At 38.0% G+C, this 144,179-nt stretch overlaps 5 protein-coding genes and 2 long non-coding RNA genes across 14 annotated transcripts; 6 read left to right on the top strand and 1 right to left on the bottom strand.

Annotated features, from left to right (window-relative positions):
* Positions 1-20,227: 20,227 nt before the first annotated feature.
* si:dkey-121b10.7 (heparan sulfate glucosamine 3-O-sulfotransferase 3B1) lies at positions 20,228-40,217 on the top strand. Of its 3 annotated transcripts, none has more exons than XM_051892818.1 (2): positions 20,228-20,958; positions 37,581-40,217. In XM_051892818.1, the coding sequence occupies exons 1-2, from the start codon at positions 20,471-20,473 to the stop codon at positions 38,197-38,199; spliced, it is 1,107 nt and encodes a 368-aa protein (XP_051748778.1). In that variant the 5' UTR covers positions 20,228-20,470; the 3' UTR covers positions 38,200-40,217. The 3 variants fall into 3 exon arrangements, 2 of the variants coding, with proteins under 2 accessions (XP_051748778.1, XP_051748787.1); XR_007930143.1 differs by lacking the exon at positions 20,228-20,958 and adding an exon at positions 37,005-37,437 and having other exon boundaries at positions 37,581-37,721; XM_051892827.1 differs by lacking the exon at positions 20,228-20,958 and adding an exon at positions 37,005-37,432.
* Positions 40,218-64,849: 24,632 nt separating this feature from the next.
* cnn1a (calponin 1, basic, smooth muscle, a) lies at positions 64,850-69,656 on the top strand. Its single transcript, XM_051892747.1, has 7 exons — positions 64,850-64,909; positions 65,522-65,643; positions 65,955-66,021; positions 66,795-66,932; positions 67,888-68,004; positions 68,975-69,121; positions 69,444-69,656. Exons 1-7 carry the CDS (start codon positions 64,850-64,852, stop codon positions 69,654-69,656), a joined length of 864 nt encoding a protein of 287 aa, XP_051748707.1.
* Positions 69,657-72,257: 2,601 nt separating this feature from the next.
* On the top strand, positions 72,258-78,481 carry pld6 (phospholipase D family, member 6). 2 transcript variants are annotated; one of them, XM_051892843.1, is made up of 4 exons: positions 72,258-72,416; positions 73,189-73,376; positions 73,459-73,682; positions 77,713-78,481. In XM_051892843.1, exons 1-4 carry the CDS (start codon positions 72,348-72,350, stop codon positions 77,964-77,966), a joined length of 735 nt encoding a protein of 244 aa, XP_051748803.1. In that variant the 5' UTR covers positions 72,258-72,347; the 3' UTR covers positions 77,967-78,481. The 2 variants fall into 2 exon arrangements, with proteins under 2 accessions (XP_051748803.1, XP_051748811.1); XM_051892851.1 differs by lacking the exon at positions 72,258-72,416 and adding an exon at positions 72,434-72,538.
* A 5,244-nt stretch (positions 78,482-83,725) lies between these two features.
* On the top strand, positions 83,726-96,760 carry rab3da (RAB3D, member RAS oncogene family, a). Its single transcript, XM_051892879.1, has 5 exons — positions 83,726-83,974; positions 86,157-86,393; positions 93,792-93,910; positions 94,116-94,240; positions 95,919-96,760. Exons 2-5 carry the CDS (start codon positions 86,157-86,159, stop codon positions 96,104-96,106), a joined length of 669 nt encoding a protein of 222 aa, XP_051748839.1. The 5' UTR covers positions 83,726-83,974; the 3' UTR covers positions 96,107-96,760.
* A 7,869-nt stretch (positions 96,761-104,629) lies between these two features.
* Positions 104,630-132,374, top strand: LOC127512195 (uncharacterized). Of its 4 annotated transcripts, none has more exons than XR_007930148.1 (8): positions 104,630-104,660; positions 127,308-127,388; positions 127,498-127,707; positions 128,317-128,391; positions 131,383-131,490; positions 131,571-131,714; positions 131,798-131,881; positions 132,143-132,374. It is a non-coding gene; the product is annotated as an uncharacterized LOC127512195 (long non-coding RNA). The 4 variants fall into 4 exon arrangements; XR_007930149.1 differs by having other exon boundaries at positions 127,227-127,388; XR_007930146.1 differs by lacking the exon at positions 104,630-104,660 and adding an exon at positions 123,069-123,194.
* On the top strand, positions 115,788-116,597 carry LOC127512204 (uncharacterized). Its single transcript, XR_007930150.1, has 3 exons — positions 115,788-115,983; positions 116,066-116,149; positions 116,330-116,597. It is a non-coding gene; the product is annotated as an uncharacterized LOC127512204 (long non-coding RNA).
* Positions 132,375-132,833: 459 nt separating the features above from the next.
* best2 (bestrophin 2) lies at positions 132,834-143,645 on the bottom strand. Of its 2 annotated transcripts, XM_051892795.1 has the most exons (11): positions 143,542-143,645; positions 143,313-143,435; positions 141,942-142,170; positions 139,612-139,706; positions 139,276-139,509; positions 135,558-135,712; positions 135,321-135,398; positions 135,083-135,235; positions 134,805-134,885; positions 134,568-134,722; positions 132,834-133,840 (listed from the first exon to the last, which is right to left on the bottom strand). In XM_051892795.1, exons 4-11 carry the CDS (start codon positions 139,625-139,627, stop codon positions 133,021-133,023), a joined length of 1,692 nt encoding a protein of 563 aa, XP_051748755.1. In that variant the 5' UTR covers positions 139,628-139,706; positions 141,942-142,170; positions 143,313-143,435; positions 143,542-143,645; the 3' UTR covers positions 132,834-133,020. The 2 variants fall into 2 exon arrangements, with proteins under 2 accessions (XP_051748755.1, XP_051748765.1); XM_051892805.1 differs by lacking the exons at positions 141,942-142,170; positions 143,313-143,435; positions 143,542-143,645 and adding an exon at positions 139,777-140,192.
* Between the last annotated feature and the right edge of the window lie 534 nt (positions 143,646-144,179).

Below are 144,179 nucleotides of genomic sequence, written 5' to 3'. Positions count from 1 at the left end.
CGTAGCGTCGATAGTTCCCACGAAAGGGAAACATAGTCACTGTGGACCAGCAAATGTCTGGTTACATTCTTCAAAATAACTTTTATTTTCAACAGAAGAAAGAAACTCATTAGGGTTTAAAACAACTTGACAGAGTAAATTATAGCAGATTTTGGGGGGGGGGGGGTGTAACTATCCCTAATTATCCCTAAAGAGAAAATCACCCACTGCTCTTGACTGAGAACTTTAATACATTAGCTTGATTAAGAATCAATGTATAATTTATACAGTGAAGTCTAGTGTTTTATTTTTATATTTGTTCATTTAATTTTTTACTTGAATGCTACTGTTAAATACGCCTACTGTAGCTGAAAAAAATAAAGCATTTTATTAATTTTATTTGTATAATGTGTAGCCTATGTTTTTCTTCTTTTTTAATAATAAAGATACAATAATGACAAAGATTTTTATCTTTGCCACTTTGGCCTAAATGTCTGCCATTTTTTTTTTTTTTTTTTTTTTATATTTTGTTATTTTGTAAGGCTTTGTTTTTAAAATAGGGAAATTAGTTTGGCTGTAATGCTCAGTCACTTGCAAAATAGTAAAAACATCATGAAGAATCATGATAAAATCGTGAATCGTGATTTTCCTGAAAAAAATCATGATATGATATTTTTGCCATATCGCCCACCCCTAAGCTAACATTTATAATTTATTTACAGCTGAAATGGTGCATATACACCGATCAGGCATAACATTCTGAGCACTGACAGGTGAAGTGAGTAACACTGAGTAACACATCTCTTCATCACAACACCTGTTAGTGGGTGGGATATATTAGGCAGCAAGTGAACACTTTGTCCTCAAAGTTGATGTGTTAGAAGGAAAAATGGGCAAGCGTAAAGATTTGAGCGAGTTTGACAAGGGCCAAATTGTGATGGCTAGACGACTGGATTAGAGCATCTCCAAAACTGCAGCTCTTGTGGGGTGTTCCCGGTCTGCAGTGGTCAGTATCTATCAAAAGTGGTCCAAGGAAGGAACAGTAGTGAACCGGCAACAGGGTCATGGGCGGCCAAGGCTCACTGAAGCACGTGGGGAGCGAAGGTTACTAGCTACTGTAGCTCAAATTGCTCAAGAAGTTATTTCTGGTTCTGATAGAAAGGTGTCAGAATACTCAGTGCATCACAGTTTGTTGCGTATGGAGCTGCATAGCCCCAACCGCCGAAAGTGCCAACAGTGGACACGTGAGCATCAGAACTGGACCACGGAGCAATGGAAGAAGGTGGCCTGGTCTGATGAATCACATTTTCTTTTACATTACGTGGACGGCCGGGTGCGTGTGCGTCACTTACCTGGGGAACACATGGCACCAGGATGCACTGTGGGAAGAAGGCAAGCCGGCGGAGGCAGTGTGATGATTTGGGCAATGTTCTGCTGGGAAATCTTGGGTCCTGCCATCCATGTGGATGTTACTTTGACACGTACCACCTACCTAAGTATTGTTGCAGACCATGTACACCCTTTCATTGAAATGGTATTCCCTGGTGGCTGTGGCCTCTTTCTGCAGGATAATGCTCCTGCCACAAAGCAAAAATGGTTCAGGAATGGTTTGAGGAACACAATAATGAGTTTGAGGTGTTGACTTGGCCTCCAAATTCCCCAGATCTCAATCCATTTGAGCATCTGTGGGATGTGCTGAACGAACAAGTCCGATCCATGGAGGCTCCACCTCGCAACTTACAGGACTTAAAGGATCTGCTGCTAACATCTTGGTGCCAGATACCACAGCACACCTTCAGGGGTCTAGTGGAGCCCATGCCTCGACAGGTCAGGGCTGTTTTGGCAGCAAAAGGGGGAACAACACAATATTAGGAAGGTGGTCATAATGTTATGCCTGATCGGTGTATACGTAACAAGCAAAGTATTTATCATATTGTACTTTAAATAACATTAAAACGTAATGTCAGAAAAATCAGTTCTGCTGTTGATCATAAATTATGTTTTATTAACCCCATAAACAGGCAAGAGTGGAAAATGATCAGCAGAAAATCATTTCTTGTCACATTTTATATCATCTGGACTCTGTAAAACACATCCAAAGGAATTTTTGAATTATTTGATATAGCCGGCATTCGGATATAAACACGGAAGTGCTGAACTGCATTCACTGCGTCAACTGAGTATGAGTCTGACAGGGTAGAGAAGAAATTGTTGAATAAAGTCATTATTTTTGTTTTTGCACACAAAAAGCATTCTCGTCGGGTGAACTAACCCTTTAAATACACAGAAAGTGTAATCAGTTGAACAGAAACTGTTGCATGGAGCTAATTAGTAACCAAGGTAACTAACTAGGAAACACAGGCAGGCAAAACAAAGACAGAACACTGTGAAAAATGAAACCAAAACTTAACATATACATTACACACAGTACATGTACAATTATTTATATTTTTGACTTTAGTAGGCCTCTAGGAAACATCAATTTTAGATTTACAAACATTCCTTTTAAAAATAATATTGTGAGATTTTTATGAAAAAGGAGTCCTACAAACAACAGGTATGGTCCACACAGAGATCTGATCTCACCAAGTCTGTCTGAGATTACATGAAGAGACAGAAGAAAATGAGACAGACTAAATCCATAGAAGAACTGTGGCAGCTTCTTTAAAATGCTTGGAACAACCAACTTGCAAAGGTACAGTTGTAATGATGGGTCGACAGAGTGTGGATCCATTTGCAGCTTAATTAAACACAGCAGTAGTACAAACAAGGGCAGAGCAGTACCGTAAACAGGGACAGGCAAGGATCGAGGCTGGCAGCAGAGAATCAGAGTCAGGTCACAGGCAAGGATCGAGACAGGCGGCAAACAAACACAGTCCAGGGTACAGGCAAGGTTCAGGGCAGGCGGCAGGGGTTCACAAAAGATAAACAGTCCAGGTAACAACAAGATATCAGTCCACAGAATAACGCTCAGAAATGACCACCGTAGCAAATCAAGACTTCGCGAAGATGTGGTGTGTATGCATGTCTTAAATAGTGTGTGCGTGATGCAGTGCAGGTGTGAGTGCAATCAGTCCCAGGAATGAGGGCCTATGGGAAATGGAGTCCGAATGGTAGAGAATCAATATTCCGGTGACGGCTCCCTCCGGCGGTCCGTAGGATGAACCATGGGAGCCATATTCATGACAGAGCCCCCACCCTGCGAGCGGCTCCTGACACGAGGAGGCGGACGCCGTGGTCTACCACGTGGTCGAGGGGCCGGTCTCTCCGGGTGCGTCCGATGGAATTCCTCCATGAGTGCAGGGTCCAGGATATCATCCACATCGACCCAGGATCGCTCCTCCGGTCCGTACCCCTCCCAGTCGACCAGATATTGTAGTCTCCGACCCTGACGCCTGGAATCGAGCAGCTCTCGGACTTGATAGGCCTCCTCGCCCTCAATCGTCAGTGGTGGGGGATGACGGCCCTCGGCTCCCTCCGGTTCCCCCCTCGGACCCCCGGAGGGTTTCAGCAACGAAACATGGAATGTGGGAGAAACACGATAGTTAGCTGGCAAATTTAAACGAAATGAGACAGGAGTAATTTGTTTGACAATTTGAAAAGGCCCTACAAACCTGGGACTGAGTTTCTTGCAAGGAAGTCTTAGATGAAGATCCCTGGTAGAGAGCCAGACCCACTGTCCAACGGTGTACTGGGGATTGGGTCGGCGGTGTCTGTTGGCCTCTTGTCTTCTGATAGCATGTTGTAGATGGTGATGGGCCATATCCCAAGTCTCCTCGCTCCTGCGCATCCATTCATTGACTGAAGGTAGCTCGGAAGGTTCACCTGACCACGGGAACAGTGGAGGTTGATAGCCTAGGACGCATTGGAAGGGTGTGATTCCTGTGGCCGGTTTTCTCAGGGAATTCTGGGCGTATTCAGCCCACATCAAATAACGACTCCATTCCGACTGATCTTTCTGACAGTAGGTGCGGAGAAAGCGTGTGAGTTCCTGGTTCATCCGTTCTGTCTGTCCTTTGGATTCTGGATGGTAGCCAGATGTGAGGCTGATGTTAATGTTTAAGTTCTTGAAGAACGCAGACCAGACCCGTGAGGTAAACTGTGGTCCTCTATCTGACACAATGTCCTCAGGTAACCCATAAAATCTGAAGGCAAAGTTACAGAGCAGTTCAGCGGTCTCGAATGCAGTGGGAAGTTTGGGCAAAGGAATGAGACGGCAAGCCTTAGAGAAACGGTCGATAACAGTGAGAATTGTGGTATTGCCATGTGATACGGGTAGGTCGGTTACAAAGTCGATGGCTATGTGTGACCAGGGGCGTTGTGGGATGGGTAACGGTTGGAGCAGACCAGCAGGAGATTGATGAGGAGTTTTAGATGTTTGACAGGCTGCGCAGTTGTGGATAAATTGAGTCACATCATGAAGCATGGAATCCCACCAGAACCGGTTTTGCAGGAGGTGATGAGTGGCGGTGATACCTGGGTGGCCTGAGCTGGGAAGGTCGTGGACGTAGTGTAAGAGTTTATCACTCAGGGGAACTGGTACAAAAGTACGGTCAGGCGGGCATGCAGCTGGTGGAGCGGACTGTTCGTTGGCCTGAGAAATTTCTGACATCACGTCCCACTGGACTGGTGCTAAGAGGAGTGTGTCAGGGATAATGTGCTCTTCTGTCTCGGATCGTTCTACCCGTTCCGTCTGTCGAGATAATGCATCAGCCTTGGTATTCTTGGAACCCGGTCAGTAAGTTACCTTGAATTGAAAGCGGGTAAAGAACATAGCCCATCGAGCCTGACGAGGGTTTAGTCGTTTGGCGGAGCGGAGGTATTCTAGGTTCTTATGATCTGTGAGTACGGTGAATGGGTGTTGCTCTCCCTCCAACCAATGGCGCCATTCCTCCAGCGCCGCTTTCATTGCCAGTAATTCTCGATCTCCCACGTCGTAATTTCTTTCTGCCGCCGATAGCTTTCTGGAATAGAAGGCCCAATAAAACATTTTCTCAGGAGTGCCCTGGCGCTGAGATAGGATGGCTCCAATGCCTGTGCTAGAGACGTCTACCTCCACAATGAAAGGCCGTTCAGGATCAGGGTGACGGAGAATGGGTGCTGTAGTGAATCGTTCTTTTAACCCCTTGAATGCCTCTTCAGCCTCGGGGGACCAGTGTAGGTGAGACGTCTGACGTTTGGTCATGGAGGTTAGAGGTGCTGCAATGCTGCTGAAATTGCGAATGAACCGCCTGTAAAAGTTAGCAAAGCCCAGGAACCTCTGTAATTCTTTGAGCGTGCGTGGTTTAGGCCAATTGAGTACGGCTTTCACCTTGCTGTCATCCATGGCGACCCCTTCTCTACTGATAACATACCCCAGGAAGGATGTGGAGGTTCGATGAAACTCGCACTTTTCTGCTTTCGCGTATAAAACTGGTGCTGAATGAGTCTCTGTAGGACAGCTCGAACATGCTGGACGTGCTCCTCCAAGGACCTGGAGTATATAAGAATGTCATCGATGTATACAATGACCCAGCGGTTCAGCATGTCCCTGAACACATCGTTGAAATACTGGGAGCCATATTCATGACAACAGTACTGTGAAACGTATCAGGCAGCTGTCAAAAATGCCATAAAGAAGGATGTTTTCAAAAATAATTTGAACAATAGTTTGTGTGTGTGTGTGTGTGTGTGTGTGTGTGTGTGTGTGTGTGTGTGTGTGACCACCCTTTGACATTTTGAACCATTTTTAAGGTAGGCTAGCTTAGAGGCTGTTCCAGTCATCAACAGAAGAATTTCTAATTTTTTGTTCCAATTAGTTTGGGATATATATTTTAGGTTACCTAACAAAACAGTACACACACAGTATAATTGAGTGGGTGTGACACATAGCTTGTCATAACATTAATAGAAAAAGCCAACTAATTGTTCAAGCATTACAATAAACTTCTCTAAAAGATAAACTTGATGAGCTACACTTATTATTAAATTCATCACACAGCTAGATTGCTAGAGTTAAATAAGAAATTCCACAGTATTTATTTTTTTTTATTTTTTTTCCTCCATATACAGTAGGTGGACTGGATTAAAGATATAAAGGCTGTTTCAAAACCTATGGTGCTCCCTACACTAGCATCTGCATAAGTCCAGGTTTCCCCTCCAAAAACCAGTACAGAATGTTCCATTCAACCCTGTGTTTACCAGCCTTAACCACTACACCCACTCCGCCCTATTTAACCTACCACAGAAGAGAAAGACAAGATGTTTATCAATGGGTATAGAGATGATGACTAAATTCTAAATTTAGTGCTATAATGTATTATAACCAAGTGGTTCTCAAATGGTGGGTCATGACAAAAATGGTAGCAAACTATTACATTTCACAGGCACAAATCTATGGTTGGTTGCACTAATATTTACATTTAGCATAGTTTTCATAACAAAATAAACAGGCTTATCAGCTTTAAAAGGGAGGAGAAAATGCTTTGTTTCCATAACATTTTTGGTTTATGACGTCAAAAGCTGTGCATCTGATCAAATGTGGTAGTTTCACACACTTATAAAATAGTATGGACAATACTAACACAATATCTGGTCCAGTGTTTGTTTGATAAATTAATTGCATTGGTTGAAGTATGAGTGCTAATAAATAAATAATAAATAAAATCATTTATCAAGATTAAATGCGTTACATACTGTATGTACATCATACACATGTCAAAACCCATTAAATAGGCTGCTGTAACAAAAACAGAGATTCTGCACTGAATAGTTCATGACTGCAAGCAAATTCTGATGCTGAAACGGCGTGAACAGATAACAGAAAAGTTCACTCACTGTTAACAAGGAAGATATGGCTGTCATCATGGCAGACATGCTGAGTATTGATTTTAAATTAAGATTTGATGTCAGGTTTAAAGGGATTCTTTTTTGGGAAAAAAAAAAGACCACGAGAATAAGAACCACACTTGAGAACCAGAAATAACTGATCGCTGAGCTTGACGTACATGGCCATCCTTATTATTTTGTTATTATTATTTTAAAATAAACCTTTTAATGTAAAATAGTTTTGTTTGAGTGTGCTAGTTTGGAACCCCTAAGGGGACATGGTGACAGAAAAATGTTATGAGAAAAAAAATATTTCAAAGTTTTTGCATTCACTCGCAAATGTCTTACACTGACAAATGTGGGGGAAGAGAAGGGGTGCATTCTAAAGCCCAGGGGTGTCCAATCTCGGTCATGGAGGGCCACTGTCCTGCAGAGTTTAGCTCCAACTTGCCTCAACCAAAGTCCCTTTAAGACAAGTCATTTCAGTCGACGGCCATCTTTGAAACGCCTATTGGGCATGCAAGTGCAGCTCCTATCTCTTTGAATGGGGAAACATCAAATTCTCCAAAGCTGTTTGCCAAGCTTTTTCAACAACAACAACTGTCTCATAATTTTGTTTCTAAACGCTCGAATCATGAGAAAAAATTTTCAGGCTGGATCAAGCTAATGCGCATGCACAGTCCTAAGTGCGCATCTCTATAGGAAGCGCGCGTCTGACTGTTTCTATAGAAACCGGAGCTTTGAATGGCCACTTCAGTGATGCGATGACTTTACCAATCGGCAATTGCCTCTTATTTAGAAGGCGGGACTTATTCCGCCATATTGCGTGTTGCAATTTCTGCAATTCATAATATTAAGAGTGCAAAAAAAGTCTTTGCCTCGACACACCTGCCTGGAAGTTTCTAGTATGCCTAGTAAGACCTTGATTAGCTGGTTCAGGTGTGTTTAATTGGGGTTGGAGCTAAACTTTGCAGGACAGTGGCCCTCCAGGAGCAGGACTGGACACCCTATAGCCAATGCAGGCCAACCAAGTGACAAGTCTGTTAATCCCCAATTAACCCCCAACCCAATCCATAAATTGTAGAGAAATGAGAGGAAAATGATAGGATGATGAATTGTTAAAGCTTCAGCTCCAACCCCAGCCCTTTTCCCTATTCCTCCCTAGATAAAATGTATGTATTTTATGATTTTTCAAAATTTTGGTAATTTTGTGTGGTAAAATTACATTGTAATGCTATTTTATTGATGTATTATCCTAACCAACCACAAAACATATGATTTTTAAGCAAGCAAAGCAAACATGATGGTCCACCCCTAAACCTAACCATCAGTGAGGCGTAAGCAGATTGTACACAAATATATGAATGAGATTGTACAAATTCATTCAAATTAGCAACCAATTCGCCAAAACCTTAAATAGTTACGAACAGTGTTGGGGGGTAATGCATGACAAGTAACTTGAGTTATGTAATCAGATTACTTTTTCAAGTAAAGTAATGCATTTACAACAAAATATCTAAGTTACTTTTTCACATTTATTGATTGACAGCTCTCCTGTCCCCATGTGAGAGAAATAAAGTGCAGTGCACTGTGTAAACATGATGGTTAAATATGCTTTTCCTTCAGCCTGAGGCTTATTCATTTCACTTTTGGTCCTTAACATCTCACCTTAACATTTGCCAAAAATATAACTTTTTTTGTTGTTAATAAAAAACAAGCAAGCAAGCCCAGCCCAGGTGAGAAAAAGTAACGCGAAAGTATCACTTTTCATAAAAAGTAACCAAGTAACGCAATTTTTTTTTAGGGAGTAACACGATATTGTAATGCATTACTTTTAAAAGTAAATTTCCGCAACACTGATTACAAATTGCCATGAGAGTGTGTTGCCTATTACTAAATTCTAACAAAAAAATAGATGTGGATTCAGAATCACATTGTACTTGGTAAAATCAATGGGGCTGTACAGCATTTTGATGTTGTTGTTTGTTTTGTTTTTTTTTGTTTTTTTGTTACCTTGTTTCTGGTTTGTATGTGTTCATATCACCCACTTGGCCTTTTTTCAAATGAGCTTGAGGATACTTCTGTGTAATATACTAATACTGGTTGGAGATTAATGCAAACCTAAACCTGGCTTTTTACATGAGAATGACAGCTCTTTACTTGTCTGAGCATAGTTTTATTGACATGAATACCTGTATTAATCTCAATACGGAACAAATCAACACAAAGAAACTTACATTTAAGTATCACTCATAAAGGAATGTGTCACATGCCACTGAACCAGATCTCAGAGTTATTGGCTGTGAAGGTGATTCTATTTGTTGTGCAATGTTATTCAACAACGAAGAATGTAACACAGGCACCTTGCGGCATTCCTTTCATCGTGACATTTGACTATGTAGGTGTTTTACTTAATACAAATTGTTACTTCTGAATCCTCGTGCATCAGGTTTATATAAAGAGCTCTGTCAGCACCGTGTGATCAGTATGCTGCCTCTGTGCATTCAGAAATCTTAAAAAAAAAATGCCTTTCATGATGTACAGTAGGGTGAATTCCAGTTTATTGGGACACTTTTTCCAGGTCATCTCAATGGCAAAAAGGCAAGGCAAGGCAATTTTATTTGTATAGCACATTTCATACGCAATGGTTATTCAAAGTGCTTTACATAAAGAAGAACCAAATACATAAGAATAAAAATGGAATGCATAAGAAATAAAAATAACAGTGAAAACCACTATCTGGATGGAAGAGTTAGAAAGTTTCAGGGAGTTTTTTGTTGTCCATTGGAGTGGATCTAAACGGATCTATCCATCAGAGCGTATCGAAATGGATCTTCCTCACGCAGAGGAATAACTGTAAAAATATTTATATTTGTCAGGTAGCTGTGCGTTTAAACAGTACCCTTACAGACAAATCTTCCTGGACTAACTCTGTCAGAGCTCCATCCAGGGATAACTCTACTATAAATAAAGTGTCCCAATCACCCTGAATTAACCATATTCCCTGCAGAGTCCAAAATAAACTCTTACTAAGTGCCAAAAGTGTTTCAAATTTGGCTTTGATGAATAAGTATCTATCACTTACATTAGGCCACCAAACATGTATGTAAAGAAATGTTTTTCCTATTAGTGACATGATGCTGACACAATGACCTGGGATGTCATAAAGAAAAAAAACAACTAAATAATCCTATTTTAATTATTTAATTTAATTTCATAATCTCATTTCAATAGGTACAAAATGGATTTTTAATAAAACTGGTGCAAAATATAGATCATTTATTGGTGTTAAATTTTGTCGAGATTCCGTGTATTGGCAGATAATGATTAGAGACACTTTAGCCATATAGGTGAAGTGTTACATTTTACTATGTCTTGTGTTGGTAGAGCATGGATTCCATGCTCTACCAAAACAAGACATAGAAAAACACTTTTTTCTTTTTTTTTCTTTTTGTGATGTTGCACTTCAAAGCAGGAACGTTTTGAAGAAGAGTACTATCTGTCTGAGTACCTGCCACAGATGTGAATCTCTGATAAGCAAAAACAACAAAAACATGAATACAACAAATGCTCTTTGAGAGTGTTAACAGGGAAGGTGCCAGCACGGAAATAGATTTTGTCAGTCTGTAAAGATGCCAGAAAGCCTTGTTGGATAAAATCAGTGTTAAAAAATTCTGGTCTCATTAAACTCTGAAAGTGCTGAGAGTTTAATATTAAATATATATTAATCGTCAAAGTTTGAAGTGTATAATTATTTCTTTATATTTAACAGGGGCTCAGTGGAAAGCACTGTTGCCTCACAGCAAGAAGGTTTGAGTCCTGGCTGAGCCATGAGGCCTTTCTGTGTGGAGTTTGTATGTTCTTCCAGTGTCTCCCTGTGTCTGTGTGGGTTTCCTCCAGGTGCCCCGGTTTCCCCCACATCCAAAAACATCCGTTGAGAAAGCTATTCTACATATAATGGAATAAATATGCATAATTACACTGTAAAAAAAAATCCCCATAAAATTTACGGTAAAAAAACAGCAGCTGTGGTTGCCATAACTTTACCATAAAAAATACGGTAGCAACGTTTTAGGTTTTAAGGGACAGCACTTAGTTTACTGTCTATTTACCAGTTCAAACCATATAATTTAAAGGTTTATATTGTAATAATTACAGTTCATAACTGTTTATTTTACACACTGTAAAAAAAATCTGTTAAATTTATGGTAAAAAACTGTATTTCATTAACTAATATAATGTTAATTTACCAACCTAATGAAGTACTAATATCTGTTTTGTACCTTTGTAATACACTGACAACCACCAATCACAGTGGTGAATCAAAGCTCATCACAAGCAGCTTTTCCAGAAGCTGAGAAGAAAAATACTAATATATGAAAGGTGCACAGAGTGTCATTCACTAAACACCATCATGGTAACACATTTAAAAACGCAATAAACATGAATTTAACAACATTAGATGTAACATAAAACCCTAATGTACATAACTGATTAGACAAAACTAATGAAGTTCCTGTTATGTGACTGGGTTGAATTCAAATTCCAAATTAGCATCCTGTGGCTTGTGAACTTCCTGTTTGTTATTGTTGTTGTTGTTGTTTTACAACAAGGAACATGATTCTTTTTTCCTTTCTTTTATACACATCTAAAACGGCATATGTTGGTCTTTAAACTCTGAATGTATTTTTATTTTTATTTATTTTTTTATTTATTTTTTTTAAATAAGCTTTTTTTTAATTGTGGAAATATTGATATGGCAGCACAAAAAAGAATCCTTTGATGACTATTAAAGCTGTTAAAACAACTGACATTTATTGGATAATAAAAAAGCACTTCACTACAGTTAACTGCAATAAAAACAATTTACTGGAGTCAGAGATTTATGGATCTTGCACTGTACATGTTGCTTGTTTGCTGTCTCGTTCATCATCTTCATTCTAATATGTTTTCTGCACCTTAGAATCACCATGTATTCAAAATTCACTTTTATTAATGCATGTTCTGAGTCTTATTGTGAACAATTCATCAGTGCAGATCATTCCAAAGAAAATAATCATTTATCTTTTTATTCTTCAATCACGTAATAACTTCCTTTGCCTCAGAAGTCATTTTGTTTCAGGTGACTTTTTAAATCCCTTTTATTTTTTAAACACCTCTGCCCAATTCTGGTAAGGGCAACCTTTTCCAGTCATTTTCAGATGGATACAATGAAGTTCGAATGGTTTTTTTTTTTAATTTTTTATTTTTTAATATCCCATTTCACTTGCAAATACAGCAGTAAAATGAACAGCGTTTCACATTAAAGTGTGTAATTTCTGCGCTACTAGCGCCGCCAAACTCAAAACTTGTTCAAAAACAGTGATTACTTTTGGAATTCTGTTTCCGCCACAGAAATTACACACTTTACCTTTAAGGTTCCAAGGTGCTTTGCAAGATGTCCTGCCCTGACATGCCAATTGAAATCCCTTTGAGTCTGTCTCTTTCTACTTTTCTCTCCTGCCTCTTTTTCTTGACTGCTACACCCATCCACTGTAATGTAATTCATGTCTTCCCTATACTTAAGGCTAACCACAGGCCTTCCATACCATGCACTGTAGAGAGACTGGCTTTGCCACCATAGACTTCAGCTTTCATGTGCAAACACTGTGCTGAGGTCCAAGAAAGGCACGCTCAAAGGCGCAGTGTTTTTCAGGCAATCGCAGCAGTGTATTTTCAGTTGTATGAATGCTAAAGACGCTTTTTTTTCTTTCAGAAAACTTCAAAGTGTTAAACTAACATCTAGCTGTTGTGGGTGATCCTCAGCTGGCATCTCTAAGATGCCACAATATCCAGGTGTTGTGCAGAAAAGGTACTTATCTCCTCTGCATTGAGGCAGGTGACTTTGGAAAGTTCTGCACATGTGCTGTTGTTTTTTAACCATTAGCGTGATGCGATCTACCCTCATTCACCCTTTACCGATTGTGCACGCAGATTAAATTGTGTTTGAGTGTCAGTATAATGTGCATGTTTGTTTGTGTGTATGTGCAGGTAGGCAATATTGAAGAAACTCCTCCCCAGCTGTGAAAACAAATGCCACATCTGGCTGAAGGTGATTAAGGACATTGGCAAAAAACATGGTAACGCTTTACAATAAGGTTCACTTTGTTAACATTAGTTAATGCAATAGAATAAATAAAAATAAAAATGAACAATAGATTATTTAAGTTATATATTTAATGCATGAACCTGTCCCTGTAGGAAATATAAATAGGCCAATAACAGGTTTTTGTTTTTGCCTTTTGTGTTTCTACACTCTAAAAAATGGCCTTTAAAAATAACCCCAGTTCGAGTTAGTCCTGTGCAAACTGACAAGCCATTAAACAATCAGCCGTGAGCGACACCCTGTGAGCTCGTTGTTGTTTGTTGTTGTTATACAAGTCTGAGGTGATTTAAAGGGATAGTTCACCCAAAAATGAAAATTATCTCATTATTTGCTCACCCTCAAGCCATCCTAGGAGTATATGACTATCTTCTTTCAGACGACCACAATCGGAGTTATATTTAAAATTTTCTTTAGTCCTCCAAGGTTTATAATGGTAGTGAATGGGGGGCCTGATTGTGAAAAATGTGCATCCATCCATCACAAAAATACTCCACACAGCTGGGGTTAATAAAGGTTAATAAAGCCTTCTGAAGCGAAGCGATGTGTTTTTGTAAAAAAAAAAAATGTTTTTTAAAAAATATATATTTAAAATATTATTAACTATAATAACTAGCTTAAGGCAGACGGCCGGTCGCCTCGATTTGCGGCGGAAGAGTGACCTCTGACCCGACACGTAACAAAATGACGAAAGCAGAAGCACAGAGGATAGAGCAAAACAAAACACCAGTCGTGAATTAGAAGTCTAAAATGACACATTTTAAAGTGAAATGTCACAGGATTTCGATATAAGAGAAGAGGAGCTTAAATTTGTTGCCCAGTCCTATTTGTTTAAACCGCGAGAGCTCACAAGCTTACGACTAAGCTTATGTCTAAGCTTACAATACTCCTACATCCTGTGTCATACATCACATCAGGGGTTACTCATTTGGCGCAAGTCGACTTGTGCAATATGCATACGGTCGTCTGGTGTAAGCTAGTTTTTTTACTTTATAAAGTTTTAAATATGGATATTTTTCTTACAAAAACCCATCGCTTCACTTCAGAAGGCTTTTATTAACCCCCTGGATGCACTTTTTTTTACTTTAAAATCAGGCCCCCATTCACTACCATTATAAAGCTTGGAAGAGCCAGGATATTTTTAAATATATATTTCCGATTGTGTTCATCTGAAAAAAGACAGTCATATACACCTAGGATGGCTTGAGGGTGAATAAATCATGGGATAATTTTCATTTTTGGGTGAGCTAACCCTTTAAAGTGTGTGTACTGTTTTTATGTAATATGCACTTGTTTTCTGCAGAACTGATTTCTAGATTAAATGAACTAATTTAATAAATGATGATCTTTACAACAGAACTGAATCAGCACTGAACTGATTTCAGGTGAATGACACTGTTTTCTTTTAGAGCTGCTGTACACCTGAAATGAACTGTTTGCGCCATTGAATCATTTTCCTGTTATCACTGTAAAGCTGCTTTGAAACAATCTGTATTGTATAAAGCAATATATAAATAAAGGTGACTTGACTTGATGACTTTTACCCAAAGGAAAGCACAACCTCAGGTTATTTCAGTGGACACTGTTCCTGCAATTAGTGTACGGTACAGAAGGTTGCTGTGATTGACAAGCATTTACTAAATGGCATGTACAGGTAACCGGTCCAGCATTCTAAATCTCAAATAAACGCTCACAAAAACTGCTAATTTGAGGAAAAATACCATGTCTTCAATAAATTTGACAAACCAAAAGATGTTATTTTTAATCTAGTGTAACCAGTCTGACCTGCAGTGCTACATAGCTTTGAGCATGCAAATTATACTGAGACGCTCCGCGAGGTCACCTTAGTTCAGTGTTAAAAAACTGGTTTGGTAGCTGTTGTTCAAATTTTGACACACATAATGATATCAACTGCAACTGATTACTCTCAGATTAGTATTGCTTATTTGAGATATATCAAATATACTGTGTCTAGCTTGACGCTACATATATTTTTGTATAATAAAATTTTAAATAATTATATGATTTGTTTTTCAATTGTTGTCTTTCTAGTGACAGCTCTGGTATGTTTTCTGTCAGCAGGATTAAGCTTGAGTTCATTTTGTGTGACATGTTGCACCACAAGATAATGATATAATTTTGGCTTGAACTATAGATGCTGAGTGGAAAGGTTGTCAGGTCATCAGTCATGCGTATAATACATGTTTGTGGGTGGCAGCTCCCTGGTGGTCTTCCTCAAATATGTAGCCAGAAACACTACTTGATTCTTCTTGAGGAGTCTTATTTTTTTCTATTGCAGACAACGATTATCTCATACAGGTTTAGGGCACATGATGAACAATATCTTGGGATTTTCATTTGGCATTACTGCTTACAATAACCCAAACTGACAAAACTTTATTGTAATCTGGGTGGATGCTATGGACAGCTTCAAAAGAGCCTTTCCAATATCTCTGAAATTATGGTCCCTATAGAAATATCATGTGTCTCCTTTAAATGTAAATATATTGTATGGGAATATTTGATGATTTTTATTATGTCTTGATGCTTAGAAAGGTAGGTCACCGTGATTTTGCCAAGTAAGACATGTTCCTGGATCCAGTGCCGTTTCTAGGCATAGGCAAACTAGACGGGCGCCTAGGGCGCAAACAGCTGGGGGGCGCCAGTGAGAGCCCACGCCCCACCAAAAGATTTTTTTATTTATATTTTATTATTATTATTATTATTATTACTATTATTATTATTATTTCGTACTTTTGCTATTTCGAGGCATTATGATTAGGCCTACTTGCGATTATCTGAGTGACAAGTTTCCCTGGTGATAGTGGACGCTGCTGTTAGGAAGAGAATAGAGAAATGAGGTGTAGAAGGCGGCAGGGAACGTCGTCATCCGTGCTTACCTGGATTAAGCGTTTTAGTTTCATCATCATGAAAAGGTCAAAGCCATCAGGGGCTCAGTATCGTAAAAAGAAAAAAGAGGATGAGAAAAAGAAAGCGAAATATACAGGTATGTTACTAATTGGTTAATTGCTCTGTTCTACTACAAGCTAGTCGCTCCATCAACACGAGCAAAACATGACACTGCATATTAGCACGGGATGGATTTACCACACGTCACTCTCAGCAGCGGAATATTATAGCGTAATAAAGTTGCCAAAAGGGCTAGAAACGGCCCTGCCTGGATCAACATATTTTGTTGATCCTGGAACAACATTCCTGTCTGAAAATTTAGTCTTAACCCTATTCCTACCCCTAAACTTAATCCTACCCATAACTTATCCCTAAAATCAGAGGGGAAAGATATGTGAATAACATGAATAAGATGTAGAAGCACCTAACCCTGGTTGCAAGCCTAAACTTGACATAAATGGTAAACTTGTCCCTCAAATCTGATTGGTTGATTGGAATGTTGTTCCAGGAGCAACAAAGATGTTGATCCAGGAACATGTCGTACTTGGTGAAATCACATTCACCTAGAAGGTCAATAGAACTAAAACCCTCATTTAATGTTTCCTTTTCTACACTTTAAAAAAAAAAGGGGGGGGAGAAACATTTTTTAAAAAAAATTTTCAGTAACCATTTTTAAAAGTCTAAAGAACCTTTTGTGCAATGGACAGGTTCCTCATGGAACCATAGATGGCAATAAAGAACCTTTAATTTTAAGAATGTAGGTCTAGAAAATTTGTTGTAGACCCGTGTGATAGCATTTCCAAAATGATGCCGAGTCAAAAAGCCATGAAGCAAGAGTAACTAGTAACTGTGTACATTATTGCAAACCTGGGACAATTAGCCCCATCTTGTTGATTTCATGGTTTTTGTAGAATCAACATGCTATTGCCGGGTCTAAGAGCAAACTTTATAGAGCTTGAAGAGGATTTTGGAACATTTGAAGAGTATCTAGAACTGTTTAATATTGCTGTAAAGTCTTAATGATCCCACTTTATGACATAATCCTGTGTTTGACACGGGAGTCCTGTTTGGCCACAGTCAGGCAGTGTTGTTTTTAGCCTTGCTGCAGGCTCCGTAGAGTCTGGACCATTATGACACCTGTCCTCTAGCGTTAACAAGAGGAAAGATTGTCAACCAAAGTAAGACTGTGTTGCCAAAATCATCTTTTTCTGACAATTTCTACATTGACAGAAAAGTATCCGTAATTGTGAGGGCAATTGTGCATCTTTTGCACCAAAACCCATATTTAAGCAGCACAAGTCAGCAAAAGTTCCAAACTACAATTAAAGGGATAGTTCACCCAAAAAAGAAAATTTTGTCATCATTTACTCACCCTCAAGTTGTTCCAAACCTGTATGAATTTCTTTCTTTTCCATACTATGGAAGTCAGTGGGGCCCTTCAACTGTTTGTTATACCTACATTCTTCAATATATCTTCTGTGTTCAACAGAAGAAAGAAATTCATTCAGGTTTGGAACAATTAGAGGGTGAGTAAATGATGACAGAATCTTTTGGGTGAATTATTCCTTTAAGAGTTATGTGTACAACAGAGTGAGAATATTTTTGATCTTCAAGTCTGGTTGACTATTAAGGACACTGACTATTTTCAAATTCGTAAGGGGTCCATAGAATATTGGAGAGAAAAGGTTTTGCAAATCGATTTTAGAAGTTTAAAGGAAAAATCCAGACTAGATTTGTGGAGGGAAAAATATATTTTTAAAGCTACAATTTGTAGATTTTTCGCCACTAGAGGTCGCCTATTCAAAACGTAGCTTGATGACGCAGAGTCAGTGAAAAAGAATCGGAACGGGACTCGGGCAGAAATCATGTTCATGGATGAGATTATTAATGTTACTGTAGTACAAGTGCTGTTAGAGCCGAATGAGGGCGCTGGAGCGATTGCTAATGAGAGACCAACACGACACACAGCAGTGGAACTTTTATTATGCTGCAGTCGCCGCTTTCGCTTCTTCCGGTCAAGCGTATGTGGAGTATAACGTTATAACGTTACTCTGTGCGTTCACTCGGCGGCTGCTGTGAGACACTTGTTGCACACTGCAGTAAGCTAGATCAATTTTAGAATATCATAATAATAAATGCTGGCTTGTGTTGATAAATGGCATGCAATTAATTTTAAAACGTATTGTATGATGGAGAAAATGCTGTATTAGCTACTTGACAAAATAGCGTTTTTCTCGGAGGCATGGTAAAAGCATGGTACTCTCGGAAAATCAAGATAACTACTTAATATGACTAAACATGTTGAACTATATAACAATAATTTGTTTTCTGTCTATAAATTGAACCAAACAATTGTTGGCTTGTCTAATAAAACATGTAATATATTAAAGTATCTTTGGTGTTTCCATGGTTTCTACAAAATAAAACCAGAAACCGAGGGTAACGCGGGTATGACGTCATTGACAGGCGACTCCCGGACACGTCCCGTATCCTTGGTTAAAATCACGATTTTCTCACGATTTACAAATAGTTAGAAACATTTGGGATATTGTAAGTACTCAGCTGAACTGAAATATATAACACTGGCCTAGTGGTTTTTGGATATTTTACTGTAAAAATCTTACATATTGTGCCTTTAAGAGCTCATTTCTTCAATTCACATACTGTATGTTCAAAGAAGTTTGGCAGCATCTCTCTGTAAACCTGATTTGGATTTCTAATTGAAGTGAAATATTTTTCTTATATTCTACAGTAATACTGGGTAAAAAGATATAAGTACACTGTAAAAAAAAATATTTTCATGATTTGTTATCAGAACCTTTTTTTCTTTTGTCAAATCAACTTAGATAATTAATGTGGTTCAGATAACATAATATTTTGAGTTTCTGTTGATTAAACCAATCGCCTTCATTGGATTAACTCAAAATTTTAATTTCAATGAACTCAAAATTTTAAGGCAACCAGGTAACTTACTATTTTAAGTTAAACCAACAATTCTTTTTTACAGTGCAATATTGTCCAGACAGTATTTTAATAATTTGCTTTTGCTTTACTACAATGATAAATAAAAGTCAATTATTTAATTTTGTGAACAACATGTTGTGTTTATAATACCACACTTGCTTTCTCTATGTTCTCAGTATAAATTAATGTATTAAAAAATATAGCCTTTTTTTTTTATTTTTGAAAGGGGACCAGTGCAAAGGTATAACCATATTTGTGACCCTGGATCACAAAACCAGTCATAAGGGTCAATTTTTTAAAATTAAGATTTATACATTATCTGAAAGCTGAATAAATAAGCTTCTCATTGATGTATGGTTTGTTAGGATAGGACAATATGTGGCCAAGACACAACTGCTGTGAGACACTTGTTTGAGACACACTGCAGTAAACTAGATCGATTTTAGAATATCATATTAAATGCTGGATGGCTTGTTGATAAATGGCATGCAATTCATTTTAAAACGTATTGTATGATGGAGAAAATGCTGTATTACTGTTGCTAAAAATAAAGCTGCATCTGATTATGCTATGTTAGCTACTTTCTCTGAGGCATGGTAAAGTATGGTACTCGCAAAAAATCAAGAAAATTAGATTTAAACAATAAGACTAAACGTGTTGAGCTATATAACAATAATTAGTTTTCTGTCTATAAATATATCAAAACAGTTGTTCCCTTGCATATTAAAAAATGTAAATATGAAAGCGTCTTTGGTGTTTCCATGGTTTCTACAAAATAAAACCAGAAACCGAGGGTAACACGGGTATGACACAATTGACAGGCGACTCCTCACGGTCCCGGAGCCTTGGTTAAAATTGCAATTTTCTGATTATTTACAAATAGCTGGAAACATTTGGGATATTGTAAGTACTCAAGTGAACAAAATATATAACACTGGCCTAGTGGTTTTTGGATATTTTACTGCAAAAATCTTACATATTAAAATGAATATTGCAGTGTGAGTGTTTGCATGAACTGAGGTGATTGTGATTTTTAAGTCTACAGAGACGAGATCAAGGAACAGACTGTCTCCGCTGAGTGTGTGGCCTCCAGGACAGGTGTTGCTCACTCACTGACCTCTTCATCTGTACTGCCTCACACTGCAGCCTATGAAAAAAAAAGTACATGCCATAAAAATACCTGAGATAACATTTCACTATTATGCTGTAAGGGATGTGAACTTTGACCTGTTCTTTTCTTATCCGCAAAAAAATAAGCTCTCTAGCTCTCATCGATTGTATAGTACTTAATGGATTTGTAACTGCTTAGGAAAGTCATAAAAGTAATTTGAGCAAAAGGGGTGGGACTCAAAAGGCAGGGCGTGGATTCACACCAAAAACGGGTGGGAGATGAATGGGTAACCCTGGTCACCCGAAGCTGCACGACTGCGAGAGACTAAGCCACTAAGTCATATCAGTCCAACAAAAAGAACATGACAAGTTATGTTACTTCTCTATATAAGACATGATCGTGCAAATATGGCGTGCAGTTGATTTAGTGATTTTGAGGCGCAAAAAACAGTAAATCTCACTAAATGTTTAGTCTTGCAACCAAAAGTTATTCTTTTACATTTAATACGGCATGATTCCTCCGTTTAACGTGTTATTTCTTGCGAAGCAAAGACACTCATGGGATGTTGGACAACGAGTTTCGACTTCGGACACCTGAAAGCGCATTCCAAGGTGTCCATGTTCTTTACCATGCTCCTTATATTCACCTATTTATTCTACTGTCTCACTGGATACTGCGATTCCATGCCGAGTCCACTGTACGTCCATCAAAGTTTCAGAAGCAAACTTTTCCCAAAGGAATGGAAGAAACTCCAGCCGGACGCGCACTGGAACGGCTCCATCGTACGCGAACTCCCCGATCAGGATGCGACAGACGTGGAAGATGAGAAGAGGCAGCGAGGCTTAGACTATGACACTTACAACAATCTTTCTGTGTCAAACAATTTTGGCACCAAAGAGTTTCCTCAGGCGATTATTATCGGCGTGAAAAAGGGGGGAACGCGCGCGCTTCTGGAGTTCCTGCGCGTCCATCCCGACGTAAGAGCCGTAGGCGCAGAGCCGCACTTCTTTGACAGGTTCTATGAGAAGGGTCTTCAGTGGTACAGGTAGGTCGTCTGCTTATAGTTGTGAATAATAGTATCGCTTTTACTATATAGGGCAAGGAATTATCAAAACTCCTAAACGTGTTCAAATTCAGTATGCAACTTCATTATACAGACATAAAAGATTCTTTCATGGACACTTAAGGCACACGTGTAAATTTATGAATGCCTTTGCAATTCCAGAATAATGGCATTTTTCTTAAAGAAATATATTTGAAGATACTCTATAGGTTTTGATATGCTGTATCTAATACAGTGATCTTTTTTTTTTTTTTTTTCTTAAGCGTTTAAATACTTTTTTGAACCACTTTACATTTAAGCATCAATGCCTCTCACAGTAACTGAGAAATATGGTTTGTCATTTATTTAGAATTAGGCAATCAGGTAGCGAATTCAACGAGGGAGGTAATAATTTGGCAAGGGGTCGAAATTCGCTACAACACCTGTACTGCGTTACAAACCAATCATAAAAAAGCTAGTCTCATCTGTCTATGTAATCTCTCCCTATGATTTTGATTCTTGGAGACTGCAATTTTTTGTATCCAAGTTACCCACTTAAAATCTTAAAAATGGTAATCAAGTGAGGCACCATATGTTTTATCTCACAGTAGCCCAATTTTATAACAGACATTGTAATTTATCTAGACCAAAATGCATATGCAGGGCTCGTCGTAAAGTCTTTCAGCAGAGATCATTGGTTTAATTAACTCCTCAAAAGAGTTTACACACTGAGACTTTTTTCAAAACTACATGTTTAGACTGTCCGTCAAGCAGTTATATGTCTGCGTGATCAGCAATTGATTCGTCCTCTCTATTTTAATGCCACTTGGTTCTTTAATATCACCTGTCAATAACCTAGCCAGTTTAGAGCCATGTCTCATCGGCAGGACATTCAGCCCTCTGCCAATATAATGTTTGTGGATTGACTGTGTCTCTCTCTCTCCCTCATCTGTCGCTCATCTCCATGTCATCCAAAATCAGACAAATGGGAAATATACAATCTTAAACGTGTCTTTCAAGAAATACTTAGGCCCAAAATGAAAATTCTGTCATTATTTACTGACTTTCCAAACTCATATTCTGTTATTTTTTCAAAGAACATCTATGGGTTTGGAATGACATGAGGATGAGATGATACTCCCTTAATAATCATGGATATGGGCCGTTTATGATGCATTTCCTCTCCGCTGAAGACAGCTATAGCTTGCGAAGCGACTTTGAGGCTTAGTTTGATGATTTCTCTCTCTTTCTCACTTTTACACACACATTTGTTCCAGCATGTGGTGACAGCCTTATGTACACAAACTACCCATGTACAGGGTTTTTGTAACGTATAATTCAATATCAGCCTTGTCAACACCACGGGTATCCTGTGTGTGTGCAGATGTGTAATGACAGCTGAGCCATTGTGCATGCCAGCTGGAAGCCCTACATGGACGAGCTTTGTCACATGGCCACTATGTGTTTGTGAGAGAGAGAGAGAAAGCACTCAAGCTTTGTAAGTGACCAGGTGCTCATATACTTTACTCATTAAAAGGTCATGACTGTTGCCCATGTGAAATATTGTACAAATGATTGCTACATTATAGCCTACAAATATTGTATACATTATATACAGGTGCTGGTCATATAATTAGAATATCATCAAAAAGTAGATTTATTTCATTAATTCCATTCAAAAAGTGAAACTCGTATATTATATTCATTCATTACACACAGACTGATATATTTCAAATGTTTATTTCTTTTAATTTTGATTATTATAACTGACAACTAAGGAAAATCCCAAATTCAGTATCTCAGAAAATGAGAATATTACTTAAGACCAATACAAAGAAAGGATTTTTAGAAATCTTGGCCAACTGAAAAGTATGAACATGAAAAGTATGAGCATGTACAGCACTCAATACTTAGTTGGGGCTCCTTTTGCCTGAATTACTGCAGCAATGCGGCGTGGCATGGAGTCGATCAGTCTGTGGCACTGCTCAGGTGTTATAAGAGCCCAGGTTGCTCTGATAGTGGCCTTCAGCTCTTCTGCATTGTTGGGTCTGGCATATCGCATCTTCCTCTTCACAATACCCCATAGATTTTCTATGGGGTTAAGGTCAGGCGAGTTTGCTGGCCAGTTAAGAACAGGGATACCATGGCCCTTAAACCAGGTACTGGTAGCTTTGGCACTGTGTGTAGGTGCCAAGTCCTGTTGGAAAATGAAATCTGCATCTCCATAAAGTTGGTCAACAGCAGGAAGCATGAAGTGCTCTAAAACTTCCTGGTATACGGCTGCGTTGACCTTGGACCTCAGAAAACATAGTGGACCAACACCAGCAGATGACATGGCACCCCAAATCATCACTGACTGTGGAAACTTTACACTGGACCTCAAGCATTGTGGATTGTGTGCCTCTCCTCTCTTCCTCCAGACTCTGGGACCCTGATTTCCAAAGGAAATGCAAAATTTACTTTCATCAGAGAACATAACTTTGGACCACTCAGCAGCAGTCCAGTCCTCTTTGTCTTTAGCCCAGGCGAGACGCTTCTGACGCTGTCTGTTGTTCAAGAGTGGCTTGACACAAGGAATGCGACAGCTGAAACCCATGTCTTGCATACATCTGTGCGTAGTGGTTCTTGAAGCACTGACTCCAGCTGCAGTCCACTCTTTGTGAATCTCCCCCACATTTTTGAATGGGTTTTGTTTCACAATCCTCTCCAGGATGCGGTTATCCCTATTGCTTGTACACTTTTTTCTACCACATCTTTTCCTTCCCTTCGCCTCTCTATTGATGTGCTTGGACACAGAGCTCTGTGAACAGCCAGCCTCTTTTGCAATGACCTTTTGTGTCTTGTCCTCCTTGTGCAAGGTGTCAATGGTCGTCTTTTGGACAACTGTCAAGTCAGCAGTCTTCCCCATGATTGTGTAGCCTACAGAACTAGACTGAGAGACCATTTAAAGGCCTTTGCAGGTGTTTTGAGTTAATTAGCTGATTAGAGTGTGGCACCAGGTGTCTTCAATATTGAACCTTTTCACAATAATCTAACTTTCTGAGATACTGAATTTGGGATTTTCCTTAGTTGTCAGTTATAATCATCAAAATTAAAAGAAATAAACATTTGAAATATAATATACAAGTTTCACTTTTTGAATGGAATTAGTTAAATAAATCATCTTTTTGATGATATTCTAATTATATGACCAGCACCTGTACAGGTGTTTGGTCAAAGATTTTATTTTAATTATTATTTTAATTTACATTTTTGATTTTTGCATAATTTAATAAAGAATTGTAATCTAGTTCTATAAACTGAAGATCATAAAAATCTTCTGAAAGCTATTTTTGCTCTTTTTGAACTATTTTTTTCTTTGCTAATATGTTCTGATTAACATGTCCATGCATTACACGTTCTTTAATTCTATTCATTAATCCATAATAATTCTTCCTCCTCCCCCACCTGACTCTGGTAGCACCTTTTCATGACTCCATAAATCACCATGTGGAATAAAAGTCGCCTCCCAATCAATGATGTGTGAAGACGTGCTGCTTATCGATTCTTCCTTAACCAACTTTATTGCACTTAGGCATAGAGACAGTTAATTAACCTGTGCATATTCAATCTTGCTGACAAACTGCTGCTGCCTTTTCAGCTCTTGAGATTCTTTATGATGCTCCAAGGTGCTTGGCTATAAAGGTTTATGTTTTAAGACCTGTGTTAAGAGAATACTCCCTTTTTGTGTTAGATAGGTTTATCTCCTTGTTGTCTTGTGAGTGCTGTGTAACAGAAGGCCCTTAGAAATGAGGAGGAGAGATATTTAAATGACTGAAATTGATCCCTAAAGCAGACAAAAGTAAGTTTTCAGAGAAAGTGTTGACATCATACTATTTTATATGTATGTATGTATGTATGTATGTATATATATATATATATATATATAAAATAGTGTTCATAAATATATAATTAGTATATTTAATTATTTAATAATTTAGATAGAAAGATTTGTTTGCTTGTTTATTTATTTTTATGCAAAGTTGTCAAAAACAACTAGAATTCTAACAAATTGTCTTAGAAAAAGCATTAGCACTCAATCCATTCCACACAAGAGCGAATTTTTCTTCAGTTAACCTGTCTCTCATGTTAATGAATACATTTACATTTCGCATTACACATTCAATTTGGATTTTAAAACCATACATTTCATGATGTCAGAGAGCCGATTTGACAGGCTTGATTTCCCACATGACCCGGGTCTCTAACATTAAACTAGCCATTGATTGATCAGGGTTGAGGGCAGTGGTGTGGAAGAAACCATCACAGCACACATCACTGGCGCAGTACAGAGATAGATGCGTTATCTATATCCTCAGCCTCGTAATGAAGAATAAGAGCCAGGTCATTTTTGGAGGAAGCAACTGATGAAAATGATCATGTACTAAAAGAATTTGTTGCACCAAATGCAGGATCTCTACATAATACTTACAGAAGATCTGCTTATATGTGGCACTAAACAATCTTAATAGATCTCAGATATCTCAGATAGATATAAAAAGAAATTGCATTGGAAGGGAGGCCTAGACTTTAAAAAATAAAGGTTCTTTATTGGCATCAATGGTTTGTGAAGAATTCATGGAATCCTTCCATTCCACAAAAGAGTCTTTATAGTGGAAAAAGGTTCTTCAGATTATTAAAATGTTCTTTTAAGAACTGATCATTGAAAGGTTCTTTGGGGAACCAATAATGGTTCCTCTATGACATTTCTGGGCAACCCCCCTTTTGGAACCTTTATTATTAAGAGTGTTTCATTAACTTACTAATTTGATAATCACAGGAAAAGGTTCTTCATAAGCTTCCGCTATTTTGCTCATTTTATCGGCACACCCTCTCTTCAAACCCTGCCCTCCAAACATATTTAAGCCAATCCTGTCAGCAAATTTCAGGTCTCCCTGGAAGAAGAGATTATGATATCTCAATGGGATTTTCCTGGATAAATAAAGGATAAATAAAAAATCTGAATATGCAAAATCATGACTTGGCAGAGTGGGTTTCTGATTGGCTAGCTTAATCAACTAGTTAGTTGACTATAGCGCTTGTTTTTGAGTTTCTGTGTCTTTCATGGACACACCTGACTGTGAGAAACGTGTTTAGATTTGCTTGTGATTTACATTTTATTTTTTTATGATGTGGTTAGCTGGATAATCATTTCCTAAGAAACAACTTGGAGGTATTCAGTGGGTAAGTTACAGTCTAGGCCAAGAGAAAGAAAGGTTTGGCTTGTCCCAAGCTGTTCACCAACCCACAACGGCATAGATAGTTGTTTCTGACGCATGGCTTCTCAGCAGAAATGCCTAGTCTTTTACTGCTGAAATACAGACATGCTATAGAGAAAAGCCCAGTCTATTCCTTCTGAATACTTCCAACAAGAAAAGTATGATTAATCAGGCAAAAAAAAAAAAAATGTGTTTGAAGACACTAATCATACTAGAACCTCCCAATCCTGCAGCTGCAGTCGTTCTTCTGCGAGTCGACTGTTAAAGCTGCACATACGGTGGGCTGTTAACCAAGCCAGGGATGTGGTTTCCTCTAGGCTGGTCTTAAAGGTTCATTATGCTGCTACACACTCCATATTGAGTCACTTAAAATTCTGTGTGGTGCATATTTCAACAGATTTCCATTGTATGATCTGTTTTTACTTTTATATTCCTTCATGTGTGCATTGTAACTTCTAGCTAGAGACGCTATCTGGTCACATATAAATTTACATCAGTTTTATAAATGTAATTCTGCTCTTTGGCTTCAGTTCAGTCAGCAATTACACATTTGTCACAGAAACAGTATTCACTGCACACACCACCATAACATATAGTTCATTGAATATTGTGCCAGGTCTTTTTTCCCAGGGTCCTCCTGCCAAATTTATACCGTAAATTTATGTCAGGCGTTTGTGGGCATTTAGCAATGTCCTGATACTGGACTGTTTCCAGAAACTGTGACACATCCTGAATCTCAGATACTTTAAAGGTACAGTACTTTAATTGTTGTATACATTTTAGTGCAAAACTTGATGCAACCAAGTTTTATAGCTTTATTTCAAGTTTAACCTTAATATGTTATTAAATATGTTATTAAGGTATAAATACCTTAATATGTTATTTGTTTACCAGCAATATTGTATGTACTATCTGCAGTCAGATTTCCAAAATCTATGGCCAGTTTTGCTGCCCACCAGTAACATTATATCATCCAGCATTAGGAACGGCCATTACCAAAACATCCACTCTGACCACTGGTGATCTCCAGCCTCCTTGTTGTTTCCTGTGACTGATCCTTAACATCAAACACTTAATATCTAAAATTTTCAGCCAGTCTGATTAGATAATTAGTGCTTCAGAAGCAGATTAAAAAGCAGGAAGAAAAGGAAGCACATCCTGCCAGGGCTTCAGAGACTATCTTGGAGGATGTAGGTGGATTTGCAGTGCGTTCAGTGTTTTGATGTTTTAGAAATATAAAATTTGTGTTCTTTTGTGCAAGAATTAAGAATGATGATGTGTAAATAAATGGTAAAAATTATTATTTCCAATAAAAATCTTAATATATATAATTAAAATAATTTTAAGTGTTTAATTATGTAATTTTATTATAAATAAATAAATACAAATATCTAATAAAAAAATATATAATTGATATTATTATTATTATTATTATTAAGATAACTATTTTAAATATCATGTCATGTACTGCTTTTATTTCAATTGGCAGCATGTTCCAGAGTTGGGAGCCCTTTAGAAAAAAAAAAAAAGAAGCTCTTTATATTATACATTTTATCAAATGAAATGATTCATTACTAAAAGTCACAATATGTAACTTTTCACCACTAGAGGTCGCCTATTCAAAACAAAGGCATAGCTTGATAACGCCAAGATTGAGCACAGAATCATCACCGCATCACGTGATCAACTGCCAAATTCAAATATGAATTTGAAGTGGATGAATTCACGTGTTGTAAATCCAACAGAGCCGATTCTCTGTACTGCGGTGCAAACTAACATGGCGGCGCCCATCGTTATAAAGGTGTTATAAACAAAACACATCCACTTACACATATTTGACAATCAGAAAATCTGATATTTCATGCTATAGTTAACAAATTTGTGAATATTTTTAATAAAAAAGGAAAAATTAAATAAAAGCAGATCATCAGTCATACAGCACTATTGTGTCTGTGGTGTGTCACGTGACAAGCAATGACGTGTCACCGTGGAAACAATAAAGCAATACGTTGTAAATAACGGTCGCCTTGAAAAGCTGAATGAGGCCGCTGAAGCAATTGCAAATGAGAGACGAGCGCAACACATGGCTCGAGAGCAGCAGAACTTTTATTATGCCACAGTCGCTGCTTCCGCTTCTTCTGGTCAAATGTATGACGCAGCACTGTTTTATCATATTAGATACACTATATTGCCAAAAGTATTGGGACATCCTTCCAAATCATTGAATTCAGGTGTTTCAATCACTTCCATGGCCACAGGTGTATAAAATCAAGCACCTAGGCATTCAGACTGCTTCTTCAAACATTTGTGAAAGAATGGGTCGCTCTCAGGAGCTCAGTGAATTCAAGTGTAGTACCGTGATAGGTTGCCACCTGTGCAATAAGTCCATTTGTGAAATTTCCTCACTACTAAATATTCCACGGTCACCTGTTAGTGGTATCACAACAAAGTGGAAGCAATTGGGAACAACAGCAACTCAGCCACGAAGTGGTAGGCCACGTCACAGAGCGGGGTCAGCGCATGCTGAGGCGCACAATGCGCAGAAATCGCCAACTTTCTGCAGAGTCAATAGCTACAGACCTCCAAACTTCGTGTGGCCTTCAGATTAGCTCAAGAACAGTGCGTAGAGAGCTTCATGGAATGGGTTTCCATGGCTGAGCAGCTGCATCCAAGCCTTACATCACCAAGTGCAACACAAAGCGTCAGATGCAGTGGTGTAAAGCACGCCGCCACTGGAATCTAGAGCAGTGGAGACGTGTTCTCTGGAGTGACGAATCACGCTTCTCAGTCTGGCAATCCGATGGACGAGTCTGGGTTTGGTGGTTACCAGGAGAACGGTACTTGCCTGACTGCATTGTGCCAAGTGTAAAGTTTGGTGGAGGGGGGATTATGGTGTGGGGTTGTTTTTCAGGGGTTGGGCTTGGCCTTAGTTCCAGTGAAAGGAACTCTTAATGCTTCAGCATACCAAGACATTTTGGACAATTTCATGCTCCCAACTTTGTGGGAACAGTTTGGGGATGGCCCCTTCCTGTTCCAACATGACTGCGCATCAGTGCACAAAGCAAGATCCATAAAGAAATGGATGAGCGAGTTTGGTGTGGAGGAACTTGACTGGCCTGCACAGAGTCCTGACCTCACCCCGATAGAACACCTTTGGGATGAATTAGAGCGGAGACTGTGAGCCAGGCCTTCTCATCCAACATCACTGCCTGACCTCACCAATGCGCTTCTAGAAGAATGGTCAAAAATTCCCATAAACACACTCCTAAACCTTGTGGAAAGCCTTCCCAGGAGAGTTGAGGCTATTATAGCTGCAAAGGGTGGGCCAACTCCATATTAAACCCTACGGATTAAGAATGGGATGTCATTAAAGTTCATGTGCACGTAAAGGCAGGTGTCCCAAAACTTTTGGCAAAATAGTGTATATTTGTGCGTTGAAAGTTGTTATAATGCTACTCGGTGTGCTCACTCGGCGGCTGCTATGAGATGCTTATTGCACATTGCAGTAAGCTAGATCGATATAAGAATATCATATTAATATAATCAAGAAAAATGAGTCTATAGATAGACTATACTATATAGACTATATGTGTTAAGATATATAACAATGATTAGTTTTCTGTCTATAAATGTAACCAAACAGTTGTTCCCTTGTCTAATAAAACATATAATATATTAAAGCGTTTTTGATGTTTCCATGGTTTTTACAAAATAAAAACACAGGTATGGTGTCACTGAAAGGCAACGCACAGACACGCTCAGTGTCCTGGTTAAAATTGCTTATTTCTCTGGATTTAAACATTCTTGGAAAAATCTGGGATAAGTACACAAGTCAACAAAATATATAACACTGATCTAGTGGTTTTTCCGATATATTAATCAAAAAATCTTACATATTGTGCCTTTAATGTACAGTAGTAGAGGGTTTTTGATTTGGGGTTTGGCTGCTCTCTACAGATGCAACTAGCTGATAAGGTAGAATCGATAGCTATTTCAGATGGAATTTAAATACAACTGTAGTTGTCTTTTTCTGCTATTGTGTCTTCATCTTTGGGTGTGGTCATCCTGCTGCTGCTTCACAGATAAACCCACGCAAACACACTCACAGCAGCACTGCTGATTTTCCCACATGATAGGAAGGGCAATTAGTTTCTGTCTCTCTCACAAGCACACACACACACACACACACACACACACATTCTGATTTGCTGCTAGTCTGTTTCCTGTTAATGCGGGACCTCCCTCTCTTTCGAGGATGTCAGCATTTAAATCCTGGTTTCTCCTTTGACCTGTGGCTTTCCTGCTATGCCACACATGCAGAGTTTCAGAGTCTGCTAAATGTTTCTAAAATTAAAAGATTTTATTGCTCCGATGTTTCTCTTTCAGAGCTTAATAAAGAGCTCAAGTACCAACTTTTGTTTCAGATGTTTCCTCTAGCATGCTCAGATCATTTGGTCTTGAGTTCATATTAAAATCATTGTCAGTTGTGACTGAAAGTCTAGAGGAGACGTGAGATCACTAGGATCTGTTCTCAGGAGATAAAACTGAGAAGAAGTCTTTATTTAATCTAATTGATGTCTAAAAGAAACAATTGAAACGTTCAAGAGGATTTTTCTTCTCTAAGGGTGTGTTTTGCCTCTTGTTTTCTGTCCGTTTGCATGTTTTAGCAGTTTTATGGTGCTTTACTTGTTATTTCCAGCTGACATTTAATTGCTTCCCACAGTTTCTAGAAGCTCCCATTTGCTCTCTAATGACAAGCCTGTGTCCTCAATGTGTTCTCAATAAGAAGGTCATGCCGTCCTCGCTATGGTGTGCACTTAACTGAGTGCTGTGTCTATATACAGTACAACCTGTTTTTAAGATTTTTCGGTGCATTCAAACAGAGTCTTAAGAGTGTGGGACCACAGAATATTTTATGTCACGTGTAGTGGTTTCTGGATATATTATGGGTTTTTAGTTTTTAAAACAATAGTCACACTGCAGTATAATTCATTGTAAACATTTCTTTCTAGTTTTCAGATTGATTCATATTTTTAGTGGCTAGATATTTGTTAGTTTCTTCAATTTAAATTCAGTTCTAAGAAAGTAATTTTTGATTACCCCACTGACAGATTGTTTTTACCACTCAAATACCACTGAAAATGATTAAAATATAAAATTATTTTAATCTAAATGATTATTTTAATTCTTAATTTAAATAAAAAAATAAATTATCTAAATGTTTTCTGAATTTTGCCCCTCAATTAAAATCTTATTTCAGGATGAACACCAAATCAACGATACTAATTAAAAATAGGGTGTTTTTATTGTTGTTTTTTAGTTTTTTTCTATAAAATGTAAAAATGTGATCTTTCAGCATGTCAATCAATCAGTCATTCAATTAGTCAATTTATAGAGCACAAATAAACTCAACAGCATGCTAAGAGCCTCAAAAACACCCAAGAATATTATTAAAGTTTGATGCCTTGCCATGGCAACAGTATTTAAGATATCAATAATCTTTTTGCAGGTCTACATCTGCCGTGTTTTGACATTATACTGATGAAGTTTGAAGTGAATCGGATAAAAATAAGAGGGCAATTTCAAAGCATTTTGAAAGTGACACATTTCCTGCTTAATTGACCACTTTTTTTATTTTTGAGTTTTACTTGCTTCAGTTGAGATAACTTTAATTTTGTCAATTCAGATATTGGACAAATATTGGACAAATCAACATTTCAGAGACTGGTTTCAGGCCCATGGTGAGCCCTTAATGGGAAGCAACTTCCTCTCTGAGACTCATTGCTGCCAGATGTGGCAGAGATCATGCAGGAACATCCCGGGTCACTGCTGCCAGACACAGGGGGTGTTCTGTCTGGATGTTTTCCTCTGATAATGGGAGAAAGGTTATATCTGGTGGTTAATTTAAATAAGGGAGAGAAGATCCCGCTCTGTTATGAGGTGTGTTATGCAAACAGCTAAGAGGAAGAGGTAAAATAGGAAGAGCTTGCCGTGTAATCAGGCATGACTTACCGCACTTTGTTTATTGTCTCTTTTTTTATAGTTCAGCATGTCTTTGGTTCAAAAATGTATTTGAATATTTTGAAAAGTAACCCACAGAAACCTAAACCAAACAGTGGTGGTCAGTCAGTATATTTGTGTGGTGTCCAGTATGAAACCATGTTCTTTTGTTAATAATTTTTCAGGAATATTTTCACAGTCTTTACAACAAAACAGATTTTTATTTTGTACTGTAAGTGATGCAGATTTCTCATGGGAGTAAAAATAAATAAAATTGAAAATAAATAAAATTAAAGATAAAAAAAATCTATCTATCTGTCTGTCTGTCTGTCTGTCTGTCTGTCTGTCTGTCTGTCTGTCTATCTATCTATCTATCTATCTATCTATCTATCTATCTATCTATCTATCTATCTATCTATCTATCTATCTATCTGTCTGTCTGTCTGTCTGTCTGTCTGTTTGGCTATCTATCTATCTATCTATCTATCTATCTGTCTGTCTATCTGTCTGTCTGTCTGTCTGTCTGTCTGTCTGTCTATCTATCTATCTATCTATCTATCTGTCTGTCTGTCTGTCTGTTTGGCTATCTATCTATCTATCTATCTATCTATCTATCTATCTATCTATCTATCTATCTATCTGTCTGTCTGTCTATCTGTCTGTCTGTCTGTCTGTCTGTCTATCTATCTATCTATCTATCTGTCTGTCTGTCTGTCTGTCTGTCTATCTATAATCTAGAAATAGCTGATTATGAAGTTGATCATGTGATTATAATTTCTACCAGTGACAAAATGCATGCAGTTTTGTTGATCAGGTGAATTTATTTTGTTGTATGGATGTTCAGATATGTTAGGACAACAATGTTACAATGTATTTTTCTTAACATTTTAAGGCTTATTTTATAACCAAACACATTGAGTTTGTTGATATTTTTAGAGGCCATTTTTGCACCAGGCCACCCGCAGCCGTGCCTTCTGTACTAGTAAACAGAAATAAATTGTTGCCAGGTTCTGAGCTGATAAGCTCACATGTACTCCCACATTCCCGGCCCAGATGCTAACTACTAACGCTGCGCTAGGTGTGATCAAAACAAACAGCATGGATGCTAGCCACTTCATCACCCTGACAACTGCACAGGTTACAGCAGCTGCTTCAAAGCCTCCCGATAAAGAACAAAACGCACAAGCACACAACTGGCGAGAGATCAAAGGTTGTCAGAGGTCGCTAGTCAGCTGCGTTTGCAAACCTGGTCAAAATGAGGGCTTTATCTTGCTATGCTTCTTTGGATTTGGAGATCAAATGGATGGACCAGAGTGTGTGGGCCATTGGCGTGAATTGAGAAAAGCCCAAACTATTCACTGATTACCAGCTTGCTCTCCCCAGCGTAAACATGATGTCAGCAGACACGGCCAGTGTCATTATGGCTTCCATTAGCTTGATTACTCTGAATTAAACATGCACTTAGCTGTGTGTACATAGCCAAACAGTGCTTGCACTTTAGATGCAGGGTGAGAATGACAACATTGACATTAACCATGACATTGTGAATCCAATTTAAAAGGTTTGCATGTAATGCTTCAAGATCACATCTCTAAAAGCAGGCACTGGGAACATGCATCATGTAAAGATACTCAAAACACTTTTAAAGAAATGCTGCATGATTGGAATAGTTACATTTCAGTTATTGTATGGCTTCAGAAGTTGCATGGGCTATTTTTTTTGCCCTTTCCAGCTAACAGAATTTTGTTATAAGAACGTTCTCTAAATATTCAGTGTTGGTTCTGGGAACGTAAAAAACACCCAGTGTTCTTGATGTTAGAGAAACTTCTTTATAAGGTACAATGTTCCTCAAACGTTCTTTCAACTTAATTTTGATCTAAAATTCAACATTCTAGGAACGTTGATTTGTAACATTCCAAGAACATAAAAATGTCCAGTTTTCTTAATGTTAGTAGAATGTTATTTAAAGGTTAGTATGATGTTCCTGAAACATTCTTTCAATCATTCAAACACCTGCTGTGAACAAGCACTGAAAGAAAGAGAAATAAGAACACAAACTACAACTTTCTTCAGCCTCAGTCTTAGATGAAAAACATGAAATCTCTGAAGATCTGATTAAACAACTCCACAAACAGCATTACCATCTTCACTTATTACTAACCTGACTGACTTTATTTCTGTCACACATCTACAGAAGTTCTTATTGAGAATTAACAGAGGTTTAGATGTTGATGTCTTATTGAAAATGTTTCGTTTGAGGTCACCATCATGGAGATCAGTATTTGCTTTAGTTGAGCTCTTGACCCTTGACTTTTGTTAAGTTGCTTCTTTATCAGCAATTGCAGGTGTTTTCAGAAAACATTTCTGCACTGATAAAGCAAATCAACATGTCTGTTTTAATAACAGACAAATTACAGCATTAAAGTGGTTTAAATAACTGCTTTTTTGTAGTTTTGCTTAAACTCAAGAATTGTCCATTTTGATTTCTTGTTGACTTTAACAAACTAAAAATTATCATTATTTGAACATGCGTGCATGAAGAGTCCTCAGAAATTCTCCTTAAATAATTAAATGCCCTTTCGAATAATACCAGAGTGGATAAATAGTGACAAAATGTTGTGATTTTTGGTGAACTGTTCCTTTAAGAGCATTGCGGGTCAAATGGCAAATCCAATTTCAATGTTATCCTTCAGTCTATTTCACTGTCAACAGGCCATTGGCACTAAACAACCAGTCGGCCTGATTCCTCTGATTCTTGTCTCTGTGGTAAAGCTTTCGTAGAGGAATATGATTCTTATTAGAGTTCAGTATTAGCCTCATGGCAATGAGATGATGGCCAGCCTCCGAGAAAGAGACAGAGAGAGAGAGCGACCACTTTCCAAACACCATCCCAGACCAATGAAGAGTTAATCTACTACATATGTTCACTATGGAAATAATGAGAGTTAGTGTAGAGACTTTTCCATTTAATGCTGAGCTATTGGACATTCATTGAGGAGATTAAATGAACCTTATAACCAACAAGAACCATAATTTATCTATACTTGCTTATATGTATTTATTTATAAAATGTATTTATAAATGCAAATGCTGTTCAGAAAGGCAGAGTAATTATGATTTTTTAAACAAATTTCACTCACATTTAATTACAAAGAAATGGCAAGTAACACTGAATTAAACGTGAAATTTTTACAGTGACATTACAACTGCATTCATTCCACTTTGTGGTAAAGACAAACCTCATGTTTTAAATGAGAATCTCACAAAATCAGCACGAAACGTGCTTTGGAGAGATCAAGACACATCTGACAGACGTTCTGGGGACAAAACCCATCAGGAAATGACTGCTAAGAGCTGTTATGGTTTCGTGTTTTTCTTTCTTTTATAGCGACTCACCGACTCCCTTCTCATTCATTTCACAAGGCTGGTTTTTAATAACGTCAACTTTTATGTTTATTTAACAACACTTTGCATTACTCAGGATAGAGTGAGTAATTCAACAGTGACCTCATCAGAGAAGTGCTTGTTTTATATTTGATAATAAAAAGAACATCTTTCATCATAATGAGCTGAAATGCAGAACACTTGTGACAGCTTCATCCCCTGGCAAGAGCTGAAATGGTGGCAATTATCATGTCTCCAGAGTCACTTTTAATAAAGTTTTTCATTTTGCATTATTGCTCAAAATTGCAGTCCAATATTTTGTTTGGACGACATAGGTGCAGCTACACATAGTTTCTGTCCCAAAACCTAATGAGCTGCCTACTTAGACGACATTTATGTGCAGTCCAAATGCAAATGCTGTTCTGAAAGGCAGCATAATTAAATTTTGGCCTGATTCTAATGCAGCATTGTATCCCTAAAGGCACAGTTCTTCAAAAATTAAAATTCTGTCATCATTTTTTCATCCTCATGCCACTTCCAAGCATATATGACTATTTATGACTTCTGTTACACAGAAATAAAGTAAGTCATACAGGCGTGAAACAACATGAGGGTGAGTAAATCATGACAGAATCTTCATATCTGGGTGAAAAGAAAAGACAATCCCATAATGCAAACATATTTTATTAGAGTATTGTGCCTTATTAGACTCTATAGAGTGCCAAAAGTACTAGCCTGACTTTTTAGCGGCCTTGGTTCTGGAAGCATTTTTCATATACCATTGATTAACAACCTTGTAGCTCAGAGTATGTCTGGCTTTGATGATTTATAAGTTATGGTTTAAAATCAGTTCCCCTAATGTTGCACTCCATTGGAATCAACTGTGAGTCAAGTCTCTCGTGCTCATTTCACAAACACATTTGCACATTTCACATATGCCTAATGCCCGCCTGGGAACTTTGGCCCATTCTCCAAAAACATTTGGATAAGTTGGGTATATGCAAAAAACATTGTATGGACTTTCAATATCAACGCCATAGTTACCATAATACAGTTTACAGCTGCTCATGAAGCCTCGGGAGCTGAAGCTCGATTATGGTAAAGGGGTGTTACATTTCAAGTGGTTGGCCAATCAATCACAACAGACTGGGCAGCTGACCAATCAAAGCAGACTAGGCTTTTCAGAGAGGTGGGCTTTAAAGAGACAGTAACTAAGGCCACATCCACACAAAGCTAAAGCTTTTTTTATCCTCGTTCTAAAAAAAATTCCGTAAACACAGCGTCGTCTCAAGAAATATCTGCATACACACGAAAATAGTGAAACTGACTCAAAACTATGTAGTATACATGCCAGACCAGTATGTGGCGCTGTAATTCTGCTTCAGAGATGCACTAAAAATGGAGAAGAAGACTTGGAGCATGCTCATAAACGCGCTGTATACAAACTTTAGTAAAGCTTAGTAATAAAGCTTTACTTTAGTAAAGCTAATACAAATAAAGCTAACACGAACACAAGCATGTAGTTCGCTATTGTTGTTGTTGTTGCTGTTACATGACGTAGTGGTGTCTGATTAGGGTCGAGACGTGGGGTGATGACATACGGATTGGCTGTACACATGAAAACGCAAGGGTGTCATTTTCAGATTTATCCTCTCTGGGACCCGGTTTCAAAAAATAGCGGTTTCAGGCTCCTAAAACTCCAGATCCGTCTGGACGAAACGCTGATACAATACAAAATTTTTAAGTATACAGCTATAATATAATTTTGCGTCTCCATGTGACGGGCTCTAAAATAGATCGTTCAGACAGAGGGTGAAAAGAGATGCTGCAGCAATGTACAGTATGAGAAAAATAAATGTATTCTATCACACATATAACCTTGTAAATGAGCATAATACGAGCACTTTAAAACTCTTTTAAAAAATCAGATTTCTAATAGAAGTGACCTCCATTATGACTGATTTTCACTTTCTTTTTTTGTAGGAATCTAATGCCTCGTTCTTTAGACGGCCAGATCACCATGGAGAAGACACCCAGCTACTTCATCACACGTGAAGCCCCTTCCCGAGTTTTCTCCATGAGCCGCAGCACTAAACTCATCGTGGTGGTCCGTGACCCCGTGACCCGGGCCGTGTCGGACTACACTCAGACTCTGACCAAAAACCCCGGCTTGCCGTCTTTCCAGAATCTGGTCTTTAAAAACTCCACCACGGGTCTGATCGACACATCCTGGAGCGCCGTGAGGATCGGCATCTACGCCAAACACCTGGAGAACTGGCTCAGGTATTTCCCACTCGCACAGCTTCTCTTCGTGAGCGGCGAAAAGCTGGTGACGGACCCCGCGGGAGAAATGGGCAGGGTGCAGGACTTTCTGGGACTCAAACGGGTGGTGACCAATAAGCACTTCTACTTTAACCAGACTAAAGGCTTTCCCTGCCTCAAAAAGCCGGAAGGAAGCAGCAGACCACGATGTCTGGGGAAGACGAAAGGGCGACCGCATCCGCACATACCGGCGGAGGTGCTGCACAGACTCAGGGATTTCTACAGGCCTTTCAACATGAAGTTCTACCAGATGACTGGGCAGGACTTTGGCTGGGACTAAAGAGTTGCACCCTTTTTGATAATGCAGAAAGCTATGAAACGGTCTTATTGATTTTCACTGTAAGCACAGTCAAAGCTCACAGTGCATATAATGTGTACTGGCCCAGAAAGACAATGAGAAACAAAATTAATTTTGAATTTCGCAGATTAAGTCAAGTCACTTTTATTTATATAGCCCCTAAAGGGACATGGGGATGGAAAAAAATATATGTAAATGCTTTTATGTTCTCTTGAAAAATGTTTGTGTTGTTTGAGAAACTCGCAAAGTTTTTTGTGGGAACGCAAAACTTTTTGCGAGAAAACGCAAAAGCATTGAAGTATATTTTTTCCTCCCATTTTATATTTTTTCATCACCATGTCACTTTAGGGGCTCTGTATGGAAGCTTGTTTCTGCCACTAAATAAAAAATAAAAAAAGGTAATTGCGGCTTTTTATCTCAAAATTCTGACTTCTTTTCTCAAAATTGCAAGTTATAATGTCAGAATTGCAAGATATAAACTCACAATTACAAAAAATAAAGTCAGAATTGCTTTTTTTCTCACAATTGCGAGATATAAACTTGCAATGATGAGTTATAAAGTCCAATTCTGAGGAAAAAAAGACTGAATTTTTTTCTCAGAATTGGACTATAACTTGCCATTGTGAGTTTATATCTCACAATTCTGACTTTATAACACAATTGCGAGTTTATATCATGCAATTCTGAGAAAAAAGTCAGAGTTGCGAGATGTAAACTCACAATTGCAAGAAAAAAGTCACAATTACCTTTTTTATTTTTTTATTCAGTGGCGGAAACAAGCTTCCATAGCTCTGTAATATAGCGCTTTATATAATAGAGCTTGTTTTAAAGCAGCTTCACAGTAATAAAGAGAATAACAGAATCAGTGATGCAAACTTCATCAAATATGCAACAAATTCTGCTGTAAAGCACCTCTACAAAGACAACAGTGTCGTTATTCAGCTCAATTCAGTTCAGTATTTTAGTTCAGTCAAGCCTAATTCAGTTCAGTGTTGATTCAGTTTAGTCCAGCTTAATTCATTTCAGTGTTGATTCAGTTCAGTTGTGTGTAAAGTTTACTGTGTAAAGTTACTCATTATGAAATGAGTTCAGTTCATCTATAAGCGGCTCTACAGATGGCAGTCAATAGTGTCATTATTCAGCTCAAGTTCAAGTTTTGTTCTCATCTGATCAGTGAAGTCAAATTGAATATTAAGTGTTTTTTAAACCCCAAATTATTGCATTGAAACATTTTTACTTCATCAAAATACATCAAATACATTTAAAACAGGCATTTTCCAGTATATATTTGCATTTTAAAATGCATTTTACCATCTATTTTTTTGTTTGCGTCTGAATCAGCTGAGAACGATCTCAAACTGAACAGAATAACGGCTCTGATGTCTGCTGCCTAAACGGTCCCGTATTTCAGATGCCCATAATGATACAGCTCAAAACACATTTGTTCTTTGTGATTTATTGCTGCCAAAAAGAGCAAAACTTGGATGTTGTCATTCAACCACTGTTACGTAACAGACATGAGACTGAGGAAAGAAAAGAGAGACAGGGAGGAAAGCAATAGAAATGTGCTATATTTATTTATTTTGTGTATTTTTGCTCATTAAAAAAGGCATTTTACAGTAAAAACAATGACTTTAGCTATTTAATGTGTACTCTTTGGTTTAGATTTTGAACCACGTATTGTTTTTGCCACATATTTGTTTTTGTGTTTTTTTATGACATTTGATTATTCATGTAATTCTCTTAGGATGTGTTTTCATAGTGATTTAGCTATTTAACCCTGTCTTAGTTTAAATAGTTTATTTCTCAATAATTATTCAAGATGTTATACAGGGATGAATACTGGACTATGCATTATTCTTAAGACAATATCTGCTGACTGAAAGATTTGCTTCTGCTGTAAATTGCTATTATTTATATTTATGAATGTAAAGATTTTTTGATCTGTCAGTGTCCAAATATATATTGAAATCAATGAGCAGCTTTTTTTCTACAAGCATTATAATAAATAAACATGATAGAAACAATGTATAAACACATTATATTCATTTTACTGTTTTCTGTGATCAAATATTGCTGAGATTTGTAATGGCTAATTAATTTAACAGTGTATAGAGTACACATAATGAGTAGGAAACACATTTATATTCCCTGTTTTTATAACTTCAGTATACCAGTGGAGTAAATGGAAAGAAGAAGATGTAAAGGAGTGTAGCTGTCAGTTCCAGCCAGGCTAAATGTGAAGTTAACATTCTGAGCTGAATCTTTCTGATGTGTAAGCAATCAATTTGCAAGGGTCATAGAGACCTTTAGGATGGTAATCTTTGACCCTTGACCCCTGGATGACCTCCCACGCCATGCCATATTAAAGCACTGACCACCAAAGCTGGCCAGACAGACCCTTTTCTCCCGCTGCATTAATGTTACCAATCTAGAGACAGCCTCTTCATTCCTAAAAAAATATCAAAATCAATAATTGTCTGTTTAAGTTTATAGTTCCACTGCGGTGTGCCATCATCCATTTAGTGCCCCGTCACCATGATTTAATCCAGATCGAGTGCTGCTCGCTTCCAAACATCCATAAAATGCTATTTAATGGAGGATTTACAGCATTTTCCAAATCCTGATAGATTAATGTGGCCTGTGTGGGTTTATATGAAGACGTGGATAGCTTAAACCATGATTTTAATCTACTAAAAAGACATATGGTCCCCTCTTTAGTATTTCTTAAATATTATCTGTTTATCCACCTGTAACCAAGCAAAAAATGTTTTGGGGATTTTTGGGAATGTTTGGGGTCAGTAAGATATTTTTGAAGAAGAAGAAGAAAGTAATTTTGTTCAACTTTTATTCAGCAAGTATGCATTAAATTAATCAAAAGTGACAGTAGAAACATTTATAATGTTACAAAAGATTTCAATTTCAAATAAATGCTGTTTGAACTTTCTGTTCATCAAAGAATCCTGAAAAAAATTATCATGATTTCCACAAAATATGAAGCAGCACAACTGTTTGCAACATTAATAATAATCAGAAATGTTTCTTGAGCACCAATTCATCATATTAGAATGATTTGTGAAGGATCATGTGACACTGAAGACTGGAGTAATGATGCTGAAAATTCAGCTTTGATCACAGGAATAAATTACATTTCACAACACATTCAAACAGAAAAACAGTCATTTTAAATTGTAACAATATTTCACAATATTTCTGTTTTACTCTTGGTGAAAACACACGCAGATGTCTTTCTTGCTTTGAACAATTAGTTTGAAGTTACCTGAGGTGACTATTTATAAGAAGCAGTTTGAAAATAAATACAAACGATCATCAACTCATTTCATAAAATTGCCTAAATTATCAAAAGTTGAGGATGATGGCTGTCGATCTGTGGTCTCAGAGAATGTGACCAAATGGATAAAACAGTCCTGGGATCTGAAGTGACGTTCTGATGTTCTTGAGAAAGGTGGAAGGTTGTTCTTTGTAAAGCTGGACATGCAAATACATTCAATTAAAGAGCACTTGGTTGGCTAGAGGAGAATAAAAAGAGCATCATTCAAATCAGTGGCACAGGAATCAACACCCAAGAAAAATACAACAGCTATTTCTGTCTTGAAACATAAGCCCAGTCTTCTGTCTTTCTACCGAAATGGACTTGAGGAATGTCTTTGAGTGCTTCCCTCTTGTAAAGTCTTCTTTGTATCCCTGTGGCCAGCACCAAATCAGCGAAAGCTGAGATGTTATCCTGTTCTGCAGCTGACTGCCTGCATTCAAATGCAAACAGGCTTCGCTTGGGATTCTTCATCTCATCAGACTCGTGTGTGTGTGTGTGTGTGTGTGTTCAGCTCCCTCTTTGTGTTTCATGGCTGACGTTTAGACCTTTCTTGCTGTCAGAGCTCTGGACTCTAGCGAGATTAGACTAGTGCTAAAATCTCCCTCAGATTAAAACTTTCCACCTCTTTGCTAAAAAAAAAGAACAACCGGTGACCCTGAAACTAAAGGTTAAGGATCAGCATTCAAGTGTTGGAGAGTCTCTTAAGTACCTAACACACTGATATTCATGATATTCCCGCTGACAACCACACAAAAGTTATCCATCATACTTGAGGATAATCTGTTTTTTGTTTTTTTGTTTTCTTTCAACTGTCAGTATGAAGAAAAGGAAGCTGCAGATAGTTTGTTTAGTTTATTTTGCACAATACATATATACAACAAAAAGCAAGAAAATACATTCCATATGCAGGGAGAGGCAGAAAACCCATTAGGGCTTATTTAAAGCCTTCACCTAAAAAAAAAAAAAAAAAAGGAAGAAAGAAAGAAAGAAAAAAAAGAAGCATTTGCTTTTTCTATAAAAGTAGAATTTAAAAACAAAATGTAAAAATGAGTAAAAAAGATTTGCGCAATAAATACAAGTCTATATTTCTTATATATATATATATATATTACTACAAGTCTATATATACATTATACACACACACACACACACACACACACATTATATATATATATATATATATATATATATATATTAGGTATATATGTATGTATATATAAATACCTAATTATTCTGTCCTCATTTTTACATTTTGTTTTTAAATTTTATATAAAATAGATATATATACTTTGAGCTTGGAATCTAAATAAACATGTAAGATCATTGCAAAATGTGCATTCTTCAAAACTTCTTTTGTGTCCCAAGGAAGAAATACCAGCATGCGGGTTTGGAGCGACATGAGGGAGGGTAAATAATGGCAGAACTATTCCTTTAAGGATATGCCATGCAAAGTAATGTACATCAGAGCTAAAACATCACCCACAGAGCCACGTGATCCTCCCTCCTTCACGGGGGCCGAGAGTGTCATGGCGACCTTTGAGGTCAAAGGGGAAAGTGCATTCCAAACCTCCACTCATGTCCTGCTTACATACTATTCTCAGAGTGACGTTCAGCTGCTCGGCTTGTGTTGGTTTACTACATATGATGGATTAGAGACAGCAGGTTTGAGATGATGATGAGACATTTAAAATCCCTCATATCGATGATTTAGATACAATCACCTGTTCTAGACAGCGTCAGGAGCCACAACATTCATACGATCTTAAAAATAAATACAATTTTAAAAATACAAAATTACATCTATAACTAAACTTGAGTTGTTTGTCTGTGCAAAATTTGTTGACATGATTCTAGAGTGTTCGGATCTTCAGAGATCTTCGATTTCTGTTGTAATGATATATAGGATCGAGTTTGGCCAGTTGAAGCGGGCCATAGATCAGCACAAGGGCCTGTTTCTCTGAGAAAGGACCTACTGCTGACCTCTGACCCCTCTCGTTAGCCGTGTCAGTGTTGATGAGAACTGGTCATCAGCTGAGATTCATCTTCTCTAACAGATATGTTCACATTATAATCTCTCTCGCTGACATGACCATGATAACTCAACTTCAAGACGACTTCATTGCTTTACTTACTTTAAGTTGAGATAACTTTTTTCTTTTTTCCCCCCTCAATTTAAATACATTGGACAAATCAATTGGATAAACACAGTAAGTTAAGTTTAGTTTACTAAAATCAAAAAAAGATGGCATTTTACAATAAGGTTCATTAGATAACATTAACTAATAATGAACTGCACCTTTACAGCATTTATTAATCTTTGTTAATGTTAATTCAACATTTACTAATACATTATTAAAATCTTGTTAACATTAGGTAATGCCCTGTGAACTAACATGAACAAACAATGAACAACTGTATTTTCATTAACTAACGTTAACGAAGATTAGTAAATACAGAAACAAATGTATTGCTCATGATTAGTTCATGTTAGTTAATACATTAACTAATGTTTAACTAATGAAACTTATTGGAAAGTGTTACCAAAAAGATTTTACAGTGTAGTTTTTATTAATTTTATTAGTGCTGTCAAATCGATTAATCGTGATTAATCACAATTAATCGCATCTAACAATTGTTTTAAAATATATGTGTGCGTTTATGTGTGTGGGTGTGTGTATATATACACATACACACATATATTTACAAACTTTTGGGATTAATCGCAATTTGACGATTCAATTTGATCAATTTGGTTGAGTTTTATTTATTAGTTTTATTTTATTTAGTTTTAGTTATTTTAGTATTTCAAATTAAACTAATACAAAATGTTGTCTCTGCAACTAAGAAATAAAAGAAATAAAATAAGTTTTAGATTTTAGTTAATTTAATCTTTATTTTGTTTCGAGTATCATTTTTTTTTAATGGTTTTAGTTTTAGTTTAGCAATAACCCTGGTAATAATAGGTGATTGACTCGAATGTGTTATGATTTACCCTTAAAGTCAATATAATCTGAAGTATTTAAATGTGAAGTACAAAAAAAGTAGAGTGAGACTAGAGTGATTTTAGAGTAGAGTGATTTTATTCATCAGAAATTGAGTGAAATGTGAACTATTGATAAATAGACTGAAAAGACTTTGATAAAATATTCTAAACAAGTGTTTTAGGTTTGGAATAATGTGGCCAGATGAACACACAACAAGACCAGAAACATTTAATATTGACTTGAAGTCATTTCAAAGGAATAAAACACTACCATCTGCAATGTTTTTCCAAATACCTCTCATAACCAACTGACCCATTGCTTTAGCTGTTTGGTGGATCTGGCACCATAACAGATCTGAAGTAGCTGTTTCTGACAAAAGCACAAATTGTTTCCAAGATCTCTAAGTGGGAGGGTTGGTCTTTCCTTTCCAACACCCAATAAACCTTCCAGCTACATTATGATCAAATCAGCAGAACTCCCTATATAGTGTGGACCACAACTGCTGTCTGGAATAGAATTTGGAACTTTTGATGATCCAGAACGGTTCCATTTCATGTTGTCTCTTCATATATGGGCATGTGTTGGATTCCATATTCAAACAAACTACAAACAAATACACTCACTGTACATTTTATAAGGTTTCCATCCAAAAATGAGTAGTCACTATAAACAAAACAAAACAAAACAAAACAAAACAAAAAAGCACTGGTGGGTTAGAAAATGCATTCCTTTGATGGGTGCAGTTGCACTCATACCTCTGTAATTATAAAAACCTGATCACAAGAACAACCCAACATCCATTTCTGTTATAGAAAAGGGCACCATTTTGCCCTATATATGCATTATATTTTATCATTAGACTTATTTTTTGTTTGTATTCTGCTTTAAGAGATGCATCTGCTTATGAATGTTTCGTAGGTTTGGTAATGTGCACTAGTGAAACACATTGGGTGGTGCTTATTTGGCTCCTTGATGCCTGTTGCCTGTGTGGGGGTGTGACATGAGATCCCACATGACTAACATGATATACAATACTGTTCAAAGTTTGGGCTCAGTAAGACTTTGTAATGTTTTTAAAGGAAGTCTTTTATGCTTACCAAAGATGTATTTATTTAAAGGTACACTATATAAGTTTTTTTCAAAATTAACAAAATGAGCCAATACTTCATTAATCCTTCTTCCAAAACATGACTTTGTCTTATTATAAGTGTTATATTTTGGGATAGTTTTCGTGGAAATTGCACACATGCATCACTTACCTGTGTGTGTCTCGTCATATCTGTAAATAGAGAAAAGTTGCTCCAGCTACTTTGAATGGTGTGGGAGTGGCATTGGTTATTGTCCAAACAAGTGAGAAAGGTTGACATGGAGCAGCAAAATCTCGAACATTCATCTTAACTGGTTATTATCTCTTAAGTTTAGTAGTGAATGTTTTATGAGCAGTAGGATAATCATATTCATCCACACAGTCACGCAGAGCCGAAGCACAACCAAAACCATGTTCTTCCGCAAAATGCAGGCAGTTTTGTTTTTTAACTACTAGAGGGTCAAAAGTTGTATTCCTTTAATCAAAAATACAGTAAAAAAACAGTAATATTGTGAATGTTATAATTTAAAATAAACTGTTTTCTATTTAATATATTTTAAATGCAATTTATTCTTGTGATGGCAAAGCTGAATGGTGCTCAAGAAACATTGCTTTTGTGCTGCTTTGTTGAAACCGTGATGATTTTTTTTTTTTTTTTCAGGATTTTTTGAAGTATAGAAAATTCAAAAGAACAGCATTTATTTTAAATCGAAACATTTTGTAATATGAAAAATGTCTTTACTTTCAATATTGATCAATTTAATGCAGCCTTGATGAATAAAAGTATTAATTTATTTAAAAAAAAAAAAAAATCTTACTGACCCCAAAGTTTTGGACGGTAGTGTATGATGTCCAATGCTTTGCTTTGCTTTTTCTCATGCATGTGTCATAGTGTGCATTTTACATATTCTGGCTAGAATATGCCACAAGGTGGACGAGACTTTATACAGATAGTTAAAAGTGACAACTATACACTGCAAATGACTTTCCACTACCAAGTGAACTATGACGGAAAAGAGATTAAACTGAACCCATACAAGTGGACGCCAATAGAGACTCCAACCAGACACGCTGTTCAGTGATTCTGTTGCAAATGCACTGTTGATGTGAAGTGACCCAAAACCAGGGGTGGAGAAGCTTCTAGATGCTTTCCATGACCTCTGACCTTATATCAAAAGCCCTTTTTGGCCTAAAAGCCATGGCATGGCTGATAACAGGAGACAGGCAGGCAGACTACTCGGATTCATTAAAAAGCGAGCAGGCAGGGACAATGTGTGCGTCAGAGGTTTCTGTGGTCATGAGTGAGTAGTTCAGGTCCCTAAAGACGCTCATTTCCCTGTTCTGTGGTCACTCTGTGTGTGTTTTCCTGAATTAAACAGCGGTACCTCTCGCTAGCCAGCTGTATCTTATCTGTCTGCACGTTAACCCCTCTTACCCCACATCCTGCGCTCTACACCCCTCACCTTACACAAACTACACCCGCTACAGAAAACCTACACCTGCCCCTGATACATCTAACACAATGCAGTGGTTAAAATGTTCAGTTCATGTGTTGATATATACACAGATCAGGCATAACATTATGACCACCTTCCTAATATTGTGTCGGTCCCCCTTTTGCTGCCAAAACAGCCCTGACCCGTCGAGGCATGGACTCCACTAGACCCCTGAAGGTGTGCTGTGGTATCTGGCACCAAGATGTTAGCAGCAGATCCTTTAAGTCCTGTAAGTTGTGAGGTGGAGCCTCCATGGATCAGACTTGTTTGTTTAGCTCATCCCACAGATGCTCGATTGGATTGAGATCTGGGGAATTTGGAGGCCAAATTAACACCTCAAAATCATTGTTGTGCTCCTCAAACCATTCCTGGACCATTTTTGCTTTGTGGCAGGACGCATTATCCTGCTGAAAGAGGCCACAGCCACCAGGGAATACCGTTTCCATGAAAGGGTGCACATGGTCTGCAACAATACATAGGTAGGTGGTACGTGTCAAAGTAACATCCACATGGATAGCAGGACCCAAGGTTTCCCAGCAGATCATTGCCCAAAGAATCACACTGCCTCCACTGGCTTGCCTTCTTCCCATAGTGCATCCTGGTGCCATGTGTTCCCCAGGTAAGTGACACACATTAGCCATCCACGTGATGTAAAAGAAAACATGATTCATCAGACCAGGCCACCTTCTTCCATTGCTCCGTGGTCCAGTTCTGATTCTCACGTGCCCACTGTTGGTGCTTTCGGCGGTGGACTGGGGTCAGCATGGGCACCCTGACTGGTCTGCGGCTATGTAGCCCCATACCCAACAAACTGTGATGCACTGTGTATTCTGACACCTTTCTATCAGAACCAGCAATAACTTCTTGAGCAATTTGAGCTACAGTAGCTCGTCTGTTGGATCGGACCACACGGGCCAGCCTTCGCTTTCAACGTGCATCAATGAGCCTTGGCCGCCCATGATCCTGTCGCCGGTTCACCACTGTTCCTTCCTTAGACCACTTTTGATAGATACTGACCACTGCAGACCAGGAACACCCCACAAGAGCTGCAGTTTTGGAGATGCTCTGACCCAGTCGTCTAGCCATCACAATTTGGCCCTTGTCAACTAATGAACCTTATTGTAAAGTGTTACCGTATTTTTGATATAAATACAGACTTGGTGAGCAAAAGAGACTTTTGTTAAAAATTCACCAGCCCTAAACTAAAATAAATAAATAAAACCCTGAATTTAAAATGAGATTTTTAGAAATGCATCTCAAATGGTCTAACTGGATTTCAAGCAGATCTGTCATTTTGCGGTATAAAAGCAAAATCACAGTTACAGCTCCGTTTCAACATCGTTTGGTGTCCAGATTCACATATTTTCACTCACTTAACTATGTGGGATTTGCTCTGTGAATAAGTGAGTGTTTCAGACAGCTTGTGCATGAATGTATAAAATACAGTAATGCAATGTCTCATGCATGACATGATGGACATGAGCAGAGCCAAAGTTAGAGTTTTCCATCCTCTCTTTCCATTCCGATGCCTGTTTTCAGATGTTGAAGCTGTTTGCCATCATACTCACAGTCATTACTATATTAGTCTCAGACAGCACACAAACGCACTGCCCCAAGTCTGATAACTGAACGTCTGATGTAAATTGCACACAAAATCGTAAATCACAAAATCAGATAATCGGACAACAACACAACTTCTTGTAGTTACACTCTTAAAAAAAAAAGGTTCTAAAAACAGGTTTTTTTCATTTTGGTTCCCCAAAGAACATTATAGTGAAGAACATTTTAAGCATCTAAATAACCTTTTTTTTCCACTATAAATAACCTTTTATAGGATGAAAAGATTCCATGGATGTTAATGGTACTTTATGGAACCACTGATGCAATAAAGAAGCTTTATTTTGAAGAGTGCAGGGTGCATGTTTACATCAGAATGCCAAGAATCAAAATGTTGGCAAAAAGTTTACCAGATTACTAGTTTAGTCTTTGAAAGAGATTCATAGTTTTGTTTGAGGCTGGCAGCAAGCAAACTAGGAAAGATGGGTTTTGAGAAAAAACAACATTTTCGTGAAGTGGAAATAAATACGAGGTTCACCGTGAGTCAAAAGACATGCTGAATTTTAGTGACGTGTTTTCGGTGCTCACAAACATCACAGAGCAGATAATGACTATGTAGAAGAAACATAAGTAATAGATTGCAGAGTGTTTTAGCTTGAAGCACAATGGAGTGTTACTTTAAATGCTCACTGGCTCAGAAATATGACCGCTTCAAACAAAACCTGATTAGCATTTGACTTCCCTCCTCTGCAGTAAATAGATGGCTGCTGTGAATTGTTAACTCACCCCAGCCAGGTGTTGTATGGTAGGAAGGCCTCATGAATGTGTGTTTCTGTGTGTCCTGCTCCAGTCTCAAATTTAAACCCACCTGCTTTATTCCGATCAAGAAAAGGTAACAGGATAGTCACATTCGGACTTCCTCCCTTGGGCGTGTAAAAAGACTCACATTCAAAATGAATCTTTCCTTCAGTCAGTGTATTGTTATGTTGTTTTAATGGAGCATTTTACAACTTCAGACACAGACATGCGCAACAAGAACCCAAATATGAAAAGATTTACAGTTTTTTTAATTCAGCATACACTTTTATCAAAAGTGAATTACAAATGAGGAACATTACAAGTGCTTTTATTATAAGAGCCAACAGTACACAAGGTTTTAAGTGTAAGCTAGATTAGAACACCTGCTAATGGAACTGAAATGCAAAAAAAAAAGAAAAGAAAAAATAAGATCTAAAATTAAAATGAAAACTGAAATAAATGAAAGCTAATTCAAAATATTAATACATAATAGTAGATAAATAATGGTAAAATAACACAGCATGTCAGTGGTGATTTTAGAAAAGAAATTAAAGACTAGGGGCTATATGTAGAATTCAGAAACCCTTGTTATTAGCGACACCGGTGGCCGCTAAGTGAACTGCAGCAAGCAACTTATTGCTCGTGCTCGTATTAGTGCACACGTGACGCAAAAGAGACTGAATGTCTCTATGTCCTTATGAACACGGTGAAGTTCTGTTTCGTTCTTGCTTAAAAATAAAAAGAAGTTGAATATACCTTTGCAGCAGTATACTGCTAGTGAACATCCAGACACATTAAATGAATATGAATATCCTCACGATAACAAAATAAACACAACAAAAATGACAGCGCCGAGAAAGCAGCAGTTAAGCATCTGATCATAGCGATGTGTGTGTTTGCACGAGCTCTGCAATTCACCAGCATCATGTCGACAGTTGAGGTAATTTAAATCACTGTTATGAAAGTTTGATTATAAAGTAGATCTGGCTATACAGTTTTAATTAATCCATTTTCTTTGCATGACATATTGACATTACAGTACAGAACAGCACTTTCTTCGTTATCCTGAAAATTTGTATAAGCATTCCTTTCATGTGTCATAGAACGGAACAGAGGGTCTCGGGAGCGCGTTAGTAACCGTCACAACCTTTTGATTTTCCCGGCAAAAACGTCCCGAGTCCTTCAAATCAGTCTACAGGCTTTCATAGACAACCTAGGAAGCTCGGGAAGGTCTCATTTTTTAAGTTTCGTTACAAGTTGTTTACACACATTTTCAATTAAAAAAAAAAAAAAAAAAAAGTGATTAATACATGAACATGCTTACATTTGACCCCTAGGTGTAGGTGACGCCATAATCACATTTCCGCGGTATACTGTCCGAATTATGGTTCAGACAGCTTCATGTCAGTATCAGTATGCGCTCACTTCTTGCTTGGAGGGTTGATTTTATCAAGTAAGCCATTTTTAGTGTAGGAAAAAAAAAAAAACTTTTGTCAACATCCAAGTAGCCTATAATACATTTAATCTTAAGATACTGTCTGACTGCTTGTATGGCCTACTCCTCATCATATTTTCTTGTGTGTTTCACTACGAATGTTTTGGTATATAACAGATTTCCACCTGTAGTCAGAAGACGATCTGACTCAAATTAGGGGTCAACATCCAAGTAGCCTATAATACATTTAATCTTAAGATACTGTCTGACTGCTTGTATGGCCTACTCCTCATCATATTTTCTTGTGTGTTTCACTACGAATGTTTTGGTATATAACAGATTTCCACCTGTAGTCAGAAGACGATCTGACTCAAATTAGGGGTCAATATGAAATAAGTTTTAGGACGAGTTTGAAGAAGAATGTGTGATAAAATTAAAAATGTTATAATTGACTCCACTGGGTGGAGCATAAAGCCAATAAATTAGAAAAAGATAAGAAGACAAACAATACATGGCCCTTAATAAATCCATGCTATAAATAATCATATAAGATCATATCTCATTTTTCAGAATCAGGTTTTTAGCCCATCTATCCATCACACACACGTCTTGTTATCATACCAACAAGACAAATGCAATCTTCATCAATCAGATCTGTCGCATTAAATCTGAATCCAAGTACCTCAATACATATACATGAAGATAAACTGTTATGATGCGATATATTCTGCAGCACACGTTTATAGTCGGCCGTCTAACGGCCACTTAATATCCAGAGCACTTGCAAACAATCATGCAGCAGTGCAGAGCGTCTCAGTACAGAAATCAATGAAACTGTACTGTCAGGGTTTTAGTGTCGTTTTCACCACGGCTGGCCAGAATAGATGCATAACTCTGGCAATAAATGAGAAGAGATGGAGGTGTGGGATCAATACGGAGCTGACGGAACAGGTAATAATATATTGACAGGTTTTATGTGAGGTCTGGAGGGATGGGGGCAGTGTGTGTAAATGAAGAAGGAACTGCAGGATAAGACTCAAAGTGTCTGTAATAGCAACATAAAGTATACAAACTTATTTCAAACTCAAATATTCAGATCTTTATACTTTGAAAGCATTTGAAAGCATTTGGGAGGTTTTATATAGCATGAGGGAGATCTTATATGACACTGATTTATTTATCAGTAATAAGCACATCTGACCGTTCATGGTCTTTCATTTCTGTCTATGAGAGCAGGCCAGTTGGTATGAATTCAGCTTTTGGCTGAACATATTCAGATGAATACAGTGCCCTATTGATACTATGTAGTCTTTATGAAACTGGTACAAGATTTTTTTACATATATTATTTCATGAAATGCCTCCATAAGACAGAATAATTGAAAACATGCTGAAAGGAAAGACATTTATTGAATTGTGTGGACAATAGAGTATTGAACAGGGTCACGTGTCCCATATTACAACACAGCTCACTGTACTCTGAATGTAATGATTGCCAAATGCAAACTGTAATTCATTCTGAATGAGGTTCCCTGAAGGAGTATATGTAAAGACGATGACAACACACATAGAGTAGGGTCCAAAAGGTCCAAAACTGAGTTTTAGCATTTCAAAGAAATGTAAAACAAAGAAAAAAAATCACACAATGAAGAAGAATTTTTTTTAACTAGTGACACTTACCATGTGATTTTTTTTTTTTTTTTTTTTGTACAGATCATCAGATGTTCTTGCTTCCACTGAAGCTCAAGACCAAATAATTTAAAAAATCATGAAAATATTTATTATACTTCTCACTTCTCAAACTGTTATACTGATTATTGATGCATTAAAGGATTAGTTCACTTCAGAATTAAAATTTCCTGATAATTTACTCACCCCCATGTCATCCAAGATGTTTGTCTTTCTTTCTTCAGTCGAAAAGAAATAGTTTTTTGAGGAAAACATTCCAGGATTTTTCTCCATATAGTGCACTTCAATGGCTACCAACGGATTGAAGGTCCAAATGTCAGTTTCAGTGCAGCTTCAAAGGGCTCTACACGATCCCAGACGAGGAATAAGGGTCTTATCTAGTGGAACGATCGGTCATTTTCTTAATAAAAATAAAAATGTATATACTTTTTAACCACAAATGCTCGTCTTGCACTAGTTCTGCGATGCGCCGTGCATTACGTATTCATGTTGGAAAGGTCATGTGTGACGTAGGCGGAAGTACCACGGTAGGGCGAAAAACTCCATCTCATCTTCTCTTCAAAGTTCAAAATCGTCCAACGTCGTTGTTTTTTACCTTTTGTGTGTGTGTGTGTGTGTGTGAAGGCCGTTTGACTTAATCTTTGCACATTCGCTTTGTAAACATTTGCTCGGTACTTCCGCCTACGTCACATGTGACATTTCCAACATGATTACATAATGCGTGGCACATCAAAGAGCAGTGCAAGACAAGAATTTGTGATTAAAAAGCGAGACTGATCGTTTCGCTAGACAAGTCCTTTATTCCTCGTCTGGGATCGTGTAGAGCCCTTTTAAGCTGCAATTAAACTGCATTGGTAACTGTTGAAGTCCACTATATGGAGAAAAATCCTGGAATGTTTTCCTCAAAAACCTTCATTTCTTTTTGACTGAAGAAAGATAAACATCTTGGATGATATGGGCTTGAGTAAATTATCAGAAAATTTTAATTCTGAAGTGAACTAATCCTTTAATATTAATTTGTAAGGGAAGAAACGTTTTTTCTTTAAATTAAAAAAATTGCAAAATAGAAGCAAAATTTTCACTATTTTTTTCACTAATGTTTTTCAACCGTTATAATACTATTTATAAAATATTATATAGGGCCTACACTACGCTTTAAAACATTGGGTATTTTTTTTAAAGAAATCAGTCATTTAATTCTGCAAGGATGCAATAAATTGATCAAAAGTGACAGTAAAGACTTTTATAATGTTACAAAATATTTCTTTTTTAAATAAATGCTGTTCTTTTGAACTTTCTATTCATCAAAGAATCCTGAATGGATCCTGAATGTGGAAACCATGAATCCCTCATGGTTTCCACAAAAATATGAAGCAGCACAACTGTTTTCAACACTGATAATAATAAGAAATGTTTCTTTGAGCAGCAAATCACTTGACTTGATGTGATTAGGATCTTGTGACACTGAAGGCTGGAGTAATGATGCTGAAAATTCAGCTCTGATCACAGGAATAAATTACATATACTATATTACAATAGAAAATATTTCACAATATTACTGTTTTTACTGTATTTTTATCAAATAAATGCAGTCTTGGTGAACATTAGAGACTTCTTTCAAAAATGTTTTTTTAAATCTTACCGACCCAAACTTTTGAATGGTACTATAATATTTTTCACAACTAAACTGAACCAGAAGATGCTGAGGGCCAGACACTGTGTGAATCCCAGTTGGCTTCTCTGTCACTCAGTTCATGAAGTGTAAAAACACCCTGTATTTTAATCATGAGTAACCTTTGGCCTCTGCAGAGAAGAATAATGGCAGAGGAACATTAATCTGGGCTGGAAACTATGCCTCTTTTCCCACATGGCAGTCAAGGTTATGTAGTCCAAATTGTGCAGAATTTCTGGATCTCTATACAGATGACTTTAGATTCCTGATGCCTCGTGCCATTAGCTTTGTCTATTGTTAAAAATTGTTTTTGGACTAGTAAATTAAATTTTCAGAGAATTAACCGAACAGTTTTTCTTGTCTGAAAGACAAGTACCTGGTAAAGCTTAGTGTCAAGTCTGGATTCTTGGAGCTGCTGGGCAACATTCTGTCATTGTTCCAAACCTGCTTTAAAGCCACAGCAGGATTACGTAATATTTGACCATTATTCATCCCTGTCTTATGCTGATTATAACCATATGTTACGGGGTGGTATAGGTAAGAAACCCTGAAGTGATTTAAACAGTTACTGTTTAGTTGACAAAGTGTATGTTTTAAACTCCTTCACACACAGTTTAAGTGTCCTCACGTGAACTCCAGCGCTGCGAAACTGTTCAACTCATCCAGCATAAATCGTTTATCGCTTACTTGGCAGATACTTTACAGGCTTGCTAAATAAATGTGATGTATGTATTAATGATTACTCTGAAGTATATAATCTATACTGCCTACCATTCATTAAAGTCCATGTAAAGCAATATTAAAATGTGTGTTGAGTTTGTCACACCACAGAAAAATGTGCTATTAACCACCCAGCCAAATTTGAGTGATTAAAAAAAACTGCCAAGTAAATGAAATAAGTTATCAAAATCTTGAAAAAATAAGCAGTATTCTCTGCTCTCAAACGCCGGGGGTGTGTCCGCTGTCGGCGCTGAAACCGCGCCCACTCGTGAGAAAGATGTCTCTCTCAACCTACTTGTCTAAAGAGTCAAACATACTGATGCATATAAACAAAAGAATCACCTTAGAGGGTTACAAAATTTAGTAGAGTTACTGTGGACTACCTACTAATTATAACACAAGGAAACTTACACTTATTGGTGGGCATGTACTGCCAACTGTGGCACCAAATGTGTTCGCCCTACCGCGGTTTTAAAAATATATACAACCCCATTTCCAGAAAAGTTGGGACATTTTGTAAAATGCACTAAAATCTAGAATCTGTGGTTTGTTAATTCTCTTGAACCTTTACTTAGCTGTCAAAAATACAAAGAAAATGTTTATAATGTTTTCACTGACCAACTTAAGTGTATAAACAAATTTTGATGGATGCAACACACTCCAAAAATGTTAGGACAGAGTTTACCACTTCTTCACATCACCTTTCGTTTTAATTATACTTTTAATTGTTTGGGAACTGAGGATACTAATTGTTGAAGTTTTACAAGTGAATTTTTTGCCCAATTTTGCCTGTTACAAGTCAGCTGCTCAACAGTTCGTTGTCATCCTTGTCTGATTCTCCTTATCATGAGGGGCCGTACATTTTCAATAGGAGACAGATCTGGACTGCAGGCAGGACAGTCAAGCACATCCCTTCTACAGTGTAGAGTGTCTAGAAACCACTCTGATGTAGCACGTGCAGAATGAGGCCTGGCATTGTCTTGCTTCCCAGGAAAGATGTCATCTTGATGGCAGTATGTGTCTCTGTACAATCCCAATATACGTCTTCACATCAATGGTACCTTCACATATATGCAAGTCACCCATGCCGTTTGCACTGATGTACCCCATACCATGACAGATGTTTGCTTTTGCACCTGTCGCTGATGAAAATATGGACAACACTCTCTTTTAGACCACCTGAGATAAGCTCAGGCTAAAAGAACTCACCGGCATCCTTGTATAGAAGTGATATATAGATTTCTCCTTGTATAACAGAGATTCTTGATGTAGCGGCAGACTGTGTTAAGTGAAAGCGGTTTTCCAAGTACTCCAGAGCGCATGTGGCCATATTTAACAGAGCAGCATGACGGTTTCTCATGCAGTGCCATCTGAGGGGTCAAAGGTCATGCACATTCAACAGAAGTTTCCTGCCTGGCCCTATGAGATTTCTCTGGATTCCCTGAATCTTTTTTACAATATTTTGTATTGTAGATGGTGAAAGACCTAAATACTTTGCAATCTTGCATTAAGAAATGTGATTTTTGATTTGTCTGACAATTCTCTCATGACATTTGGCACAAAGTGGTGAGCCATGACCCATCTTTTCTTGTGAAGACTGAGATACTCCTTTTATACCCAATCACGACCCTCACCTATTACCAATTCACCTGCTTATTGTGGACTGTTTAAAAACAGTTGAACGTGGATACTCTATAACCTTTTCACTATTATTTTGCCTCTGTCCCAGCTTTTTTTTTTAGAGTGTGTTGTAGCCATCAAAATCAAAATTTGTTTATATTTACCAAATACAATTAATTTGATCAGTAAAAACAATGTAAATCTTTTCTTTGTACTTTCGTCAGTTAAATAAAGGTTCAAGAAACTCGACAAATCACAGATTCTTGAGTTTATTGCATTTTACAAAATGTCCCAACTTTTCTGGAAATGGGGTTGTATATATATAACTATGTCAGCTTGTGACAGTCTGATCAAATGATGAGTTTTGAAGATGTATGTAATGCACACGACAGAAATATTAAGAATAGTATGCTATGCAATTCCTAACAGCCTGTGCTTCTGTTTAAAATTATGCCGTGGTATGTGGCCCAGCGAGTAACATCTGCCTGCAATACCGGAGGCATTTTCAGGACTGCATTTCTAGGACCACAGTTCTAGGACACTAGCAATGATTTAGTTGTTTGAGTTTAATTTATATATTGGCCTAACCAACCCCTAGCCCTAAACCTACCCATTGGCAATGCTATTGATTCAATTTAATTGATATATTGTCCTAACCCACCCCAATCCCTAAACCTACCCATTGGTAACCCTGTTTAAATATTTATGGCACTGTCACAAAAACTAGGGTCTTAGAAACGCGGTCCTGAAACTGCTGCGGTCCTAAAAGCACAGCCTTCGGTATTGCAGGCAAATAATATTGGGCCCAGCTGCAGCTTGGGTTTCGCAGGACAGCTGAAAGATGGTTGTGATAGCACCTCCTGTTGATGAACTAGCACAATTGCAGTTTTAATATGATATAATGGCATAGAGCAGTGGTTCTCAAACCTGTTCTGGAGCACCTCCAGCCCTGCATGTTTTGTATGTCTCCCTCATCTATCACACCTGGTTCAACTCATGACCTCATTAGTAGATACTGCAGGTGTTGTGTAATATTCAGTTCCTGTGGAAAAACTGGCCCAGTGGGTGGACAGTATTTCCCCTGTTGTAGCCGTGGCCTTGAGATTTGTGAGGTTTTCAATTTAATTTGAATATTTTGTTTAGCCTGTATACCTTGTTGCCATTCAGTGACTACAGCAGTGTTGACAACAATCCCTGAAATAAACTTCTATGTATCTGTGCCCTAATAAATTGTAGCCTATATAAGCTAGCTTGGTGTGAGTATTTGTGTAATTCTTAATTTATTTTATAGTCAGTGTTTTCCAGCCTCCACAGCCACGTCAGTAAGGCTCACATTTCCTTTGTCAACACCAAACTACACATTTTTCCTGTTTTCTCATATTATACTGGATTTTATGTAAAATTGTAATTAAAGTAACACAATTGCACACTTACTTGGATCTGTCACTTTTTTTTTTTTTTTTTACTTTAACAAAGCAACCTATTTGGAAATCACTAGTCTCCAAGTATTAATCAATTATAATAGATTAAAGGTATAGTCCATCCAAAAATGAAAATTCTGTCATCATTTACTCACCCGTCTTCTTTTCTTCTGTGAAGAAGATATTCTGAAGAACATTGGGAACCAGTGGAACCAATATTGGTGCCCACTGACTTCCATTGTATGAAAAATACCCGGACACATTTTTCGAAATATGTCCCACAAAATAATTAGTCATAAAACTTTGAAATCAGAATCAGAATTTTTATTTTTAATGAAATATTCCTTTATAATGGACCCTCAAAAGAGTACATCCTGTTTTTGACAACAACTTCACAGTTCTCTGATGTTGGTTAATGTGACATGCATGTAAACAAATTAGATATGTCATCTTTTTTAGTGTTTCATTTGGATTGTTTTTATTTTTACAGTTGTATGCTTTCCACCAGATGGCTATTTCCGCCATCTGGTGGAAAATTATGGTTGTTACGGGGACAATTGGTAATATTTTTCATTCGCTTTTTATAAATCGATTTCACTTGCACATTTGTATCTATTATATAACCAAATTATGTCCATTTGAACTAAAGGGAACTCTCCCTTATCCTGACAAGCGTAGAAGCTTAGAACTTTACTTTGCACTCCACTTTTATAGAATTCACATATGTACTCTAATTCTTTTGAAATACAATTGAATTTTGGTCCAGAGAGATCAGTAGGAGGTCAGTTGCAATCATTTGAGACAAAATTAACTGAAAAGAGTTTTCTATCTTATCGATCTATCCATCTATCTATCTGTCTGTCTGTCTCTCTATCCATCTGTCTGTCTGTCTGTCTGTCTATCTATCTATCTATCTATCTATCTATCTATCTGTCTGTCAGTCTATCTATCTATCTATCTATCTATCTATCTGTCTGTCTGTCTGTCTGTCTGTCAGTCTCTCTATCCGTCTGTCTGTCTGTCTCTCTATCCATCTGTCTGTCTGTCTCTCTATCCATCTGTCTGTCTGTCTCTCTCCATCTGTCTGTCTGTCTCTCTATCCATCTGGTGAGTAAATGTCATCATTTACTCACCCGTCTTCTTTTCTTCTGTGAAGAAGATATTCTGAAGAACACTGGGAACCAGTGGAACCAATATTGGTGCCCACTGACTTCCATTGTATGAAAAATACCAGGACACATTTTTCGAAATATGTCCCACAAAATAATTAGTCATACAACTTTGAAATAAGAATCAGAATTTTTATTTTTAATGAAATATTCCTTTATAATGGACCCTCAAAAGAGTACATCCTGTTTTTGACAACAACTTCACAGTTCTCTGATGTTGGTTAATGTGACATGCATGTAAACAAATTAGATATGTCATCTTTTTTAGTGTTTCATTTGGATTGTTTTTATTTTTACAGTTGTATGCTTTCCACCAGATGGCTATTTCCGCCATCTGGTGGAAAATTATGGTTGTTACGGGGACAATTGGTAATATTTTTCATTCGCTTTTTATAAATCGATTTCACTTGCACATTTGTATCTATTATATAACCAAATTATGTCCATTTGAACTAAAGGGAACTCTCCCTTATCCTGACAAGCGTAGAAGCTTAGAACTTTCCTTTGCACTCCACTTTTATAGAATTCACATATGTACTCTAATTCTTTTGAAATACAATTGAATTTTGGTCCAGAGAGATCAGTAGGAGGTCAGTTGCAATCATTTGAGACAGAATTAACTGAAAAGAGTTTTCTATCTTATCGATCTATCCATCTATCTATCTGTCTGTCTGTCTCTCTATCCATCTGTCTGTCTGTCTGTCTGTCTATCTATCTATCTATCTATCTGTCTGTCAGTCTATCTATCTATCTATCTATCTATCTATCTGTCTGTCTGTCTGTCTGTCTGTCAGTCTCTCTATCCGTCTGTCTGTCTGTCTCTCTATCCATCTGTCTGTCTGTCTCTCTCCATCTGTCTGTTTGTCTCTCTCCATCTGTCTGTCTGTCTCTCTATCCATCTGTCTGTCTGTCTCTCTCCATCTGTCTGTCTGTCTCTCTATCCATCTGGTGAGTAAATGTCATCATTTACTCACCCGTCTTCTTTTCTTCTGTGAAGAAGATATTCTGAAGAACACTGGGAACCAGTGGAACCAATATTGGTGCCCACTGACTTCCATTGTATGAAAAATACCAGGACACATTTTTCGAAATATGTCCCACAAAATAATTAGTCATACAACTTTGAAATAAGAATCAGAATTTTTATTTTTAATGAAATATTCCTTTATAATGGACCCTCAAAAGAGTACATCCTGTTTTTGACAACAAAAACAGGTTGTATTTATTTAACAGTAAAATACAGTTTCAAGAAATAAATAAATATTATATTAATAAATATTTCTCTCTCTCACACACACGCACACACACATTTATATATATTTATATAAAGCATACATCATGTCTGTTCTTTGACCATTCTTTGCACTGAAAAACAACCTACTTTCATATCATGTGTTTTATAATGGTAGCCTATGTGGAATCATCCAAAATTTAATGATCCATAATGTTGTGTTAATTGTGTTTAAGATTTGAAAATATTATTCATTTTACAAGTATACATACAATGATACCATTTCTGATCTTTAACATTATAGGGCAGGGATTCCCAAACGTTTTTGTCAGCCAAACTATGTTGACCTAAAGAGTCCTCCTGAGATTAATAAAGTTAAGATTTCAATAATTTAACAACACACTTTCAAGTTCACAGTTCTCTGATGTTGGTTAATGTGACATGCATGTAAACAAATTAAATATGTCATCTTTTTTAGTGTTTCATTTGGATTGTTTTTATTTTTACAGTTGTATGCTTTTCATCAACGCTAACAAAGCAAAATTAAGTGAATTTCTGCTGTCTGAGATTATTAAAACAGGGCCTTGGCACTCAATGAGAACAGCCTTCATGTATGTCCAGATCACACACTGCCAGAGCTAAGTGACTTCAGCACTCACATCCAGTCTGAAACAGACAGTAACTTTACATGATGATGATATGCAACACAAAAGCAAAATGAAGCTTTTGAAAAATAATAAATTAATATTCTTGAAGAAACTGCTGGCCTATATAAGAAAGACTGGGCCATCAGAACAATGTTTATGCACTGTATTATATAATAAAGTACAAATTGCAATGTTTATGATGACTAAAAGATTAATAAAACATTTTCCTCAGGTATGTAGCTAGTTAACAGAAACACTGGTTATATATGAAATGAACCAGAAATTAAGGATGACTCACAACAGCTTATAAACATTTTAATAGGGTACAAGTAATAAAACTGTACTAGACGAACATGGGTTATTCGCTCATTGTTTGCTCTGCTGTGTCCTTACATATATCTGAATGTCTGTAATCAATCAGGCAAAACAGCACAGATGATTTATCATATTACACAATGTATTCATTGTTTTGAAAATGTCAACTGTTTCAGTTAATGCTTAACATTGAATCTATATTACCGTTTCGAAATAATCCATTAAACGAGTTTGATTTGAGCACTAATATTTTCAGTTTCATTCGTCTGCGTGTTGTCTCAGGGCCACGCCCACAACAGGGGAAATATCATGAATATTCACATATACTCCACCCACTCGAACAGTTTTTCACAGGAACCGAATATTACACAACACAAGACCTGAAATGGGTGTGTCAGATTAGATATAGGGAGACATACAAAATGTGCTGGGCTGGTGGTACTCCATGACAGGTTTGAGAACCACTGGCACAGAGTGAAGAGCTAATGGCGGGGTAGCCAAGGTGTTTATAGTTTTTACTAATAGGACAACAAGTCTAGGTGCATAATCTCCTAAAATTCCCTCTGAAAAGCATGTATGGCCCATGTTGTCAACATCCTTGAGTTTAGTGTCATAGGTTTACGGTCACGCTGCCATCTGGTGGAAAATTATGGTTGTTACGGGGACAATTGGTAACATTTTTCATTCGCTTTTTATAAATCGATTTCACTTGCACATTTGTATCAATTATATAACCAAATTATGTCCATTTGAACTAAAGGGAACTCTCCCTTATCCTGACAAGCGTAGAAGCTTAGAACTTTCCTTTGCACTCCACTTTTATAGAATTCACATATGTACTCTAATTCTTTTGAAATACAATTGAATTTTGGTCCAGAGAGATCAGTAGGAGGTCAGTTGCAATCATTTGAGACAGAATTAACTGAAAAGAGTTTTCTATCTTATCAATCTATCCATCTATCCATCTATCTGTCTGTCTATCTGTCTGTCAGTCTCTCTATCAGTCTGTCTGTCAGTCTCTCTATCCGTCTGTCTATCTATCTCTCTGTCAGTCTCTCTATCCATCTGTCTGTCTGTCTGTCTGTCTCTCTATCCATCTGTCTGTCTGTCTCTCTATCCATCTGTCTGTCTGTCTATCTATCTGTCTCTCTATCCATCTGTCTGTCTGTCTGTCTGTCTCTCTATCCGTCTGTCGGTCTCTCTATCCGTCTATCTCTGTCTGTCTTTCTGTCTGTCTCTCTATTCATCTGTCTGTCTATCTATCTGTCTCTCTATCCGTCTGTCTGTCTGTCTCTCTATCCGTCTGTCTGTCTGTCTGTCTGTCTCTCTATCTATCTGTCTGTCTCTCTATCCGTCTGTCTGTCTATCTACTTATCTTTCTGTCTGTCTGTCTCTATCCATCTGTCTGTCTATCTACTTATCTGTCTGTCTGTCTATCTGTCTGTCTGTCTATCTGTCTATCTATCTAGCAGCTGCTTAGGAACCACACCAAACAGCTTAACCACCTCTTAAAAAAATGTTTTAAAAATTTTTGTTTGTTTGTTTATCGTCCATGTTCCATATACAGACACAGAAAGTCACTAATGTGATGGTCTCAATTCAGCTCAGATTCACTGTGGATTCTTTCTGTTATAAATGTCTACAAACACATGACAGCTGTAGGACCATCATGACCAAATAAAGTGCTCAAATTCCATCTCTCTCTCTCTCTCTCTCTCTCCCTACCCTCCATCATCTTCCTGCCCTCCTTGCTTAATTTGTTAATACTTAAGAAAAATGTTTCGTCTTAAAATAGTGAAATTAGGGCAGAAAATACAAACATATTTAACATGCTCTTTTGAATTACACCAAATGGAGCGAACAACACATCAAAAACCTGTATGCTCATTTGGAATGACATAACAGAGAGACAATAATTTATATTTTTTATTATTATACTACTCCTTTAGAACTCATATGACCCCTGCAGTAGTACATTCATGTTCATGATTGGTCAGATGGTCAAGAGGACTCAGCCAATGAGCAGCAGACTTGTACAGTATGACACATGAACAGAGGGGCATTTAAAAGATGGAGGGGGCCAAAACCAAACTCCTGCATTACAGGAGCATCTACAGGACTCAACTCTACAGCAGAGACCATGAGCACCCAGTTCAGCAAAGGACCCACATTTGGACTCTCTGCTGATGTCAGAAATAAGGTATGTGCATTTTATAATACAAATGCAATAAACTTGAAAGCCAGCGTATGATGTTCTTCCTGATCTCTGATGATCTTGATGATATGGTGTTCTCCATATTCAAAAAAAAAAAACACACATTTATATATATTTATATAAAGCATACATCATGTCTGTTCTTTGACCATTCGTTGCACTGAAAAACAACCTACTTTCATATCATGTGTTTTATAATGGTAGCCTATGTGGAATCATCCAAAATTTAATGATCCATAATGTTGTGTTAATTGTGTTTAAGATTTGAAAATATTATTCATTATCCGTCTGTCTGTCTCTCTATCCGTCTATCTCTGTCTGTCTTTCTGTCTGTCTCTCTATTCATCTGTCTGTCTATCTATCTGTCTCTCTATCCGTCTGTCTGTCTGTCTCTCTATCCGTCTGTCTGTCTGTCTGTCTGTCTCTCTATCTATCTGTCTGTCTCTCTATCCGTCTGTCTGTCTATCTACTTATCTGTCTGTCTGTCTGTCTGTCTGTCTCTATCCATCTGTCTGTCTATCTACTTATCTGTCTGTCTGTCTATCTGTCTGTCTGTCTATCTGTCTATCTATCTAGCAGCTGCTTAGGAACCACACCAAACAGCTTAACCACCTCTTAAAAAAATGTTTTAAAATTTTTTGTTTGTTTGTTTATCGTCCATGTTCCATATACAGACACAGAAAGTCACTAATGTGATGGTCTCAATTCAGCTCAGATTCACTGTGGATTCTTTCTGTTATAAATGTCTACAAACACATGACAGCTGTAGGACCATCATGACCAAATAAAGTGCTCAAATTCCATCTCTCTCTCTCTCTCCCTACCCTCCATCATCTTCCTGCCCTCCTTGCTTAATTTGTTATTACTTAAGAAAAGTGTATGTTTCGTCTTAAAATAGTGAAATTAGGGCAGAAAATACAAACATATTTAACATGCTTTTTTGAATTACACCAAATGGAGCGAACAACACATCAAAAACCTGTATGCTCATTTGGAATGACATAACAGAGAGACAATAATTTATATTTTTTATTATTATACTACTCCTTTAGAACTCATATGACCCCTGCAGTAGTACATTCATGTTCATGATTGGTCAGATGGTCAAGAGGACTCAGCCAATGAGCAGCAGACTTGTACAGTATGACACATGAACAGAGGGGCATTTAAAAGATGGAGGGGGCCAAAACCAAACTCCTGCATTACAGGAGCATCTACAGGACTCAACTCTACAGCAGAGACCATGAGCACCCAGTTCAGCAAAGGACCCACATTTGGACTCTCTGCTGATGTCAGAAATAAGGTATGTGCATTTTATAATACAAATGCAATAAACTTGAAAGCCAGCGTATGATGTTCTTCCTGATCTCTGATGATCTTGATGATATGGTGTTCGCCATATTCAAAAAAAAAAAAAATCTACAACATATTGCATATTTAGAATAAATAAGCTGATGCTAATAATATGCTGTTTTTACCCCACAAGACATTTGTTTTTCTCCCCACCTCACAGAAAACATATACTGAAGTGCATTCTATAAATTTCATCTACATATGGATGTTTTGTCTGTATTAAAGTAGACATTGTTGTTCATCAACTTATTTTTGTTATTGAAGCTCTTTAATGTCAGAAAATCTAATGGGAAAAATTTGTCATTACAAGATGATTCATAGATGGTTATTAAAGCTTCAGTGACAATATCTATTTACTGATATCAAAGACAATAATATCTACATTGTTGTTGTTGTTGCTGCAAAATTCTGAATGGCAAAACTGTTACCTTAGCCTAATAATGCATAAAGGAGTTTTTATCTCAAATAGCTTGCATACATAATGTTAGAAAAGCATTGGGTTAGTAACAAGTTAAATTGTTACAAAGCACTAATTTTACCTTTTCATCACTTGACATGGCAGCTGGCACAGAAGTATGACCCTCAGACAGAGGAGGCCCTGAGGATTTGGATCCATGAGGTCACAGGTCGAACGGTTCCTGACGACTTCATGCAGGGACTCAAAGACGGTGTGATCCTGTGCGAGTAAGTTTCAGCAGTGAAAGATAGTTAGTAAGCTTTATTTAACCAGTTAAAAGGACTCATTGAGAAAAATCTCTTCACCAGGAAAGCAGAAAAGAAAAACATGTCACAAAAGGAGGATATTTAGGGACAATTATCACAAAAAACACATAATTATAAATAATAATTGAGATAGATTAAACAGAAATTAATAAAAGCAAAACTAAAGTGGAGATATTAAGTCAAAAGTAAAAATTCAAGGGTCACACAAAGACCTGTTCTCACAACATTTTTGAGCTTGGCATAACTGCTCTTATATGGTGTTCGTCCGCTAGGCTGATCAACAAACTACAACCTGGATCCGTTCCGAAGGTCAATCATTCAACCCTGAACTGGCACAAGGTAGTGTGTATATCTGCAATGTTTGAATTTTGAGGCATCGCTCGCATTGCTCCTTGACAAATTTGTGTGCATACTATATTTAAGGGCGACTTCTTGGGTTTCATATTATGAAATGGAAACCATTAGTCACATTTTTGCCGTTTCAAGAACTTGGAGAAATGCAGAGAATGTAGACACTGGAAGAGTGTACAGAAGTGAGAGTTAGGATGAAGGCACTGTCAAAGTGGTTACTGATTTACAGTGCAAACAGTTACAGAAGATAAAAGAAACATGCAATTAAGAGTAGTCTACATTAACATGGAATGCAACACAAGAGTCAAACTCATCTAATGAATGGACTATTTTACCTCATTAACTCCAGTCTGTTTAAAGTACTTCAACTGTGGAACTGGCCTACAAATACTATATTTCCGGACATGGCATAGTAGTATCTATGAGACAAGCGCCTGGTTTCACAGACAGGGCTTAGATTAAGCCAGGATTAGGCCTTCAATTAGGACATTTAAGTAGCTTTTATAAACATGCCTTAGAAAGAAAAAAATACTGGTGTGCATCTTGAGACAAAACTCTGGGCACTGGAATATTTTAAGATATGTCAGTACAAGTTGCTTTCAGTTAAAACAGCTCAAACATACATTTTAGTCTGGGACTAGCTTAAGCCTTGTCTTTGAAACTGAGGAAAGAAGATCTGGGAGAGATTTGGACTTCACCCAGAGATGCATCCATCCCTATTTATTTCAGTCATTTTTATCTATCCCCTTAATCTCTTTTAGTTGGAGAATATCACTCACTTTGTGCGAGCCATTGGTGAATACGGTCTGAAACCATATGACATCTTTGAGGCCAACGACCTTTTTGAGGACATGAACCACACCCAGGTCCAGTGTACCCTTGTCACTTTGGCTGGAGTGGTGAGAAAAACTAATAAAACTCTTTAATATACAGTAGGCTTGCTGCGGTAGTCAGTGTTTTACACGGCCATACACAATCACATTACTTGCCACCACGGCACAGTCCCCCACTGTTGTTTTGCTTTTTTATAGAAATAAAAACCATTTAGTTCATTTGGACAACAGACACTACAATTATAAACTGAAAGCATCTGTTCTGCTCCATACACTCCAAGAAATGCTGGGTTAAAAACAACACAAGTTGGGTTAAAAATGGACAAACCCAGCAATTAGGTTGTTTTAAATGTTTGCCCAACCTGCTGGGTAGTTTTATTCAACTCAACTATTGTTTAAAAATTATGATTTAAAAATGCAGAGTCGCAGCACAGTGCAGCAGGAGTCAAGTTGCGTTCACACCATGTCGTAATTTCCGTAATGACGAGATTTCAGCTTGTAAAGAGTATTTACATCATTGTAGAGCTTGTAATTACAACTTGAAAGCTGGGAATGAGAGCTGAGAGCTCCTACTTGTACCACGTGACCGCCGTGTGCCATAGAAAGGCATATTTCCCGGCTTGAGGACATGAACAGCTCCGAGTAGAACGTCACGTGTTGTTATCTCGAAGATTTCACTTATTACATGACGAGAGTAAGGAGAGATAACTGACAGGAGGTGCGCAACAGATCCTGAGCGTCATTGACTAATATCTTATCTTGTAAAATGTGTGGTCAGTACTGCTACTTCCTATACACAAAGTTTGTGTGATCGCGAATTCCAAATCGAGCGTGCATTCAAAAGCGATAACACCCCCTGTGGTATTAGTAATACCTTTGTTGTCACAAGTTTATAGGCCTACTGGTGTGAAAATTTCCTCACTGTGACATCCTTAATAAACAGCTTGATTGAACTGTAAATACAACCAAAAATATTTTACGCTGTTTCTGCTGTCTTTTTCCATGTTCTCTCTTCACCCAGGCCAAGACTAAAGGCTTCTACACAAAAAGTGACATTGGTGTGAAGTATGCAGAAAAAAAGCAAAGGAAATTCAATCCTGACAAGATGAAAGAAGGGAACAACATTATCAGCCAACAGGTCACATGACAAATACTTGGAAATAGATGCCAATGCAGCAAGAAAACAGAAAACACTTTGAATACTGGAAAAAAACAGCATGCAATTGCACAGAAATGGAAATTAGCCTAAACTAGACAAAGATCAAACGTATGTAAATTAACTATTTGAATTACAGTTGCATTTGATATGAATGTAACAGTCTCTGCTTCTGTAGCACCTGCAGCTAAGACACAATAAACACTTTATTTCAGTAGTCCACTTTAGACATTATACTAACTAAAAGTAGTACCTTTGCATCTAACTCTCATTAGAGTATTAGTAAATGCCTGCTTAATATCTGCTAACACTTTATTCTGACGGTCCCCAACAGACATTCTACTGACTTTAAGAAACTTTGCAACTACATGTCAAATTATTCTGTTAAACTAGCCCGAACCCAAACACCTAACCCTAACTTGACAGTCTACTAGAGTTAGTCGACATGTAGTTGCATATTAATGAGAGTTAGTCAACATGTAGTTGCAAAGTTATTTGTAGTAGTTAGTACTGTAGTAGAATGTCTGAAGTGGTACCATTTTTTATGTTTTCGAAAGAAGTAAATAAATTTAAATGCCAGAAATTTTAAATAGCTGTTTTCTATTTAAATTTATATATATATAAATCATTTAAATATGCTGATCAAGAAACATTTCTTATTATTATCAATTATTATCTTATGTTTATTGTCACAAAACAGTTGTGCTGCTTCATATTTTTGTGTAAACAATACTTTTTTTAGGAATATTTGATAAATCAAAAGTTCAAAAAACAGCATTTATTTGAAACAGAAATCTTTTATAATTTTATAAATGTATTTTCTGCCTCTTTTGACCAATTTAATGGATGCTTGCTGAATAAAAGTATTAATTTCTTTTTTTTTTTCAAAAATCTCACCAACCCCAAACTTTAGAATAGTAGTAAATATTACTATTTCTCATCTGATTTACAGATGGGCTCCAATAAATTTGCCAGCCAAAAGGGCATGACCTCATATGGAACCAGACGCCATCTCTATGATCCCAATATAGGCATGGAGAAACCAGCGGATCGATCCACTATAAACCTCCAGATGGGCACAAACAAATGTGCCAGTATGGTGAGAGCACATGCTGCATTAACGCCAAAATCACTGTAATTATGAGTTGACCACTCCATTCATGCCCTCTTTGGATATTATGTGCCAACACTCATAATAGCAAAACTGATACATGTGTGGCTTTATTGCTGATGACAGTAAAATACTTTAATCACACTATTAATTCACCTCTATGCTCTTGAAAAATGCTTAAGAATTCAGAAAGCAGCAATGGTTGTAATAAAATTATATGTCTTGAAAGTTCAAGAATGCCCTAAAAAATTCCTGAATTGTTGCAATTACAATAAATTTATATATTAACTATGTCTTTGTCCTGTTGTAGGCTGGAATGTTTGCTCTTGGCACGGCTAGACAAGTTACTGAGAAGAACGTGAATCTAGACCCGGTGGACAGGACAACAGTATCTCTGCAGATGGGAACCAACAAAGTTGCGTCTCAGAGCGGCCTCACTCCGATGGGAGGCTCACGTCTAGTGTTCGACCGCAAATACTGCGCCAAGCCTAATGAACAAGACGCCATTGATTTCGTTAATTAATACACTTTGGTATTCAGCATTGGTTGGCAATGTCCCTTTCTCCTGATTGATCTAAGACCAGCTTAACTAAATTAAATGATCATTTTTATGTGGATGATGTAGGGATACATTTTCTCTCCTTAATTAGAAAAACAATGAAGCTGCTCTCTGATCAGTTTAAAGGGTATCACCTACCAAACAAAATCTTCTAAATTCCAAATCATCTGGTTTAGGTGCTTCATTATGGATCATATTCCTTAAAATTGTATGTAATTGGTCTTTAGTTTCACAATATACTGGATCAGAAAAAGTTACTGATTGAACATAAACAAAAGATCATCGATTAATGCCTATAGGTGGGAAAATTATTAAGTCTTAAACAACAATGAACATGTCGATACAAAGGTAATGAAAGCATAAAAGGTAATGGTTATGTTATTGTTCTGAAGTAGGGTCAGGACAAGACCCTGTCCCCTACATTTGGTCCCTTGTCATCAGTTATTAATTTATGTTCTTTAGGGTCATTAAAGGTACACTATGTAATTTTTGGCCCTCTAGCATTTAAATAAAACTGCATGAATTATGTAGAAGAACATTGTGTTGGTTGTATGCAACTCCCTGTGAAAACCATCCCAACAAGTCTAAAATGTAAACACTTAATAGGCTTTCCAGGGTAAGACAAAAACACGTTTTGGAAGAAGGATTGATGATGTATTTGTTTTTTTTTTGTTTTTTTGTTTTTTAAGTTGCATAGTGTGCCTTTAGAGAAAAGGAAGGTGAAGTGTGCATTCACACTGATGCACATTGATGTTTTCAGATTATACACCACTTGTGTAAGTATTAAGGAAGTGGTGCAATGTTCAGAGGAAAGCATGAAAGCATTTGAGCATTTCACACACTTTTGATCTTTTCAGCCTGTGCTTGCTATGTCTGCAATGGAGAATTGTGACATCTTCTTTCCATCTTCTGTCTGTACCGTTTAAAATGTCTCAGCAGAAAGAAACCGACATTTCTTGGCAATTGCATATACAGTATAATGTGTATAATTACTTTGTCACAAAAAACAAACAAGAAAATTCTCACAAGACAGAATAGCATTAAAGAGAAATGTTACTCTCTGAGTAGTAACTAATATTTCTTTGGTTGTCCTATACTGTTTGGGCATCCTTAACAAATCTACTGACACATGGTACAGTGATAGAACTGACTTTATATGTACTGTAATACTGAATGATTATATTGGACCATGGCATCATGTTACTCCAAGGTTCATCAGAGAGCACAATGGAATTGCATTAGCAAGTAAGCTATATGGTACACCATGTCCAAAAAGAAAAAAAGACCTGCACAAAAAGTAATTCTATGGTACTTTTTTGGCACCTTTCTTTAGAATTATCTTGAATTTACTCCATGCATTCTGAATATAAAGCATTATCTTTTATAATAGATAATAAACAATGACCAAACTTACATGTCCACTCGTTTTTACTCGAATTTGTTGTATCAAATCTTCACTAGTAGGGGGAGCCACTGACCCACGTGTTCTGCAGTGAGGGGCTACTGACACTACATCAGATTGTGATGAGAGGGTCTGTATCCCTTACCAGTCACTGTGATTTTGCCAAGTAAGACATATTTTGTTGATCCTGGAACAACATTCCAGTCTGAATTTAGTCTTAACCCCATTCCTACCCCTAAACCTAATCTTACCCATAACTTATCCCTAAAATCAGAGGGGAAAGACAGGTGAATAACATTGATGTAGAAGCACCTAACCCTGGTTGCAAGCCAAAAGACATGAACAGTAAACTTGTCCCTCAAATCTGATTGGTTGATTAGAATGTTGTTCCAGGATCAACAAAGATGTTGATCCAGGAACATGTCTTACTTGGCAAAATCACGGTAATCATCTCTTACCATTGGAGAAAGCATAAGCGGCACCTCTCAGCCTATCGTGTAATGGCCTCTGGTCTCCTTCCCTGCGTACCGCCACAGCCGGAGTGTTAGCATTAGCCGTTACACTTTTTTGGCTAAAGGTTGCAGGCTTGCCTTCCAGTGGCTTTGACTACATTCAAAAGGGAACAAACTTGCCTATTTCGTGATGGGAGGTCCGACTCATTCAGAGAACCACATAAAAAACAGATTCAGTGAATATTTTACGCCGTGACACAATATATTTGTTCGAGATGCATCGGCTCTGCGCAGACCGATCAGTGTACGGCATCAAAGTACCGCGAGAGCGTTTTGAAGAGCATATGGCTCCTTATGCTTTTGAATCGCTCTCGCAGTAATTTGATGTCATACTCCGATCGGTCTACGCAGCTCGAACAAGCATATCAACACCCCCACATGATCATTATTTTCCTAAGTTTATAATAGAAAATAGAACTCAAATACAGTTAATTTGGTATTTTACACACAAACAATAGGCTACTAAAACTTATTTTAATTTTTTTGGGTGAAAAGTTCTTGCTCGTTGCAGTAAAATTCTGAATTTATTAAAACCAACGCGTTGAAAAAAAAAAAGCCAAGTCGTAAAACGCCGGTAAATGCCTTATTTTAATCCAATGTGACGCACTAGCTCGCTCTTTGAAAGCATGTTAGAAAGAGGTGTGTCTTAAGTTGTTTTATTCGAGAACCTCTCGAGCCGATTCGAAATGAATCCTGTTTTGTGAACGTGTTCAACCGATTCATTGAAAAGATCCAACTCACATGAACGATTCGTTCACGAACCGAACGTGCCTTTGCTGTCATTTGAGTTCGGCAGACATGTTCCAACAGGTATTATACCAAAACATTCTTACATTTTGTACCTGGATAAATGATAAATACGCTATCAATTACAAGTTTAGTTTCTCATATTGGTCGCTTTTCTGAAACGCGACCACGAGCGTCAAAGAAATGTAAGAGATTTGTGTTTGCCGTTAGCTTCAGTGTTCAGTTAAACATAAAACATTAAAGCACGTTGTTGTACATTCATTGGTCATTTATGTCACTTATATGAAAACAGCAATTGTTGATTTTATTGTTACATTTCGGAGATTAGCATAAACCTGCAAGAATGATCATTTAATTATATTAACGCTCCAAATGTTTACTTGCTTCTAATCGGTCACATCTGTGGTTTTTTGTATAATGTATTTTTGTATAATGAACTATTATTGTCACTGGCAACCTATTTCTCATTTAACTGTCTATTAAAATAAATAAATGGACATGAAAAATTTCACATAAATATTGTTTTGAATTTAATTAGTTGAGAAGACACTTGCTACCAATCACAAACGTGTATTCCAGTGTAATTGTAATAATTCATTATGCATGGGTCAAAATTTGTGGGCTCTGTCCATGCAGGATCTGTCCCCTCTGACAACGGCCCTGATTTTCGATAATGACTGTCTGGTTGTTTATGATCCCAACTGTGTGTGACTATGAAATGGAATAGCAAAAATTTTAGGAATGTACAATCTCTATTACTTTTTTATTCCTAAAGTGTAATACAATGCTGCTTTCCTTTTTTTAATCCATTCTCACTCTGTGTGTGTATTCTCAGGTGTCATTTAAAGAGCTGATGAAAGTGTTAGGGCTGGGAGCCGTAGCTTTCGTTCTGGGGGTGGAGTGGTTAGACTGGCTGACGCGGCGTCTGAGAGTCTCTCGTGGGCCTCTGAAAGAAGTTCTGTTCTTTCCTTCACCCCATGTCTGTGTCGAGCACCTGTTCACACGCCATGGACGTTTCCCCTGGTAGTTTGGTCAACTTTTTCCTAATCTAAATGTGTAATAGTGTGTAAATCAACTCATTTCTCTGCTTTCTCTCGGCCCTCAGTGCATGTCCCCTCCCCCATGGAGTTGAGACATCCTTCTCCAGGCTCCTTGAGCATCTCCTGTCTGCACGTACATCAATGGACCTGTGTGTGTTCTCCTTTTCTCACATGGAGCTGAGCAGGGCGATTCTCCTCCTGCACAAACAGGGAGTCGTTGTACGAGTCGTTACGGACAGAGACTACATGACCATCACCGGATCTCAGATCGGCACCCTCCGTAAAGCAGGTGTGCGTATGTATATACTGTATATTTCAGTCAAAATAGTTTTAGCATGTTAATGAATATGGCAATGGTAATGTATTTGGTCTTAGCCAACTTAGACCAAATACATTAACATTATGAACTTAGCCCCTTATGAACACTATCACTTTGGAATAAGGTCTCTAGTGTTCCACTAACCTACTGCTCAGCAGTAACCAGACAGACTTCAGACACTACCTTTGAATATGCTTTAAAGGGTCATGAAACCCTAAACCAAATTTTTTGAGATTTTAACAGTTATGTGTGTTGAACAGCATAGAAGTCGATGCTACCATCTGTTAGTTTTGAATGTAGGAGAAAACTAATTTTAAACCTTTTTGCGCTATTTTCAACTTCCTGGTTTAAATTCGACTTTGTGTCAACATTTTCTCATACTATAGTGCGATGATGACTCATCGGTGTCTCGTAATTACTCATGAGACTGCATGTCCTTATCCTATGAGAAGACGTGTTGCTTAATTCATGACAGCACGCGCTTAATTATTCATGACATTGATTTCCTCTGACAGACGCTTCAAACAGTGAGATTGCATACAATAAGCAAGAGATGCATTAATGGGTCAAAAACGAGTGTTTGTTTTTGCTTTGTAAGAGTTCCTGTGTCACACAAGTTCTCTTCAATATCTGTGTCATTGACACAAATGCGATTCATCCACACTGTGAGTGTAACCGGTCTTTAACCGATTAAACGGCTCATAAAAACGCTGTAAAATAAGTCTCAAAAGTTATCAAAGATGCAACAGTGTGTTCATATATGCATTTCGATGCAGAGAACAAAATGCGAATGGCTGTGCATTTATTTGTGCAATAAATTTTAGCAAAAACCATGTGTATATTGTGTTGCATGTAATGGTAATTTGAAGTATGCATTTGTGGGAGGCTTTGATGCTTTTAATGAGAGTGAAATAAAACTGTCAGAAGCCGTTGCTGTGTTGTCAGTCTCCCCTCATCCCCCTCTACTCCGCAGCGTAACCACGCCCAATTCTGTAAAATTTTTCAAAACTGTGGTGAGAAACAGGGGGTTTCATGACCCTTTAATCACGGCCGGGAGGATCTCAGACAAGTTTCAGAGAAAATCCCCCCAACCAAAAGAGGTTTTGTTTCCTCTTTTGTTAAAGTCAGACACACTAACTTTGGCCTAAGTGTTGGGGACATTTAGTTTTCAAAAGCAAGAAAAAGCAATGTTAGTTATGATTAATTTGAAAAAATCCTTCACTTAGACATACATGAATCGAGAGGCAGATCTAGGCAGGTGGAGCTGGGGTGGTGAAGGATCTCAGAGGAACTGCAGGACCAGTTTATGACGAACACTGAGCCAGACTATTTAAATGTTGAGCAAGCCATCTCAATGGCTTCAAGATCAGCAGAGGCCAATCAGTTTGTGCTGTGTAGTAAAGATGTGATTGTTTGCAGATTGTAGGACCCATCAGCCTGTGCCATCTACAGTTTCATAACTGAACTAGATATATACACTGATGAGTCACAAGTGAAGTGAATATTGTTGATCATCGCCTAACAAGACCGCATATTAAAGTCTGGGTAGATTAGATGGAAAGCAAACAATCAGGCATGTGTTGGATGCAGGAGAAATGGGCAGGAATAAAGATCTGAGTGACTTTGACAAGGGCCAGATTGTTATGGCAAGACGGCTGGATCAGAGTATTTCTGAAACGACAAGGCTTGTGTGTTGCTCCTGGTCAGCAGTGGTAAGAATTTACCAACAGTGGTCCGAGGAGGGACAAACCACAACCCGGCAACAGGGTGTTGGGTGCGCAAGGCTCATTGACCCACAAGGACAAAGAAGGCTGTCCCTTTTGGTCCTAGCCAACAGAAGGTCTACTTTGACACAAGTCACACAAAATTTTAATTATGTTATGGGAGGAATGTTTCACAACACACAGTACATTGCACTCTGCTGCGTATGGGGCTGCATAGCCACAGACAAATGAGAGTGCCTATGATGACCCCTCACCACCGTCAAAAGCACCAATGGGCACATGAACTGGACCTTGGAGCAGTGGAAGAAGGTTGCCTGGTCCGATGAATCCTGTTTTCTACAATTTGCAAGTAATCACATGGATGGTGTGTACGTGTGAGCTGTTTACCTGGGGAAGTGATGGCACCAGGATGCACCGTGGGAGTATGATGCTCTGGGCAATGTTCTGCTGGGAAACCCTGGGTCCAGCCTAGTCTTCCGTAGCCAGACCTTCAGACAGACGGCAGAAGGTCTGAGCTCTATCGCAGCTTTCATTGGCCAAGGACCAAGAGGACGTTTGACTGGCATGTAACGCAACCAATCACAGTTCGTTTTGTTTTGTGTCATGTTTAGGGGCATGAAAATGTAAAGTCAATGTCCCTACAATAACAGACCGGCATGCATCTAATAAATTATTAATTAAAAAACGTTGTGCAAGTTGACTGCAACAATGGAGCCGCGTTACATACTTTTGAAAATCCAGTGTTTAGTTAATCCTTTAAAGCGCTCATTCTCACAGTCGTAAACACGACGATGTTCTTCTTCCATGAGGGGTTTGGCGTCACGGCATTTGTTTCCAGGCAGACCATTAAAGAACGCGACACAAACGTCTCCCGGACATCCTGTAGAATTCAACCAACCAGATGACAAGTTTTTCTAGATAAGTGTGCCATATGCATCAGACGTTCATCCAACGGTCCATGGGCCTGACATCTGAGGTTGAGACTAGGTCCAGCCATTCATGTGCACATCCCACCAACCTAAACATTGAGTCAGACTAGGTACACCCCTACATGACACATGTTCCCTGGTGGAAGTGGCCTCTTTCAGCAGGATAATGCAGCCTGCCACACTCACCGCACACATTGCTCAGGATTGGTTTGAGGAACATAATGAAGAGTTCAAGGTGTTGTCCTGGCCTCCAAATTCCCCAGATCTCAGTCCAACTGAGCATCTGTGGGATGTGCTGGACCAACAAGTTTGCTCCATGGTGGCTCCACCTCTACAGGTCTTGAAGAATCTGCTGCTAAAATCTTGGTGCTAAAGACCACAGGACACCTTCAGGGGTCTTGTAAAAGTGAATGTGACATGACATGTGGCCAAGTATGGTGTCCCATACTCAGAATTTGTGCTCTGCATTTCAGCCATCCAAGTGCACCATGAACACACCCGAAGCAGTGGGCAGCCATTCTTGCTGTGGCGCCCAGGGAGTGATTGGGGGTTAGGTGTCTTGCTCAAGGGCATCTCAGTTGTAGGTAATAAGAGTGGAAGAGAGTGCTGTTCATTCATTTCAACTGCCATTTGTAACAATTGTAGAGTCATGCATTGGCGGGTCGGCGCTATTTTGGCAGCACTCAGAGGACCAACAACATATTAGGCAGGTGTTCATAGTGTTTTGGCTCGTCGGTATATACTGTATGTATATGTATGTGTGTGTCAAGCCAATGAGTTATTTTAGTCCTGAACATAACTAAAAAGTTTAAATAACCACAGAAATGTCTCTGACTTTTTAAGAATTTATTAATTTTCATTACTCTCCCAGGCCTGATTTACCGGCCTGAAAGTAACATTTCTAAAATCCTAAGAATTTATGTATGTTGAAAAAATTCCAGAAATTTTAAAATTCCCTCATATTTCCTTTTTTTTTTTTTTACGACTATGTGAATCTCATTATTGTATTTAGCACGGGCTTGTCCTCACAGCTGTGGTATGCAGTATGAAATGATTTATAGTCACAACTTGCAGACTGTTGCAAGTGGTAAATGTGTCATTCATACCTAGATTACAAGAGCAGCGCAGCTCACACATGTTCTGTCTGGCTCAACCTTTGTTATGTCAGTACACACTGCTGTAACTTCTGCAAGCTCTCACACCTGGCTACTGCAGCATTAGTGCAAAATTAAAGGATCTAGATGATTCACACATTGGCAGATGTTGCTAAATCACATCTGTTGTTAATTTGCAAGTGGATTTGGAGCTAATTAATAGTTTCCGATCTGTTTTTCACCTCTGTTACAGGCATCTGTGTGAGGCATGAGATGAGCTCAGCTGTTCATATGCACCATAAGTTTGCATTAGTGGATGGCAAGAAATTGATCACTGGCTCCCTCAACTGGACCCTAACCGCAGTCCAGAGCAACAAAGAAAACGTCATGGTTACAGAGGAGCCGGAGCTGGTACAGCCCTATCAGCAGGAGTTTCAGAAGCTGTGGGAGGCCAATGATCCAGCCAATCACAAACCTCAGACCACAAACGGGGGGCTAAATAGATAGACATGTAAGGTTGAGTGGATAGATAGGGCTTTAGCTTTCTTTTTTCCTTAAGGTTTACATGACATAGTTCTACATGGAGGCGTTTATTTTATTTGTTGGATTACTTTTAGAAGTTGAAAGCTAGTTTTGTTATTTCTGACGGTTTGTCTTCATGGCAATCTCAACACCTTTAGGTGTTTTACATTAGAATTTTTATGAACATTTTTTTAATAACTATTTTCATATTTAGTTCAATATAATTATAATTATTAAGATGTGCCCTAAGCAAAAACTAGTTCAAATAAAATCTGCTAAAATATTCCATAGCTCTGCTTATAAACACCTATTGTGTAAAGCAAGCTGAAACCTGTGAGTGTGTTTCATAGGCATGCCTTTGATTGCTCAATTCCTGATGGCGCTCGCCTTTTGTGTTCCTCTTTTGTGACTAGGAGATTTTAGATAAGCTTGTTTCTGTATCTATGTACCTGAATATTATATCAAAAAATAAATATCTTTAAATAAAAGATGTAAATAGACTTAATGTACTGAAGGATTTATTAAGATTATATATATATAAAATAAATACCTTTAAATAAAAGATGTAAATAGACTTAATGTACTGAAGGATTTATTAATATATATATATATATATATATACTCTCTAAAAAAATGCTGGGTTGTTTCAACCCAAATTTGGGTCAAAAAATGGACAAACCCAACAGTTGGGTTAAATTTTTAAAGTCCCCCGTGGTGAAAATCAAGTTTTTAATATTGTTTATATGTCTATGTGGTGTTTTTAATATGCTTTAAGACAAACTGTGTGCAAATTCATAAGTCAACACCATTGTTAAGTATTTCCTATTTAAAAAACTGCAGTGAAAAAAAAAAGTCTCAAACATGCGGTTTGAAATCGCTGGTGTTTCTGACATCACAAACTACCTTGTAACCAATCATGTCAACGTGCTGTCGGGCTTTAGCATATCATTATAACCATGACCGCTCTGAAGCAGGAGTGTCTTTAGAGAATACTGTATATCCCGGTATATTTTTCTGTTGATATAAAAAATTGGGTAAATTTGGCAATATAGCAGGTGTATGATGTATATAACGAAGTGTATACCTTTCTCCACTGATGTTAAGTTGTTCAAATCGTTTCTAAGGATACTGATTGTTAGAAGATAGCTGCTGTCTGACTAGCGAATGGAACATGGTTTGTGTAACATTAGCAACACATTATTAGCTTTTTGATAATGTAGTCAAGCAAAAGGCTAATCATATTGATGCAAAAACTTCAGATAAATGAGATCCAGGCAGTCCAGAAATGATTATGTCAGAGATCAAATTTAAATAAGGAATAACAAATTTATTAATTAAAAATTATAGAGACAAACAAATGAATTAAGTAATTAGATTTTATTATTAACTATTAGAGTATTGTATCTGATAGATGAAGATGAAGATCAGAATATAGAGAAAGAAGGAACAAAATTAAGACATTTGCAGAATGAAATGAGAGGTAGAAGAGAAGAAGCAGAAGAGATGCGAGAAGCAAAAAGAGCAAAGAAAAGCTAAACTATCAAAGACCCAGTCCGTTTTATACCATAAGCACAGGAAAACTTACATCCCACTCAAACTCATGTTTTGGTCTAATAAGAAAATGTCAAACAGACTTATCCATTATGTCATAGTTGGTGTAACAGCTAGGTCAGTTTGACTGGTCAAATGTCAAAGATAGATGAAAATAGATACAAAAGGTGTTGTTTTGACACCCTTTTGCAGATCCTTATCACATGTCTGCAGAAACAGAAATGGACATATTTTGATACAAAGGTACATCAAGTTCAAATGAGCAACTAATTCCGAAAACATCGCTTCTGCAGTACTTGGCAGGCATCCAATATCTAACCACAAACGTGTTGTTCTTTGAAGAACAATTGAATATAGCACACATACGTATTCTTAAAGATAAAAAAAAGAATAACCATAAAGGAGTACATTAAGGAGTAATACTTGAAAATATGATGAGGATTAATATATGGAGTAGGAGTACATGAATATATGAAATCAAAAGTAATATTGATAAATCATAAGCCATAAATGATTAACATGAAATACGAAATAAAATGCATGAATATGAATATTGACCACTTTGGATCCACCAATATTAAATACCGTTATGTGTCTGGAGTTGTTTGTGCAGCATTTACCTCAGTAAGAGGTTCCCTTTCGAAAGGGAACTCAACACTGCGTTTGAATACGCTATGGGGAACGTCATCACGTGAACCGGTGTCTGAAAGCAATATCAAATCTCACCAATCCTATTGGCCTGGCGACAGCCTATGACGTCATCATAGACCTGACCCGGAAGTATAAAAGAGCGACTAGAGAAGCAGTCAGTATCTTTTCGTCTTCAGGGACTGTTCTGTTTGATCGCGATTCTTCGAATCTGGTAAGAATATTTAAACCATGTCTAACATGCTTCAGGAAGTGTGTGGATCCGTGTCCCAGGTTTCTGACACCTGATGACACACACAATCTGTGCGTTATCTGTCTGGGAGAGGAGCATGCATGGACAGTGCTTGAGGGCGCTGTCTGTGTAAATTGTGAGCGTCTCTATGAAGACGCTCCGCTCGCATCTGGCCATCTTCTCGAGGGAAGAAGGGCCGGCATCTGTGCCTGGTGGTTCTGGTCCCACTCGTGCTGAGGCAGAGCGGCGACTGAAATCATGGGGCTCTCAGGTGGAGCTTGCTGAGGAGTTTGAGAGAGGTGTAAATCTCTCTCAACTCGCAGTGGCTGACGAGGGTGAGCTGCTAAATGATGATGATGTTCTCTCGTTGACATGATCAGAACCAGCAGCGAGTGCTCTTCTGGCATTAAGCCCAAGAGAGCAGGAGATGGTGGTTGATGAGGAAGTGGGCGAGCATGCTGAATCTTCTAAGCCTCCCTGCCCTGCGTATGCGGAGCTGCTCGAGGTTATGGAGCGCGCTTCTGGCAGGCTTCAGCTGCCTTGGGAGCGTGTTAAGAGAGAGGTTGCACGCGGACGGCTCGACGAGCGGTTCCTTTCCGGCCATAACCCGACAGCCCCCTCGAGCCTTCCATTACTTCCTGATCTACATGTTGAGACCCCTATTGACAAGACGTTTGCGAACTATCTCATCACAGGGTGGGCCCCGACACTAAAAGCTCCGGTCCTGCCTTCCAAGCCCCTTAAGATGACTTCTCGTTTGAATGGCAGGGCCTACGCAGCAGCGGGTCAGGCTGGTGCTGCTTTACACACTATGGCAGTGTTACAAGCTTACCAGGCTGACCTGCTGAAGGATCTGGATCAGGGGCAAGGTCTGTCCCCTGAGGTGGTAGAAGAGCTGCACTGCACCACAGATCTAGCTCTCCGGGCCACTAAACAGACTGCTGCCTCGGTTGGAAGATCGTTGGCAGCAATGGTGGCCACGGAGAGACATCTGTGGCTGAACATGGCTGACATCGGGGAGAAAGAAAAGGGCTTTCTCCTCGATGCACCAGTTTCGCCCTCTGAACTTTTTGGTACCTCCATCGAGGCGGTGGTGGGAAAGTTCAGAGAGGTGAAGGCGCTCTCGGCAGTGTTTAAAACCTGCATACCGCTCAGATCTGATCCTGGGCCCAGACAGACAGGAGGTCCTGGTCCGTCCCGATTCGAGGATGGGAGACAGGCCCAGAAGTCCAGTGTGGCCTCTCGGGCACCTCCTCCTCCTCGGAGCAGGTCCCAGAGAAGGCGGGACTCCAGGAAGAAGAAGCAGGATCTGGACACCAGCAGCGTCAGTTTGTTGGTAGATGTTTAATTAGAGTTTTGCTCACTTAAAACTAGCACTACCACAGGTTTATGCCCGTGATCTTTTAAGTAGTAGGCCGGTGCTGGCCTCCTTCAGAGCATGGCAGCGTTTTTATTTGTACTCCCCTTACTGTAAGGGTAAAACGTGTTTCTTACTAAGTACATTGCCTGTTGGAATGTGTAGATTTTAGCTCAGATTGAGTTAGGTACCACACTTGATTGTTTGGTTCTCAGATTACGCTCCCTTGTAGCTTAGACACTGCCACTGGCTGACGCCTGTGTTTTCTGGAGTAGTAGGCCATGCTTGGGCCTCCTTCAGAGCACATTGACGTAATTTGTACTCCTCTTGTTTTAAGAGTTAAGTGGTTTTCTGAGTACATTGCCTGTTGGAATGTGTGGGACAGATTTAAGCTCAGGTTGAGTTAAATAGTTAACCTCACTGGATAGTCTGGTTCTCATTTTGACTTTCTGAAGTCACAGGCCTTGTTTGGGCCTCCTTCAAGAACATGATGGCGTAGGTCTGTACTCCTCTTGCTTTAAAGAGTAAAAAGTGTTTTTACTGAGTACATTGCCTGGCAGAAATTAGCTCAGATCGAGTTAACCTCACTGGATAGTTTGGTTCTCAGATTTGGAAATTTAGGAACACTGCCACCGGCTGACGCCTGTGTCTTTCTGCTATAGTAGGCCCTGTTCAGGCCTCTTTCAAAGCAGAGTGGCATAGTTTGTACTCCTCTTGCGTAGAGTGTAAAAGGTGTTTTACTGAGTACATTGCCTGTTGGAATGTCTTGAATTTGGATTTAGCTCAGGTTGAGTAGTTAACCTCACTGGAGTGTTTGGTTATCATATTTGGCTCCCTTAGAGCTTAGACACTGCCACGAGCTGATGCCACGTGTCATAGGCCCTCTTTTGGGCCTCCTTCAGAACATGATGCCGTAAGTTTGTACTCCTCTTGCTTAAAGAGTAAAAGGTGTTTTACTGAGTACACTGCTTGTCGGATTGTGTTGAGTTAGACTGTTATGTGGGCACTCTACAGTCTTTTAACTCGTTTCAATCTGAACAAGTTCCCATGTTTATGGGTGCTTGCTTTACCAGCAATTAAGCTACCTTAGGTGTGTGGCCTTCACAGGCCACCCTGTAAGCTATTGACTACTACTACTGCTACTGACTGCTTCTCTAGGCGCTCCTTTATACTTCCGGGTCGCGTCTATGATGACGTCATAGGCTGTCGCCGGCCAATAGGATTGGTGAGATTTGATATTGCTTTCAGACACCGGTTCACGTGATGACGTTCCCCATAGCATATTCAAACGCAGTGTCTCGTTCCTTGTTCTCAGGGAACCATGGTTACATACATAACCTGAGACGATCTCTTGAGCTCATGTGAGTGAGTGGAGGTGGGGCTAATTAGCATATTCATATATCCATGTATAATAAATGAGGCAAGGGTGTAGAGTTACATTTTAAGACATGAAGAAATTTTTTTCACAGGAAAAAAAATGTTTAAATGTTTAAAAAGGGATACAATTATTGACTACAGGGGGACTTTAAATTAAATTTTTAACCCAACGTTTGGTGTTGATGTTTAACCACAGGTTAAAGTCTATTTTTTTCAATCATTATGTGTTTTATGTTTGTCAGTTACCGTTATTTGAATAAATAATAATTATAAAGTGGACATGGACATAGAAATATCAGCGTTAAATTCTCTTTCTAATGAATAGACATCGTGTAGATTCATGACATTTGACACAATGCTTGTATAAATAAACTGTAAAACTGTCAATCCTGTTACTTTTTTCCACCTTTTGAAAATGCTAAGGGCACCCGTTTCACAATGACCCGTATGTAAATGGAAGACGATAATGCTGCGTGGCTGACAGGGGACCTGTTGATTGGTTGCTCCGTAAGTGCAGGCTGGACGCTCGCCAGGGCCGCTGGCTGATCTGGAAACAGCCGTCGCCGTTTCGATGAGCCGTCAGCACAAATAATAACTGGTCGACAGCCAGGTCGCTGCAGGCATCAAGCTTCTTGTTTTGCAACGCCCCTCTGAAGGGAAGGGAATGGTCGGTTTTTAAACAGATAAGGCGAGTGGACCATTTCCAGTGTGTTTTGCGGGAAAAGTGAAACTGGATCTCCGAAGACTGGATGTCCGAAACCAGCTGAGAAAAAGCGCAACATCAACTTTATAGAATAAAATAACCACCTCTAAGAAGAGCCTGATAAGGTTAGTCACACTATTATGTTTGTGCCCGAAGGATACGCATTTTTCGTTTACAGTAGAGAGATATATGAGGAAGATGTCCATATGGAAGCATGACTGGAGGCGTTTCAAATACCCCCATTTATTCCCTTTCCAGCCCAGAATTCAGTTATTGATGACATGATCGCATGAACATTTTCTGAGTGTGTAAGATCGCTGATACTGTGTTTGACACATATGTAGATTTCATAGTTTAGGGTGTGTGCTGCTGTTTGTGTCGACAAGCATCAGATCAAATGTAACTTGTCATTTAATCCTAATCTTCGCCTGTGCAAAAGGGCTTTCATGTCATTTTATTTCAAATTTGCAGTGGCACAACAGCATTGTGTTCATTCATATGTGTAAGGTGTGTCATATCCTGGTAACTCCCAGGTAATTTTACAGGTGTTGATGTGATCTCCTCCTCATATGCTTGAGCAGGATGTTAATACTTATTCAGGAAGGTTTCTTTCGTTTTTCTTATGAGGAAATGGGAGTTTATGGAAATAATTTATGTCATTATTTACTCATCCTCATAAAACTGTATGGTGTTGTTTTGTCTGTGGAAATCAAATGAAGACTTTTCGAAGAGTCTTAACGTTGCTCTTTTCCTTTAAACCTTAGCTAAGTGTCTACAGTATATCTGTCAAGCTCAAAAAGGGCATAAAAAGACTATAAAATACTATAATATTGAGTTGTATTTCAAGTCTTCTGAAGTCATACGGCAGTTTTCTGTGACAAAGATGCTGAATTTTAAGTCGTTATTCACAGAAAATCTTCAGTCATACCAGTTTGTTAACTTAATGATCAGTAAAAAAAAAAAAAAAAAAAACTATATTAAAAATCCTTTTTGTTCATTGAAATGAAGCTGAAATAAAATATAAAATTAAGTTAAAAAAAAAACTTAAGAAACAGACTTAAAAAAAAAATACTATACTAAGTACTAAAATTACTAAAACTGAAATAAATCTAAATTAAAGCTAAATAGAAATATTTACCAAAAAAAAATAATAATAATAATGAAAAAAGCACATAAAATAACAGTCATACAGTATCAACGTTCTGAATCAATGATAGAATCTGTATTTTCGGGTGAACTCCTTAATATTCCTATTATGTGCTTTCCCACTTTAAGTACAGTTTTTATGGCCAGAATGAATTGTGCTGAGCTGGTCTCTGCTGTAATGGCTCTGATTCAAGGAAAGATCCTCACTCAGCATGTCTGAAGCACAAAGAAAGAGAGATAGATAGATGACAGTGCTGGAAGAGTACTTTAAAGTCATCATGAAATCAGTGATCCTATTTACTTTGTTAGCGCACATTACTAGTCTTGTGGTGAATAATTAATCCAAGCAATTTAATATACAGAAAAAAAGTTTGTCATGGTAATATATATATATATATATAATATATATATTATAATAATAATAATAATAATATTATTATTATTATTTTTTTATTTTTTTTATTTTTTATTTTTTTAAGTTATATTTATGGGCTTTTTGTGCCTTTAATTGGAGAGGACAGTAGAGAGCAGACAGGAAAGCATTGGGCGGAGAGAGGGGGGCAGGATAGGCAAAGGACCTCAACACGGGAATTGAACTCGGGTCTCTGATGACGTCAGTTTGACGGCTTGGATTGAATATCCTTAACCATTCCCCTCCAGCCATCAGTCTGCTATGAGCAAGGGATGGGGAGGAGGTGCGCTAAAATAAAATAAAACCCTGCCCTATCTTTAATATTCAGTTTAGCCAACAGTTTTGTGGACATCACAGACAAATGCCCAAAATCAGAGGCAAATCGGTGCTTGTTCACACAAGTGACAACTGCATAGTGTGTATTATTAAAGATGTGATATGACAGAAGCGCCAATGCGTCGCCGATGCCCATGAGATATTTAGCATGCTAAATATTGAAATGTAATGTGCAAGCAGCTAAATGGTACCCCAGACAGTCATGTAGTATGAGAAGGACAGCGATCCGACGTCTTTGAAAATCATGCAGTGTGTACCAGGCATAAATGAGCAAAAAGGTCACGGCATTCTCAGGGCCCAACATGTGGTTTTCTTCTGTTTAGATTTGTCGGAGTATTAAACAACCTTCATAATTAACCTTCATTGTATATAGCTTATCTGTCTTATATTTTCACTTTCCCTCCGCACCCTAGATGGCGTCGGCCAACGATACCCGTCATCAGACGCAGGTGCAGAAGGATGTGGCTGATCAGAATTTTGACTACATGTTCAAGCTCCTCATCATTGGCAACAGCAGCGTTGGAAAAACTAGTTTTCTGTTCCGTTACGCTGACGACTCCTTCACCTCTGCATTTGTCAGCACAGTCGGCATCGACTTCAAAGTCAAAACTGTTTATCGCAATGAGAAACGAGTCAAACTGCAGATCTGGGTGAGTGTGGAAGATGAGGCATTGGAGTCGTTTATGTAGCTTACATGAGGATGGTGGGTAGTACCTAATGGAAGTGAAAATTGTGTGCCATATGTTGAATTTGTTTTATCTTCAGTGGTATATTATTGTGGTATCAACTATTTTAGAATTACCTGCCCCTTAAATGGCACATAAAAACAAAACCAACTGTGGCTGGATGCTTTAGACATCAATCCGATATTTTTTCCCTTTCCCTTTATTTTTTCCCTTTAATTTGGCAGTTTTTGTCTCAGAATAAGCTATAAAGTAGACCAGACTTTAGTAGAGTGCATTAATATCACCCACTTTTTTAGTGGCCTTAGTTTCGGAAGTCTTTTTCCCATAGGGGTTTTAAAAAAGTCTTTGTTGAGCCATGAACCAAACTAAGCAGCTACGAGGTGAATCACAACAGTACAAACTTTAATATGAAGCAAAAATGTATTTAAAAATGAGACGGGGTATGTTTTTAATTTGAGTTTTTCGCGCACAGATGACAGCATTGTCAAAAAAACAATCCCTATTCGCACAGATTCACGAAAACGATTAAAAATGCTGTATTATTCATGCCAGGCCAGTGGTTGGCAATGTCACTGTGTAAAGAAACACTACAGACCTATAGTCACCGTTTTCACAAATTCGAGTTTTTAAATAAATTCGAGATGATAATGGTATCATTTTCAAAAACTTGCAGTTTGAATCCTGTTTTCAAAAGTTGGCGCCCAAAGCGCATTAAAAAGTCTCCAGTTTTTAGTTGAAATTGTGTTGTGTAAACGGCCCCTAAAAAACAATGATATTAAAGGCTATAATGAGGGTACAAACTCATGAAGCACTGCAAATGACATCATTGAATTAAAATGACAGATAAATATAATTTAATTTAGAGATGTTATATATAGAAACAACATGTTTTATGTTTATTTCAAAATATGCGTTTATATAGATACACAAATTTGAGAGTGTAGGGAGACTGAGGCTGCATCTGAAATCGCATACGAAAAACAGTATGTGACAAAAGAAGTATGTCCGAATTCACAGTACTACAAAAAGTACCCGGATGACCTACTACTTCCGTAGAGATTCTGAAGTGTGCATACAAAGGATGCTTTACTATCCCGAGGCCACGGGAGAGGATGGCAGTGAAGTAAAGCTACTGATGCTGGTAGATCACATGATAATGACAACATGGCGAATTGAATGATTACATTCATACTACACATATTCATACTATGTAAAACATACTTTTTTAGCGGTTGCGAAGTAATTACTTATTTAAAATAAGAGAGTGTGCGATTTCCGACGCAGCCTGACTCCATCACATCATTCACAGTGATTCGTGGGAGTAAGCTGGCACTAAAGAGTTATTTTGGTGTGATTTTCTTGTTAGATTTTCTGATTGGTGGAGATTTCTCTGCAGAATTATGGGTAATGTAGTTTTTCTACAAATTATTTAAAAAATAAGTTGAAATAATGTGGACTGATAACTTAAAAAAAAAAATATATATATATATATATACCATTAATTAACAACCTTGTAGCTCACAGTAGGGCTGTCTTTAAAGGTTTATAAGTTTAAATGATTTAAAAATAAATTCCCCCATGTAGAAAATGAATGGGATTTTTACTTCCAGAACCCGACTGCACTCTATAGTCTGGCTATGTGAGTCTTTGGTGCAATGCTTTTAGCTGCCAGAATTTAAATACATTCAGTTTTAATGCAGGTATATTGGAAGAATAAATTCAGTGCTTTAAAATCTGTTATTATTCATATTTTACAGTTTAAGCCAGAAAAGAAAAACTTATTGTGAAAAACTTATTTTCACAACTAATGTTGTGAAAAGAGGATCCACTAACCATTTGTCAGTATGACTTAGTGATACTCTGATCAAGATAATCTAGGTGGAGTATGTGTGCGCGCGCGTGTGTGTGTGTGTGTATCAGCAATGATGGTTAATATTACAAAACATCCAAAAAGACCCAAACCAGATGGCCCCATCATGCATTATTTGTGGAGCGTGCACAGACACACACACACACACAGGGCCCAATCCATTTTGAGGGAACCTTTAGAAAATAAAAGCCATAAAATCAAATTGGCTGTGCTTTTTGACCGTCCAGACCAGCATCCATCTGCCTTCTGCACTGAATCACTAATTTAATCAGTACCGAGAGGAAGTTGGCCCAATGCTGCCAAAGAATTATTTATGATCTGTTGTGTGTTTTTGTGGCTGCATTAGTGTTTCTCTAAGGCAGTTTATGTTAAATATAGTAAATTCCTTTGTTTTGAGACTGTAATTTTAGTTGTTATTGTTGTGCGCCAGTTAACAGCCGCAGCCTTCCTCGATAGAGGAAGTGACTGCACTTTCTGCTGATGAAAGGAAGTGGGTGAGAAGGTCTCAGAGGTGTTGAGTAGTTTTCACAGAATGCACTTGTGTGCTGATAACCCACCATAGAACAACTCATCTCTGCCTCCAGTAATCTGAGATTGACTATAATAGAACTAGAATATAATCTATTCACTAGATTTTTACATTGCATGTGTAAATCTTGTGGACCCAATGTGAAAATACGCCCAATGGAAACACGTCAATTTCACAAAAATTCCCATATATCGCAAAAAAGTTTTTACGTTCCCATGAGGTGGTTTTTCAGGCAATTCGAAAACTGGAATGGAAAGGGTTTTTTCGCATTTACATGTCACCTGGCGTATGTAAAAGTCGATCATTCTTTAAAGAGGACGCGGTATGTTTGGACAGAAGACGAGATCTCTTCATTAAACTCATAAAAGACAAAAGTATTACAGGACTACTGGATTCTAAACAACAAAAAAATGCCACAATTTGAATTTATCAAGACCTCAAAGCAGATAGGAGGGAGAAACACCCATAAACACCTCATACGTGGCAGCTCACAAGTATAAGGGGCTTTCCTTGCCATAAATGCTTGGATAAGATGCCTACGTCTCCTTTGATTGAAAATAATGGCTAGCGCAGTGGCTGGGATATACGTAAACCTACATCCGTTGCCATGATTTTTGGAATGACTTGTCGCGAGAGGAAAAAAAGACGTTTAACGCATAACATCAGTTAATGGAAACGCCGTCATTTCGCAATAGTTTTTTAATCGATATTTAGAAAATATCGCAAAATTTTGCGCAAATTACCCACCAAGTGAAAACTGTAAGAATGATTGAATAGAAAAGCTGCAGGAAATGTCAAGGCTGATGCACAGCTGATGGCACAGTCCAATTGTTGTATCATATTTTGCTGATCCTTTATCATACATTAGATAAGAGGTTCTCAACTGGTTTTTCTTTAGTGCGCAGTGCATATTTTACATTGATATCAAGTGTGGCGACCCAATGTTATACCAAAAGTGTTTACCATATAAAAGTTTGTTGGCTGTCTTGTAGGGCTGGGAGAATACATCTATTCTCGATTCGCGATACAAAGAATATGGAGCGATTCTGATATTTTCCGAATGTATCGCGATTCTCTCTCAAAGCAATTCTGAGCATAGTTTTTAACAGCAGATGGCACTACATGCTTTAGAAACCTTTTTTTTTAGAACCAGTATCCTTACACACACCACTTAAATAATCATTCATAAAGTTCCAAAAGGTTGAAGCGAATTACAAGGGTGTTCACAGTGGGCTGTGTTTACATTAATTTCGTATCATAAGAGCATTCTGAGCCGAGGTGCAAGTATATTTAAACACTTACATGACTCAGCCAAACGCCCGAGTGCTCTCCAGCACTCTTCTTCGTGAGCATTTGAGTGTGCAGTTAAAAACTAGCCTAGAGCGCCATCTGCTGTTAAAACTAAGCTCAGAATCGATTCAAGAGAGTAAATATCATGTTCGATCCAGATTCATTGTATCGCAAATCAAGAATCAATGTGTTTTCCTAGCCTCCTCCTCCCCAGCACCACCTGTCTAAATCTGCTACAGGGTCTCTTTAGTCCTGCAGCAGCACGTTTTACTATCATATAATCTTGGGGTTTAGCAAAGCAATTTTCATAGTAGCAGCTTCAGCAGATGTTCTTCTCTGTATTTCTTTTGGTTTATCAGAGCGTGTCTGCGTACTCTCTCTGCAGTCACAGCAGCGCCGTAGCAGATCTAGTCTGCCAAACCAAACCCAATTACATTTATATTTCTCATTAATAAAATGTGTTACAAACTACTCAGAGTGGGGTCATGACTCAAATGTAGTTTTCTCTTCCCTTTTAAAACATTGATACGCCCATTTATTTTATCTTAATTATTAAATATATTGATTATATAGTTAGTTGTGTTTTATTATTTGCATTTAGCATTGCACTTTTTAAATCCTCACTGATGTTGGTTTCCTTCTTCTGTTGTCAAGATCCCAGAGCGCAGGCCAAACCTTGTGATGTGTACGTGTGTGGTGTATTTAGTGGGTGGGGAGGAGCCACATTGCTCTTTACTAAGTGTTGGAGATGTTTAGTTAATCATGTTTTATTGACTATATTTCTATAGCACTAAGTATGACGTAAACTAACCAAATGGTGCTTGTGTTGCTACCTCCATATACACAAGTTTATTATTAGACTTTCGATCACACTTTTTTTTTCTTTAGACATTGTAATAACTATAAGTAACTTTACAACTACATGTCAAGTAGCTCTCATTAGAGTATTGTAGACTGTTAGGTGTTAGGGATAGGGTTAGAATAAGTTGACATGTACTTGCAAAGTTACTTATAGTCAGTAGAATGTCTGTTGGGAGCATCAAAATAAAGTTTTAGCAGATATTAAGCAGACAGTCTACTAATAATCTAATGACTGCTAGTTGACATGTGCTTGCAAAGGTCTAAAGTGGATTAACAAAATAAATTATCCATTTAACAGATCATGCCAAAATAATGGCATTCTTGTATGAATAGAACTGTTAGATTAAGTTAAAAGTTCAGGTCAAGACCTCTGAGATGGAACAGGCCCAAATCCTTATTTTAAGTGCTCAAGGGTGTTTAAAACTAGCAGCTTTTCACGCAGTGTTAATTTTATGCTATATAACAGTTATATATTAACTATTATATAGCAAAAAAACTTGGGGAATCAGTGCTCTTTATAAACTCTTGGGACACTAAAGTGTACCGTATATTTGTTGAAAGTACCATATACGTACAGTATGTGCGTGTTCACATTTGCATCTACTCTGTTTACTTAAAGGAGGAGTTCATCATTTAAAGGCAAGGGCGAATGTAATTTGTGGCATTTCTCTATGAAGGAAGAGCAAATATTACATATTACATTGGATTAGTCATCACAGTGCTCTGTAGATTTAACTGCTGTATTGACACAGTCATGGACCTTGAAGAATCATTTCATTGACATTTCCTGGCTGCTTTCGGATCAGAATGAAGTGTGTGTGTGTGTGTGTGTGTGTGTGTGTGTGTGTGTGTGTGTGTGTGTGTGTGTGTGTGTGTGTGTGTGTGTGTGTGCGTGCGTGCGTGTATGTGTATTGCAGCTAGCACATCTTATCTCTGTTGAAAGAAGGGGCTGAGGCTTTTGTTAAGCTCCCATTAGTTTGAATTCAGTTCTTCCCCTAAAATACAATACATGCATATATACAACCCTCTAACAGCTGCCCAAACCAAGAGTTCCCATGGGAACCTCCATAGGTGAGGTCACAGCATTCTAAATCAAGTCAAGGCTTTTCAGTATCATGGAAACTAAACAAACGTTGCCTAGTTACCAGATTAACATGGCTGTTAACCTCTAAACCCCTGACTCTCTTTCGTTTGCATTGCATTTACTTAAAATAATTAGTTTTACACTTTAACTGAAATTATCAAATAGTCAAGATACATTTGCATTGACTTTGCTGGCAATATAAAATTATCTAACATTGTCAATATTTCTGTGATTTTTAATGCACTTTTTATTTGCCCATTAAGTTTCCTAAAGACGTAATTGACCCTTCGCCGGGAGTTTGATTGACAAGCGATCTAACCAATCATAACGCCGAATCCGCCATTTTGTCCAGTAGCCCCTCACTGCAGAACACTCAAGATCCAGGGGGTGGAGTCGGGTAGGTTAAGGGATATGTAAAGTGGGAGGAGTTGGATCTAGATCCAGGGGGTGGAGATGGGTAGGTTTAGATCCAGGGGGCGGAGACGGGTATAGGTTTAGGGATATGTAAAGTGTGAGGAGTTGGATCTAGATCCAGGGGGTGGAGATGGGTAGGTTTAGATCCAGGGGTTTAGGGATATGTAAAGTGGGAGGAGTTGGATCTAGATCCAATCCCGCCCCCTGGATCTGCAGTGAGGACCATCTCATTTTGTCCAACAAAGCAGTCAGGAGTTAGAAGATTAACCTCGGTGGACTTGAACTTGAAAAATGGTGTGTACTGACGTCTTTCTGCGTTTGAAACAACATTCCTTCTCATGTTCGTTCATGTTTATTTGATGCTATAAATTAACTAGTAGGAAGAGATGATCGGTTCACGAACCGCTTGAGCTGAGGCGCTACAGCAATCAGTCACGACACATTAACAAGCCACAAAACGGTTTTTATTGTCCGAATTTCTTAAAAAAATTACAGTTTGAAAGCTGGGACTTTGTTTCATATCATAAGTATCCTGCTCTGTCTTGTCTGTCAACGTGTTGTCAGTGTCCTCTATGCTCTGCGATGTATTTTTCACTCTGTGTGGCGTGACAGCGCCATGGCTTGTCGGACAAAGCAACAGTAACTAAGGGGGGCGGGTCTTTGCGAAGGGTCAATTAGACAAGTTGTGTGATCCCTCCTTTGTGAGTAAGCATTAAATCTATTATTAAACACATAATTTGCTTCATCACTGAAAATTGTTTACACAAGTACACTTCACTAACTCTAGGCCTAAGTTATTTTAGTTGGTGAATATATATATATATATATATATATATATATATATATAATATTTCACACACACAATATATATGTCTGTGTGTGACTGTGTGTGTGAAAAAAAAAAAAAAATATATATATATATATATATATATATATATATATATATATATATATTTCACACACACACACAATAAATATGTCTCTGTGTGTATAAAATATATAATCTTATATATATATATATATATATATATATATATATATAATTTCTCTATATGGCTTATCCCTCAAAATTTTGCACATAATTAATAGTCAAATATCCTATTTATTCACAGTCTTTCAGCACTCACTGAAATATTACATTCTTCTAGCAAGAAATGACAACAACCAACCATTGAGAAAAACAGCTCATGAGGTTGACAGGCTCAAAGCATATAAAGCAATGAATTCTTTCTGCAATCCATATTGTTTCTGCTATACAGTGTTTTAGAAAGTAATGCTTAGATGTATTCAGGATGTTTGTATGTTGTTTGTCAGGACACAGCAGGGCAGGAGAGGTACCGAACCATAACCACAGCGTACTACAGAGGGGCCATGGGCTTTCTGCTAATGTATGACATCACTAACCAAGAATCCTTCTACGCCGTGCAGGACTGGTGAGTTAGTCCTATAGGGATGCTAAAGTCCCAGAGTCAGACTTCTTTTATTTAATACCAATCTGCAATGACCCTTAGGTAGTAACTCAAAGTGAGAGTGATTGAAATGTTGAATGTTCCTTGTTGAAGTGCCACACTTTTTATAACGGCCACAAAGAGCACGTCAGTTCGAAATTGACTGAATTTGTGTATGTATGTTTTCCAGGGCAACTCAGATTAAAACGTACTCATGGGACAACGCTCAGGTGATTCTGGTGGGGAACAAATGTGATCTGGAGGACGACAGAATGGTGGCCAGAGAGGACGGGCAAAGACTGGCTAATGAGCTAGGTATGTTACAGGACAAAAGAGAACATCAGCTACATATATATGAGCCTGTAAATAGACTTAAGCATGCAAGGATCCAGAATTAACTTTTGTTTGCAATCCCTCCCAATGATGGGTGAATTTTACTGGCTAAAAAATAAAAAATATTTCTAACTGGCTATGCCATTATGCATTATTTTTTTATGTAGTTGTATGTGCTACTTTTATAATACTTTTACCTTTCTTGTCGATTTTGTAGTTTTACAGACCCAGTCCCCATGCATTTCCATTATATGATATTGAGTTGCATGGATATTCTTCAAAAATACATTCTTCTTTGTTCCACATAAAAATAAAAATAAAATAAAAAAAAAACATACATGTGTGAGATGACATGTTAAGTTGAATAATGACAGAATTTTAATTTTTTGAGGTGAACTATTTTTTAAGCCAATTTCTGCTTCCGTTTGGCTGATTTTGGACCCAGTGCATGGCACGACACCCTCTGAATTTCCTTTGGGCTGCAGAGCCTTATTTGGACAAAAGAAAAGACAGAAATAAATGCTATGAATGATACAGGCCTTTCAAAGTGCAGAAAACAAATGTGTCGCTCAAAGGATATACAGTGGTGGTCAGAATTATTGGCACCGTTGGTAAATATGATCAAAGATGACTATAAAAATAAATCTGCATTGTCATAAAATTAAATTAATTCATGGCCAACATGTTTTGGAGAAAAACATTTATTTCATAATATTATTTTCCCCCCACTTTCAATTCTTTTCCTTCAATGAAAGGTTAGATTTTTCCTAATTTTATGAATTAAAGATCAAAAGGATAAACAATGCAGATTTATTTTTACAGTCATGCCAATAAATCTGACCACCACTGAACATTTACTTTTATTGCTCAATAGATGTTATATATATATATATATAATCTCTATTTCTTAGAGACAAGCTGCATAAACTAGCTACATTTCAGGCATTTATGTAACACATCTAATTTGTGCATTAATGGCTGTTATGTTAAATAAAGTTTACTAATTACAGCAAAGCAGGTAAGTATACTTTACCTGTGCACGCCGTTGTCTCGTCTCCCCTCAGATGCGCTGTAATGGCAATCCTGTGCGCAATTCTCAAAACACCCACAATATCGGTAAATCTGATATTACAAAACCTTTATCCGATTATGGTAAAATGCTTAAATATCGGGGAAAATATCGGTAAATCGATATATCCGTCGATCTCTAATTGTAACACTATAAGATCTAACAGCTGGATTTGCAGATGTTTGTGAGGTTTGTTGGCATTTAATGTTTATTAGATATTTTAAAAAATTGTTTAAATTATATAAAAGCTTTTTTCCGACAGTACATGGGAAAAAGGAATTATAGCATTTGCATTTCATTTATTAGTTTAAACAAAGGCAGTAAATGAATGAAGATGGAGAATGGGAAGCTCCTGTGAGTCTGTCAGAATAAAAGTCCCGCTTCTGACTCTTATCGGCCAAACAGAAAACTTAATGGCAAATATAGGCCAGCCACTAATTATATGTGAAGAATGTTTTTATTTTGCTTGTAAAAATGATATTTTTGGGTTAATAAACCATACAGATTTATTAAAATATTTTATTTTATATGTATAAATATAACTCAAGATACCTCTTTGTTTCTCTCCTTCTTTGCCATCTTTTTATGCAGGCTTCCAGTTTTTTGAGGCAAGTGCAAAGGATAACATTAACGTCAAGCAGGTGTTTGAGCGGCTGGTCGACATCATCTGTGACAAAATGAACGAGAGCTTGGACGGAGACCCCAACATGTTAACCAATCACAAAGGCCCGAGTCTGCAAGACACGCCCCCTGATGGACAGAGCAGCTGCGGATGTTAATCATCCTCTCTCAACAAACACTCATACTTGAAGGCAAACATTCACACACATGCACTCCCTCTCTCTCTCTCTCTTTCTCTCTCTTACACACACATACACCGGAAGAGAGACTCTTACACAAGTGTACAGCCAGTATATACTATGAAATGCCAACCAAACAGTAAGAATCCGGCATAAGCCCCTTAAAATGAATAACCAACATTTCAGCTACATAAACATGCCCCTCAGGGATTGAATGAAATGGGACAGGTTTCCTTTTGTGTGAAGTGTGGCTGCTAATACATTGAACTGTGATATCATGATGAGAACAGCTGGGAAAATGCTGCATGAAACTGCAGAGCAGGAATCAGAAATTCACATGCCAAAGTCTTAACTGTTTCAAACTACTCCAGTGTCTGTTTACATCATGCATTTGGTCATCAGTGTGAAGTAGCTTTGAAATGTATATGGATTATTTTAATGGATGCAAGATTATGTTTTACTTTAATATAGGTGATAAAACATTTTAGGACTGCTCTGGAAATATCCACTCAATATGATTGTCAATCTTCATAGTTTTTGTTACTTGTTTCAAAGTATGTCGTCAAGTCAGATCATATTTGTCTTTGCCATTTGCTTTGAATGCAATAAATTTGCTTCCCTGTGGACACTAAAGGAGACTCTGAAATTACTAATCACTTGTTCCTGTGACTAATGACCTAGATTATAGTCAGTAAAGGATCATGCTTAGGTCAGGGAAGTTAACTCAGTCACACAAATGGTTTAAAACAGGTTACGAAAGGTTAAGAGTGGCTGAAAAAGTTGAGATTTGAGGGAAGAGCATTGTGTTTTTCATGTAGGCTCTCTTTTTTATGTAGGTATTATATCTGTGTGTATGTATATATATATAATATCTATATATATATCTCAGTGGCATGCAGTGGTGTTCAGAAAAGAGGAAGTAAAGTCCTCACTTGTTTTTTTATAGATCAAATGTAAATTCATGTCCCAGTTACACGGTGCAGGTTTTGCATCCTCTCACGTGACTTTCCTCCATTCATTCTCAATTACACTCCTCTAAACCCACCCCACGCTTTAAGGCCGGAACACACCAAGCCGACGGTCGGCCATTGGGCAGTTTTTGTTCGTCGGCCGACTAAGTTTTCTCAGTGTGTTCTGCACCGTCGGCTGAAGTTGGTCCTCGTCTGCTTTTTTTCGGCCGATTCGAAATGTTGATTCGGCGTCGGAGCTCGTCGGTCCGTCAGGCCATCTGATCATTCTGATTGGCTGTTCAGCTACTGCCACCTGCTGGTACGGAAATGCATTTCATCTTGCGCAGGCGCAGAATGACATGCTACTTGGCCGTCGGGTGTCGAGCGTCGGTTTGGTGTGTCAGGGAAACTTTGGACACAGACATTGCCGACATGAGCCAACCCCGCAGTCTGCTTTCGTCGCCACTAGTTCGTCGGCGTCGGCTTGGTGTGTTCCGGCCTTTAGGGGTCTGTTAAAACTCAATGGGCTCAGGGGAGAAATGTAACATTTTAAACAATATCTCAATGAACACAAAAACAATTTCCTAAATGTTGACAAGACTAAGTTTAATATAACATCTGTTTAACTTATAACATGAAAGTATGGTTAATAATATAACTTAGATTACACATTTTTCAGTTTTTCTCAAATTAGGGTGATGCAAAAATGAGTACACCTCACTGAAAGTCTCTGGAGCAAAGCTAAATTTAACAAGATTTCAACCACAGATGAGTCTAATTATTCATTACACATGTGTCCAGCAGACAGTTGACTATAAAAAGGTGTTAAAACCCCAACCCCTTTTGAGGAAAAGTCATTGCTGTGAATGCAGGCCTCACTGAGCCATCGGATTTAATCAAAAATATCTTAATTTGTGTTCCGAAAATGAATGAAGGTCTTACGGGTATAGAACGACATGAGGGTGAGTAATAAATGACATTATTTTCATTTTTGGGTGAACTAACCCTTTAATGTCCGTTAAAGCAAGACTATGTAAACAAAAAACCACAGCCACTGTGTCCAAAAATGGCAATTATGGGATAACAGACACAGCAATCCATCATGTTCTGTAAGATCATTATGTTTGTAGCGTGATCCAGTGGATTAAAACGTATTTCAGACCTAGCGGAGTAATTTACTATTACTATATTACTCCACTAGGTCTGCCTATATACGTTTTAATCAGAGATGTAAAGTCCAGGGGTCAGAAAGTAAAAGTCCTGCCATATTTTTTATTCCACCCACTGAAACGGTGTTAAAGTTAATGAGATAATTAAGTGATAAATTGAGTGATGATTGACCATTATTGAAGACACCTACTTATTATATCCTACTTATATTTATTATCATTAATTATTTTTTTTATTTTTTATTTTTTTTTATAATAGGTTGCTAATACTTATGTTATAGCCTACTTATTTTTAATTATTAGTTTAAAAAATACTTCTGGCATACAATCCAACCGTCTCCATTGACTTTTGTATTGCGTGAGGCTGGCTCCTTGTCATTTCTGACTTATTAAAAAAAAAAAAACAGAACAATGTCTAAAAGCTGCTATGTGACATGGTGTACAGCAAACAAGCCAAAAACCCAGAGCTAAGTTTTTATAAGCTGTCGACCTCAAAAAACGAATGTTTAAGGACACAAAAGTGGATACAGGCAGTGAGACAGAGCGCAACGGGTCATATTACTCAGAGCTGTTGTGGCTCTGATATTACTATAAGAAATAAATTGGAGGGGAACGTAATCGGCGACAGGTTATGCTAAACAAACAAAGAAAAAAAAACATTATTTTTAACCATGTCAAAGAATTATTTCACCTGTCGACGAATACGTTCCCCTCCAATACATTTCTTATAGTAATATGACCCGTTGTGCTCTGTCTCACTGCCTGTATCCACTTTTGTGTCCTAAACATTCGTTTTTTGGGGGTCGACAGCTTATAAAAACTTAGTTCTGGGTTTTTTGGCTTGTTTGCTGTACACCTTGTCACATAGCAGCTTTTAGACATTGTTCTATTTTTTGTTTTAAGCCAGAAATGACAAAGAGGAAGCCTCGCGCTATATAAAGACTGTTGGATTGTTTCCCCCGCCCCCCCGGTGGGCGTGGTTTTCAGATTGACGCGTGTCGTTCTGTCTCTTACCGCCACTGATATATATATTTATATATATATATATATATATATATCAGTGGCGGTGACTTTTTTTTAACCTTGTTAAATGAACATTACTTTACATCAAAAAAGAAACCAAAGACAATTCTATTTTGTAATTTTACATTAACAATGTAATGTTCTATTTATCAAAACCAAGTCAATATCATCAAGTTAGTGTTTTAAGCATTTCTACATTAATTCCAAAATAATAACTAAAGGCAATAATAATTTAAACAACATATTTTATTTGTGTATTGGTGTTTTTCTTTTTAATAGTCAACTTAGGCTATCTTGGATCATCAGTCATGCTCCGTAAACACCGTCTGTCACAGACACGAAGATGTATTTGCACCAAGCTGATTGCACACAAAAAAAAACGCAGTCATCATGCTTTCAGTCCATTTCAAGTTTGATTTTGATGTGACATAAAGCAGTGATATCTAACTAGGTGATCTGTTTACTTACTTTTCAATTAGTCTTCCCATTTGTTCAGTCAAACTAACGCGCACGTCAACAAGAGGCGGGATTTATCGCACAAACCAATCGTATCCAATCATAACCAATTACATCCAATCATAGCGCGATGGAGACATTGCCTCCTCTCACGTGACTTTCCCCCATTCATTCTCAGTTACCCCCCCACAAAACCCACTGCACGCCGGGGGTCTGATGATTTTCTATTGTTTCCTATGAAAGCAAAGGGAGGCATGTCTCCTGTGCATAGGCGTAATTTGCAGGTGGGGCGGGTGGGACGTGTCCCCACCACTTTGTGCCAGGGTCGATATTGTCCCCACCACTTTTTGAAACATCTCGCGGCACGGATGTATACTCATACAAAAGAAACATATCTAGTTTATTAACAATTCGTTCGTTTGTGTTAAATAATAGGCGATCTGGCGCTGGGATCACGGGCATCCAGTATGGTTTTCCGGCCTTGACCCTTACGCACAGAGATTGTTCCAGATTCTCTGAATCTTTGGATGATATTATGCACTGTAGATGATGATAACTTCAAACTCTTTGCAATTTTTCTCTGAGAAACTCCTTTCTGATATTGCTCCACTATTTTTCGCCGCAGCATTGGGGGAATTGGTGATCCTCTGCCCATCTTGACTTCTGAGAGACACTGCCACTCTGAGAGGCTCTTTTTATACCCAATCATGTTGCCAATTGACCTAATAAGTTGCAAATTGGTCCTCCAGCTGTTCCTTATATGTACATTTAACTTTTCCGGCCTCTTATTGCTACCTGTCCCAACTTTTTTGGAATGTGTAGCTCTCATAAAATCCAAAATGAGCCAATATTTGGCATGACATTTCAAAATGTCTCACTTTCAACATTTGATATGTTATCTATATTCTATTGTGAATAAAATATAAGTTTATTAGATTTGTAAATTATTGCATTCCTTTTTTATTCACAATTTGTACAGTGTCCCAACTTTTTTGGAATCGGGTTTGTGTATACAGGTGCTGGTCATATAATTAGAATATCATCAAAAAGTTTATTTATTTCACTAATTCCATTCAAAAAGTGAAACGTATATTATATTCATTCATTACACACAGACTGATATATTTCAAATGTTTATTTCTTTTAATTTTGATGATTATAACTGACAACTAAGGAAAATCCCAAATTCAGTATCTCAGAAAATTAGAATATTGTGAAAAGGTTCAATATTGAAGACACCTGGTGCCACACTCTAATCAGCTAATTAACTCAAAACACCTGCAAAGGCCTTTAAATGGTCTCTCAGTCTAGTTCTGTAGGCTACACAATCATGGGGAAGATTGCTGACTTGACAGTTGTCCAAAAGACGACCATTGACACCTTGCACAAGGAGGGCAAGACACAAAAGGTCATTGCAAAAGAGGCTGGCTGTTCACAGAGCCCTGTGTCCAAGCACATTAATAGAGAGGCGAAGGGAAGGAAAAGATGTGGTAGAAAAAAGTGTACAAGCAATAGGGATAACCGCACCCTGGAGAGGATTGTGAAACAAAACCCATTCAAAAATGTGGGGGAGATTCACAAAGAGTGGACTGCAGCTGGAGTCAGTGCTTCAAGAACCACTACGCACAGACGTATGCAAGACATGGGTTTCAGCTGTCACATTCCTTGTGTCAAGCCACTCTTGAACAACAGACAGCGTCAGAAGCGTCTCGCCTGGGCTAAAGACAAAAAGGACTGGACTGCTGCTGAGTAGTCCAAAGTTATGTTCTCTGATGAAAGTAAATTTTGCATTTCCTTTGGAAATCAAGGTCCCAGAGTCTGGAGGAAGAGAGGAGAGGCACACAATCCACGTTGCTTGAGGTCCAGTGTAAAGTTTCCACAGTCAGTGATGGTTTGGGGTGCCATGTCATCTGCTGGTGTTGGTCCACTGTGTTTTCTGAGGTCCAAGGTCAATGCAGCCGTATACCAGGAAGTTTTAGAGCACTTCATGCTTCCTGCTGCTGACCAACTTTATGGAGATGCAGATTTCATTTTCCAACAGAACTTGGCACCTGCACACAGTGCCAAAGCTACCAGTACCTGGTTTAAGGACCATGGTATCCCTGTTCTTAATTGGCCAGCAAACTCGCCTGACCTTAACCCCATAGGAAATCTATGGGGTATTGTGAAGAGGAAGATGCGATATGCCAGACCCAACAATGCAGAAGAGCTGAAGGCCACTATCAGAGCAACCTGGGCTCTTATAACACCTGAGCAGTGCCACAGACTGATCGACTCCATGCCACGCCACATTGCTGCAGTAATTCAGGCAAAAGGAGCCCCAACTAAGTATTGAGTGCTGTACATGCTCATACTTTTCATGTTCATGCTTTTCAGTTGGCCAAGATTTCTAAAAATCCTTTCTTTGTATTGGTCTTAAGAAATAAACATTTGAAATATATCAATCTGTGTGTAATGAATGAATATAATATACAAGTTTCACTTTTTGAATGGAATTAGTGAAATAAATCAACTTTTTGATGATATTCTAATTATATGACCAGCACCTGTGTGTATATATATATATATATATATATATATATATATATATATATATATATATATATATATATAATATTAAATTTTTGATATTTGATTTTAGTTTGCATAATGTAGGTATTATTAAAGACTAGTCTTTAAATAAAATAAACTGCCAACTGTATTTTCAAAAACATAGTAATATTTGTGTGTCTATATATATATATATATATATATATATATATATATATATATATATATATATAATATGCAACCTTTAAAACAACTTTTCTCAAACGAACCACAACTCAAACTTTGAGTGTGAAAGTCTGCTTGGATTGATATTTTAAGATATAATGCAAGACGTGTGTATTTTTAATTGTGCCTTAAGTGTGCAAATACTTTATGGGGACCCTGTACACAGAGATGGGCAGTATTTTAATTAAATGTATTTAAAATACGTATTTAATTACTTTTGAGTATTTTGTAATTTGTATTTTCCTTAACAAATAAAAAATCAAATATAATTTGTAATTAAATACTTTGAGAGAAAGTATTTTGTATTTAAAATACTAAAAATACATTCAAATATGTTATTTTATTCTTGCATACAATAACTTTCATCACCAGGCTTAAAGGTAGGGTATTTTCGAAGAGGCTAGCAATAGCGAGCTATCTTTGAAAGCGTAAGATCCCACCCTCCCTTCAGAGCTTCTCCAAAGCCACGCCTCCTTCAAAACACATGAACGCGCACAGAGGGAGCAAAAGCATCACGAGAGACGGTGCTAAACTACCTCATGTCTCAAAGCACATAACATTACAATAATAATGAACAAACAACTTAAAGAGCTCTGACCTGTACCACCTGACTGCTGCTGATTCATTTCGGTGTTGGTAGTGTTGCCATTGAAACGCATAAATTCGAGTCACGAACCGCTCCTAGTATAACATCTCTTAATTACGATAGTTATGGCACGAGCACAGCATAAGCTCATTGTTTTGGTTCAGGAGGAACTGTAACGGTGCATTCACATGGGGAGTTGGCGTCAACGCTTGATGTCTGAAGCTTGGTGCTGACCTGACCGTCATAGTGACAACAGCCAATCACATTACTTTCCGGTGTTGCATGAATGCAATTGGCTAGCATCTGCGCTAGGGTACTTGCATAAGGCGATCTGATTGGCTGACGCTTGCGTTGACGCTTGAAAAGTTGAGAAATTTTTAACTTCTGCCACGAGCAACGCGAGTGAAGCGACCCACAATTCAGTTCGGTAACGCATGACGTCACCCATTCAAAGTAAATGAGAAGTGTTAACGTCGACGCCCCGTGTGAATGCACCTTAAAAGGCGGCTGCTGTTTCAGTTGCGGAGCTCGTGACCAATGTCTGTCTTACTAAGCATAGCAAGGTCAGAAGCAGGTAAGTAAGCTGCTTTTGTGCTCAAACAAATTGTTTTAAGGTAAAGTATCTAGTAAAATATACTATCAGATATTATTCACTGAATGACTTTATAGGACAGAAGATTATGGCAAATGGCTAGAACTTGTGAATTGACTTGCTAGCTAAAGCATGACGTGCGCTGTCTAGTGATGCGTGGATCGCATCCGCGGACGCTGCAGATAATCCGCGGACGGGTAGGTCAAATAATAAAAAAATAACATTGATTAATTGTGGGTGAAAACACAGTCGGTCATGTCTTAAATTAATGTAACCATTAGTATATTCCGTATGTGTGTTCGTTCTTAAAGTGACAGCAGCCTAATAAACCTGCTGCTGTTTGTCATTAGTGTTAATTAAGCAACAAAAGAAAAAGACAAGATCACTCTCTGCTCCTGACTGAATACCTTTAGTATCATTATAAGAATCATCAATCTATATTTAATTGTTACGATGAAGACTGTGCGTTGAAATTTCTTACTTAAATGCCGTAACTCCGCTATTACTCTCGCACTTCAAATGATTGAGTGTAAATTTTGCTTGTATTTTTGTATTTTCAAACTACAAATTACTTTACAGCAGTATTTTGTATTTTATTTAAATACATTTGATGAGTAAGTATTTGTAATTTGTAACTAAATACTTTTTGATGTATTTGTGCCCATCTCTGCCTGTACATAACTGAATGCGTTCAGTTTATCTACATCTGTTGTTGACTCTTACTCTTACTGTAGGACCTATGTTTGTGGTTATTGTGATTGGTACAACATTTCCTTTGCATGTAGCCTACCTTGTTCGTTTGTGGTGGTGTGAGCACTTAACACTTTTAGAAGAATCTTCTGTTGGTGTGAAGTGCAAAACATGAGTATAAATAAGGTGGATGTGGTGAGAATGCTTAAGAGCCAGTAGGTCAAAGACATCTATGTTAGTATCATCAGGAACTGTTCGATACTGCAGATCTGTCAAGCTGTATTCCCCTGATGTGAGTATGATATTGTTTCACTTGACAGAAAAGGAATTTCTTTGAATGTGAATATGTTTTAGCCAGGGTTAATGTAATGAGTAAATTCCAGGATAAAGACTTAAAAATACTAGACCTTAAGAGGCATTCTACATCTAAAAGACTTGTTTTTCAACATCAACTTAAAATAATTGTTTTCTCAATCAGACACATTAACCACCACCAAAACTCTGTGTACCTACAGATTCATTTGCACGTTTACATACTACTCTGTTAAACTTAAGTTCAAAACCTAACATACAAAACTGAATATGACTGCAATTTTTACAGTACTACCATATTGAAATAGCCTATATTCTAAATCTGAAGAATGAATTTCATTAACATCTAAGGGAATCTTTATTTACTAACCATTGTATTGGGTCATCTCTCACCTTTTAGCAGTTCGCCTACATGTTCCTGTGGTGCAACAACTGAATTTTTAGATGCACTAAATGTCCATGTAGTCCCAATTAATTTGTTGAGCCCATAAAATAAAATTGTGTTAGTATTAGTTTTCGATTAGTAGAATCACACTGAAGGAAACTGATCGACTTCTCATGTCAGTTACCATAATGATGACAGGAAATCCACCTTTAAGAAAATACAAACAGGGGAATAGCTTGAAATCTGTCTTTACATGTGAGAGGAAGTTCTAATTTGAGTAAAGAAGAGCTGAATTTAATATGGCATATTTTTGGGCAAAAAAAATAAAAATGAACAAATTTAATATACTGAACTAAACAAACGTAGTACTTGAGTAAAAGTACAGAAAATATTACTCCAGTAAAAGTGAGTTGTTGACTCGAGAACAGATGTAGTGAAGTAAAAGAGATTTTTCGTTCTACAAACCCGATTCCAAAAAAGTTGGGACACTGTACAAATTGTGAATAAAAAAGGAATGAAATAATTTACAAATCTTATAAACTTATATTTTATTCACAATAGAATATAGATAACATATCAAATGTTGAAAGTGAGACATTTTGAAATGTCATGCCAAATATTGGCTCATTTTGGATTTTATGAGAGCTACACATTCCAAAAAAGTTGGGACAGGTAGCAATAAGAGGCCGGAAAAGTTAAATGTACATATAAGGAACAGCTGGAGGACCAATTTGCAACTTATTAGGTCAATTGGCAACATGATTGGGTATAAAAAGAGCCTCTCAGAGTGGCAGTGTCTCTCAGAAGTCAAGATGGGCAGAGGATCACCAATTCCCCCAATGCTGCGGCGAAAAATAGTGGAGCAATATCAGAAAGGAGTTTCTCAGAGAAAAACTGCAAAGAGTTTGAAGTTATCATCATCTACAGTGCATAATATCATCCAAAGATTCAGAGAATCTGGAACAATCTCTGTGCGTAAGGGTCAAGGCCGGAAAACCATACTGGATGCCTGTGATCTTCGGGCCCTTAGACAGCACTGCATCACATACAGGAATGCTACTGTAATGGAAATCACAACATGGGCTCAGGAATACTTCCAGAAAACATTGTCAGTGAACACAATCCACCGTGCCATTCGCCATTGCTGGCTAAAACTCTATAGGTCAAAAAAGAAGCCATATCTAAATATGATCCAGAAGCGCAGACATTTTCTCTGGGCCAAGGCTCACTTAAAATGGACTGTGGCAAAGTGGAAAACTGTTCTGTGGTCAGACGAATCAAAATTTGAAGTTCTTTTTGGAAAACTGGGACGCCATGTCATCCGGACTAAAGAGGACAAGGACAACCCAAGTTGTTATCAGCGCTCAGTTCAGAAGCCTGCATCTCTCATGGTATGGGGTTGCATGAGTGCGTGTGGCATGGGCAGCTTACACATCTGGAAAGGCACCATCAATGCTGAAAGGTATATCCAAGTTCTAGAACAACATATGCTCCCATCCAGACGTCGTCTTTTTCAGGACCTTGCATTTTCCAACATGACAATGCCAGACCACATACTGCATCAATTACAACATCATGGCTGCATAGAAGAAGGATCCGGGTACTGAAATGGCCAGCCTGCAGTCCAGATCTTTCACCCATAGAAAACATTTGGCGCATCATAAAGAGGAAGATGCAACAAAGAAGACCTAAGACAGTTGAGCAACTAGAAGCCTGTATTAGACAAGAATGGGACAACATTCCTATTCCTAAACTTGAGCAACTTGTCTCCTCAGTCCCCAGACGTTTGCAGACTGTTATAAAAAGAAGAGGGGATGCCCCACAGTGGTAAACATGGCCTTGTCCCAACTTTTTTGAGATGTGTTGATGCCATGAAATTTAAAATCAACTTATTTTTCCCTTAAAATGATACATTTTCTCAGTTTAAACATTTGATATGTCATCTATGTTGTATTCTGAATAAAATATTGAAATTTGAAACTTCCACATCATTGCATTCTTTTTTTTATTCACAATTTGTACAGTGTCCCAACTTTTTTGGAATCGGGTTTGTACTTTCAAACCTGAAAAGAGTGGCCGAAGGAGCCAAGGAGGAGGAAGTAGGGGAGACCATGGGCAAATGTAACAGGGGGCAATTGTAACATCTCAAATTACACCAATCAGAAACGAGACAGAACCATGAAACTCATTGTGCATGTGCCATCCCTCTCTGGATGCCAAAAGACAAGCTTCTAAATCATACTTGTTAAAGTTTATCTACAAAAAATCATTTTTGAGGTATAAAAGTAATTTTTTTTCATCTACAGTATTTCCCTCATACTGTCTTAACCATTAATGTCTATGAAATTAAATTTGTCTTGTTTTGATGACCATTCTGTTGTATAATATTTTATATCTTTGTCAAACAATTAGCTTTGTTGTTTCTAGCTAGCAGGGTAACTTGTCACGTGATGGTACAGTCGGGGGCATTTGTAACACTGCATTACAATTGCCACAGACACCATCAAAATATTGTCCAGCTTGGTAAGGACATCAAAATAGATTGATAGATTCCAATAATTTAAGTCTGGGGATCTGGGGATCCATTTTACTGAGTAGGCCCTGTACACTCTCTGTTCACAGCATGACTAGGTTCAGACCAAGGAAAACAGCAATGGGATTTAATTAATTGTTCTGGATAATATGGATGTAATGGATATTGAATAGTTTTAACTATATCTATATTCTTTGGAGTTTATTGTGGTCATTGGTATTTATATGAAGGTATTACATGTGTTGTTACAACATTTGCCTTCCAGTGTTTCAATCAATACTGTGACTCTAACATTGTTTGTAAAAACATTTGGTGACTGTTAACAAGTAGAACACAGATACAAGTTACTGACATAAAAATTGTATCCAAATATTTCAAAAGTTTTTTGAGTAATGACCAAACATTGTTACAATCGCCCCCGGTCTCCCCTACTCTAGTAAAGCATAATCACTGACTGATAACTCACTAGGGAGACAATAGTTAGTCAAAAGGCATGTGACGACTACTGCTGCTCAGTCCACTTGGGTTGATTTGTCTATGGCACAAGAGGGTCCTCTAGTGGCACAAAAAAGTTATTACACGGATACAGAAAGGTACCGCTAGTAGAACAGACATCGTGCGAAAACATCTAATAATTATGTTTCATTAGCGGATAAATGTCGATAAATGGTTATCTGCAACTTAATTTAGTTGGTCAAGAACTTAGACAGGAACAGGCTTACATCTTAGCAGACGATGTTAGCAGATTTGCTAACATCTTAGCAAAAGGTTTTCTGGTATGTGTGAGTTTTTGGAGTTATCATTGTGCTGAAGAGTAGAGCCTGTGGTTAGGTTGATGACTGGCCTATAATTAGGCCTGCTATATTTATTAAAAAAAAATAATAATAAATTAATAAATTTAAAAAAAATGGCTGTTCACTTTCATCACAGTGATCTTTGCTAAATACATTAAGTATTTTTCCATATACTGTATGTTATATTAATGAATATAAAGTTACATACATGATATGTTAGTAAATATATGAAAAAAGGCAATTCCTTATGTATTATCCAATATATTGTAATATATTATTTCATATGTATTTTCAGTATATTTACACCATATAATATATTGATCATAAATATATGGAAATATATTTTCCGTTTCATAAGGGTATCATGTTTATAATCTGAAAACAACAGTCTAGTTTGTTTTGTCACATCTCTTCACCACAGATCAAAACGAAACAAAACAAAACATGACAACATGTTTAAAGCTTGTTTCCACCTTCTGCAGCTTCCTCACTGTGAGTAAATGACATTTATTGAGTGATGATTTACCGATTGATGATGAATGAGCACCAAATAAACTTTTTTCTCTCTCTTTCACACACTGTATAGTTGAGTGGGGGCGCGACTGTAGGATATGGTATATGGTCACAATTGAATCCCAAGACATCTGACTTGTTAAAAACAGTTGATGATGCAACATTAACCACGCTCCTGTCCATGGGGTCCCCGATGCTGATCACTCTGGGCTGCATCCTCATTGTGATGGGCGTGATTGGCTGTTTGGGCACTTTGAAGAAAAAAAGCTGGATGCTCTTGGTTGTAAGTGGGTTTTTTTTTTACAATCACTAGAACCAATTTCTCAATACTTGGGTCACTTTTTCACAACTCTTCCCACAGTGAGCACAACAGCAGTCTATATATGTGAGCTAATCTTAGGATCCTTTTCCATTGCTTTGGCACAAAATACATTCAATGACTACATCTGTCAAATAACATGAATTGTTCTCTCACTCAGACACATTAACCACCACCAAAACTCGATGTACCTACAGGTTGATTTGCACGTTTACATACTACTCTTTTATAAAACTGTTAAACTTAAGTTCAGAACCTAACATACAAAAACTGAATATGACTGCAATTTGCCACATTTTTACAGTAATATCCATATTGAAATAGCCTATATTCTAAATCTGAAAAATTAAATACTATCAAAACAATTAGATGTCGCCAAACACATATACAAGTGTTTGTCTTTCAATTTCAGTACCATCTCTGTACAAAAGGGGACATCTTAAGAATAATTGTGTACTGTATACATGGATAATGTAACATGTTCTAAACAGTAGAGAGTGTCATTCTTGTTTTGTAAAGAAAATTTACAATAGAAAACATTGTCATTTTTTTATGAGTGACAAAGTGCATTTTAGGTGTTAGGTGACTTGTTTTGACACGTTTTAATGCATTTTGGATGTGAAATTTACTGCTGTGCTAAACTGAACGTTGGTAAAGAGAACTGTGAATATTGAGAAATGTGTCATAGCCATTGTAAAAAAATTGTAAAGTATTAGGCAATTTTTCTGACTTACAGTGATCAAATATATATATAAAAAAAGTTAAATATTGTAGAAATGTTTTAAAATTTATTGACATTAACCAATGTAAAGCCACCACCCTGTTTTAATTTCTTAATTTCTTTCTTTCTTTCTTTTAATTTTATTTCAGTTTTTTGTCGTTGTGCTCATCATCTTCATCCTCCAGGTCATCGTGGCAGTGTTTATGGTCCTCCCCAATTCTGTGGTGAGAGCAAATATGAGACCCAATATTCAAAGATTGCTTGCAAAAAATGTTCATTGTGGAAAATCTTTGATGAAACAAACAAAATAATGAAACAAAATTAATTGATGAAACAAAATTAAGATAAACCAAACGAAAGCTTGAATTACCGGTTACGAAAATAACACAATGTCACAAAAATCTTTCTTTTGTTAATTCACGGTTTAACTTATGTTGCAAAACAGGAATCGTTGGCACACACAGGTTGTGGGGACAAAAGATAATACTCACACATTTGTGATTTGATAATCATCATTTTTTTTGTAATATATATGATTTGCTTAAATTTTTTATATATAATTCAGTTAAATATAACTGGTTTCCGTCTTCATTAATTAAAAATCATTATATTCAAATGTCTCTCTAGGTTAGTTCTAATATTATTTTTAGTTATTTTGGTAATTTTTTTAAAACCTTTGCTGCACCACAATTCGTCTACTGTGACCTATTTTATAAAGAAAAAATACATACTTTTGAGTGTGTAGCAGAATAGTAGGCAAGCTTTGGGACATACTACTTCGTCATAATTGTCATTGTCGTATGTTTTAATGCTATTAAATAGAAAATGTTATTAAATATTAAGAAAACACAAGAACTGAATTCCAGCCACAGCCTTAGATAAAATCAACTGAAAAGACCAGACTGATTTTATTTCTGTCGATCGTCTACAGGTCTTTTTGAAAATTAACAGAGGCTTATGTGTTGGTGTTATTGAAAATATTTGGTCACTGTTATGGTGTTTTCTTTAGTTGGGCAGTTTGTCTCTTGGTTTTTATTTTAAGTTTGTGGTCTTTGTAACAGTGTTTACTGAAACATGTAATTTGTTAGAAAGGAGACCATAAACTAGAACAAACAGGTAATATGGTTTATACCATCAAGAAGAAAACTGATTGTCTAGTCCCATCACTGGCTGAAAGTGGTTGTTCATTATTAAGTTATTTTCATCAACAGTACCTTCATACCACAGTTCAGACATTTTGAATTTTAACTTTTAGACACATTGTAGGGGAAATAAACACACAGACATCAAGAATCAGCATATGTTTCTCATCAATGGTGACATGCTTCACTCTGCAATGCATGCTGGGAGTCATGAGTTTTTTTTTACTATGGTGGCTCCAACATGCATTGTGGCATGAAACATGTCACCATCATTGAGATTCTATGCTGATTCTTGATGTCTGAGTTTTCTTAAAAGAAAAAGAAAAAAAAGAAAATACAATTTGAAAACAAAAAGTGAATAAATAGTGGTGCAACATTCAGACACACAGACATCAAGAATCAGCATATGTTTCTCATCAGTGGTGACATGCTTTCATGTATCTTTGGAATACTCATTTCAACATATTATGATTTGAGACACACTAATTTTAAATACTATTTAGATAGTGCAAACTGGGTTGCAGCACTTGTCTAGTTTTGATATTTTGTCTTGAGCGTATCAGTCAGTTTCAAAAAGGACAAAATGTCACATTTTTGTAACTGAATTCAGTTATGAAGCGGAAATTAACCCTGTGATGTTCCCATGATGTTCCATACTAGTTAAATACAGGAATCGAGCTTTATTCAAATGTTTCCTTTTATGGTTAACAGAAAGAAAAACCCTTCAGGAGCTTAGAGAGCAAATTGTTACAAACCATTGAGAAGAACTATAAAGTTAACTCTTCAATCACTGACATGTGGGATGAAACCATGAACAAGGTAAGACTATCATGCATAAGCCTTCATGTACACAGCAAAATCCCCAGAGTTAAATCAACTCTAAATAGTGTTAAAATAACACTGAAGCCGAGTTAAAGTTAATGAGATAATTAAGTAATTAATTAAGTGATGATTGGACATTAATGATGAACACCTACTGTTAACAAGCAGAATCACTGAAGGAAAGAGAAACAAGAACTACAACTGACTTCAGTTACAGCCTTAGATGAAATCAACTGAAGATAAAAATCGTTAAATATCTGAAGATCTGATTAAACAGCTTCACATATTACTAACCAGATTGACTTATTTTCACAGATCTACAGAAGTACTTATTGAGAATTAACAGAGGTGTAGATGTTGTTTTATTGGTAAAGAAAAGAAAAGGACGCCACCATCATGGAGATGAGCGTTTGCTTAAGTTGGGCTCTTGACCCTATGTTAGATTTTATGTGACTTTCTATGTTAGATTTTTCTCTGCAACAATGCATATGTTGCTGTAAAGCAGTGAGGTCAGTGTCTTACAGTGAGCAGATATTAACTGCTTGATATAGTTATAGTAGGTATAGTATAGATATAGTATATGATGATATAGTCATTGTGAGATTGCCTGATTGCATCCGAAGCAACTGCTCATATGTTTTGTCATTTATACATTTTGGTTTTGCGTTACTGTTTTTGTTGCAATTTTATAATAGCCGAATCTCAGTCAAGAAACCAAAGAGAAAGAAACCTCTCATTAAATAATTCTCCAGGGTTCCCACGCGCCTTGAAAGTATTTGAATTTAAGACACATGAATTCAAGGCCTTGAAAGTGCTTGAATTAAATTTTAAATAATTTTTGCGAAAATTATAACATATCCCACTTAGTCCTAGTATATTTGTTTTGGAATATTATTTTACAATCAGTGTCCGAGTGTTTTCCATTGCGGTACTTCCCCTTGCTTTGTTATTAGGCGGGGTTTGGACATTTGAGCAGCTGTGACACTTGCTGTGTCCGAAATGAACATTCTTATAGGGGCATGCGATTTTGACTGTGGACGATTAAAAGGTCTCAACGATCTGCTTTTGAAGAAATATCGTTGCATCGTGCTTTCTGCGCCTCCGTCTCAACATACTGTGGAGTACAAAGCGACATACATTCACATCACGTTAACACAGCGGTAGAGTTGTACTTACGGAACACTGCAGTTATTCACATTCACAAAAGTTTATTATTTGCATGCGTTTTAAAGCCTTGCTGGTTAAACATTTTATCTGTGTGCTGGTCTGAGCGGATAACGTACACCCGAAGCGCATACTCTCTAAAAGCTTGTCAAACACTGCATGTACTGGACAAAGTTATCATTCGCATTTTATTCTGCTAATACTGTCAAATACACACAAGGTTTACACCATTAGTTAAGTGTAAAGTGAAAGTAAACAGTTTAGAGAAAATTGGATGCGTGTCAATATATTAGATGCATGCATAAGCCTTAAAGGGACAGACAACACATGCTGCGACTTGTCCTTAAAGGTAGCTATAGTTCAACCAAAAATGAAAAATGACAACTCTAAAGTTGTTCCAAACCTTAATTTGTCTTGTGCTGAACACAAAAGAACATATTTTGAAGAATGTGGGTAACCAAACACATTTTTAATATAGGGAATTAGTTTGACTTACTGCTCAGTCACTGGCAAAATAGTAAAACCAACATGAAAAAGATTTGTGATCAAATCATGAATCGTGATATGATATTTTTGCCATATCGCCCACCCGTACTTATTAATAAGAATATTATGCATATTATGTAGAGGCAATCAGAAGAGCCCAAAATATGAACGTAATTCACCAAATTGAACGTTATGCGCTTTATAACCTAGTCTCATGAATTTATTCTAAATTTATTCTTTTAATATCACTGTCTATAATGCATTAAGTCATACTAAGTGTTTTCTTTATAACTTTTCTATGAGTGGAACGCATCGTTATATTATATTTTTAGTATCTCGAACTTTCCTGAGCAGCGTTTTGACAAGGGGAGTATAGCACCCTCAGGCGAGCACAGGTGAGGTAAAATGCCCCTAGTCAGACAAAGCACTTTGCTTTACACATTTCCAGCAAAATCAGAGTACAGGAAGTTTTAGCTTAAAATTAAAAAGAATATAATCAATTATGAATAACAAAATTATAACATCCTATTTGAAAAATATTGTTAGCTGATGCTAGCTAACTAGCTACCTGATGTAAACTTTTAACTTTGGTAATTTTTAAACAAAGTCCAAATATTTTTATTCAACCACATAGTTAGATTACATTTGATGGAAAAACAAAGAATTTGATTCTCAGAACAGAGTAGCTACAGTAATTATGATAGAGGGAAGCCATTCCCCCTGGGGGCATTTTACCACACGTGGCTGGGGGCATTTTACGCCACAGACTAGGTTTGAAAAAAAAATTGTCATTCTGAAAATATAATTTTTTTTTCCTTAAATAAGACATAGTCCCTATCTACAGGCCTTACTATTCTCTTATCATATATTACTGTATGTTCAACAAAACAGCAAGCTTTAAAACACTTTTTCTTAAAACACTACTGAAAATTAGATCATTTACAGTGAAATCCATTTTCTTTCAGACAGGCTACATCACCATAAGCTTCATGGTGAATACTTCTACATCACTCTTGTCAACATAGTCCATAGTTACAACAAAAATATATCTTGACTTTATTTAGTGGTAATTTTGGGAAAAACAGTAGAGGGGACGTTTCCCCCCACTCTACCCTAAATTCACAATTGCGAGTTACAAAGTCAGAATTGCGTGATATAAAGCCACAATTGTGTCTTATAAAGTCAGAATTGTGAGATATAAATTGCCATTCTGATTTTTTTTTCTCAGAATTGCAAGTTTATATCTATATTATATTGTATATATATATTCTGACTTTATAAGCCACAATTACAATCCATATAATCCTTTTTTTTTTTTTTTTTCACTCAATTGCAAAATTTATTTTTATAATATTCTCTCTATATTATAATGTTTTTACTCAAGTAATGATTCATAAAAAATGAAACTAGTGTGGAAAGATTGTTAACATTAGGAATAAGAAAGCGGTTTTAATATATTTTCAAAATTAATGTACAAATGATTCTGTACCTCTTTTGGGTTAAAATGGATGCAAATGCAATAGGAGGGTTAAAATGTTATGTACTGTCAGAGGTCTTTCATGACGCTCCATATGCTGGGATGTGAATTTGATAGGTGCTTGATATAAAATAAATGGTGCTTTAAAAAGTCCTTGAATCTGGTGTTCATGAAAGAGTGGGAACCCTGTTCTCAATAAGAATTTCTTTAGACATGTGACAGAAAAAAAGTCAGTCTGGTTAGTAATAAGTGAATCAGATCTATTAATCAGATCTTGAGAGATTTAGGCCCGGTTTCACAGCTTAGCCTAAGCTAGGATTAGACCTTAGTTTAATTAGGGCATTTAAGTAGCTTTTATAAACATTCACTAGAAAAAAAATATTACTGGTGTGCATCTTGAGACAAAACAATGGCACTGACATATTTTAAGATATATTTAAGATTTCAGTTAAAATGTCTCAAACATGCATTTTAGTCTAGGACTAGCTTAAGCCTTGTCTGTGAAACCAGGGGTTAATGTCTTTTATCTTCAGTTGATTTCATCTAAGGCAGTGGCTGAAGTCAGCTGTAGTTCTTGTGTTACTCTTTTCTTCAGTGATTTTGCTTGTTAACAGCAGGTGTTCATCATCAGTTTTAATCATCACTTAATTAATTACTTAATTATCTCATTAACTTTAACTCTGCTCTAGTGTTACTAGTGTTACTAACACTATTTAAAGAGGGACCAAATGTACTCTGAGCAGAGTTGATTTAACTGTATGTCAGATGTGGTCCTTCTAGTGAATATTACTATTTTCATTTTTATGAAGCTGCATTGCTGTGGATACAAAGGCTATGATGACTTCACACGTTCCGCTTTGGTAAAGTCGAACTCGTATCCCAAACAATGCTGCGGTGAATATACAAAAGCAACTTCAACATGTAGTAAAGAACAAGCTGAGACAAAGGTACTGCCTCATCATGACCAAAAATACAGCAAAAAGATTATGAATACATTATTTTTATGAAACTCTTTCATTCCTGCTATAGAAAGTAAGGGGCTGCATTCATATCCTGTTGAACGAAAGTTTTCCCATTTCTGGAGCTTTGTCCTTTTTAATCGGGATTCTAGAGGTAATAATATGCGACTTTGTAAACTGATTTGATTCAAAGATTGAAATCATGTCTTTTTAGTTTGTTTTCTGCAATGAGCCTATGTCAGCAGGGATGAATCTAAGAGAGCATTGTACTAAAACAGCAATCAGTTCTTGATGATAAATGATATTTATATTCAACTTCAACCCTGTTTTCCAGATTGTTGCCTTGGTCGTTTCCCTGAAAGTCTACCGATGCTTGAGACGCATACCTAATCTCCCCAACCCCTTTGAAAGTAATCTGTGATAAAGAACTTGCACACATTTATAAAAAGTTGTTTGTGTTTTATTATTGCTTTTGCATTTATTTACAGTGCCTTCAGAGTAAAAAAAAAAAATCATATTTTGATTATGAAAGATGATGTGTGAAAAAAAAAATTTCTTAAAAATATTACTTGATTTCAGTTTTATAATGTCTATCAAATATAACAAAGTGCATAGTGGCTTCTCATTTTATTTACTGTTTCTTTTTTTTTTTTTTATTGTAAAGACAAATCACTTACAATATGATTCTATTATTATAAAGAACAGCTGTTAACCTTTAATACTTTCCTTTAACAATGATTAATAAAGGCATAAAACATTGCTGAGAGAAAATCCTGTTGTGGAATAATTAATAGAAAACTGTATTAAACATTTTATTAAATTATGTTAACTTTATTATTAAGAGAAATTTCTATTCCTGTAGTAAACATACCTTTCTGCTGCTTTAACATTTCATTCTGTAGTAAACTATATACTGTAAATATAAAAACTCATTTGTTTGTGCGTACTGCTTATTTTATTTGCTGTTTTTTTACATTGCACTTTATATTAATATATAAAAGCACCAGTCTTACATTGCTGCAATACAGCGTACATAAGGATTATTTTCAACAGTACATATCAACATCAAATCTAATAATCTGAACACTATTATTCATATTCATAAGAGTATTGCCTGTTATACTGCATTCTTTCACATTATTGTCATATATTCAAAAGAGAAAACTGCATTTCTTATTTACCTCATGTTGCTCTTTTATGTAGACACTTACTCTATTTTCAAGAAACTAGAAAAACTAGATCAGTTTCAGCGCTGATTATCATTATTCTGTCACATGATTAAATATCATAGCATTCACTTTCAGAAGAATCTAAAAATAGTTTAAAAATAATCTGCCAAGTATTAAAATGCAACAAAATTCAGACAAGTGCATCCAAACTTTCTAGTTGCATGTATCAATATGAAAATATGAAAATATGATATTGCTCTATTTGGTCACTCCATGATCTTACTAATCGACTCTGTGACCTCTGACCCTACACTTACACACTGACTGTGACCATTTGAAGGCAGCCATTGTGAATCTGCCAGCATCCGCTCTCTTTCTGAATTCTCCGGAAACGCTGAGTCTTCAGGCAATGGGACAGTCAGTAAAGACACTGCTTCTTCTTTGCTATTGGGTAGATTTGGTTTTGGTGTCATGACCTTTGCCGGGTCATGGATAGGCTGGAAAGAGTAGAAATCGGGTACAGAGCAGTTGGTGGTGTTTGACGAACAGAAATGAGACTTGACTTGTCCCAGAGCAAGAGGACTCTTCCTCCCTGCTGATGCCTGAGCTGTGGGCAGTGGGATTTTTGGCACTAGTGAGTCTTTCTCCACCATCTTCTCGTTTTTCTCTTCACCTCTTCCATCTCTCTCACCTTGCTGGTGGAATTCCACATCTGACAGCGGAGGACAGGTGCTGATGACTCCTCCACAGCTGCAGATGGTGCTCTGTGTGGTGTCCAACCCGAGTCCAGACGGCATGGAGCCGGCCGTGCCCGCGCTCCTCCCCGTGCTCTCCTCTTCCTCATCCTCTGCGTCAGAGAAGGAGTGGTTCGGAATGATGGAGTGTGTCAAACGGCGCAGCTGGGCGGAGGTGCGGCGTAAGGCTCCACCCATGAAGCCTGTGGGAGAGGGGGCGGAGCTGAGGAGCTGGTCGAAGAGGGCGAGGTTGTGATTCCGCGTCACGGATTCCTCCAAGTTCTCGGCAAACTCCTGCAGAAGCTGGAAATGCATCTCCTCTTTAGGAATTCTGGGGATTTGAAATGTCAACAAAAGTGGAACTTATTTGTTCATTTTTCACTTTTCATATTTGATGTTAAATAGAGTAAAAAGAGTAATATTGTGAAATGATGAATCTTACACACACGCACACACATACAAATATATTTAAACTAAGGTATTTTGAGTTTGCACGCTACACCTGTGGTGGGTGTGTAATCGTTAATGTCTCAGAGTTTTGTTAGATTTCTGTGCCCATCATCCGTTATTTCCGCCACTTCCCCGCTAGAAATTTTCACAGGCTGATTCTTGATGTCTGTGTATACTTAAAAGATTTTTTTTTTTTTTTTTTTTTTGATCAGAACAACTTTTGAGAAATTGTTTGGATTATATTGAAAAAGCTGATCTTCTGCTGTAGAATCACAGTGCTGCTGTAATCAATCATGTAAATCTAACTCAGAGATTGGGCTCTAAATGAGTTCAGTGATTCAGGTCAAATAATGATTATGTGAAAACATAACCAACACTACCTGACCATCTTTTTTCTTTGCTTATCTGGCTGCTACAACTCAGTTACAACAGCCCAAACAAAATCTAATATTAAAAAGTCAAGGGTCAAAACCCCAACTAAAGCAAACCCTGATCTCCATGATGGTGACTTACAAAATTGTGATTTTCTCCTTTGGTGATTCTGCTTGTTATCATCAAGTGTCTTTAAAAATGGTCAATCATCACTCAGTTAATCTCTTAATTATCTCATTAACTTTAACACCGTTTGAGTGGGTGGAATAAAAATATGGCAGGACTTTTACTTTCTGACCCCTGGACTTTCCACCTCTGGATATAACTGACTGTGTTTACATAAATACTCGTCAAGACAGACATTTTGACATAACTGTCTGTGTGTGTATTTAACCGTGTAATATGGCGCAAAACAGAACTGAAGGGATCACGCGCTGCAGAGAGGCGGCTGCGCGCACTTCGGGTGTGTGTGTCAGACAGCAAACAAGGCGAGACGCGATTGTAGAAAGCAAAAGCCGAATCCCGGACATTTTGGGCGATTTAGAAATCCCGGCCGGACGCATTTGTTTAGGTCCAAAAAGAGGACATATCCGGGAAAAAGAGGACATATGGTCACCTTACATAAAGTCATAAGGAACCTTAAACTGCAGTACTTTCATTACCAAAAGAGGACGTTTTATGAACATCTCTAATGTTGTATAAAGGTTAAAATTTTTCGTCACCTTTAAAGAACTTTTAGGGAACGTTGCGCAAGGTCACGAGAACGTCGCCTTCTACATGGGTTAAGCCACCCTTCATTAAAACATGATGACGTTTTATTTCACATTTCTTTGTGTTTTGCGTTGCCTCTCGTATTGATCTATTTGGTCCGCAAACATGGCTCACTGCCGCTCACACGTGCTTGTAAACCGCATTCCCCAGATAGCAAGAACATTTGGGCAGTGAATTAGCAGTTTATTGAGGTAAAAGTTGCCCCACACTAAAGTGCTGCCAATCTTTGTAATGTTTATTAACAATAATTTGATAGGCCTTTGTGCTTGTTTTAAATAATATCTGATTATACTGATATTTCTGTTTTTATCTTCTGTTTTCTTACAGATGGTGACTGAGAAAGATTGGTAAGACATTACTATCAACATCAGCACACTCCTTTTGTGTTTAAGATGATATTTAATAAAAAATTAAAAAATAAACAAAATTTTTGTGTTGAAGACTGTTTGATTTACTGTTTGAGGGATATTTTAAATTTAAAAAACAGGTGTGGTAAGTGTGGTTAAATTATGGCTTCCGGTGTGTTCAGCCACATGAGGGCCACATAAGGGCCATCAGCCCTTTGCAGAACTCAGCCATACAAGAATAAAGATTCACATATGGGCCACGTCTGTTTTTATTATTTGGCTCACTACTGGTTGAGTTATGGCCCTCTTTTGGTTTAGTTTTGGCTAAAAAGATGTGGGCCAGAACTGGGCCGGCAAACGCAAACTAATCTGGGCCACACCTCAGCTGTTTATATGGGCCACATCTATGCCAAAGGAAATTTGCTGACTCTATAGCGGTTGAGCAGACCATTGTAATTATTTCTCATTTAAACTAGAACCAAATGGATTTCCCTACAAATATTAGGTCTGCGTCTGTTCTCTGCGTGTCATTTATTCTTACTGTGTGGCTGAGGCATGAGCAGTGCCGGTTTCACGCTGCAAGCATAAGCAGCGCGTATTTTTTTTCGGCTTGCATGTTAACCAACGGATGCATTCACACAGGCAGCAGAAGCAGCGCGTAAGCGTCAAGCAGGAGCGTCGCGTGAGCAGCAGTGAAGCGGGGGTTTCGCCGCCGAGTCTATTTTTGCTGCGCTGCTGACGCTCAATTAAAGTGAAAACACACTTTTGGTGGACAAAATAAATATAATTTCACACAAAAAGTGTTCAAAATGCACAGAATAAGCATGTCTAATGTGTTTTAACAAGAATTTGAGTATGACAGAAAAGAAAATTAAGAATCAAAACTATTTATAGAAGATTTACCCATTTAAACTTGTTTTTAATTATTCAGTTTGGGTTAAAGTATGGTGTATTAAAAAAACTAAAGCAAACTAGCCAGAAAATATGATATATAAACATTATTTTAGTTATTACACAAAGATTGCAGCATTCCCAAATCAAACCCGAGTTTGCTGGCTTTTTTTCGCCGAGTTTGCTGTCTTATGAACATGTGCGCGCGGCAGATGATGTAAAACACAAAGCTACCTCATTTATGTGCAGCAGCTTTGATTTATTTATTTATTTACGTTTATATGCGAGTGTTGTACACCTCCCCATGTTAACAAACTTTCAAGACTCTCAAGTTTATAAATGTCCAACTTATAAAAACAAATTTATAGTTGTCTTTGTAAAGAAATGCTCACTTTATATGTAGCTTTGAGCCGCTGCTGTGACGCTGTACAAACGCTTCCAGTGTGAATACAGGGTTTCTGCGGGACATTAAAAGGCATTAAAAGTCATTAAATGTGATTCCTACAGGCATTAAAAATGTTAGATAGTTTCGAAGAAAAATAATACTACCGGTTTATTTTGAATATAGCCTTCATAATTAATAACTTTGATTTGCTGCCTGTCGCAAAATATGAACATTGGTGTGATACACACGCGAAACCAGTTTGGTTGCCTCCGGCCGGTGCAAAATTGCCGTAACGCTGTTTTGGACAGCGGCCCAAGTAGACTCTCCAGTACTGCCGCACAAGCACGAGATCTTGCTTTCCTTTTTTTTTCCAGAGTTACCGTCAGTACATTATACATTATATAACCTATTATTATCCACTATCGATCGCCACTTGCACTAAATATAATAAATGAACAGAGCAGACGCAGATAGAGATGCGCGGCAGATTATTATATAATGTATAATGTACTGACTGCTTTTCCAGAGCAGACGCATCTCTATCTGCGTCTGCTCTGTTCATTTATTATATTTAGTGCAAGTGGCGATCGATAGTGGATAATAATAGGTTATATAATGTATAATGTACTGACGGTAACAGGAGAAACAGAAACAAAAAAGCGCAGCACACACAAGAAACTCGGTTAAATACTGCGGAAAATGTGGAGTTTTTATATTTATAACACATGATACAGTTAAGCAACATCACACGACCAAGAATGCTGTCTTCCTGAATACCATTACGATTGTAAACGTGTCACTGATTTCATACAACAGTTAATAAACAAGTAGTTAATATTAAGTCACTTACATTTTAGAAGGAACATTGACTGTTTTTGTTCTGTTTCAGCAGCGAAAATAGTTCCAAATAAGCATCACAGCAGAACCATAGCGCATTTTGCAGCAACACTCAACCTTGGTTTCTTTACCGTGTTTTTGAGTGATTCAGCGTTTTGAACGAATCGGTTGAGTCAATGATTCAGTGACCCATTCATAAACAGCTGCCTCATTCTTGAATGAATCAGCCGTTTGAACGAATCATTTGAATGAATGACTCACTTATTAAGACGGTCACTTGCGGCCACCTACTGGCGGTTTACTATCATTTTCACCCCAACATTTCTTGTATTTTCGAAAAAATATTTAAAACAATCTCATAGCATTATTTAATGCAGTTGTATTTTTATTATTATTGTAAATTATTTAATTTGATTGGTAACAGCGCTATAGTGTTACTATTGTTATTCTGATTAAATTAATTGATCAAATTTATAAAGGTAAAATCATATATGTCAAAGCAGCAATACTCTGAAAGAATATTCTGAATGAAAGAATATTGCTTCAGAATAAATTTATATTTACACCACACAAAAATCCCATTTTTTCCGATTTACTTCTCCGTAGGACAAGCACATGACAAGCCCTGCATAGTCTTAATGGGCCACGTTTCAGTCACTATTTCACATTGTCTGACAAAAAAAAGAAAAATAAATAGATTAAATAGTTTTATTGGGATTTTGGCTGCATTAAAATACATTATGTGAGCACAAAGAGTAGCAGCAGAGAAGCAAACAAATCTAAAGGGCTGACACTTGGCAGAATGCGAATGCAACTTAATGACATAATGAATATTATAATTGCCATATGACGTCATCTATTGACTTTTAACGAATAATATATATATTAGTTAAAAGTTGATAGATGTCATATGTATATATGGCATTAAAAATTAAAAAATTGGCATTAAAAAGCATTAAATTATATTTGATGAAACCTGCAGAAACCCTGGAATACTCGCTCGTCTCTACAGCTGCAGTGACGATGTAGTTATTCTCACGCGCTGGGCGTTAGAGGGAACATTGGGTGTGAGCACTTAACACTTTTAGAAGAATCTTCTGTTGGTGGGAAGTGAAAGCATGAGTATAAATAAGGGTGGATGTGGTGAGAATGCTTAAGAGCCAGTAGATCAAAGACATCTATGTTAGTATCATCAGGAACTGTTCGATACTGCTGCAGATCTGTCAAGCTGTATTCCCCTGATGTGAGTATGATATTGTTTCACTTGACACAACAGGAATTTCTATGAATAGATTTGACATATGTGTGAATATTATTTTAGGCATGGGTTAATGAGTAAATTCTAGAATAAAGACTTAAAAATACTAGACCCTAAGAGGCATTCTACATCTGAAAGACTTGTTTTTCAACATCAACTTGAAATATATGTTTATATAATGTGTATATATATTTCATGTTTCTTCTCATGTCAATTACCATAATGATGGTAGGAAATCCACCTTTAAGACAATACAAACAACATTAGGGAAATACCTTGCAATCTGTCTTTACATGTGAGAGAAAGTTCTGATTTGAGCAAAGCAGAGCTGAATTTAATATGGCAAATTTTTGGGCAAAAAAAAATGAACAAATTTAATATATTGAACTAAACAAACATACTGCAGTGGTGGACTAACTACACAAATCATGTACTTGAATAAAACTACAGACACCCAAATAAAATATTACTCCAGTAAAAGTATTTGAAACACTGAGTTGTTGACTTGAGAACAGATGTAGTGAAGTAAAAGAGATTTTTCATTATACTATCAAACCTGAAAAGAGTGGCCGAAGGAGCCGAAGAGGAGGAAGTACTCTGGTAAAGCATAATCACAGACTGATAACTCTAGTTCCCTTTCAGTCGGTCACGTTCGACGTACGTCAGTAGTGACCGACGAATTGGGATATCGCTAGAGAGCCCTATCAGCTTTGAGTGAACTACAACAGGCCAATGGAGTTGGCATGCGATATTTGCATAATGCACACCGCCCCCGCCAGGTGGTATAAATAGGGGAGCAGATGCCATCGCACTCTGTCTTTCGCTTCGGAGCCATCTAGTTGTGTTCCAGCTTTCATACTTCTGAGTGAATTCTTCAAGCTAAGGAAAATTACTTCTTGTGTTGGTGTGACGGCACTTCAGCGAGGTCGCGAGCTTCCCGAGGAGCCTGAGCTTAAGCTCTCAACTGCTGTTTTTACAGCATAGAAATGAAGTACGCTCAAGCGCAGGACAGCGGCCCCACTGAAACTCTTTCAGAGGCTCCTGGGGCATATGGCATCCGCAGCCGCAGTCACGCCGCTCAGATTGCTTCATATGAGGCCGCTTCAACACTGGCTCCGCGGCCGGGTCCCGAGATGGGCGTGGCAGCACGGTACGTTCCGTGTCCCCGTGACACCGAACTGCCGTCGCACCCTCACCAAGTGGTCAGACCCTTCGTTCCTGCGGGCAGGAGTTCCCCTCGAACAAGTGTCCAGGCATGCTGTGGTCCACACAGATGCCTCCTCCACGGGGTGGGGAGCCACGTACAACGGGCATGCAGCATTGGGTCTGTGGACGGGGCCCCAGCTGCATTGGCATATCAATTGCCTCGAGTTGCTAGCAGTACATCTTGCACTGGGCCGCTTCCAGGAGCTGTTGACAGACAAGCACGTACTGGTCCGCTCGGACAGCACTGCGGCCGTTGCGTACATCAACCATCAGGGTGGTCTACGCTCCCGCCGTATGTCGCAACTCGCCCGCCATCTCTTGCTATGGAGTCAGAAGCATCTGAGGTCGCTTCGTGCCATTCACGTCCCAGGCGTGCTCAACCGTGCAGCCGACGAGCTCTCACGGCAGCCTCCGCTTCCGGGCGAATGGAGACTCCATCCCCAGGTGGTCCAGCTGATCTGGCAGCGCTTCGGCGAGGCACAGATAGATCTGTTTGCCTCCCCGGAGACTGCCCACTGCCAGTTGTTCTATTCCCTGACCGGCGGCACAATCAGCAGGATGCCCTGGCAATCAGCTGGCCCCGGGGCCTATGCAAATATGCGTTTCCCCCAGTGAGCCTTCTCGCACAGCTCCTGTGCAAAGTCAGGGAGGACGAGGAGCAGGTCTTGTTAGTGGCTCCATACTGGCCCACTCGGACCTGGTTCTTGGACCTCACGCTCCTCTCGACAGCACCTCCCTGGCCCATTCCTCTGAGGAAGGACCTCCTGACTCAGAGACGGGACACCCTCTGGCACCCGCATTCCGACCTGTGGAAACTCCATGTGTGGTCCCTGGATGGGACACGGAGGTTCTGAGTGATCTCCCGCAAGCGGTCACAAACACTATCACTTCCGCTAGAGCTCCTTCTACGAGGAACCTCTATGCGCTGAAGTGGAACCTGTTTGTCGAATGGTGTTCCTCTCAACCAGAGCGAGAGGACCCCCGATCATGTTCGGTCAGAACCATGCTTTCCTTTCTGCAAGAGGGCCTGGAGCGAAGGCTGTCTCCCTCCACCCTCAAGGTGTATGTTGCCGCTATCGCCGCACATCACTATGCAGTTGATGGTAAATCGCTAGGGAAGCATGATCTGATCGTCAGGTTCTTGAGGGGGGCGAGGAGACTGAATCCTCCCCGGCCCCCCTCTGTACCCTCTTGGGATCTGACCCTGGTTCTTACATCTCTCCGGGGTCGTCCCTTCAAGCCTTTGCAATCAGTCGAGTTAAAAGTACTGTCCCTAAAGACCGTCCTCCTGGATGCATTGGCCTCGCTCAAGAGGGTAGGGGACCTGCACGCATTTTCGGTTGACGAATCGTGCCTGGAATTCGGGCCCGGTGACTCTCACATTATCCTGAGACCCCGGCCTGGATTTGTGCCCAAGGTTCCTACCACTCCCTTTCGAGATCAGGTAGTGAACCTGCAAGCGCTGCCTTCGGAGGAGGGACCCAGCCCTAGCTTTGCTCTGTCCCGTCCGCGCTCTGCGCCTGTACGTGGACAGAACGCGAAGCTTCAGGACCTCAGATCAGCTCTTTGTCTGTTATGGAGGCCAGCAGAAGGGAAAGTCTGTCTCCAAAAAGAGGATGGCCCACTGGATAGTGGACGCCATCGCCCTGGCGTATGAATCCCAGGGCGTGCCTTGCCCGCTCGGGTTGAGAGCCCACTCCACCAGAGGAGTGGCCTCTTCCTGGGCGCTGGCGCACGGCGCCTCGCTGACAGATATCTGTAGAGCTGCAGGCTGGGCGACACCTAACACGTTCGCTAGATTCTATAGCCTTCATGTAGAACCGGTATCTTCCCGTGTACTCACTTCCACCAGCCGGTAGACGCGAAGAGCCCGTTCTAGTGTCGGCTTGCAATGCCACTCCCGCCTCCTGGGCCGGATACGTGCATCCTTTTTACTCCAGTCGAGTTCCCCGCTTGGCGAACCCTGTCGAGTTCCTCCGCCTCCCCTTTCGGCTCGGACATTGCGGAGTGTCTGATGCCAGGCCAAACCTCCGTCACCGACGTTGACGTTTGGCTGGGTTCCACATGTCGCGACTTCTCCACGTGAGTGGTCCCATGTGTGTATTTGTCCACGGTCAACTCCCTACGGCGAGCCCGTGTCTTTCCCTAGCAGAGCCAGCTCTGCTGTCACCTGTCAGATGAGTCTCCCCCTACCCAGGTGGAGCCATCCCAGGGACTCCATATGCGTACTGCCCACGGCCAGTCCATACGTGTACTCTCCACGTAAATTCCTCCCCTACGGGTGGGTAGTGGTCTCCGCAGCGTCCCCTACGGGTTCGCTTCCCCAGTGTAGTCTAGTTTACTTAGTGGGTATGTCTGAACAGCAGTAGACTCTCTCGGCGTAAGCTCGCCCCCTTCCCCGTCCCACTGGTGCGCCGGGTGGCTAGAGCTTGCGCTGGGCACTGGAAGGGGTTCATACTGTGGCGCTTTATTTGGGATCCCAATTCGTCGGTCACTACTGACGTACGTCGAACGTGACCGACTGAAAGGGAACGTCTCGTTCCCTGAAGGAGGGAACGGAGACGTACGTCCCGTCGCCACAGTTGCTGTACCCTCGCTGTAGTGCAGACTAGATTGTCTCCTCAGCGAAAAACAGAGTGCGATGGCATCTGCTCCCCTATTTATACCACCTGGCGGGGGCAGTGCGCATTATGCAAATATCGCACGTCAACTCCATTGGCCTGTTGTAGTTCACTCGAAGCTGATAGGGCTCTCTAGCGATATCCCAATTCGTCGGTCACTACTGACGTACGTCTCCGTTCCCTCCTTCAGGGAACGAGGGTTACATACGTAACCGAGACGTTTACAATCTGAAAACAACATAGCCTAGTTTGTCATATCTCTTCACCACAGACCAGGAAAAAAAAGAAAAAAAAAAAAAACATGGACACAACATGTTTAAAGCTGGGTTTCACCTTCTACAGCTTCCTCACTGTAAGTAAATGACATTTTTATCTGTTCATTGAGTGAGTAGCCCACCGATGATGAATGAGCACCAAATAAACATTTTTTTTTTTCTTTATTTCTCTTTCATACACGGTAGTTGGGTGGGTGCGCAGCTGTAGGATTCGGTATATGGTCACAAATGAAGAGCAAGACATCTGACTTGTTAAAAACAGTTGATGATGCAATACTTACAACGCTCCTGTCCCAGGGGGCCCCGATGCTGATCACTCTGGGATGCATCCTCATTGTGATGGGCGTGATTGGCTGTTTAGGCACTTTGAAGAAAAAAAGCTGGATGCTCTTGGTTGTAAGTGGGTTTTTTTTTTTTACAATCACTAGAACCAATTTCTCAGTACTTGGGTCACTTTTTCACAACTCTTCCCACAGTGAGCACCACAGCAGTCTATTATTGCTTTGGCACAAAATACATTCAATGACTACATCTGTCAAATAACATGAATTGTTCTCTCATTCAGACACATTAACCACCACCAAAACTCGATGTACCTACAGGTTAATTTGCACGTTTACATATGACTCTTTTATAAAACTGTTAAACTTAAGTTCAAAACCTAACATACAAAACTGAATGTGACTGCAATTTGCCACATTTTTATATATATATAGTAATATCCATATTGAAATAGCCTATATTCTAAATCTGAAAAATGAAATACCATCAAAACAGTTAGATGTCGCCAAACACATACACAAGTGTTCCTCTTTCAATTTTATTACCATCTCTGTACAAAAGGGGACATATTAAGAATTGTGTACTGTAAACATGGATAATGTAACATGTTCTAAACAGTAGAGAGTGTCATTCTTGTTTTGTAAAGAAAAAGAACCAATGCAAAGCCAAGTGTACCGCCCTGTTTTAATTTCTTTCTTTCTTTTTTTTTCAATTTTATTTCAGTTTTTCATCGCTATGCTCATCATCTTAATCCTCCAGGTCATCGTGGCAGTGTTTATGGTCGTCCCCAATTCTGTGGTGAGAGCAAATATGAGACCCAATATTCAATAATTGCTGGCAAAAATGTTAATTGTGGAGAATCTTTAATGAAACAAAATGAACTGATGAAACAAAATTAAGATAAACCAAATGAAAGCTTGAATTGTCAGTTACGAAAATAACACAATGTGACAAAAATCTTTCTTTTGTTAATTCATGTTATGTTGCAAAACAGGAATCGTTGGCACATACAGGTTGTGGGGACATAAAAGATAATAATGATAATTGATAACCATAATTTTATGTGTAATATATATGATTTCCTTACATTTTTATATACAATTCAGTTAAACTGTTTTCTTTTTTTTAGATGGTTTTAACACAAAAATAATGTTAGCAAAGCAGCATGGTCTACTACAAATATTCAAAATATCTAAATAAATGTCTTTCTAATATTATTTTTAGTTATTTTGGTAAATTTTTGACACCTTTGCTGCATCACAATCCGTCAATACTTATACTTAAATTCCCCGGTGTTAAATTAACACCGTGTGGTGTTTATATGGGAACCACCAGCAGGGTGTTAAAAGTAACATCGAAGCAGTATTAGAGTTAATTAGGTACTTAAGTGGTTAATTGTGGTGATTGTTTGATTATTAAAGACACCTGATGATAACGAGCAGAATCACTGAAGGAAAGAGAAAAACAAGAACTACAACTGACTTCCAGCTACATCCTTAGATGAAATCAACTGAAAAGACATTAAATCTTTCTTATTACAAAGCAGACTGGCTTTATGTCTGTTGATCGTCTACAGGTCTTTTTGAAAATTAACAGAGGCCTATGTGTTATTGAAAATATTGGTCACCGTTATGGTGATCAGTGTTTCTTTTAGTTGGCCTGTTTGTCTCTTGGTTTTTATGTTAAGTTTGTGGTCTTTGTAACAGTGTTTACAGAAACATGTAATTTGTTACAAAGGAGACCATAAACTAGATCAATCAGGTGATATGGTTTACACCAGTGGCCCACTAGGGGTTATCAGTGATCCTCCAGGTGGGCCGCGAGATAACTTAAAATTAATTTAAATATATTAATATAATTCATTAATCTAATTATTGATTCATTACATTAAAAAAAAAGCTAAATTAAATTAATAAAAAAATACATTTAAATCAAGGCACCATCTCTCTCATACGTATTCTGTGTTTGTTTCAGATCAGTCCAGGCTGTTTCTCATCGTGCTGTGTGAAATATAGACTGAAACAGTGGCTCAAAATGCAAACTCTCTCAGTTGGAAAAAGAAAACCTGTGTCACTAAAAAGGTTTTGATGGATGACGATTGTAATGAAGGGAAAGACGATTACAGTGACATACAGGAGTCTATAAGGCATGCAGCCATGCGCGAGTTCGTTATTATGCGCAAACAAACCGCACGTGCGCTCTCAACTCAATCATCGCTATAACATCGTATTTCTGCATGAACACAGTTCAGTTTATGTACTGTAAGTGTTTTATAATGGATGCTCGCCGAAAAAGCGTGTTTTGGAGAAGTTTGAGAGGATCAGTGATGTTATATGTTTAATAATTCTGAATGGATCCGCACAGTATTTAAATTCAGTCCTTTGGTATCTCCCTGTGGTCTAGTTTGGTATGGCAGGTTGACTAGTGCTTATTTGTTTAAGTATTGATATACTTGCAGTATTGATTCGGAGAGGAGGGGCCTTGGCGTAAAAAAGGTTGGGAACCACTGGTTTACACCATCAAGAAGAAAACTTATTGTCTAGTCCCATCACTGATAGAAAGTGGTTGTTTAAGTTATTTTCACCAGCAGTACCTTCATGCCACAGATTAGACATTTTGAATTTTAACTTTTAGACACATTGTGGGGAAAAAAATTAAACATACCCACAGACATCAAGCATCAGCATATGTTTCTCATCAATGGTGACATGCTTCATGCTGCAAACTTAAAGGATTAGATCACTTTAAAATTAGAATTACCCCAAGCTTTACTCATCCTCAAGCCATCCTAGGTGTATATGAATTTCTTTTTTCAGATGAACGCAATCAGAGTTATATTAATAAATATCCTGATGCATCTAAGCTTTATAATGGCAGTGAACGGGACCAACAAGTATAAGGCTCAAGAAAATGCATCCATCCAAAGCAAAACATACTCCAAATGGCTCCGGGGGTTAATAAAGGACTTCTGAAGCGAAGCGATGTGTTTGTATAAGAAAAATATCCATATTTAACAAGTCATAAAGTAAAATATCTAGCTACCGCCTTCCGTATTCAACTTACGAAGAAAGTGTAATGCCTCTCGCAGTTCAAAATGCTTACACTACGTCCTACGCCTTCCTATGCGACATCAGTTACGCTTTCTTCCAAAGTTGAATACGGATATTTATTAATAGAACTGATTGTGTTTATCAAAAAGAGGAAACTCATATACACCTAGGATGGCTTGATGGTAAGTAAAGCTTGGGGTAATTTTCATTTTAAAGTGAACTAATCCTTTAACATAGGAGTCAAGAGTCAAACTGCCCAACTAAATGAAACATTGATCACCATAATGGTGACCAAACATTTTCAGTAAAATATCAACATCTAAACCTAGCTAATTGTAAAAAAGAACTGTAGACAAATGATAGAAATAAAGTCAGTCTGGTTTGTAATAAGAGAGATTTAATGTCTTTTCAGTTGATTTCATCTAAGGCTGGAAGTCATTTGTAGTTCTTGTGTTTCTCTTTTCTTCAGTGATTTTGCTCGTTATCATCAGAATTCTAATTATAAATAGTATTTAGAATGGATAGTGCAAACTGGGATGCAGCACTTGTCTAGTTATGATATTTTGTCTTGATTGTATCAGTCAGTTTCAAAAAGGACAAAATGTCACATTTTTGTAACTGAATTCAGTTATGAAGCGGAAATGAACCCTGTGCCAACCATCCTGTCTCCCATGATGTTCCATACTAGTTAAATACAGGAACTGAGCTTTATTCAAATGCTTCCTTTTATGGTTAACAGAAAGAAAAATCCTTGAGGAGATTAGAGAGAAAATTTTTACAAAGCCTTGAGAAGAACTATAAAGTTAACTCTTCAATCACTGACATATGGGATGAAACCATGAACAAGGTAAGACCATCATGCATAAGCCTTCATGTATGTCAGATGTGGTCCTTCTAATGAATATTACAATTTTCATTTTAACGAAGCTGCGTTGCTGTGGATACAAAGGCTATGATGACTTCACACGTTCCCCTAGGGAAGAAGAACAGAAGAACTTGTATCCCAAACAATGCTGCAGTCAATTTTCAAAAACACATTCAACATGTAGTAAAGAACAAGCTGAGAATAAGGTACTGCCTCATCATGACCAAAATACAGCAAAAAGATTATGAATATATAGTATTTTTATGAAACTCTTTCATTCCTGCTATAGAAAGTAAGGGGCTGCATTCGTCTGCTGTTGAACGAAAACATTACCATTTCTGGAGCTTTGTACTTTTTGATCGGCATTCTAGAGGTAATAATATGCGACCCTTGACCTACCTAAACTTTGAACAATTAGAAAGTGGGAAATGGTCCACTGCAGCATTTTTGTATTAGTTTATAACTGATTTGATTTAAAGATTGAAATCATGTCTTTTAGTTTGTTTTCTGCAATGGGTTTTTAATTTCATATTTTAGTAGTCTATATCAGCAGGGATGAGAGCATTGTACTAAAACAGCAATTAGTTCTTGATGATAAATAATATTTATATTCAACTTCAACCCTGTTTTCCAGATTGTTGCCTTGGTTGTTTCCCTGAAAGTCTACCAATTCTTGAAAAGCATCCCGGACCCCTCTTAAAATAATCAGTGATCTTTTTATAAATGTGTGCAATTTCTTTTTGTTTTAGTATTGCTTTTGCATTTATCTTTTGCATTTGTCTTCAGGGGGGGAAAAAATCACATTTTGTTATGAAAGGTGAATATTAATGTTGATATGTCTATCAAATATAACAAAGTGCATAGTGGCTTCTTGTTTCATTTAACGTTTCTTCATTTTTTTTGTAAAGACAAATCACTTACAATATGATTCTATTATTATAAATAACAGCTGTTAACCTTTAATACTTTCCTTTAACAATGATTAATAAACTTGATAATGAGGGCATAAAACATTGTTGTGGGAAAATCCTGTTGTGGAATAATTAATGGAAAACTGTATTAATTTTTTATTAATTAATTAATATATAAAAGCACCAGTCTTATATTGCTGCAATACAGCGTACATAAGGATTATTTTCAACTGTACATATCAACATCAAATCTAATAATCATCTGAGTGCTATTATTCATATTCATAAGAGCATTGCCTGTGTTATACTGCATTCTTTCATATTATTGAAATATATTCAAAAGAGAAAATTATATTTCTTATTTACGTCTTGTTGCTATTTTATGTAGACATTTACTCTATTTTCAAGAAACTAGAAAAACTAGATCAGTTTTAGCACTGATTATCATTATTCTGTCACATGATTAAATATAGCATTCACTTTCAGAAGAATCTAAAAATAAAGTTTAAAAATCTGCCAAGTATTATAATGTAACAAATTTGCATCTAAACTTTCTAGTTGCATGTATCAATATGAAAAAATATGAAAGTGATCATGTAGTTCAAATATTTGCTCTATTTGGGCACTCCATGATCTTACTAATCGACTCTGTGACCTCTGACCCTACACTTACACACTGACTGTGACCATTTGAAGGCAGCCATTGTGAATCTGCCAGCATCCGCTCTCTTTCTGAATTCTCCGGAAACGCTGAGTCTTCAGGCAATGGGACAGTCAGTAAAGACACTGCTTCTTCTTTGCTATTGGGTAGATTTGGTTTTGGTGTCATGACCTTTGCCGGGTCATGGATAGGCTGGAAAGAGTAGAAATCGGGTACAGAGCAGTTGGTGGTGTTTGAGGAACAGAAATGAGACTTGACTTGTCCCAGAGCAAGAGGACTCTTCCTCCCTGCTGATGCCTGAGCTGTGGGCAGTGGGATTTTTGGCACTAGTGAGTCTTTCTCCACCATCTTCTCGTTTTTCTCTTCACCTCTTCCATCTCTCTCACCTTGCTGGTGGAATTCCACATCTGACAGCGGAGGACAGGTGCTGATGAGTCCTCCACAGCTGCAGATGGTGCTCTGTGTGGTGTCCAACCCAAGTCCAGACGGCATGGAGCCGGCCGTGCCCGCGCTCCTCCCCGCGCTCTCCTCTTCCTCATCCTCTGCGTCAGAGAAGGAGGGGTCCGGACTGATGGAGTGTGTCAAACGCCGCAGCTGGGCGGAGGTGCGGCGTAAGGCTCCACCCATGAAGCCTGTGGGAGAGGGGGCGGAGCTGAGGAGCCGATTGAAGAGGGCGAGGTTGTGATTCCGCTTCACAGATTCCTCCAGGTTCTCGGCAATCTCCTGCAGAGGCTGGAAATGCATCTCCTCTTTAGGAATTCTGGGGGAATTTGAAATGTCAACAAAATAAGAACTTATTTGTTTTTCACTTCATCAATTACTTTGTTTTTACATTAGCATTCAAAAGTTTGAAGTCAATATGATGTTTTTGGAAGAAGTCTCTTATGTCTCATAAAAACAGAAATATTGTAAAATATTATTACAATTTAAAATAACTGTTTTCTATTTAAATATATTTTAAAATGTAATTTATTCCTGTGATCAAAGCTGAATTTTCAGCATCATTACTCAGCTTTAGTGTCACATGATCCTTCAGAAATCATTCTAATATACTTATTTGATGCTCAAAAAATATTTCAGATTATTATCAATGTTGAAAACAGTTGCGCTGCTTATTACTATTTTTTTTTTTTTTTTTTTTTTTGATAAATAGAATGCTTAAAAACATATTTTTTTGTCTTTACTGTCACTTTTGATCAATTTAATGCATCCTTGCTGGATAAAAGTATTCATTTCTTTAAAAAAATATTTAATCCAAACCAAAAATGTACAGCAAATATATAAGGCACCATCCAATTTTTTTTCTAAATGTAAATTTTTGGGCAAACAATTCCTTTTAAAATCATAGTTAAATGAGTAGCAGCTATAGTTATGACTGCAATCCATTATATTATCTTTTTTTTTTACAGCTTGTTTGCAGTTGTACAGTGTACAGTAAACTGTCTAGTCTGAAAAGATCAGTGGTTTTGTGTTTGGTGGTTACTGACGCCATGTCAAATGTGGAGCCTTGGAAAGAGGGTTTGCGCAGCACGAAGAGCGTAGCGGCTGTGTATGGTGGACGAGGATTCGAATCATTCCAGTAACGATCTTTCTCCATCATGGGCAAATCTCCATACATCTCATCCACCGCCATCATAGACACCTTTTAAACACATACAGAGAAAATGTCTTTTTGTGAAACAAATGAAAGACTATGATTTTATATATTGTAAATGAATTATCACCTGGAAGTTTCTATCTATCAACCAATTGGTCTCAAAGTCATCATCATCCTCACCAAACGGATTTATGAGCTGCTCTGCCACCTGAGAAATAATTACACAATGACACAAACAAATAGTAATGGCTAAAGAAATGCTAATAATGATTAAATTAGTCATGGAATGATACTTCTGGGTTTATGTTTTATAGCGACATTTACACTTGTAGGGCAGGGTCATATATGAAAAGGGAGGGACATCTAATTAATATTTAAATGATATTAGGGGTTCTGATTCCTGACCTTCAACCAGCCAGCATAGAAAAAGAACTGCAGAAGGGTAAAGATGGGGACGTAAAGGTCAAGGTCATGACCCGGATAACCCTGACCCGGGTCCAGAAACTGACGACCAATCAGACACACCAGGAAGAAACTGTACACTGCCAGAGTCACAACCTGCGATGGAAAAAGATATCAATTCATATTCCATCACATGCCATGAAACCCTTTTAGTCTCTCTCATCTCAAGCATGTATCTTACCTGTGTGTAGACCAATGGTATGCTGATCATGTCATAGTGAAAAAGCATGCTGCACTTCCCTCTGAAATTGTTCAGCTCCTACAAAAACAACATAGAAGACAAATAGAATTATCATTTCAACCAAGCACTTCGGTTTTACACTAGGCATCAAATCTTTTGAATTAAATTAACTATGGTGTTCTTACTTTCATAAATACTGTCATGTAAAACCTTTAAAGATCTTTTGAATGTAGTTACCTCCAGTAGAAGTTTATAAGTATTATCATCTTTGATTCTGCCCTCACAGCGGGCGACTGCGGCCAGGTTAGTGAACCAAACACATGGGATCCAGTACTTATTATAGGGTGAGTGTAAACTCTCAAACTTCTTACGCTCTTCTCTTGTCATAAAACCTTGAAAGAGACAGACATTACTCAGTGTCAGTTTTCTATAGGACTTTTCACACTCTGTTTATCCCCGGGTTGTTCTAAACCCCACTTTTAACCCCGGGTAAAGGAACATTTTACACTTGAAACCCTGCTCCAGAGCACTGCTTTTGAGGTATTAACTCTGCATTGCGGTGCGAAACTCGTACAGCGTGAAATGATGTGGTGGTAGAATTTTACGACTAGATGCTTAGCAATGGACAACCAATAGCGTGCCTCATATTCACGGGCTTTAGACAGTCATGGAAACACTGTGCATTGTATAAACAGTAGCTTCAGTGTTTGAGGGGAAAATATCTAACGTGACAGAAAACGTGACAATTGGAGTGAAGAAAAGACCATTTTTCATTCTTACTTTTATAGTCCGAAAAGTCCATTCAGGATAAACTTGATAGTATACAGTCAGCAATATATAATATGAGGATGAGCAATATTAGGAGGTCAGTTTCTGCCACAGAATAGAAAAATAAAAAAGGTAACGACTTATTCGACTGACTTTATTTCTCACAATTCCGAGTTGATATCTGGCAATTTTAACATCTTGCATTTGTCTCTTTTTTCTGAAATCTGAATTTTTCTCAAAAATGCAAGTTTATAATGCACAATTCTGAATTAATTTCTTACAATGCCGAATGTTTTTATTATGTGATATTAACGTCTAGGTTACTTATGTAACCCCCATTCCCTGAAGAAGAGAATGGAGAAGTTAACGTCAGTGACCGACGAATTGGGATCTCGCCTGAGATTCTGGTAACAGAACAAGCCAATGCACATTGGCGAGTGAGATTTGCATTGCAAGCCTCTCCCCTGCTATATATAAGGCAGCATGCAGATACTCACATTAAGTTTTCCGCTGATGAGCCGAGATGAATTTCGGCCGTGCCAGCGGAGGTACAAGAGTTGTGGCGACGGGAACATCTTACATTAATAACCTAGACATTCCCTATCATTCAGTCACCTGCTGGGGTGGAAAAAAGGACAGGGCTTTGCACGGAGAATGTCAATCACTGATGTTCCATGTAAACTTGAACAGTGAGACTATTGGATAACACTGGGAAAGTGTGCCAATTCCAATCTGAAAGGGAACGCAGTGGAGACCACATCCTGCCCGTAGGGAGGTAACGTGGGAAATATTCATATGGACTGACATGGGGCAGTGCTACATATGGAAGATCTCTGGGGTAGATCCTGCCTTGTGCAGGGGTGGAGTCACCTTCCATTACAGAGATGGCAGAGTGGACACAGGCTCGCCAACGGGGAAGCCGTACCATGGAAATACACATATGGGGTCACCCAGAGGGGGGAACCACAACATATGGGCATTTACTTTAGTAAAGGGGTTGACCAACCAGGCATACACACAAGTACTAGACCTGGCCGCATCTGACTGCCGAGGATGTAGGAGGAACTCAGCCAGGGACCTGGTTCACCAGCCAGGGACCTCACCTGCAGAGTAGAATAGGTGCTCATACCTGTCCTCAGAGGGGAATGGCACAGCAAGCAAAACACCGAACCATTCTTCTCATATATTACTTTTTTGTACACAAAAAACAACGCCTTTGCCAATGCCTAGGAAGAAGCAACATTTCATGTTGAGTGAGCTCTCACTCCAAGGAGACACAGCTCGTCTCAATATTGGTACGCCAAGACGATGGCATCCCATATCCAGCGGGCCAACCTCTGTTTGGAGACAGCCTTTCCCTTCTGCTGGCCTCCATAGCAGACAAAGAGCTGTTCTGAGATTCTAAATCTCTGCGTGCAGTCCACGTGCAAACGCAGGGCACGAACAGGACACAGCAATGCAAGGGCTGGGTCTGCCTTCTCCGAGGGCAGCACTCGCAAGCTCACCACCTGATCCCTGAAGGAGTGGTGTGGAACTTTGGGCACATGTCCAGGCTGGGGTCTCAGGATTACGTGAGAGTCAGCCGGCCCAAATTTTAGGCACGCTTCGTTGACCGAAAATTCCTGCAGGTTCCCTACCCTCTTGATGGATGTGAGCGCAGTCAGGAGCACTGTCTTATGGGACAGGATCTTTATCTCCACTGACTGTAAGGGCTCAAAGGGTACTCTCTGTAGAGCCACTAAGACCAGAGAAAGATCCCAAGAGAGATGAGGTTTGGCCAAGGAGAATTTAGCCTCTCAGGAACCTGACCACAAAGTTGTGTTTCCCCAAAGACTTACCGTCTACTGCTTTGTGATGTGCGGCAATAGTGGCAACATACACTTTCAGGTTGGAGGGAGACAGCCTTCGCTCTAACCCGTCTTGCAGGAAAGAAAGCACAACATTACCAGGGCATCTATGGGGGTCTTCCCCACGGGAAGAACACCAAACAACAAAGAGGTTCCACTTCAAAGCGTAAAGGCACCTCATAGAGGGGGCTCTTGCTGAAATGATAGTCTCAACTACCCCTGGAGGTAGGCCACTTAAGTCCTCGCATCCCGCATAGAGACCGCACAGAGATCTGGACATGGGTGCCAAATGGAGCCTCATCCCTGACAAACAAGGTCCTTCCTCAGGTGAATCTGCCAGGGACGGCCTGTTGTGAGGAGCATTAGATCTGAAAACCAGGTCCAGGGGGGCCAGTACGGCGCAACCGTACTGTTCCTCTTCCTCCCTGACCTTGCACAGTGTCTGTGCGAGCAGCCTCACTGGGGAAAACGCAAACTTGGGTAAACCCCGGGTCAGCTTTGTAAGAAAAACAAAGTCAGAATTGAGATAAGTCGCAATTGCCTTTTTTTATTTTATTTTTTTAATTCTGTGGAGGAAACTGGCTTCCATAGGTTTCCATATGTCCACCACAGCTTTAAACCCTTGTGTATTTTTAGCTCTTTGTGTAACAACAACAAACAGTTCCTTCTACTACCACTACTAACAATTATGTAAGTCATGATCTGAAATTTTAAGGTATGTAAAGGGCCTTCACACTGAGCAAGATTTAGCGACGTGATTGAATGATCAATTGTGGCGCGACAAAGCAAGATTTTTTTTTGACCAGTGAGTCAATTTTTTTTCCCTATCGCCCCCGCAATGAAAGGCCCGTCAAATTAGATTTGATCTGTAGATCACATGCCGCTGGCATATGGAGCTGCTGCTGTTGCACAAAAGGGCGAGATTGGTGGTGCTTTAGCACAGAAAGCTATTTGGAAAACCAGTGTAAACAGAAAAAAAGTATCCTGAAGAGTGATTGTGCCTTGTGGTGATATGCAACAACATTTAAGTGATTCTTTTATCTCAAAGACGATAGGCCAAACAGCTGAATAGTAGTGGGTTGCGCCACCTAGTGTGCAGGCGTAAAATGCATTCTCAGTCAGCGCCATCTATTGTGCAGCCGTGAATTAGCCGAAGACAATCAATCCTTTCATGTTCAGTGTGAAAGCACCGTTCGTCAGCAATTCGCTTCGCTTTAACGAGTCGCGCTAAATGTGAAAGGGCCTTAATCCTCGCCATTTATTTAGGTGGTTGCTAGGTTGTTTTAGCGTTGCTTGGGTGTTCTGCCTTGTTGCTGTGGCATGTTGTAAACTCATTTTACCTGCTTCAACTACGTGATCCATGGTAGGGAATCTCTTAAACACGGCTGTGCTGACGGAACGCAGGATCAGGAGCGCGGACAGACTCGCGTAGCGCATCAGCGTGCGTCGCAGCAACCTGCCATGCTCGTCTCCGCCCTGCACGCCACCGGAGAGCGTGCACATGATCCTGTCCGGCAGCGGGATGGAGGTGTACTGATTCCACCAGCGATTCACTATTAATGTCACGTAAAACCCTGCGTGTAATATAAAGATTTTTTAATGTATGCTTGTCATCTGCTAAAATCCCTTTAAATGATTGATATCATCCTCCCAATTTGTTGGGAAAACATGCGTACCTAATACGAAAGACATTGGGATGAGACTGGCGTAGTGGTTGCAGTAAATGGAAAGCTTTTCAAAGTATCTCTTCTGATGGTCCACAAGGAAGAATCTGGTAAAGAAAAAATTTAATAAATAAAATGTGACACTCGATCAAAGCATCACAACAAGCGCACACACACCTGTATGTGATGCTGATTGCTGTGTACATGGCGAAGAAAGCCAGAAACTCTTTGTACAAAACTTTATAGATGCTTCCCTTCCAGGCCAGTAGCAGTTTGGAGAAGCCACAGAAGCGCGCATTGGCCACTCTGGCGGTGTAAGTGACGGTCATCACGCACCACAAACTCAGTGTGTCACAGCGTACTGGAAAATAACAAGGCTTAAAGAGAAGATTCATATCTCCAGAAACACACCACAGTAAAGTCAAGATACATTAGGCTAATTTTGGCCGTGATTGGGCCGGGTTTTGTTATTTGTAATTCTGCTGGTTTTGTTACGCAAACCTGGCAACCCTGGTCAACAGTGAGTAATTACACTGTTGACCAGGGTTGCCAGGTTTGGAGTTACAGAAATTAATCAAGCTTTAACATGCAGGTATTGTGGTCACACTTTATTTTGCAGTATGTGCACTTATGTGTACTTACAGTGTACGTACCTGAAAAACTACTGGGTAATATAAGGTAACTACATAGGTTAAGGTTAGGTTCAGGTTCAGGGTTAGTACCTAGTTATTACCCAGTTATTGCTGGGTAATAAAAAAATTGCGAACACACGTTGATGGGCGTGCTCTTGCTCTCTCGCTCTGGTCGACGTGTGCGCGCGCGCTCTTCCGAGAGAAGTGCCTGTTCTGATGGAAGGAATTCCGACCACACTGTAAAAAGTAATACACTATATCTACTCCATAAAATTTTGGCAACAGATTACAAGCAATATTATTAATTAAATTCAACAAATAGAACTGAGTTAGAATTAATCAAATTAATTCCTTAAAAGTCAACCATTTAAAACAAGTAAAATTTAAGTACAATTAAGTATAACAAAAATATCTGAATAACAGACAGACGTCAAAGATGAATTAAAAACTCTTTTTTATTGCCAACATTGAAGACACCTGATGATAACAAGCAGAATCACTGAAGGAACGAGAAACACAAGAATTAACAGAGGTTTAGATGTTGATGTTGATTTTATTGAAAATGTTTCATCACCATTATGGTGATCAGTGTTTCATTTAGTTGGTTACTTTGACTCTTTGCTTTTTACGTCAGTTTGTGGTTTTTGTAATGTTGTTTGCTAATTTTACACATTTTAAATGGTTGACTTTTAAGGAATTAATTTGATTAATTCTAACTCAATTCTTATATGTTGAATCCGATTAATAATATTGCGTGTAATCTGTTGCCACAATTTTATTAAGTAGATAGAGCGTATTAATTTTTACAGTGCATTCTGATGTCACACAGGCACATACTTGAAAAAAAGACCCCGAAGTTCGTGAGGATTTGGAAAAATATTGACAGAAATACTCCATCATACGTCCAACTCGTGTTTTGAAACTTTGGCCATGTTTAGCATGAGAATCCAACTCTTTAACAGTGTAAATAAGTCAGAATGCATGAAATAGCATTATACCCCCCCTTTAAATGTTAGTACATATAGTTAAAGAGTGGAACCACATTTTTATATAATTTATTTTTATATGATATACATTTTTAAATGCATTACAAATATATATATATATATAATATTAAATTTTTGATATTTGATTTTAGTTGGCATAATGTAGGTATTATTCGTCTTTAAATAAAATAAACTGCCAACTGTATTTCCAAAAACATAGTAATATTTGTGTTCATTTCATATCATATAATGACAGTTTTGACATGTTTGGGATGGGTCGTCTCTGCCTCCTTCACTTCAATAAGGCTTTGTGGCATAAAATTGCCTATGGGACTTTTATTTGGTGTTCTTTTTGAGTTTTTATGTATTTGGCTGAGGATCAAGATGTCAAAATGTGTCTGATATCCTGCTGTGGATCCCACGGGACAAGCGCTTTGTCATCTAAAACACAGAGGCAGGTAAATGTGGGTATATACGTGCCGTTTCAGGAAAAACATGCTGAACGGCCACAGGTGTTTATTTTTCCACGAGATTTCGCATGTGTTCTAAACAATTACGCACAAGAAACAAACTCACAAGCATTTCTGCCGCAGTCTGTTACTCAATTTCCAACACATTTACTTTTTTACAATACTGTATACTCAGTATTGTATTTACAATAAATTACTCTATTCAATAAACTTTATGTAAGAAAATGACTAAATGAAACTTTAAGTGTTCTTACCTTTTCTCCTCAGCCTCAGAGGAGTAAAATATTTCACTGCATATTCTCACAGGATGTTCCAGAGGAGCTGCGTGTCATGTGTCCAGACGGGCTGCGTGTGTTTCTGTCGTTTCTTATGTTCTGACAGGAGCTTGAGGTCTCTGCATCGGGTCAAACGCACCTCCTCCATCAGGAGGTGGGACTTTAAGTGAGGACATCACCTCTGCATCTCACCCAGACTCACTGAGGTCTACGATTAAGATTATACAAAATCTACAATGACACAGATAACATACAAACACAGCATTTCCTCTCTGCAGTTTACAGTTTACAAACATGTAACTGTACAGTGTGAGAGAATGTGCTGGCAAGAACAGGGCAAGTTGTCACATGGGGCTATTAACGATCAGGTTTTGAGGCAAAAGTCCAATTGCACAAATGTATTTTTCTAGCAGGGTTTTTTTTTTTTTTTTTTTGTGGATAGTGTTCAATACAGGACAAGATAGTGTCTCAAAGAAGGACATTTTTTGTTGCGAATTATGTTAAATATTAGTATTATATTATTTATTTTTGACAAGTGAAAGGTTATAACTGAAAGTTATCTTATATTTTATATTTTGTAATTTTACACAATACATTACAACAGCTCAAACCAATGTTTTGATATTTTGTATGTTATCTTTTCAATTTTTGTTTCTATTTCATTACAATTGTTTAATTAAAAAGCCTTTAATCAGCCTATAAAATACCTATTTTATAGGCAGATTTGTTGTGGATGATTTTTTGTGGAAGAACTTTTGTTAACTTCATATTCATATTTCATATGATGACGTGTTAACTGGCGCGAGGGAGGGACAACCTGTCACTCACATGAGATCCACCAATAGCAAATCACAACAATCCAAATATCCAATCAATTGCCAATGGACAAACTCAAGACCTGCCTTACATTTGTTCTTGTTCGAGAAGCCGCTTCACTCGGATATATGTCACAATAGGGAAGAAGAGACTATTGTAACTTCCTTTTCATGCCGACTTTAAATAGAAAAAGGGCTGTAAATGCATAGTAAATGCTGACTTGAACACATTCTCCAGATTATAATTAAAAAGCCTTTAAACAGCCTATAAAATACCTATTTAAAATGCAGATTTGTCATGGAGGATTTTTGTGGAAGAACGTTTGTTAACTTCATATTCATTATTTCATTTATCAAACAAAAGTATTTCTTTTTTAAACAACTGACAATAATTATCATGTTCATGCAATAACTTTCAAATAAGTTCAAAAACACACAAACTCTAAGAAATATTCACTGAACCAAAAGTGTGACAACTAGCCCCAGTCTCCCTCTATATTCTTTGGTGTTGCTATTGTATAAAGACTGCAATTACATGGAGGTCTTTGATGTGGTAAATCTCTATTGCGTTCCTCCAGCGGTGCGTGGACGGGTCCGGAGCCCCAGGATAAATCCATGGCATGCTCGTTAGTGAAGACTCCCACTGCGCCTCACAGCCCTGATGGATAGAGAGTGACAGGCAGGCATTTCAGACATTCTCAACCAAACAGCACTTCCAGAAGTTACACGCTAATGCATTAATGCAGAATATAGATTAATCTTACCATAATGTACATCAACGACCCTTCTGAATTTATGTGACAAGTTAGGTGGTAACATGTCATAAACAGGAGCAGATAGTCCGTCTGTTCTCTCTTGTAAACTTCTGGACACCTGTGACATAAACCATTGTTCTGGCACTATGGGGGTCTTGTTTGTCTCAGTTAAGGTTCAGGATAAAAGTGAGTCAATCAGCAGTAAGGGGTGTGTTCACTCATGATGGGGGAGGAGAGAGTGAGCCAATCAGCAGTAGGGGGCGTGTCCACTTATGATGGGGGGAGAGTGAGCCAATCAGCAGTAAGAGGCGTGTCCACTCATGATGGGGGGAGGAGAGAGAGTAACTCATGATGGGGGAGGAGAGAGAGTGAGCCAATCAGCATTAGGGGGTGTGCTCACTCGTGATAGGGGGAGGAGAGGGTGAGCCAATCAGCAATAGAGGGGGCATGTCCACTCACGATGGGGGAGGAGAGTGAGTGAGGTTTGAAGAAAAACTGTAGAAAGAGAGATGGCTGAGAGACATTACAAAAGAGAAAAGGTCATTGGAATATCACTGGAAAAAGAAGGGTTATGATCAGGCAAGAGCTTTAGGACCCATGCATGTTAATATTAGAAAAGCTTTCCAGTGCTGGAGAGATGCAGGAAG

This window comes from Ctenopharyngodon idella, chromosome 1, assembly GCF_019924925.1.
Source record: "Ctenopharyngodon idella isolate HZGC_01 chromosome 1, HZGC01, whole genome shotgun sequence".
Taxonomy (NCBI): domain Eukaryota; kingdom Metazoa; phylum Chordata; class Actinopteri; order Cypriniformes; family Xenocyprididae; genus Ctenopharyngodon; species Ctenopharyngodon idella.
The sequence above is the reverse complement of the archived record's forward strand: the minus strand, read 5'-3'. Positions and strand labels throughout refer to the sequence as shown.

Bases quoted from the DNA above. Each gene is read 5' to 3' on its own strand.
- best2 (XM_051892805.1), bottom strand. From the start codon at position 139,994: ATGAATCTTCTCTTTAAGCCTTGTTATTTTCCAGTACGCTGTGACACA. The intron at 139,707-139,776 runs GTGTGTGTGCGC...TTTCTTTACCAG, and splicing joins GCAATCAGCATCACATACAG to ATTCTTCCTTGTGGACCATC. The intron at 135,236-135,320 runs GTAAGATACATG...TTTCCATCGCAG, and splicing joins TACCATTGGTCTACACACAG to GTTGTGACTCTGGCAGTGTA.
- rab3da (XM_051892879.1), top strand. From the start codon at position 86,157: ATGGCGTCGGCCAACGATACCCGTCATCAGACGCAGGTGCAGAAGGAT. The intron at 86,394-93,791 runs GTGAGTGTGGAA...GTTGTTTGTCAG, and splicing joins GAGTCAAACTGCAGATCTGG to GACACAGCAGGGCAGGAGAG. The intron at 93,911-94,115 runs GTGAGTTAGTCC...TATGTTTTCCAG, and splicing joins TTCTACGCCGTGCAGGACTG to GGCAACTCAGATTAAAACGT.
- cnn1a (XM_051892747.1), top strand. From the start codon at position 64,850: ATGAGCACCCAGTTCAGCAAAGGACCCACATTTGGACTCTCTGCTGAT. The intron at 66,022-66,794 runs GTAGTGTGTATA...AATCTCTTTTAG, and splicing joins CAACCCTGAACTGGCACAAG to TTGGAGAATATCACTCACTT. The intron at 69,122-69,443 runs GTGAGAGCACAT...GTCCTGTTGTAG, and splicing joins CAAACAAATGTGCCAGTATG to GCTGGAATGTTTGCTCTTGG.
- pld6 (XM_051892843.1), top strand. From the start codon at position 72,348: ATGAACGATTCGTTCACGAACCGAACGTGCCTTTGCTGTCATTTGAGT. The intron at 72,417-73,188 runs GTATTATACCAA...GTGTATTCTCAG, and splicing joins CGGCAGACATGTTCCAACAG to GTGTCATTTAAAGAGCTGAT. The intron at 73,683-77,712 runs GTGTGCGTATGT...CCTCTGTTACAG, and splicing joins CGGCACCCTCCGTAAAGCAG to GCATCTGTGTGAGGCATGAG.
- si:dkey-121b10.7 (XM_051892818.1), top strand. From the start codon at position 20,471: ATGGGATGTTGGACAACGAGTTTCGACTTCGGACACCTGAAAGCGCAT. The intron at 20,959-37,580 runs GTAGGTCGTCTG...CTTTTTTTGTAG, and splicing joins AAGGGTCTTCAGTGGTACAG to GAATCTAATGCCTCGTTCTT.